This window comes from Apteryx mantelli, chromosome 1 (genome assembly GCF_036417845.1).
Source record: "Apteryx mantelli isolate bAptMan1 chromosome 1, bAptMan1.hap1, whole genome shotgun sequence".
Classification (NCBI taxonomy): domain Eukaryota; kingdom Metazoa; phylum Chordata; class Aves; order Apterygiformes; family Apterygidae; genus Apteryx; species Apteryx mantelli.
In genome coordinates, this window is record NC_089978.1 from 220892470 (window position 1) to 220997643 (window position 105174).

The window sequence follows — 105174 nt, forward strand, 5'->3', positions numbered from 1 at the left end:
TCCTCTGAGACCTCCTGAGCCTCGCACGGGTTTTCTAGGGGGAGCATGCAAGATTCGGGGGAAGGTTAGGAGATGAGGGGTGGGAAACAGCGTGGTCAAAGGGTGGGAAAGAAGCAGCTGCGGAGCAGGATCATGGACATAACCTAAGTTGCCGTCTACGAAAAAAATAATCCAGTGCAAATATCGCTTCCCTCTACAGGACCTGCATCTGCAGAAGGTCTGAACCAACAGAGTGGCACAACCTCCCCCAACCTCGCACAGGCTGACATCAACTCTGAAGGATATCAACAACTCTGGAGATAGTGACAACTATTGCAAATAGCTTGTTTAACTAATAGATGGCTGTTGACCTTAAAAAGAGAAAAAGATACTCAGTTTACGTGACCTGGACTGTCACACATTTTGCCATGAACAAGTGGTGACATTTTGGTCGCAGAAAGAGCTTGTGTCTCTTCGTTCCAGTCTCACGCCTGGTAAGGAGTAATGATGTTTAGAAAGTACCACCTCAAACACTATCTACTGAATATCTCTTGAGTGTTTTCAGAGATATTCAGGTTTAGATTGAAAGCAATGGCAAGAATCTATTTCAATACTAGTTGAAAAAAAGTGAATAAAAAAGATAAAAGGATTTGGAAAAAAAAATCCCTCGTTCACCACTGAAAATGGCAATCTGTACTTTGTCACATTCTTGGCTTCTTTGACTCATTTCCTGATTATATGTGGTAGCTGCTTATGTGATATGTGGTTTTACACAGTCATGAAAACACCAAGAAACAAGTTGGGTTTTGTCAGCGACTTTTACAGAGGGTTGTTTGGTTGTTTCAACAACTTTGGTTCTGTTTCTCCGGTGCTGCTACAACTATTTAAATGTTTCCATCACGAGCTTTTGAGGGAGAAGAATCAATCGGCTCTTCCTCAAGGAGGAATAACCTTCTGCATATAATCTCAGTCAGTCTGTCACCCGCTGACCTGCAAAACCACGTGATAAACTTCACACTCATTCTCGGAAAAACCACACACACGTATACCTGAGTGCTGGAGGATCCTTGCATACGTAGGGAGCTGAAGGTGGTATTTTAGAAGACTTTTCCTTAACGTGTCATCAAAAGACATGACAAAATTATAGGTCTGGAACAAAATTGGGTTCTCATGCTGCAAGATACCGAAGTGATTGTAGGAGTTTTGCCTGAGTCGAGTGCTGGATGAGGCAAAAAAGCTTTATGGAGGACACGGACCTGATAGCATTTTAGCATAAAGTAGACCTTTGGGACAAGGAAGTTCTTGAGTTTGCATTTCACACTCTTCCATGCTGTTTGGTTTGACGGTCCTTCACAGAAAATAAAGCAAAGCAGAAATGAGTGGGAACAAACCTCTTTCTGTCCAGCTGGATCAAACCAGACGTGCTCAACCTTTGTGGTGCCATGTAGCAGCCGTGTCAGAGTTCCTCTCCGCTTCCGCAGTCACCCCTGCAGAATTAACCTGAGCCATCAGTGACCTTCCCCCATGCAGATTCCCTCCACAGCAACTAAGGGGAAAGTTCACGCTTTGGATGGTCTCATAGCGAGGACAGGAAGGGGATCCTCCAGCAGGTCACCAATTTTCTAGAAAACTGTAGAAAGGAATCCATGAAACCACTACCCCACTGTCATTTTAGGCTGAAGCTGGCTAATGGCTTCAAAAGTTCATGGAAGAGACAGGCAAAAATAGTATGATTGCAAGCCTAATTTCCTTAGGAAGCCAAGCAAAAGCCAAGCCAGTCCTTCATGCCATGTATTATAATGAAATAGGAGAAAGATAGAGGAAAAACTCAGGATTTCCACATATTTCTGTGTCATCTGCTGTCCCATGATTCATACCTCACAGGAAAAGGGGAGGGAGCCCACAGGTCTTGGGCCGTTCTCTGTTTGCAGATTGCGTTTGTGCACCTCACCTAGCAGCGGAGGATCCTAATACTTCCACACACAAAGTCAATAATGATCTCAAACTTAATTATTTGCTTTATTTTCCCTGTTTTTAAGCGTGATGACTCCGTAGCTTTCAAGAACTATTGCTTCCACCTCCCTATTTACTCATTTCATTGCAACTGTTTTCTTAGAGCGGCTGACAGCATCTGCATGTATCATTCATTTTTTTTCTGAATAAAAGAGGAACTAGATCTTCAAATGACGACCTCTTTATTTTAGACTTGTAGCTATGCCAGAACTTCATGAGTCATTCTTTCAAAGAAGCCAAATAGACAACTGCCAGGAACTAGGCCCACACCAAAGTCAGATCTTGGGCTGTCCTCTTACGCGGACTGCACATGTCTACCTGCCCAAAAAGGCATGAAGAACCAAACAGCAATATAGAAACTCCAGTCAGAATCGGTGTCCGACCTTCAGAAACTCCAGTCGTTACTCTCTTCCTCTTCCCGCCGCCCCAAAAATAGACAGCAAAGTTGCCTTAAATCCCTTATGCTTTTGTAATAGTTGAAAATGGGAGCAAATCACCGAGAAAGAATCTGTCACCAGAAATCCTAATTTTCCTCATCAGAAGTAATTCTTTATGCTAAGATACTCGTGTTTCATTGCTGCAGTGCCTGAGGACAGCCACACTTGTGAGGGAAACACATTCAGTCTGACTGCGGCTCTGCTTTTCGTTACAGAAGCTCAGAGTCCTCCTTAAGCCTCCCAGAACGAGGCCTGCAGTTACAGAGGGCTGTTCACCTTACGCCCTCGCAGGGCAACCAAGAACACTGGCCTGGGGAAGATATTTCTGTCTCGCTTCACCCGAATATGAAGGCATTGGAACATGAAGAGCCTTTTTTTCTCGCTCCTAGGCAGGCGATGTTTAGGACTAACACCACCAGCGAGAACTCCAGCCTTTGATATGTCAGCAGGATCTAGAAGGACAAACATGGGACACACTGCTGAGCAAAAGCCAGCGAGGATCAGGAAGCAGCATCACCATAAACGTATCAGCTGTGCTATGTCGCTGCACAGCGCAGCCACAACGTGCAGACACAGCACTCTCCGAGCGTGAGATCCCAGCACAGGGATCTCTGCCCAATGCTCTCAGTGCGGCACATATGCAACTTGGGCTCGGGGCCATCTCCACAGCCTGGTCCCAGGTGGTTCATGTCTCCTTCTGTCAGCAGCAACGGGGAAAAGCAAAGTCTTTCAACGCAACAAGCTCCTACGCATGGCAATCGGCCAAATGATCGGCCACGGCTCGTTGCTTTGTGCCTACAGTACCCGAAACTCTGGGCGGTCTCCTCTCCAAGCCCCCCTACTGTCTGGCACGGCTGTAGGCACATTTCTGCAATGCAAACATGAAGCCACCGTTAGGCACACGGTGTTCGCACAGCGCCTCGTGTAACCTGGATTGCCCTGTACCGCATCCTGCCGGCTATTGCAACATCGACCGGCGGCAGCGTCATCATCTCAAGCGCCTGCCCCGCGCCTCACATGCCCACGTACGGCCACCTCCCCTCGTCAGCCACCTTCAGGCATGACGGGGACGAAGGCAGCTGCGCCGGAGAAACGAGAGTGCTCCGCTCAGCGGACAGCCACAGAGGCAGCGCAGCAAAAATCGCCATGCCATTAATTACCGCGGGGGAAAGGGGGAGCAAGGAGAAAGCCCCTCAGTTTATACGCGGCTACTCAAGTGACCCGTTGTCTCCCTGCAAGGCTGGTAAAGAGATTCCAGGTGGTGGAGGGAAACTGGATTATTTATCTACTTTTTCTGCTTAAACATTCATTTGTCCCCCTACCTCGTTCTCGCGGTGAATCCACCCCTAGGCCACGCACTTGCATGTTTTCAACGCGGCCCCCAGGAGGCAGGAACAAAACCCTGAGACATGGGTAGTTGGAGGGAGACCTTGAAAGGAGACCTGTCACCTTTTACACCCTGGGGCAAGTCCTCACCAGAGGGGTGATGGAGCTATCCCCTGCCATGGAAGTGCCCCATAGCCCCAAGGACACCACAGAGCAGGGCCTGGAGCCACCACACGAGAGCGGTCCTGGCCCCAAGGCCCCAGTGGGGCAGGTGGGTGGTGGGGACCCCCCAGGGCCTTGGGCAAGGGGGCAGTGGGGCTGAGGGAAAGCCCCAGGGAAGGGCAGAGGGGCCGAGGGAAGAGGTGAAGAAAGGCACTGAAGGGATGTGGGAGGAGGCTGAAGGAAGGGATCGAGGGGCTGAAGGATGGTGCTGAGGGAAGGAGCTGAGGAGATGAAGGGCAGAGCCAAGGGGATGAAGGATGATGCTGAGGGAATGAAGGATGGTGCTGAGGGAAGGAGCTGAGGGAAGGGGCTGAGGAGATGAAGGAAGGCACTGAGGAAAGGGGCCGAGGGGATGAAGGAAGGAGCCGAGGGGAAGAAGGATGGCGCTGAGGGAATGAAGGATGGCACTGAGGGAAGGAGCCGAAGGGACGAAGGATGGTGCTGAGGAAAGAGGCTGAGGGGATGAAGGAAGGAGCCGAGGGGAAGAAGGATGGCGCTGAGGGAATGAAGGATGGCACTGAGGGAAGGAGCCGAAGGGATGAAGGATGAAACTCAGTGAAGGGGCCGAGGGGACGAAGGAAGGAGCCGAGGGGACGAAGGAAGGAGCCGAGGGGAAGAAGGGTGGCGCTGAGGGAATGAAGGATGGTGCTGAGGGAAGGGGCCGAGGAGCTGAGGGAAGGGGCCGAGGGGCCGAACGATGGTGCTGAGGGAAGGAGCTGAGGGAAGGGGATGAGGAGATGGAGGAAGGAGCTGAAGGGACCAAGGATGGTGCTGAGGGAAGGAGCCGAGGGGACGAAGGATGGTGCTGAGGGAATGAAGGATGGTGCTGAGGGAAGGGGCCGAGGAGCTGAGGGAAGGGGCCGAGGGGCCGAAGCGTGGCGCCGAGGACGCGGCGGGCGGCCATGCGGGGGGGGGGGGGGTGCTGCGGCGGGGCCGGTACCGGGGCCGGGCGGCGGCGCCATGCCGGGCGGCGGCGGCGACCTTGAGGGAAGAGGAAAGCGGCGGGCGCGGCCGCGCTCTCTTTCCGGTTCAGTTTTCACTTTCTGTTTTTTCCTCCCCCCCCCATATCCCCCCCTCCCTGCCTCCCTCCCTCCCTCCCTTCCTCCCTCCTCCCGGGCCCTCCGCGCCTCCCTTTTACTTCCTGCGGCCGGCGGATGGCGGCGGCCCCGCGTGCAGCCCGGCGCCGCCTCAGCGCGCCCGCCCGCCCGGCCCGCGAGCCGCCGCCGCCGCCGCCGCCGCCGCCGCCGCCGCGCAGCCGCCACGGCGCCGGGCTGCCGTGAGGGGCGGCGGGCGGCAGCGCGGCCCGAGCCATGGGCGAGCGGCGGGACGGGGCGACCGCCGCCGGCGGGACGGGTGAGCGGGGGACGACGGAGGGGGGCGGCGGGGGGCTGAGGGAGCCGCGACACCCCAAAAAAGCCCCTTTTCGGCCTTTATTCCCTCCGCCCCCCCCGCCACGAAGGAGCCCGGAGGGGTCGCGGGAGCCCGTCGGGAGCGGAGGCGCCGGGGGCCCCGCGGCCTCTCGGCCTTCCCCGAGGAGCCAACGCGGCGGCCGGGCAGAGGAGGGGGGGGGGGGAAATGCACGAAAACGCAGTTTCTGCCCCGGTTTTGCTCCGTTTCGGCTTCCCCGTGGTTCGCGAAGGGGCTCGAGGGCAGCCGCAGGCCTGCGCCCCTCGGGGTGGTGTTGGGGCGGGGGTGGGGGGGGGGTTAAATTTGGGGCAGACAAGCCGGGATCCTGCAGGCGGCGGAAATGGTGACCGAGCCGCCCCGTTCCGCAATTCCTTGGTGGTCTCCAGGAGCTTGGGAAAAAGGGGGAAAAAAAAAAAAAGCGTTAAATACGGTGTGTTTGGTCTCGCGGAAAGTGCCGTTTTTCCGTCTGAAATATCGGTCTGCCCGAAAATCCGCTGCCGTTATAAGAAGAGGTGTAAGTAGCCGCCTCGGGCTAGCGATGGTGCTGCCTGGCCCCGGAACTAGCGTTTCGCCCTGGTTTGGGCCGTTTTGGGCATTTCCGTTAAACTCAGCCCAAGCGCGTTTTGTCCGTAGGGTCTCCAGTTCCCGCGCCGGCTTCGACGTCCCGCCGGGCTCTGAGCTGCGTCGGCATGACTCTTCCGATCGCTAAACTCACCTGGATTAAAAATAACCTCTTTTACGTGATTTTTTTTTTTCCTTTTTTTTCCCCCCCCCAGCTGTGGTTTGCTGATTTTGTTCGTTACGCGGCCCCGGCTGTGGCGGCAGGGGAAGGGAACGAGCGTCGGGGCAAGGGGCTCGCGTAGGTCAGCACGGCCGTCGAGAGAAATGTTTCCAGGATTATGGCTTTGGTGGAAACGCGCCAACATTATTGCATGAAACGCGGATATCGGTACTTCTCGGTTAAAACACAGCGACTGGTCATTAGCGCAAATTTGAGAGAAGAAAGTGAGACGCTTTTCTGTTTTGGCAAATGCCGTTTTGGCGCTTTTTTGGCTCTCTTTTTGATGGTCGAATAGTCACCCTCCGGTTTTGGTGGGATGTTCAGAGTTCAGGTGCATGCAGGGGGAATTTCAGTATTTCACGCCTTCACTTCCATTTTTACTTGAAACTACAAGTGCGTCTTGGTGCTATTGGTAATTTCTGTAGCCAAAGGGTCCGTTCAGCAGCTTCACTGCTGCGTCAAGCAGAACAAGAAACTGGGGGAAAGAGAGTCCACGCTAAAATGAGAGTGTCTGCAATGAGTAATGAATGCCTCAAAACGAACCTAAGGAACATTATGAAGGTTTTCGGCTTGCTCCTAAGCAAAAAGAATAAGTAATCGGTGATCTGGATGGGTACAGCTGCTGTTTTTCAGCTCTTTCCAGGTAGGATAAGCGTACGCCCAGTCTCTCCAGCCACAGACAATTTTTTCTTTTCCCAAATGGAAAATACGTGGGAGGGCTCAGTGTTGAGAAGGTCGTTTTTAACACGCGCAGTGTTGCTGTTGCCCTGACAAGGCTGCTTGCGTGTTAGGAAATCCTAGGCGTTGCAGCAGTGCGTGTGCGGTCGGCTTTACACCGCGTGCGCTTCAGATCCAGGACCTTCCCGGCGTCGATATACAGGGTCAGCCCAGCGCCGTGGGGCTGGGGTCCTGGGAAGCAGCAGGTAAAAAGCGGATTTTCTCTTTAGGTGCTGTGTGGTTGATCCCTATGTGTGGGTTTCAACAGAGAGTGTGGGCTGCATTTAAGGCACCCGTGAAATGTAACCTAAGAAAGGGAGACTTAGTGTGTTTTTAGTTTTAGGGCCGGAGCGCTCTCTCCTGCAAGGTCAAAACACAGAAAGCCGGACTGTCTCGGTCCGTCACGGCTCCTACGCCAGCATGGAGGATCGTTTGGCTGGCTCGTTCTGCAAAGAAAGAGGCATCTTTAATTGTCTAAGTGCTAAAATAGCTGGCAAGGTGCTAGATTTGGGAAGAGTCCATGCAGACCCCTGCAGTTAAGTGACTCCACACCAAGCGGCAGCCCCATTTTAAGCTGATAGAAGAGGGGAGCCACAGCAGGACAGAGCAAACACACTTGGGACAAGCGCTTTGAAGAGCATCTGCTGAGATGAAAGGCAATGACAACTGCTTGAGCAGTGAATTAACGAGGGAAAACTTGTAATAACCAAATCTGCAATTACTTGAGCAGCTGGAGATAACAGGAGGGAGGTGATAAAATCACGGAGGTGTTGGCTGGAAAGGTCTTCTGGAGTAGGACTCCTGCTCCCAGGAGATGGTTTCACCAGTAGCAGACTAGTTTTGTCCAGCCAAGGATGGAGACCTCCACCTCTCTGTGGCCTGTCCCAAGGCTGCATGACCCTCCTGGAGAAAAATTTCTCCCTGATGTCCAGTGTGAACCTCCCAAGCTGCAGCTTGTGGGGTTCCCCTTGTTTTACTGCCTGCCAGGAAGCCAGGAAAAGTGACTCCACCGGTTTTGTGACTCCCCGTCAAGGAGTTGTGGGCTTCAGTTAGATCTCTCCAGCCTCTTCTTCCCCAGACTAAACAGCCCCGCTCGCTTGATCTCTCCTTAAATATGTCTTACATGGTTGTGTTGGGGCTGCTTTCTTTGGGTGGGATTGTGGCCAAAAGGTGGTCTAAATAAATATTGTCAGGGCCTGATGCTGAGATGAAAAGCATTACAGAAGATCCTGCAGCCTAGAGCTCTGCATTCCTGGGCTTCCTGATCCCAGAGGTAATTTAAAATACAGTCCAGCATCTGTGATTTCTAACTTAGCAGCTATCACTGCGTCTCGCTGTGAAAGAGCGTTTTAAATATATCAAACCAGGAGATTGCAGAAGATACCTTCTCGCCCCAAAAGAGGACATATTCCCCAGGTTTAAGGACAAAGATGTTGATTTAGGAGAACGGAGCTGCATCTGCCTGCCCGTTCCTTTTGGCTGATTGCAGAGGTTGAAGAGCCGTGCCTCCCCTAAATTCCCCCCTGCCCCAACAGTTCGAGCGCTCAGTTCTTCTCAGGGAAAATCGCTCCACGGTTAAGAGAGCTCCTGAATCTCCAAACAGGCTGACCGCTCTCTTCCTGCGAGTATGAGGAAACATCCGTTGCAGAGAGGTGGTTTGTAATTATCTGTTACCGTGATTTATTTGCTGGGGACCTAGAGCAGTTGCAGGATAATTGACTTTATGAAGTCAATTGCTGGCCTTACCCATGAAAGCACCGCACAGAATAGGAGATGCTTCCGACCGCGGTCGCTCCGATGTGGCAGCACGTGTCCATTAGCTGGTGTAGACCTGACGCCCTGCTCATGGTACATCCAGTGCCACCTCTTCCATCCCCTGCGGGCAGCTACTTCCCCTTTCATTTGCCAGCGGACACGCTCCTGATTTCTCCAGATGGGCTCCTCCATCGGCCAGAGGTCTTGTTTTGGCTGTCCCACGAGCACAGACCTGGCTCTGGTAGCCTGTCCCATGCCCAACATCTGCCCAGGGACGTGGTACGTCCCGGCTGTGCTGGCTGTGTTGGTGCGTAGTTTAGATGAGATCTGTTACCGCGTGGCAGGTTCACCCAGCTTTGCTCAGTAGTAGCCCTAGAAATAAAAGGTTAGAAAAGTTGTCAGCGTCTCCAAGTGGAAAGGATGGGAAGGAGAACGGCGAGAAAGCAAAAGAGGGGGAGACTGGGAAGCAGCAAAGGCTAAAAGTCGTCAGTAATGGTAGGAGCAGCAGGAACGGGGCACTTGGATGCAGGAGAGTCTATTTTGAGACCGAAGGGCTTTGAAGAACCCACACTAAAGCACAAGAAAACCCTGACGGGCTTGAGTATGCCAAAGCAAACAATTTCCTGCCGTCCGAGCTGCACCCGTCTTGCTCTCAGAAATGCCTGGGTGCCACAACTGCACTGTAGCACCCGTACCAGGCCCCTCGGTGCAGGGCACCCGCCCCGTAGCAAGGATCTAGCTCACTGTGCTGCCCAGAGCCGTCCCGGGGGTCTGCCTCGGGCGACCAATTTGCAAGTACGTCTAATATCAGTTAGCCCTGGTAGTAGTCTGTGCTAAATCTCCTTGCCTGGCTGCTCCTGGCGAGCAAGCGTAGGCCTAATTTGCATTATGTCAATAATTAGAAATACTCTGTAGCAGCCTGATAATACGGAGGCGTCTTCCATGGTCAACATCTTGTAGGCATGGACAGCTTTGCAGGCGTAACTCATTCCTAATCCTAGACTTTTGTGGGAAATGGTGTGTTTGCTAAGCTGAGCGCCTATCTTGGCTTAAACAGAGAGAGTAAAGTGACTTGTAAGGAGAAGGGCTTCAGCACTAATGAGGCAAGGCTCGTTAAAAAAGTTGGGCCGTGCAGATGGTGGCTAAAAAGAGGTTCGCAGCTAAATATCTGATCAAGCATGTAATATCATGTGTTTTATAATGCAAAGCTAAACAAGACGGTTCATATAATTGTCATAATTACTGCGTGCTTGAGATGATGAAAAAGTGAAGTTGGGTTACTAACGAGCGAGAGCAGCAAAATCAAGATGGGCGATGATAAAGAGAGAGAAAGTAGACTTTGGCAGAGCCAAAAAAGTGGTACGGACATCTATTGGGAGGATGGTCTTAAGGCGTCTCAGCTTGCGGTATGTGAACTATTAATGGCACAAAGTGGCATGGTGGTCGGTGGTTGGTGTTAACCAGCATGGTGGCAAACTTTGGGGGATTTGATGTCATTCAAGTGTCTGCGCCAAGCGCTAGAAGAAATTTAAGATGAAAAAAGAAGGAAAAACAAATCTTATTCCCTCTACAAGTCTGTACTAGCAAGTGGTTCAAAAGCCATGTGTTGCGCTCCCGGGTTGGCTTTGGAAGTCCCCACGTGATGGGGCCACCCAGAGGTCGCATGAAGACGGATGAGCCAAAGGAGGACCCTCTTTTTGAGACAACTGTGTTGCATGGCCTAGGCTGGCCCTGCCGATTTACATCCAGCACCGGCAGGAACCCTGAACCGAAACGGGGAGCGTGCGGCTGCTGGGAGTGCCCGGACCGGCGTCCGCTCTCAGGGCACGTCCGCTCAGGCTGTCTTTGGCTGAACGCTCTGCAAAACGAGACATGTCGAGACATTGCTGGCGTGATCGGGGAAGAAGAGTTGAAGGAGCTGGCTTTGTTTAGTCTAGAAAAGCCCCAGAGGAGGAAGGAGCGTGAGAGCAGCTTTCCGAGAAACGCTCCCGGAGGGAGGTTGGCTTTTGCACAGCCGCGGAGATTGGCCTTCGCTGCAGTCCAGTGTTAATAGCTGCAAAGATGACTGTTTTGCTCCGTTGCTGTCAGAGAAGGAAATCGCCTGGATGCCCATCCCCTCCTGGAGGAGTTCGGAGCGCGGATAATGCCCGCTGTGGCTTCACGTGGGCCGTGCTGGTTCCTCCAGGTCTGCTCCAGCTGCCGACGCCGTCGGGGTGGTGGTGGTGGTGGTGGCCCGTCCAGGCTGCTCGGAGGGAAACGGCCGCTTTCGCTTTTGCTTCTGTTCCAGGCACTTTCACTTTCGCCTCCTCGGAGCCTGCCCGGAACCTGCGGCAGCCTCGTGCTCCCGCCCGGGGACGCGCAAAACAAGGATGCCGGGGTTTGGCACGTGTTTCTGTGAGCGCGGGCTCCTCTGTAGGGTGCGGACAGGACTGAAGGAGCCTCTTAAACCGGAAAGGGGAGATGAGGGTTGCAGCGAGCTGCCGGACCTGGTGGCACCCTGTTTCGTCTCACGCATTTATGTATTACTGTGGAAACTTGTTTTGTTTTGTTTTGTTTTTAGGCTTTCCGTCGTTTTTACGCTGCGGCCAAACTTTTCGGGAACACGAGGAACAAACGTTTGAGATATCATCTGCAGAACTGCTGTTTGGGATGCGTTTCCAAAAGCTTCCCAGGCTTTTTTTTTTTTTTTTTTAAAGGCCTTTGGTTTTTAACCCCGAAAGATGCTGAACATCCAGTGCTTTTGCTGGCTTTAGCTGCCCCACGCCCTCAATATGCGTTTTACTCCCTTTGGGACTTTTAACCCTATAATCTTTCTTTGTAAACTCAATGCCTCACATTGAGGACACGCACAGCGGACTCCCAGCTCACGCATTTAGGCATGGCCTTTCCCATCCCCTAAGCCCCCAAATTTGTCGATGGTGCAGTTGCAAGGCACTGTTCGTAGGAAGAGCAGAACATCGTACCTAGAAAAAGGAGATGATTTAGAGCTGTGAAATGAGATAGCGCCAGTTGCAATCCTGTGTTTTTGGGACGTACTGACAAGAACCTCCACTAAAAATTGGTGCCAGGTCATCTGGAGATATTTGGAAGCAACTAGCATTTAGTCATTCGTAGATGACGCTGAGCAACCAATGCGATACGGCTGGGAAAAGGGCAAATGTGAGAAAGATCAGTCGTCCTGGGTGGGTTATTTCCAGTAGACGGGGAATGCCCAGGCCCCAGGGATGCTCCTCTGGCATCGTGGTCCCAACTGGCCTCACCGCTTGCAGGAAGCAGGAGTTGACCCCGGTCCAGGAGCAGAAAGGTCCCTCTCCCGGGGAGAGAAAACACTAAGAATACTGAGATATATCGGGAGGACCTCTTTGTTTTATTTTTCATTTTTCTGCTCTCGAGGGCCGAACCGGGTTGACCTGCTTTTGCACAGCTCCTGCCTAATGATCACGGAAGCATCACCTGGAAGTGGGACGTTGGGAAAGTGGATACGAAAAGGCATAAAAGACGTACGTTCCCCAGAGCGAGGTTAAGAGAGGCAAAAGCACTTCTGAAGATTTTCTTTTTCTTTGCTTCCAGTTCCCATTCCTGTCCGTCCTCTAACTGCTTTTACGAGAACCACTTTTAAACTTGCTTTTGAACCGTTTCCCTCTGCCTTTTCTCCTTGTCCACATTTGTCCTTGCTCGACACAAAACAGACCCTGTCTCCCTTCCCGTTAAGTCCGGTAGTGCAGGCTCACTGCATTGGGTTTTAGTGACGTAGCTAAATGCATTAAATGCACCCAATTCAAACTGTTTTTTTTTCTCCCTGGTTTTGTGTTAGATCCTTTTTTGGCCTCGAGGAATTTGAGAGGAATAACAAGATTTGCGGCAGGGGGAATTTTTCTGTCTTTTTAATCGAGGGGGAAAAAAAACAGATAAAAACTTAGCCTTAAAAATAGAGTCAAAACCCCAGAGAGGTTGCAGGGCGACATCTGATGCTGCCTTACTCCTCGCCGAAGGAACCTGGGCCTTTCTGCTTAGGAGGTAATGCTGAGACCTTAACTATTTGTCTTCAAAACCTCTGTGAGGTTTTCCTTGGAGAGCCACCGGCGCGCAAAACCTGTTCTTCCGGTGGGATTTGGAGATTCCACCGTTCTTTCCTTGTAGATTATTGTTTCAAGTTCACAAGGTCATAAAAATAGCCCTTTTAAGCACCTCAGTGCTGCAGTCGCTGCTTGAGGTTTGAAATCTCATGAGTCATCACCCGTAAGAAAGGTTTTAAAACCTGCGAGAGAGACCAAGCCCAGGATTTCCTGTATTTCTAAGTGGCTGCTTTTTTTAAATACTTGGATTTTAGCACCTGTAAAACCAGAGGCTGCAGAGTTTTCTTTTGTTTCTGGTCCCGTTCGTAGCTTGCAAAGTGCTTTGGCATCTCTTCTTGTTGGGTAGCGTCTCATGGGGGTGGTTTCCTTGGGAGATGCCTGGGCAGAGCGTGGTCTTTGGGAAAGCTCTGCCCCTACTGCAGCAGTGCTGGTGCCGGGGATGCCGAGCACGGAGCAGCAGCGTGCGCTCATCCCTCCTGATGGTGCTTTGCACCTCCTTGGAGCAGCTGGTCACGACTGCACGAGAATTTGAAGGAAGGCTTGCGTTGAAGGCCATGTTCACTCAAGACCTGAGGATCTTTATAACCAAGCAGATAACTCCAAGAGACTAGTCTGACCACGCACCGGGATTTTCTTGCACCCTACAAGAGAGCGCAACAAATCTGAGTCACTTTTTAGCACAAGGGAGAACTCTGGCCTGCTGAGAAAGCACAAAGTTAATTTACGACCAGGTCTTGCTTTTAGCGATCGTTAAGAATTTCCTTTTCTCCTTTTGCATAGGAAGAGTTCCAAAGCTCTCCAGAGGAGCTGGAGAGCACCTGGCTAGGACGCAGACAGGGCTTTTCTGTCTTGTTAGGGAGAGCGAAGAGAAAGCAGTGGCTAGAGATGGCTCCTGAAGCTTGCTGGCAAATGGGGAGCTCGTGTTCCTCCTTCCTGAGGGCAATTTAACTCGCAGGCGAAGTCTCGTGGGTTGCATGGCTGGAGAGGAGCCATCTGGGGATGCCCAGAGTTAATATTTGCACCTGCTTATTGCTTTCCTCCTCCAGGTTTGCATCCGGAGTCAGAAGAGTCGAGTTCCCTTTTGCAGACAGCGGTTTCGGTGCTGCAGAGCTCCTACTTGGACTGTACATCTCGGGACGGTTTTCAATACAGCCAAGCAATTCTGGTGGAAAACGATGTTTTTCTAAACGAGGTGAGGCCTGTGGGAGAGCAGGGCATTGCTGGAAGCTCAGGAGAGGCGTAGGGTCCCCACGTGGGGCTGTTGGAGTCTCTAAATGCTGGTTTATTGGCAGATCTTTGTGTCTTTCCTTAGCAGCATGGGGCTGAGCTGCCTGTCTCGTTGGGGCTCTGTTTGCAGTTCCTGAACGGGCAGAGCCTTTGCTTTGCTTTCTTGCTTTTCTTCCTTCCCGATCGGATGAGGAACGAAAGATCAACGCAGCCAACGTTGCCAAAATTCAGCAGCAGATGCTGCTGGGGCAGAGCAGGCCTTCAGGGGCAGGTTGAAATGCTGGTTTGGTATCTAGCAGGGGAGCTTTACTGGCATTTTATGTCAAGTCTGAGCTCTGCTGATTCACAGCAAGGCGGGTTTCCGCACGGTGTTTCTCTGCTGCCCCTCGCCCCTGTGCAGGCACCAGTTTTGACCCCAAGTTTCCTGTTCTCCAGCTGGATGGGGCAGGTATGGAGCCACTTTTAAAACTCCTCCGTACCCACAGTCCTGTTGTCGTTGGTGTGGAGGACAAGCTGTCTTCTCCAAGAACCGGAGGGGTCTCAGCAAGTCTGCTTCTTGTCATGAATTAAGTAGAGCTTAGAAATCTTGGCTGCTTAGATCTGAGATAGTCACTGCAGAGCTGGGTAAAAAACTGTCCTTTCTTGATTATATCATGGAACACAAGGCTGGGAACGCACAAATCAAGTTATCTGTTGATTTGTCTGTGACTTTTAAGGTCAAAATAGGACTGAACATCTCTACAAGCCACTGAACCTGAAAAAGCAGTGATGAGACTATTGTTTTCTTATCTTTTAACCCCGTTTTAAAAATCCTGTCCTTGCACAATTTAACTTCTTTTATTAAAACACCCAAAACTAAAACCAAACCCAGCTCTCTGCTTTCTCATGTGACATCCTCCCTGGCTGCACTGTGAACAGGCTCTGCTTCAAGTTGAATCGGTGGGCAAAAGAAATTGGAGTAATGCCTGGTTTGGCTGGAGCTGAACCCTCTGAGCTGCAGCAGCGTGATAGCGCCAGGCCCTCTGCTCGAATGATCTAGGCTTCCCCATCAGTGGAGAGAGAAGGAGAGAGGTGCCACCAAGCATCGCCTCCTCTGCAGGCATTTGGAGACAACTTGTCTTCCGATGGCCAGCGCTGGCCACTGAACGCGATGCTTGACCGTCCCACGTGCTGGTTGGTGAAACGAGCTCCCCGGGAGCCCGATGACGTGTGGCGAGAGGGGGAACGTGGAGCGAGGTTTGACTTCCATGGGGCGAGTGCAGCTTCGTTCACCTCTGCGCTGCAGCGTTGGGCAGGGCTGGCTGTGCCTCACGTCTCTCAGGGGACATTAAACATGTTCTGCTGGGGCTGTCCAGGCAGAAGGAAGTAAGCAGCTGTGCTATGACCTGTAAAACACCCGCGTTGGTAAATGTGTGTGTGTGTTTTCAGGTTGGCGAGATGTTAAATACCCATAGAGTTAAGTGCAAGCCACCCCAAATATTTAATTACCTCTGGTTACTGCTTGCAGCACACTTTAGTATCTTTAGAGGAGTTGGGTGGTGCATGAACCGTTCGCAAGGGACAGACAGAGGCGGTTTGTCTCCCCACAGGCAGCCACCACCTACGAGCAGGCAGGATGGCGTAGGTGGGCTCCAGCCTGGCAGGGGACACGCAGAAAAATGCATGGATTGGGATCCCTGTGGTGGGAGGCTGGATGTGCGTGCGCACGGGGAAGAGAATGATGTGTGGGCACCTGGGCTGGGCGCATTAGTATCCAGCTGCCCTATAGTGACCACGGCTGGAGGTACGTGGGACACGCTGTCTACATGCCGTGGGTTCTCCGTACCAAGCTGGGTCGCTTGGCTCTGGCTTGAACGGACTAGAACAAAGTGTCCTTGTGTCTTCTGCAGCTCAAAGCTTTTGCCCAGGCCAAGGAAGCCGCCGGCTACAGCCAGGAGGAGCTGGAGGAGACCTTCGCGTTTCTCCTGTTTGATAACGAAGAAGAGGTAACCTGAAACGTTTTCTCAGCATAAATAGTCCAGAGCAGGCTGTGAAAGTGACTCCTGGGGGTTTTCGAGGATGGATCTTATTTTGGATCTCTCTAATCGATTACTGTTGTTTGAGGTCTGGCTGTCTCTTTTGCCCTCTGCAGGGAGATAAAAGGAGCTTTCCTTTTTCCCAGTGGGTTTGTAGGCCAGTACAGGCAGGTGAAACCTTTCAGGTACACACAGAAGGGGAAAAAACCTTTGTGGCAGAAGGCAGGAGTTTATCAGGTGCTTTTGGACAAGGTCCCTTGGTTTTGCCGTCTACATGGAGAAAGAGCCTGACACAGCTCTTGAGAAGTAGTTATTCTTGCCCGTGTTTCATGAGGATGCTTTTGATTTTGTGGGAAGAGTTTGTCTGCACAGAGATTATCGGAGAGTCGGGGAGACTCATGGGGATTCACTTTTGACATGAATTAGTGATACCGTGTTAGGTCACTGTAGCGATGCTTTTGTTCGGGATGAGAGCGGCCTGAATGCGGTTTGGTTCTGCTCGTTTTGAATTGGCTACGCCAAAGTAAACCGCTTTCGATATCCGTTCGGGAGTGGGAATCGCCCCACTTCATTTTAGCCACTTGAAAGTTAGCCCAGCCTGTGCCAGCTGGCTCAGCTCCTTGTTTAGTCCTAGCAAAGAGGGAGCTCTCCAGAGGGCAGTTTGGCCAGGCCTAACAAGAGGCATGCAAAACCCTCGGGCTAAATTCCTCTCCGGAGGCGCCTCTCTTTCTCTGCTATTCAGAAGGGGAGCCTAGTTGGCTAATCTAGACTTGACACTTGTTAAAGCGTCAAAAAATTAGGTGAGGTGAACGCCCCGTGTTGTTTGTAAAAGGACTGAGTGCAGTTTGGCTGACGCGGTTTTATTCCTCACCCGTAATAAATTCATATTAACTTCTCCTGTTGTCACTCTTTGGCCGATATCCTAAAGGTCTTCGCATGCTTAGATGAAAACATTTTGGAAGGGGATTAAATCAAACCCAGTGAGACACTCTCAAGGCAGAGTAGTTGTGCCCGTGCAGGAGTGAGCATGGAGTAGAAAGTGCACTTTGCATTCACACCGGGTCCCTTGCATTTATTTTTCCATGAATTCTCCATGCAGATAAAGAAAGTGCAAAGTCCAGCCTTGCACTTGCGATAGTCTCTGGAGATGCTGGAATTTTTCCAGATTTTCCTAACTTTTCTCCTTGTCCCACAAATGTAGAAAATGCTTCTGTTTCCCTGGAGGTTGTTGTAACAACACTTGATAAGTAGATCTCAGTATTTAGTGCATGAAACCACAAGTTTTCTTTCTGTTGACTGCAGAGACGTTGAATTCAGTTGTGTTTATAGCATGGGATTGACTTGCAACACGTAAGCGTTTGCCTGTTGAAAGGATTTTGCCAATCGCTGCGCTACGGATTTCAGTAACTGCGTCCCTCATCTTTGAAAACAGATGGTAAAAGAGTCTGTCTCTTGTTTTGAAGGCAAAAGAGGTGTGTCAGATAGGCCTCCGCATAAACACCAGTTCCATTTCCACGCTCGGCGACCCGGCGAAAGGTAAGATTCCCGTTCAGAGGACCAAGAGGCCTGTTCGCTGTTCTGGGGACATTGTCTCCTTTAAAAACAAAAGCCAAAGCCCAGACAAATTCCTGGTCCTGCCTTGTTATTAACTGGAAAAATCCACAGAGACTCCTCTGTTTCTCTCATTTGAAGTTGCGTTCGTTTGGATCAAGCAAACAACGGTGTTTTCCTCCTGCCCGCTCATCCGGAGCGGGGTGGGATCTTCCCGAGGGAACGTGTCACCTCTTCTCCTCCCCATTTCAGGTTTTTTCTCCCTTGTTAAGAACAACCTTTGTCACCAAAGTGGCTTTTTGGCACTTCTCTCCAGCAGTTGGCTGCTCAGAGTCCCTTTGCTGAGCTTTTGCCAGCGGTCCTGTTAATAACTGGAGCAAATCGTCACGTGCCAAAGCCCTTTACGCTCTGTGCTTGCTCCTTGTTCCTTGCTCCAAGAGCTGAGGCTTCAAGCGTACAAAGACGCACAGCACGGGACACGTTACTCAAAGAAATCTTTTTGCCAGCAGCAGAACGTCTCCCGGTGCTTGTCCGGGAAGTCTTCGCAGGCCTAGACACCTGCTTACTTAACAGGAGATAGCAATGAATGCAAAACCAAGCAAGAGTGCGATTGCTTATTTTTCTGTGCCTGTATCTTAGTCCCTTAATCCCACATCTCGGTCCCGCTGGGCTGAGATGAATGTTACGGCCTGTATAATCAGCTGCCTCTTTTCCGTAGCCCTCCCCCTGCCCGCTCCCCGTTTGCTCCCCCCGGTGCACTCCTCTACCCAGCTTGTCTGCAGAAATAGAGCACGAATGAAGAAACCCACTGCAATAAATCCACCTGCGACATGCTCCGGGCAAGGAGAGAGGCTGGGGATAAGTCCGAATGGGCCGTGTCACAGGGTAAAAGGTTTACGCTAGCGCCCGGGACGCAGAAGGGCGATAAAGAGCTGGGGAAGGGACCTGGAGGGTTCGTGCCGTGCCACGGGCCTGCCCCAGCGCCCCTGCAGCATGTGCTCCCCAAATGTAAACCTTCATGCTACCTTTGTGCAGCTCCAGACGGAGCAAAGGACCTGCCCCACTTCCAGTCAGACCCAGAAGTCCTTTACCAGATCTTCCCTTTAGACACAAGCCCTTGCTCGGGGCATTTTCATGCTTCATGGGGTGCAAGCAAAACTGACTTCTCCTGGGCCGTTTTCCCCAGGAGAAACCCAAGGTGTTTGCTCACTCCTTGTCTAGAGGAACAGATAACGCCGCGCCACGCCAGCGGTCAAAAAGAGGAAAAGAGCCAAAAAGAGTCTCACCCTTTTTAGGGCGGCAAGTGCCAGCGCCGCTGTGGTTTGCAGCTGGGTGCTGGCTCTGCAGAGAATCCAGTTTGCCCGAGGAATGTCCTCGCTGCAGGCTTTTCAGCAATCAGCGTTACTAGGTGGAGCATTCGTGTTATTTTGCGTTGCTTTGTTTTCACAGGCGTTTACATTTCCAAGTATGCAGACTACCTCCATCCGAGACCCTGGTATCATGGAAAATCGGGCTACATTGTCATTTTTAAGCTGATCAAGGTAAAATGCAAGTCTTTGTTTTTACATGGAATGGTTCGCAGAAATCACTGGGTAGTGCAGGCGGTTTTTAAGGACGCGTTGGCACCCTACCATAACTGTGACGGGGCAGGGTGTAAAATCAGCTCTGCTGACAGCTCGTTTTTGTCTTTGGGGAAAAGGAGCCTTTTAAAATACATCTCTGCCAACAGTTTGGCGCGCGAGTATACGCATCTGTTTTTATTTTATTTTTTGTAAATGTGCTGGCACAGGGAAAGGTCAAGGCAGTATGCGAGAATTACACTACCAGCTATACCTGCCCGTCCCCAGGCTATGACTGTCACATCGCCGTGAGCAGAAACAACATATCCTCGAAGACCAGCCACTTCCAGGCCTTTGAGCTGAGCCAGGTACAAGGTCTCGCAGGAGAACTGTGCAGACGACTTATTTGCGGGCCACGGGGGAATACAGCGCGGGGCGAGCTGCCTCGCTCGCTCCTCCGTGTGTTTTCTCATCTGTGTTTCCCTTCTCCCCCCAGTATTACGTGTATGAAGTGTCCGACGGCGGCATTGCCGAGCGCCCCAGGCAGATCTGCCCGTACATAGTCATCGCCTGTCAGTACCGGGAGCCGAACGGGATGCCTGTCTTAGCTCGCGAGAGCCTGTAAGCAGCTTGCTGTCGTTCTGAAATAGCCAGTCGCTTTTGTGGGCTGGTTTCCCTTTCCCACTGCTAAATATCCCTCTTTTTCTCCCTTTTCTTTAGACCTGAACTTAATCACAAAGGTAAGAGCGTCTGGCGGTTGCTTTTGTTTTGCAAATGCACCTCTCTCTGTTTGCCTTCCTCTTCTCTCCTGTTTCCCTGAGCTTTTTTTCCTTTTGCCCGTAGCGTCTTACTGCCCATGGAGGGGGCAGCTCTCCATCCGAGGCCAGCTCCTGTGCAACATCGCCCTGCGGACCCCGTACAGCTCCACGATCCCAGCCCAGCTGTACGTAGCCTCTTTCTCTTCTTTCTGTGCAAGTGAAGAGGGGCGGTGAAGCATTAAAGCTGCTGGTGGTGAGCGTTTTGGGGTCGCCTTTGGGCCCTTAGCAGGCAGGACCGCTGCCAGCATCTGCGTATCTGCGTACCAGCGATAGCCAGCTTTGCTTCTCCTGCCCCATCCTTTCCTCGCGGTTGTACCAGCTCAGACCCTGAGCTGCAGCAGGAAACAGGTGTATTTTGCCAGCACTTTGCTGTATTAACTGGGGATGTTTATTCCAAATCAGTTATTCCTGCTTGGGCTTTTTCTCCTTGCGAGCAGCGGGCTTGGTGGTGACGCAGCCGGTTGTGTCTACAGACCGGCACGATGGCAAATAAAGTATTGAAGTAACTAGTGTTCAAAAAAATGAGATATTTAAAATCTTCAGTAGTCAGAAACCAACCGGCAAGGAGCAATTTGAGACAGACGGTAACGGAGACACCAATACCAGGGTTTGGAGATGTTTCCAAATAGGATCCTCAAATCAGCAAAGTGTTGAGCACGCCACTCCTCTGGCCTTCTCCAGAGCTGCGTTGTTTGGTTTCACGGTGGTGGAGTAACCTGGGGCCTCTGCTACGCTTAACCCTGAGAGCCTTTTACGCTTCCTATCTCATCCTCTACTGCTCTCTCCCCACAGGCCTCCCAACCTGGACATTAACCACGTCATGGGTTTATCCGACTTGAAGAAAAAGCTACCAGAAGCTGCGTTTGGGAAAAGCAATTACGTCGAGAAGGAAGGTGAGTGTAAAATCCGCCGGCGTGATGAGTAACAGCTGTCTGGCGTTGTGCCGTAGGAATTGCTGCACTGGGTCAGAGCGCAGGCCCACGTAGCCCCAGGTCCTGTCTTGGATGGTGGCTGCTTGCAGATATGCTGGGAAAGAGCTCAAAGCGGGATAGGGAGGGAGAGCTTGGGAAGAGGCAGGGATTGCTCTGCAGTCGGAAGAAATAAAAGCACAGATTTGGGGAAGGGAGGGAACGGCTCTGCTGTCCCCTTAGCGTTGCTACAAGACCCTGTGTGCCTGCGGTCACCTGCTGCCTGTCCTGGCTGGTGCCGGGTGGGGAGGAGGGTGCCCTTTCCTGGCTCTAGTTATGCTTTGGGGTTTGTGCTGCCGATCGCTTTTTGGGAGGGAGTTTTGATGAGCCTGGCAGCTCTCGGCCCCAAGGTGATGAGCTCCCAACGGCTGTCAGTGGAATTTTGCTGTGGGATTCAGGAGGGAGTAAGGTGAGTCCAAGGTCTTGCATTTGCTAACCTTCCTTGGGGATCAGCCTGTGGAATAGGGATGCTCCATAGCGGGAGAGAGTATGGCGGGTGAGGATGAGATATTTCTATCTGAAAGGCTTCCGGTCGCTGTTGAAGCACACAGCAACATTGGTTAAATTGCTTTTGCTAGCTGCAGTGATGAGATAGGGAACATCTCCCATGAAGCATTGGCTGAAGAGGAAGCTCACTGTGGTATGAATTCATGTACCAGCTTAGGAAATCTTGATGACCACTGTTTTAAAACCCAGTTTTTCCACCCCTTGCACACCCATCTCCATGTTACGAGAGTGCTTGTTCATTGAGGGTTTGTTTAAGAGTCACTATTTCAACGTGAGATTCTCTCTGTTTTGTCTGCAGTGTGTTTTCAAGGCATTTACTTCAGTCTGTATGAAGTGGAAATATCAAATAAGGATCATCATAAAATGGATGAATTATTACAAAACCTAAAGGAAAAAGACTTGGTAAGAATTTTAAAGATTGTCATTCTGGGAGGAAAGTCATTTTTTAAATGATACTTGAAAGGTCTGTTGAAACTTTTGGGAACGTTATTCACAGATTCTGAAGTAACACCAAGTGGAACAAATGTCCCTGCTTTAAGTATTATTTTTATGCTTCGTTATTCTCAGGCATAGTTTATTTTTTCTGTATATAAACTGTTAGCTGAAGATCACCCGCGGCGAGCTGTGAACTGATCTAGGGTGAGAAAAATGGCACACGGAGCAGAAGGCTTTATACCAGGCAAACCTCTTCTGCGGCCTACGTTTAGGCCAGAGGAGATTATTATTCATGATTTTTCCCATCGCATTGCAAACAGCATAGTTTACAAGCGCTGCAATGGGATTTAATTTATCGAGAAAGCAGAAGCTGAACCCCCAATGCTAGAATGATGATTCTGAGCAAAAGATGGGAGCTGTCACGTGCTTTCTCCCTGGTGGCTGAGAAATAGCACCCACGCAGCTAGATACTCACAGCTGCGCTGCCGAAACCTCACACGCTTCGGGGAACTCTGAGATGTTGAGATTTATCCTTGCTCTGAAGGGGAATTTCCCCTCTCGTCGCCAAGGACTGACCGCCAAGGACTTATATTATCTGATGAGGCTTCTTCCAGCACGCTGGGGTCTTTCTGCTCCCCGCACGATCGTCCCAGCTCCTGATGACCCCAAGGGATGAACGTTGTCCCCGGAAGAGTGCAGCACCTGCGTCTGCACTGAGATTTGTGGTTGGGTTGGATTTGGCTTTGCTGCCGTCGGTTGCTGCGTCACGTCTGATGCTTCCCGTAAATCCAGAATTGTAAATTCATGGCTGCAAGCATGCAGCTGGCCGGGCGCCTCCTCCCCTCTGTATGAACTGGCAGCGATCCACGGACTGCCTGGAAGCGCTGTCGCCATTGTAGCCCACCGGTGTGCGGCTCCCCACGTCCACAGCCACCAAGGGTTAGATCCTGCATCCCGCCAAGCCTCGGAGAGCCGGACTCCCTAGAGGAGCCGGCGAAGATGAGGTGGTTGAGTCGTGGCCGCGAGCGGTTTGGTTCTGAAAGCCGATGGGAGCATCGTTTCCCTAGAGGTTCCCAGCCCTCGTACGCGCATCAAACCGGATTAAAACATCTCCCATGTTTCAGTGAGGAAGCGACGTGCTTCTTCCCTCCCCTTGACCTGCTCCCGAGTGGCCAGCGGGTGAATGTGCTTTCACGGCAGCTCCCAAAAGTGCGAGTGAAATGCCTTGAAAGGGAATATCCTTTCCCTTCCAGCGATGCCTCAGCCGGACACCATGGAGTGAAAGTGGAAGGGTGCCTGGGGATAGGTGGGGTTGCCCGAGGCCGGCTGCACCCATCTGCGTGTGAGGTGACTTCCGTCCGCTCCGTGTTGGCGGCTGTGGGTTTGACTTTCCTCCTTACGTTGCTGAAAGTTGACCTATTGTTGAGAAACCACAGCTGTTTTATTGAGCTGGATTTACGCAGGGGAAATTTTGGCTTTTATCCCTTCTACTTGAAGACAAGTTGGCTTGAGACAACTGAATCAGGAAGCTGCTGTCCTGAATAGTGAATGTTACACTCAAATTGTTTGGTATTTCCAAAGTTGCTCTGCTGTCACTGGAGAAGGAGGTTTGCTCTATCTGTGGCTGTGGGGATCAGTCCAGTCCTCTGTCATGTCCAAATGTGTCGGATGGGATCAGCCAAGTTTCACAGAGCGTTAGAAGCCTTAAAGTTATTCCATTCCTGCAAGTTTCCTGAAAAGAGACATCTGCACGGAGGAAGGAGACCCAGATGAGTGCTGCTGTGAAAGGAGAGGCAGCCCCCGCCGAGGTCTGAGATGAGGCACCAGAAAACACCCAAACACAAGAAAAGCCTCAATAAGCGCACGTGTCTTTTCAGACGTGCAACCGTGCAGCTTCGAGATGGAGCCACGGGAGCTTCATCGACTCGGCGAATGGTTTTTTTCACATATTTATCGATACTGCTGCTGCTATAAGGAAGCTGCGTGGATTGAACTTCAGCCGGGCTCGTGGCTGCCACCGTTGGTTGTGTTTTAGCAGAGGCTGGTGTCCAGCTTTGCTTTTCCTGCTGGAAAAAACCCTCCCCTTGTGGTGATGAGAGCTCTTCCTGGCTGAGGTGCCCAGGAGCTTCTGAACTGAAGGGGCTAAAATGATTAGCCTTGTGCATTAATTGCAACCAGTTCAGCTAAGTATGTATATATATTTTTAAGAAACAGATGAGAGGAATTTTGGAGCTGAACAACAACATAAACGGACTACCCCATCTCAGGGTTACTGGTCCCAGTTGACCCAACTGGCATAGCCCGAGTAGTGTCCAGTAAACTGCCCACTGACCTCCTCAGCAGGGAGCAAGCTGGTGGTGTTGGTGCATGTTTGCCATCAATCAGTACCTGTTAACAGTCCTGCCGAGCGATATTAAGTTTGCCTGGGAGGGAAGGGAGAGGTTGTTCTAACTTGGCGTGTGTTTGTTCTAGGCAATCATCAAATATTTACAAGATCAAGGAGTTCTTATCCTCCTCACATCCGCTGCCTTGACGCGAGACGACGGTAAGACGCGACCACGTAGAAACCAATACATGGGATGACATCTCCTGCTCTGGTTTGGAAAGGGAAGATGGACGCTCTCCATCTAAACGAAACCTTTCTTTCGCAGCGTTCGACCCCGAGGAGCCCGTCAGCCTCCTGGCCTTGTTTCTGTTCGCCTCGTCCCGGTCAGTGTGTCTGAGAGGTAGGGAGGTCCCCTCTGCTGCCTTCGGTCGCTGTGTTTTGAGTGCAAAATCCTCGCCAGGAGGTCCTCGCAGACGCGGTCCTCCTGAAGAGCCAGTTTCTCCGCTCAGCCCCCCCCCAGAGCTTTCGTGCAAGGAGGTTGTTCAGCTGCAGGTGCTGAGCACCCTCGCGAGGGCCCTGGAGGGGAGATCGGCACCAGCTCGCTGACTACGCTGCTTTTAGGCTGATCTAAACCAAGGTCCCCACGTCTCACCCCTTCGCTGCAGGCCCTCGCCCCTTTACAGGGGGTCGATGCGGGTGCAAAATAATCCTTTTCCCCCCTCTCAGCCACTTCTCATCAGCATCTGCTCCATGAACTGAGTCACGTGCATGCGCGGCCTGGCTTCCATCGCCGCGGGTGCAGGGGAGCCGTGCTCGGGAGGGCGAGACGACACAGGGCGCTCGCTGGGCCCCGCGCCGAGCCGACGCGATTTGCTATGCCGGCAGGAAAATAGCCTGCCCTAAAAAATAAAGCGAGCGGTTTTCCGCCGAGATAACGAGTGAGATGGGCTCCGTGAGAGGTCGCTGCCGGCGTGGGCAGGGGGAAGAGGAGGGATGGGGAGGAAGGGACCTTGCTCCCGTCGCAGCAGCCAGCGTTCGCAGGCTCGGCCGGCTTGCGTAACTCCGCTTGGGACACCCAGCTGCGAGCTGGAGCCGTGCGGACACAGGTCCGCTTTCGCCTCTGCTGACTCAGCTGCGGGGTCCCTAGGTGCTGGCAGAGGGACCGTGACAACCGGTCGGGATGCGCAATGGGTGAGAGGGGGGGAGCCGCGGCGCTCTGCTGCCGTGAAGGTGAGTCCCAGCGCTGGGGCCTGCGAGGCGACTCCGGGCGCTGTTTCAAGGCTCTCTGCAGCCCCCAAACGCGCCTCTTTTCTGGCAGAGCAAACACCGAGTGAAGGCTGTAGGGTTTGAACCTGCAGATCTCGAAATGAGAGCGAGTTTCGATGTCTGCACGTATATTCTCTGTACCTGTTGGCTTTATACCGCGTCGCTCATGTGGAAATGCCCATGTTACGATTTCCTCCTGTGCACCTAAAGGCGGCGACCGCCCGGTCTCCCCCGGACACCTTCGCCTGCGCTCTCCTCACCCAGAAGTCCTTACAGCCTTGCAAATCCCCGAGCGGCATGTAAACAGGGGCCTTTTGCTCTGCGTAACTTCTGGCTCGCTCTCTGTTGAGTCATCCCAGGGACAAGCCAAGAGACCGTTTATGGCAGCGTGCGCTGGTATTTTAGTCCGCCCGTGTGCGTGTTGCGATGACTGGCGCTGCCCTCCCCGGAAGAGAAAATCGGCAGGAGAGCAGAGAGGACCCGCCAGCACATCTGGGCACGGATCGCTCTGGCCTTTCCGTTGTTTGGCCTCCAGCTGGAAACTCTCTTTTCCTTCGGGATCCGCGCAAGAAGCGGGCTTGTAAGTCGGGCGACGACGTGGTGATGACTAGGCGGTGTGGGCTGCAGATGCCTTTGAGGCCTGAATTCAGCCGGCCTGACTTGAAGGACTTAACTGCTGGTAGCTCGCGTTAGTGTGACAACTTCACCAGCTTCTTTTCTAGACGTAGGAGAGAGACAAGCACCTCCGGAGGCAGCTTGAAGATCCGACCTGCATCTGCAGGGGCCTGGCGCTCTCTGTTGAGCGCAGGGGTTAGAAGGTCCTTGCTGTGACGTCTGAGTTAAGCAACTAAAGTTGAGTGAGGTGAATGCCAGGAAGAGGAGACACGCGTGGAGACCAGACTGGAGGAAGGATCTGGCCACCCGGATATTGAGCCCCTGCAATGGGGAGAAGATACGGTCCAGAGCACAGGGCTCTGGTCGTGCAAGGCTGAACGCGAGCGTGTGCGCTGGGGGAGAGGGGAGCGAGGCAAGGGAAGGTGCGTGGTGGAGACCGGAGAGAGCGCCGGCCGCGAGGAGCATCCCGGAGCGAGGGCGGCACCGTGGGAGCGGGAAGGTCTGGGGACGCACCGGCTGCGGCTGGTGTTGAGGTTAAAGAGGAGGCAAAGCTCGGGCACCTGGAAAGCAGCTGGCAGCGCCGGCAAGAGGCTGGGGGGAGAGGACAACACTGAGCAAGCACCATGCCGTGACCTTGAGTGTTAACGGCATCCAGATGTTCTCCTGCTGGGGCCAGCGGGACTCCTGCCTGCGCTGTCCCGCTCCTGCCTGCGCGAGCAGCGTTAGCCCAGCCGGCCGGGACTGTCCTGCATCCAAGACCTCTTCCCGCTGGGATTATAAACCCTGTCTGCGGTAGGGCTTCTCCTTTCCTTGAGGATCAAGCGGAGCCATGCAGCAGTTAGGGGGTGAGAAAGGATGCGCGTGAAGATGGCAGGGGCACCACAGAGGTACGAAAAGGGGGTGATGGACGGAAGCAGTCAAAGTCTCTCGGCGCAGATTCGAAGCACGAATAACGTCTCCCGTTTCGAAACAAGCGGCCTCTGAAGCCGCTGCCTCCCTGGGCAAGCGGTCCCCGCGTCTGCTGCTGGGCCTTCCCCATCCCCGCATCTTCGTCCCTGCTGCTTCCGCTCGTGCTTGTGGCAGGTAGAGCCGGAGCCGCTGGAAGCGGCGTCTGAGCAGGAACAGCAGCAGCACGAGTGATCTGAACGCGGTGATAGTCTAAACGCCCTGCCTGGACAGGACAAAAAAAAGTCAAAGCCTGGACAAGTCCAAAAAAAAAAAAGCATTTTCCGAGTTCGGACTGTCCTAAATGTTGGGCTTCTTTAGAAATGTCGGAGCGAGGGGACCGGCCCGCTGTGCGTGAGATCTCATCTTCTAATTTCCTGGTGAACGGGGCTGGCTGATAAAACAGCCGTCTTTCGTCTCGCTTTAATCCGCTTCCGACTCCCACGTGCGATTCTTCTGTGCCTCCAGCGGTTCCAAACGTCCGTCAAATGAGGACGCTGCCCCTGGGGCTGGCTTTTTGTAGGTTGGCTTGTTGGGCCTTTTCATGCCTCTCACGTTGTGTTCGCGTGCGGCGGCGAGGCCGTTTGAGGAATTGAATGCTTTTTTTAATGCGAGTAATACTCTTTTCTTTTCCTTTCTCAGTTGACAGGCGAGATCCGAAAGCCGAAAGGGAAGACAGCGACATCTCTTTAAAAATAGCCTCGGTTTTGCCTGGGCTTCAGTATGCCATACAGAAAGCCACCAGCTCTTCGGGCGAGGACGCGGTCGGTACCAGCGTACGTATCAAACAGCACTTCCAGGAATTTGCAAAGCTCGATCAAAACGCACAGCCCACCTCTGGCCAAAACAGCCGAGCTCCCCTTTCTTCCCTCCTGTCACCGGCTGAGGACGAAGGTACTAATCCCTTTAAAAAATGCTCGGAGCGGTCTTTTTCCCAGCTGCAGCGTTATCTCTCCAATCCCGGCAGCTATACCCTGGAAATGTCGGCTGCCTTAGGATGTTTGGCCGGTGCCGTTCAGTCCCTTTGCTGCAACGCGGAGGCTGTTTGTAATGCGGACTCGTCTTCGGTTGTGCCGCCGGATCCTGTTCCCCCCGGCGCAGCGGCAGAAATAAAGGTCAAAAGCGAAACCCCGAAGCCCGCTGTGGGACCGAACCAGGGCGGCAAAGGGACCGCGGCGGACGGCAACTCAGCCGGCAAGCTACGGGTGCGGCAGAGCAAGAGGAAATCCAGCCGCGCCGTCGTGAGCAGCACCAGGAAGAAATGGTCCCCCCTCAAGATGCAGATGCATCCGATCGTGGCGGACGGCAGCAGAAACAGGAAAGCCACCAAGAAGAAAAAAATCAACATCGCTTTCTCTTTTCCTAAAAAGCCGGGGCTCGCGGCCAATGCTAACGAGCCCATGCTCAAATTAGCCAATTTGCAGTTTCCGCACAGAAGGAAAAGAGGTGAGTGCTGTATAATTGGGGTTGGCTTCCTCCTGCCTCGCCGGGGTATCCAGCGAGGATGCTCGGGCTTTTTTGGGGAACCACGTCCCCTCGCGTTCCTCCCAGGGCCAGCAGACGCTGCCCGAGAGCATCTGCGTTGCCCTGTGGTGGTGTCTGCGCCGTTACTCCTTCAGCCGGGGAAGGAGACCGGGGCAATGATGGGCGATTTCGGCGAAGGTGCCCGAAACTCAGTGCAACGGTCCTTGCCGTCGCCGTCCTTTGCTGCGCAGGCAGCTCAGCCGGCTCGCGGTTATCGCATCCCTTGTCCGAGGACTGCGAACGTCTCGGGCAAGGAGTAGTTGTCCAAGCCGTGGTTGTTAGGTGTTGCCTAGATAACCAGCCACCCTCTGTGATCCCGTTCTGGCTTCCTGAGAGCCGACCTTCTCGCCGTGGCCTTGACGAAATGAAAGGTGTGAGACTGATCCCACCAAACTTACTCTGCCGAAAGCTGGTCTCGGGCCGGAGCTGCTCGCAGGCCGCGGAGCCTTGTGCCCGGCCGTTGCTCTTGGCGCCGTTGCTGATCCATCTGAGAGGTCCTTAGGTGCCTCCTGGGGAGGCAGATAAGTACCCTCAGGGCACCAGCGTGCCAGGCGGGAGCTGGAGTGGCATAATCCTTGGAGATCACGTATCGTAGGTCAGCAAAGCAGGGTTTTAATGAGCTAAAGAGGCAACGTTTAATTTTTAATAAGCGCTTACCGATGACTTGCATCAGTAACAAAACCACTTGAAAGATCAGACGCGTAAATCGGCAGTGGCTGACCGATACTCTGCTGCTGCCGTTCGCGCTTCGAGCGGTCCTTCCGCATTCCTAAACCCCTGCGTCTGGCGATTATCACTTTTAAATTTAAATACATCTCAAAACAAAAGCACCCCCCCTCCTTTTCCCTTGCCCCAGGTGCGGAGGTCCTGTCTGCAGAATTTGTGCACAAAACACAGTCGGAGCCTGTCCCGAAGGGAACCTCAGCTCCCGGCGATCCTGGCGTGGAAACAAAGAGACCGAAGACGCTGAAGAAACCAGATGTAAAGAAGGTTCCTAGCGCTCAGCCAGCCCCGAAGCCGGCGAAGAGCAAGATGATGAAAAGCGTGGCTAGCAGCCCGTCGAAGCCTCAAGCCAAAAAGCAAGCGGAAAGCGGTAAGAACACTGGTCCCTGCGGAAACCTTTCCTTTAAAAGTGGAGCTGCCTGACATCACGGTCGGGTCACGACCGGGCTGTCGTAACAAGAGCGGACAGACCGCGCCGTTTGGCCACGCGGGTCCGGATGGGGGTCTGGGCGCAGCTGCCCCGCGGTGGGAAACGCGAGGGCGACCCTGAACGTCCCCAGCATCGGATGAACCCCGAATCCCACCGTTTGCATCCTTGGCAAACTGCCGGGATAGCTTAAACCGCTCCTTTTTAGCAGCTGAGCTTGGAAACGGTATCAAGGCAGCTCACCGACCGCGGTACGACCTCACAGGCAGCGTCTGCCTGGATTTTTAGCCCCTTACGTTATAAATCCGGTGGTTTTAAGAAAGAGCGAACTGTCGCGCCCTTCGCAGACGGCCTGCAGCGGGTTTGAAAGGCGCCGTGGAAAGCCCTCGAGTGCAGCGTCTGCAGGTGCCGGCCAGGAGTCTGCTTTTAAACTGAGAACCACTATTACGGCGCCAAAATAAACGCTGGAATGGGAGAGCCGGTTTTTTTGGGGGGGTAATTTGTCATGTTTGCTCGCACTCGCGCTTTGATGTGCTTTCTCAGACCTGTCTCTAGCCTTTCTTCCTCCCCTTCCTGGGCGAGGAGGAGGCTTTGAAGACTGGCTTTGCTCGATCTCTCACCGCCGTGTGCCGTAAGGCTTCCCGCAACGCCGCAGCGTTGGTCAGCCCGCGCCGGCCGGGCGCCGCGGCCGTCGCCGGTGGGTCCCGGAGCGGCTCTGGCCGATGCTCTCGCACAGGCAGGGGGTGCAGGACGGACCCTGCTCTTGCCTGGCGGGCGCAGAGCTGCCTGTCCGCGGTACCGTAGGTAAAAATACGCTGAATGCCACCGTCTGCCAAAAATGCAAAATAAAAAGAGCGCTCAGGAATAAGAAATACGCAATTTAAACGGCGACGCTGCGTTTCCCAGGGAAGTGAAATGTAGCACTTAGGGCTCTAGCACAGGGCTCGTTCAGTCGAGTTCTGCTTGGAGAGAGGATTTGTGCTGTTTTTCAGTCCGAGGTATTAACCTTGTTTAATAATTTCATCTTGTTTTTATAAACATGGGCCCTGAGCCATGGCAAGGGGGGGGGGTTAACACCAAAAACTACCCGGATTTTGCATGTATTCTGCAGCGCAGCTCAGGGGCAGGTTACGCTCTGGAGGGGACGTGCGAAGGGAAACATGAGGGCAGGGTGGCTTCTTCTGCGTTTTAGAGGGGGTTTTTGTAACTATGTGGATTACCGAAAGCCCAGCCCAGGGTTTTTCTGTGGTTAAGATCGCAAATATTCAGGCAAAAAGCAAGTGTAAAGCAAAGAAAAAGGATTAGGGAAACGCTTAAAATATCTCGTGTTGTACTGGCATTTCTCCTTTCTGGCCAAATTACCCTGTGCTTGGAGGTCGAGGAAATATTCACTCTGGGTCCTTTGCCTTTTTTTTTGGAGAATAAACCCCATTCCTGAAGTCTCTTGGATCCCAACTCTGAATCCTTCTTGTAGCAGCCCTGGCCCACGTGACCATGGAGTTTTATTTTTAAATCCGCGAAGTCCATGTTGGAGAAACACCTTTTTACTGGCCAAAGTGAGGCCGGTCAACACGGAGGTGCCGCGGTAGCTGTCCGAAAGTCGATCGTTCATTAGCGACGAACGCCGGCAGGGCCGCGGTGCCCTCGTTTATTCTCTGACTTTGCTTTTCCCTCGCAGAGCGGAAGGAGCCGTTCTCCGTCCTCCCGAGCGAAGGCCTTTGCAAAAGCCAAGGAGCAGCAAGCGAAACGCGTGCACTTTACCCCAGCGGTGTCGCCGCCGCCGAGGACATCGGTCTGCGAGGAGACGACTACGAGTCCCACGCCTTGAACTTGCTGGCCGATCTGGCCCTGGGTTCTTGCATCCCTCCGCTCATCCCCGCGGACGGCGCCGCGGCCGCCGTGTCCTGCAGCCCGTCGAAGGAGCAGCGGAGCCATCGCAAGCCCAAGCCCTCGCGCGTTGCTTTCGACCACGAATACCACCGGGTGGACAAGCTCGCCAAGGGGGGCGGCTCTCCCAGCAAAGCGTCGCCCAACCATAAGCTTCCTTCTGCCGGAAAAACGGATTTTAAAAAAGACTCGGCCCCGACTCCCGGGGAGAAAAGTCCCGGGATTTTCAGCAAGAAGAACAGCCTCAGCCCCAGCTCTTCAAAAACCCGTGCGTTGCCTCCGAAAGAAGCTCAAGAGCCCGCCGAGGTGAACAAACACTCTTTCATCTCTTCCGAGCACTCGTACGCCTCGCAGATGCCCGAACACCCAAGGAAACACACGCATCCCAGAGGAATCCCGTACCCCGGGCCGGCACCTTCCAGAAACGGGGCCAGAAACGTCCGCCCGGGACCGCTGGTGGGCAAAGTCCTGCCTTTCCGCCACCAGCAGAACAGCACCCACCACCAGCAGCGACCCTTCGAGGCCGTGGTGGTGAGGCCCCGCGGCGGCGCGCTCTCCCACCGCCCGAAGGAGGACTTCGCCAAGTCCCACACGGTCAACAACTGCGGCGGGTCCGTGAAGGTGACGTGCCGGTGGGAGGCCGAGTATCTCTTCCACCTGGACAGCAGGTACACCAACGACGCCCTGGAGAAAACCGTCATCCGCGCCCTGCACGGGTAAGTCGGTCCGCAGGGTCGTCCGCAAGGGATTTTTGCTTTTTTGCTGGATGTCGGCAGCACTTTTGCCAGGGGGGTTTCTTTGCTCTTGCCTTTCCGCTTTGCTTCTGCGCGCTAATCGCTTTTTTCCCCCACGCTCGGACGTCCGGCTTTGTTGCGTTAAAGCCGTGGTGCCTTCCTGTGGCACGAACCCAAACGCTCGTTTGTGGTCACAGGTTTCTCTTTTCTTTTTTTCCAATGGGTCAAAAATAACAAGCGATCTGTGGACGCAGCTGAGCTTTTGCGGCCCCCCTGCTTCGAGGCTTAGTGCTGCGGGGAGCCAGGAGATGAGCTAGCGTGTGCTGGCGAGCTGGAGGGAGGATGAGGACGTTTCAGGCTGTGTCTGCTTTCCCTTCCAGGCCCTGGGACCCCGATTTGCCCGACGACGTGGAAGAAATGAAGCTGATACTTCACATGTGGGTGGCTCTCTTCTACAGCAAACCCAGCAAACTCCTGAGCAGCACAAGGAAGGTGGTGGAGCACAGCAACCCCGAGAAGTACGTCTCGATAAACAGCACCGGGGACTTTTTTGAGTTGAGTGATGACAGCGAGGACTGTTTTGGGTTGGAGACGTGCCCTGCAGACTCACAGTCAGACCCTGACCAGACCCCCAGCAGCTTTCCGGAGCCCAGCGCACGTTACCAGGGACCTTTCCGCCCAGAAGAGGGCCCTGCAGACTCTCAGGCGGACGCAGATAGGACTCACAGCGTTGTCGATAGTACGGTATCTTCTTCCTTAGGGGAGCTGCCCTCCGGGGAGGAGCCGTCCTCCACAAGCTGTCCCAAAAGCCCTTCCCTCGCTGAACGTGCTGACGAGAGCAACCTGGCTGTGGAAGATGGGTGGCCGGCGGTCGCTCCTGGGGAGCGCGTGCACGACGTCCCGGCCGTCGCTGCGGTAAGAGCTTGGGGTTTGCTTGATATGAGTCTGCAGGGAGCGTGAGGCGTTTTGTGCTTCCTGGAGCAGGTTTTTCCAAGATTAGTGGAGCCGACCTACCCGTGGGCTCGCTCGGAGCGAGGTAGGGTGGGTGCTCTGGCAGGACATGGCTGCGTCCCCCAAAAGTTAGCTGCCCCAAGGGATTGTCCTGCAGGCAAACTCGGAGTCACGGCGAAAAGGAAGCTTTCAGGCTTCGCTTCCAGTTTGGAAGTCCTCTTGGATTGACCTGGCATCCCCAGGCTCTGGCAAAAGCCACGTCCATCCTTGTCCAATCTATCCATCCTCTAATTGCTCTAATTCCTCCTGCTTCGAGAGCCTCGATGTGGATGCTCTCAAAGCGGGAGGAATTAGAGCAATGACTTTAAGGAATTTTTACAGTTTCTACGGTCTACGGATGGTCAGGATTTGGGTAAAATTGAAACACAGGTATCTACGGACATGTTTTCAGCCTGAATCCTCTGGATGAAAACAATTCCTGTAATACCTCTGCCCTGTGAACAAGTGGGCAGCAGCCGTAGGACCGCAGCTTTTTCGCACAAGGCAAAAAAAAAAACATCCCAAGGTTTTGACCTGGTCTAGTGTTGTGGAGCAGGCGGAAGCGTTTTGGGAGGAAACCTGGGATCTCTGTGCATCGGTGCCGTTCTCGCTTGCTCAGACAAGACAAACCCAGCAGAGGTAAGAGGAGGCTGTCGCATCGATTCCCTCTGGGCACCGCGTGATGCCCCCAGCACAGTCCAGCCTCTTTTTAAGACGCTTCAGCTTATAAACGGAGTCGAAGGTTTCCAAACGCTTCCCTCGCTGTCCATGCAACTCTGCTTGCCGGCCGCGATGGGGGCGGCCGTGAGAAAGCTCAGCTGGGGTCAGGATTCATCCTGGACTTATTTTAGAGACTAATTTAAACTGGTCTCCCCAGATGTTGGTACTCGTAAAGCCTGGAAATTTAAAATAGCCGTGATCTCCTGCGCTAGCATTTCAATTCCCACATTTGCCTCCCGTGAGGATTAACCTCTGAGCTGTGTCGTTTCAGGAGGAGCCGCCCAGAGAGGAACCACTGGACGCTACGATCGCCCCCGACCCTTCGGACGAGCTCGGCGACGCCAGCAGGCCCCCGTCTGCGCCGGACAGGGAAAACCCACACGATGGAGACCTTAATGTCCGTAGGGATTCGCGGAGCAGCACCCCGTGCACGCGGCACGGACGTGGAGAGCAGCTGGAGAGCGGGTGCCCTGGTCCTCCCGAGGAAAGGGGCAGCGCGGGAGGCGGCAGGCGCTGCACGCCGGTTGGGGAAAGTGGCTGGGCTGCCGGCAACGGGCCGCGACCTGCCTGCGATTCGATGCCTGTAGAAGCGAGTCCCAGAAGCGCAAAGCCGGACCGACCTGGCGGAGAAGGCAGGGAATCGCAAGACTCCTCAGGACGTGGGGAAAGAGAGGAGGAAGAGATGGAGGAGGAAAAAAAAGAGGAGGAGGACTCCGGGTGTGAAAGCGTGGTCCTGGGGCCTCTTGATTTAGTGTCTTCTGAAGGCAGCAACGCGGACACGGAGCACAGAGACAGGGAGACGACGCCAGTGAGTTCGGCACATCCGGAGGACCCTGCCGTTCCTGGAGAGGGCCCAGCGCCCGGCCCCGCTGCCTTAGCGTCCCCCTGCCAGCACGGATTAATGCCAGCGCTGTCGGCTGCAACCGGTCCCAGCGAAACAGCCCCAAGCCCGTGTGCGCTGCCAGAGCCCCGGGAAGCTCCGGACACCCCAGGTGTGGAGACAAACGGTGTCGATTTGGTGCACGAAGCCGGTCCATCGGATGGGGGGTTGTCCTGCGACGGCGGGTTGATGCCTGATCCGAGCCTTCTCCGTGGGGCGCAGGCCGTCGGCGTCCCAGCGGCTGCGGTTACAGGCAGCGTCAGCCCCTCCGGAGAGGTGCGCGGGGCCGGTTTGGAGCTGAGCGACGGGGATCGTGCGCCCTCTGCAGAAACGCGGGCGCCTGCGGAGAGCGAAGCTGCCGGCGCCGCTGGCCTCGAGCCGCCGGGTGGTCGGGGACCGTCACTCGCGTTGTCCGCCGACTCCGGCCCTGTCCACCTCGCGCCTCTCGATGGAGCGACAGGTCTGGGGGCTCCTCTGGAGAAGCAGGAGGCCACGGTGGACATCCCAGCTCCACCACCAAGCGGCCTAGGAGAGGGCGGCTGCCTTTCCCGAAGGTGCAGAGGGGACTTTTGTGCCGATCTCGCTTCGCTGAGCAGCGATGAACCGAACCGAGAAGGGAACGAGCTGCCGGTGGGCCAACAGCCTAGCGGCTCTTCTGCCGGCCGGACAGACGTGCTGGGCGAACCTCCAGCAGCAGATGAGGACCAGGTCTTCTCCTTCGACCGCGCAGCCTTGGGAGGCGACGCTGAAGCCGGGAAGAGCGGCGAGGTGCGTTTGGTTGCCGGAAAGCCGCCGGGGAGCTCTCCCACGGAGGTGCCCGGGCCTGGAGACCCCGGATCGGCGCCTCCTTCTCCCTCTCAGCTGGACTCGGCCGCCAGAGCGCGAACGGAGACGCACTGCCCAGCCCCGGCTCCGGACGGCACTCCAAGGTCTCGCTACGTGGCCCAGGTTCAACCAGGCGCCCGTGCAGGGCGCGAGAGCCCTGGGGGCCACACGGACGCGGCAGGGAGGTGCGAGGAGGGACCTGTCCCACGCGAGGAGCTGGACGGAGGAAGCGGCATCTCTCCTGCCAGCCCGGCGCCGTTCGTGCCGCTGGGGGAATGTGGTGCCGCGCGGGACCGGAGCGAGCTCGGGACGGAGGAGTCCGGCGCGTTTGCTGATCTGCACCGTGCCGTCTCGGAGCAGGGAGAGGGAGAAATCCCCGATCTCCCCTTTCCGGCATCGCTGCCGCACGCACACCAGGAGTCTGGGCAGAGCCTGGAGCTCAGCGACGCCGGGGATGTTTCGGACGTGCTGCTGAGGGCAAAGCTGTTCCCCAGCGGAGACGGACGTGGAGGCTGGACCTACGAAAAGCCGTTGTACGGATCTTCTTCCGGCGACTCGGACCAGGAGCACTTTGGAGGGACCATCTGCCCCCCGCTTAAATCCTGGGGTTCTTCCAGCACAAAATCCACGGATGCTGCAGACGCCAGCACCGGCTGCGACTCCTCCTCGGTGAGCTCGGAGCACACGGAGGGGCGCAGCGAGGCCTGGAGCTCCCCGGGAGCGCGGGAGGGCTGGTCGCGGGTCGAGCCCCACGGGCCGGGGGACGGCAGCAGCAGGCACGTGCCACCCTACGTCAGCATCACGGACAACCGGGGGGTCCCCAGGGATTACCTGAACTTCACCGTCACCAGAAAACACCGGGACGGGGCGGGAATTTTGCAGCCTGCGAAGAGACGCAGCCGTCGTGCGGGGCAGTTGCACTTGCTGAGGTCGCTGGTGGGGACGTGGAGGGGTTTCGAGGAGGCCACCCAGGACACGCTGGACTTGGAGCGCCTCCGTTTCCACTATAAGCTAAAACAGATCCTGAGGAGCAGGAAAACCCCCTTTCCTACCTCCGGGAGCATCTCGCCGAAAGACTTTCCTCCCCGGCTAAAGGCCGAGCCGTGTCCCGGCGGAGACGCGCTCGCCCCGCGCAGCAGGACCCCCTTGCAGGTGACGCTGCTGCCCGCGGCCGCGAGGTCCGGGGTCGCGGCGCCGAGCCGGGACTGTGCCGCCCCCGTCCACCTCCGCAAGCTCAGATACGAAAATAAGCTAAAGGACTCGCGGGGCGACATCGCCGTCATCCTCGACGAGTACGCGCGGTTCGACAGGGTGATGCTGAGCAGGCTCGACGCGGGCGCGGGGCCCAGCCCGGCGCCCGGCGAACCCGCTGGCGGGCCGCCGCGCTCCTCGTGTCCCCGCCGGCGGACGGCCGCCTTCGAGGACATGATCGCCGACCTGTGCGGCACCCTGCGCTTCCGCCTGCGCCGCGTGGCCGAGGAGGCCTGCGGCCGCGCCGGCCTCTTCTACCTGGTGGAGACGGGCGAGGACCTCTTCTTCGCGAGGGCGAAGGTAATGGCCGGTCCCGCCGTGGCTGGGGGACGTGAGACCAGCACGGCCGCTAGACGCTGGCCTTTGGTTGCCTCCAGCCAGGAGCCGTCTCTGCCATTTCATCTCGGCTCCCAGAACCCAAAATCCAACATCCCCTGGGCCAAAACATACCAACATCAGCCCAAACTCACCCTCCCCAAAGCGGTTTTTGCTTGACCTCTGATAAAAGGGTTGGAAATCCAGGGAGGAGGTTGAGCACGTGGTGGGACGTGCTGCTCCAAAATCACTGCGACGCCGCACCTGGGGCACTGCAGCCCCGTGCCAGCAAAGGAGCCCTGGTCTCGCACCCTGGACCAAAGCCAGCTCATCTCCAGCCTGGTTTCCCCGTGCTGCTTTCCTACCCTCTTCCTCGCCCATCCGGCTCCCAGGCAGTGGGGTCAGCACAAGCCCAGGACCATGTATCCATGGGTATAAACGTGCCGTAGGAAACCCCATGGGAGCGAGGTGGAACGTAGAGGGCTGAGCTGCTCAGAGCTGCTCTCCCCCTTTGGTCAAACTCAACATCCTTGGTGTAGCTTTTCTTGGGGGCCGTGGTTTCATGCTCATTTTACCCAGGGAACGTCTGTCTCACACTCATAATGCCCGAGTTTAGCTGAAAGCCCTTGGTGTGGCCACCGCTGGTTTGGATGGACACGGAGGTGGCTTTCAGCTGCAGGTCCGGGACGTTGGGCTCTGTTTGTCCCATTGGGTTCGTCCCACCTGGCTTTTACCCGGGGCCTTCATGCTCTGCTCACCCGGTACCCAGCAAAGGGACCATCTCGTCCCACCAGACCCGAACCCCCAAGGAGCTAAACCCCCTTGGGGAGCATCCGATCTCTATCTGCAAGTTCTGCCTGACCTGAACTGTGTTTGAAAAGCTGGGAGAAAACCTCTCCAGTGATACCTAAACACGATAAGGTGGTTGGGTTTTCTCTCATCAAGTGCAAGTCCAAGAGTAAACGCTTTGCAATAAGTCACAGCTCCCGCTGTCCGCTGGGGATCGCAACCCGCTTGCGAAATCGTGACGGTCGTCTCCGTACAGACGCGCTTATGTGCTGCAGCGATCTCTGTTTCAGACCTTGCTGAAGGAAGACGGCCACACGGAGATCGAACCGCTGAACTTCTTCTGCAAAGCGAAGCACCCGGACACCGACCGGCTGCTCGTCGTCATCAGGAACGAGGACATATCTTTGCACATCCACAAGGTAAGGTCCGAGTCTTTCTCTTCTTCTTTTTTTCCTGCCAAAAAAACCCAAATACCTTGAAAGGCTGAAGCCAGTGAGCTCCGCTTTCCTGCTGTCCCCGTTTTTGAGCACCGAGCAGCGGCACTTGGAGCCACCCGGCTCGTGGGCGCTCGGGGCTGTCGCAGCAGCCTGAGCTCCCCGCGGGCGATGAAGGCTCCTAGGGCATCCCGCGTCGTCGTTCGGGATCGGGCGCGAGCGTCACGGCGGCGCAGGTGGAGGCCGGGGCGGCTTCCCCGGTTCTCCCTGGCGCGGGGTGAGTTCGGGGCGGGAGGAGCGGCGCGAGCTCTGGCAAAACGCGGCTTATCGCACCAAAGCGCGTCTGCCTCGAGCAGGTCCCGTGCTTGCTGCGGCTGAAGCACTGCCCGAACGTGGTGTTCGCCGGGGTGGACAGCCCCGAAGACTTAACGGGACGCACGTACCAGGAGCTGTTTCATACCGGCGGCTTCGTGGTCTCGGACGACGAGGTGCTGGAAACGGTAACGCTGGGTGAGTCTCACCGCGTCCCCTCGCTCGCGTGCGAATGGACAGCGTCGGCTCCCGGAGGGGGAAATTCATGGGGAAAGTTGCCGCTGTGTTTCCGGCCTTCGGATCCTCCTTAAAACCACAGAAACGAGTTGTACGGAGTTTGTGACGTTCAGAGGGGAGCAGGGAGATACCTGGGGCTTTGCCAGGCTCCGCTTCTCTTTAAGAGAACCAGGATTGTCCTGGGAGAGCCGGAGCCGGGCTCAGCCGAGCCGCGGCACAGCGTGAGCGGGGAGCCAGCGCTGCCTGCTCCCAGCATCGCTAAACTGGTGTGCCACCATCTGCTTCCAAAACCTTGCCACGGGCGCCCTCTCCTCCTGCTTTCACGGGGGCGATTCTTCTGTTTCTTCTGTTTGGCATTTGTGAGACCCCACCTGGGTCCAGTTTGGGCCTCCCAAAGGCAGACATTAACGTACCGGAGCAAGTACAGCAGAGGCCACCAAGGTGGTCGAGCAGCACAGGGTGTACAAGGATGGTCAGCTTGGAGAGGAGAAGCCAAAGGGGAGAGAGACCTTATTGCTCTCTTCAACTCCCTAATGGGAAGGGGCAGAGAAAACAGAGCCAGGCTCTTCTTGGAGATGCAGTTATGGGACAAGAGGCAACAGGGACAAGTGGCACCAAGAGATGTTCCTAGTAAGGACAAAAATTCACAGCAAGGGTGTTCAAACATGGAGACAGAGGCCCAGAGAGGTGGTGACTCTCCATCCTTGGAGATACTCAGACCTCACCGAGACAAGGCCCTGAGCAACCTAAGTTGGCCCTGCTTTGAGCAGGTTGGAGCAGAGACCTCCAGGCGCCCCTTCCATCCTTAGTCACCTTCTGACTCCTGCTGTTTCCCCAGGGCAACTGAAAGAGGTGGTGAAAGTGCTGGAGAAGCTGAACGGCAGCGGGAGGTGGAAGTGGCTCCTTCACTACAAGGAGAGCAAAAAGCTCAGAGAAGACCTAAGGTAACGGCCCTGCGGTCGCGGGTCCCTGGTCCCTGCTGTCCTGCTCATCGCCACGGCGAGGACGTAACCACCACTGTGGATTATGGTGTCCCTGCGTGCAGCCGGTGTGGGGACGCAGGGCGAGTGAGGAGCCTCTGGTTGAGCTTTGGTCTCTTACAGGAGGAATTGGAAGGTTTCTGTTTAAATGAGAACTTTTCTTTATCAGTAAGAGACTTTGTGCCCCGAGTCTGGAATCGCTGTAGGTCAGTGTTTGTAGGCTAGAAGGTAAAATGGGATGGTTGATGGTTGGGGGTATTTTTTTTTAATACCTGTCTGAGATGGAGCAGCAGGACGTGGGACCTGGAGAGGATCCGCTGGCCTGAAACGCTGCGTTTTGCACGTGATGCTGAATGAGGCAGCGCTCTGGCGGCTGCTTCTTGCACCCCGCCGTGTCTCCATAAGGCGGTTTCTCCCTGCTTTGGCAGAGACGCCCATTGCGTTACGGCCTGCAAGGGGCTGAGGAGAGGCACAAATCCCGTTAGGCTCGAAAAGCTGCAGGCTTCGAAGGTTGCCTGGCGGGAAGGGAGATCGGTTTGGCCGGCTCGCCCCAGCTGTCCCGTCTTGCGTGTATGGGGAGCTCGGGGTGGTTTCCTGGACGTCTCTCTGCCCCTTCTCCTCTTGGCCGTTTCCTTTTCCGCCCCGTCACCTGTGCGGTTTGTGTGAGCAAGGAGGACGTTGCAGTGGGACGTCCCTTCGTGCCCGCTGGTCGCGCGGGAGAGGGAACGGGGGCGCCGCCAAGCGCCGTTGCAGCTCGCCCCCCTCTCCCGGCAGGGTGGACGCCAACGCCCACAAGAAGAACCTGATCCTGAAGTCGTGCCAAGGAGCCGATCTCATCGAAGTGCTGCACTACCACTCGTGCGACTCCAGGTCGTCCCCGAAATCCGAGTACGTGAAGTGCTTGCTGAACCTGCAGGTGCAGCACATCAGCGCCAGGTTCGCCGTGTATCTCACAGGTGAGGACGGGCTCCGGGCGCCGCTCTCGTTCCTGGTCCCCTCCGCTCCGAGCATCCCTGAAAATTGCCCTGGGATTGCTTAGGGCCTCGTGGGAGATGGACAACGTAGGGGAAGGGCGATGCACGAGAAGGGTAGCTCAGATTTAGTACCGAGCTTTGCTGTGAGGGCGAAGACACTCGCATCGGCAGCAGCACAGGTGAAACCGGTTCGCGGTACGGAGAGACGGGTGGGAGTCGGACTTGGTGAGCTCCGAAGCTTTGCAAAATGGAATCATTGCAGTGGGATTTGGGGCATTTTCTGGCGGGCTCAGCCCCGTCTTGGCAGCAACGTGGGGGGTCACGTCTGCTCGTTAAGTCAGGCCGACGGCTCCTTTTGCTCCTAGAAAAGAAGCAGAAGGAACAAGCTCGTTTGAGGAGTAAGAATTATAACGCCGCTGCTTCCTTTGCAGAAAAGCCCGGTCTCAGCAGGGAGGTCTTTGAAAGCCAAGGCATCCTCGTGGCCGACGTCAACACCTTCCTCGGGACCGTGCAGAAAGTGGCCGCCCCGTTCAGAAGAAGCTACTGGTGAGGGAAGAGCTGGGCCTCGACCCCCCCCGCCTTGTCCCCAAAAAGCCAGCAGCACCCGGGCTGTGAATCGCCGATGTCCAGAAACGAAACCGCGAGGAGGCTGCAAACAGGCCGTGGGGCGGCGATCCGGCTCTCACAGCCCCCTCCGTCGTCCGCTGCGAGCCCAGCGCCCCCCCCCCCCTCCGCGAGCCCTTCCAGGGCGCCGCTGCCCGGCCACATCCCTGCCCGCGAGGCGGCAGCTGCCTCCTGCGCTGCCCACGGCAAGGCCGAGCCCCGTGGCCCCGCCGGAGAGCTGCCCTGCAGCGGGGAGGGATCCAACCGGATCCTGTGACCAACCCCCGGTGCTCAGGGCCGGCTCCTGAGGCCGTTGTGCTTTTCCCAGCTGGGTCGAGCGTGAGGGAAGCAAAGGAAGGACTAACTCATGCGCCGATGCGTCGTTCCAGGCGAGGACGCGCTGCCTGGCTGCAGCGCCGCGGACCGAGGTCCCGGGCTCCCGCCGGACGGCCCAACCTGGCACGTTGCGTTGCTGCTGTTGCACGCTAAAGCCACACGCAGACCAATTTTTTTTGGGGGGGGTGGGAGGGGAAAAGGTTCTGTAGATATAGAAATTATTTAAAGATGGCTAACGCAACTCCTCCTGAGGACTTGCTTGCTGCCATCGGATTGTGCGTAGACCAAGTTATTTTAATGTTATACAGAGTTTTAAATTATTTGAGCGTTTTTTTTAAGCCGATCAGCGCAGCTGACAATGGAAAAAAAAGGAGGAAAACAAAACCACCACAAAACCGGATACTTGAAGGTTAGGAGCGACACTAGTCCGCTACAAGCGCTGTGTTTTCTCCCGGTCGCTGTACATACTGTACACAAGATGCATGTGCTTCGGCTTAGGGGTGGGGTGTATATTTTAAGTGCTTTGGGGGAATTTTGCTTGACGCTCGACACTACGTTTCCCGCTGCCCGCGTTGCCTGTACCCCGTCCCTGCGGGGACTCCGCTCGCCGCCTTCCGCCTGTACAGAAAAGTCCTGTAAATAACCGGCCACCAGGCCCAGGGAGCAAAAGCTTTTATTTATGGTAGCCTCGAACAACCGTGCCCCCCGAAAGGAGAGCTCGGCACTAAGGAGCTTTGTAAAATACCCGTGCAGCTCTTCGGAGGACATGTTTTGTAACTGTTCTTTGGTTGTTTTTTTTTTTAATAAAATGATCTAAGACGTTATGTACAGGATGACTTTGTACAGAGCTTGACTAATAAAACCAGAAAATGACGTTTCAGGCACTGGTGCTCGCTCGCTGGGCATTTCCCCACTCAGCACCCAAGAGGGGGGTGACAGTAACTTTCCCTCTTAATGGGTAAATTAGAAATTATTATTTTTTAAATAGTAGTGAAGGCAGCGCTTGTGGAAGCAGGGCGAAGCAAAGCCAATCCGTGCTCCCGCCGCGGGGGCCCTCCGCTGGGGCGGACGCCACAGACCAGGGCGTTTGCTTCTAAAGCTGCTCAAGGACCGAGCAGGTTACAGCACGGAGCGGGGCAGCAGCTCATTCCTGCGCCGGGATTTTCTCCCGCAGCAATCCCTGCCGGCTAAACGCCTCTCGGACAGCTCAGCTGGTGCCTGGGATGCTGCTTATCCGGAGAGCCTAGGCCGCCGCAAGTGCCCAAGCAGCTGCTGGGAGAGGAAACGGGCGCAAGGGAGGGCGGCCGCGCGCCGCCGCCACCACCACACCTCGCTCCGAGGGCCGGAAAGCCGCTCACCGGAATCGGTGCCAACACCGGGCGAGAGGAAGTGCTGAAAGCCCCTAACCCCAGGCAAGGGAGGAAGGAAACGAGTAGCTACGGCCCAAGTTTCGGCAGGCCGCAGGCCTGCAAAGGGGATGCGGCACAAAAAGCGCAGTTCCCTCTTCGGCAGAAGCCTGCACAAGAGCTGCGCGGAGACAGCAACGGAGAAGAACACAAACCAGCGACCCCCCGTGCTTCCCGGCACAGCGGCCAGGACGGGCTCTTGGCGCAAGAGAAGCCTCATTCCAACTCGCTCCCTCACCTTTCCTCACAGTGGCACCACGGTGAAGAAACGCAAGCCACACTCCTTGCAGCACGACTGTCCCCCAGCGCAAGACCACTTAAGGTTGTAACACGATCCGAGCCCAGGGATGCGCAAGGATCCATGGAGAAGATCGGCATCTCACTGAAAAGCGTGGTGCTCACATGAAAGAACAGCAAGAGCCGTTTGCTACCGCGCCAGGCAGGAGCCGTTGCTGGCTGCAGGCACTAGCAGGGTAGACGTGAGGAGAGCGCGCGCTTGCTCCTACTGCCGGCTTTAGCCACGCTCTGGTCCTCAGAGATGGACCTGGGGCTGCTGCATCTTCTCCCCTGCTCAGCTGGAGCCTGGCAATCAGCCCCGGCCAAAAGCAGCCTGCCCCAGAGCAACCAGAGACAGTGGCAGGTGGGAAGCCAAACCAAGGACTTTAGAGCCTGTGTTTCCTACCGTGAAACGCTCCGCACTGTCCGAGTTCCACCCTGGCAGGCGGAGAAGCAAGAGCTCTCAAAGGAGATGCTGCTTGTACCACTGAAGTGAATCAGACCAGAGCCCAGGACTGGTTTCCAGAATTTGGCTTTACTTTGCAGTACAGAAATCATTTGGAGCCTTCAGGAGACACAAGAAGCACAGGCTCTGTCATATCGATACCGCAGTGCAGTTTGGTCCATCCGAGAAGCCTCTAGGGTACAGAAAATACTTTCACATCTTGCCTGCTCTGTAATTTGTTCTCTCAATTTTATTAGATTAAAACACAAAGGAGCCTTAGGCACAGCTGTGTCCCAACCGATGTAAACAGGTTTCGAAGCTTAAGTGTAGCTTAAGTTCTGTGCCCAGAACTACGCCAACATTCGCTGCTACAATAGATGTGGGCTTTGTCCATAATACAACTTGCCACAGAGTTAGATTGATGGGAGAGACTTTAGGGATGCTGTCCACAATAATGGAGTGCTCAGTTTCTATTTTCCTTGATAACAGGTTTGAGTGACAACTGTCACATTTACTAGTTCACCAGAAGCACATAATTGTGAAGGATGTTTACAAATGATTAAAAATACAAGGTAAGACACAGCTGTCAATGAGTTATTTCAATCTGCACCAACGTCTAAGTCTGCCAAAAAGGTTCAGTCTGCTTTGCGCTTACAAGGTTAGTCGTTAAATCAGTCAGTAATTTGCCAGATTCTGGACAGCAGCCCTACTAGAATGAAATAATTAACACATGATATCCAAAAGGGGAACATTACCAGTGCAGTACTCTTCAATCTCTCAGAGATGGGATTACAAAAGCAGGCCTTACAATATTGAATTTCATACAGTGTTCATTAAGTTCCTTATATATTCATATTAGCCGATTTAATTTCTCCTAATTAGAGATGCTCATTACTGCTGCTCCTCCTCCCCATAGATGTCGTTCTTCTTGCGCTTCATCTCCTCGAAGTCAAACTCTGATCCCATCATCCTCTTATAAATATCTTTGATGTCATCGCACGTCGTCTCAAAGTGAGTGGTAGCGTCGTAGGTGCGAGAAATGAAGATCTGGAAAGAGAAGGAGCAGTTTAGCACCGAGGCTCGAGGCTCTCTCCCCGCGCGCAGTCAGCTACGAGCTCGGCGCTTACAAACCTGGCTTTCGGTTCCCAAGTCAGTTGGTGCGAACAGGTCGCTGATGCTAACGAACCTGCAAGAAAAGGAAGCTTCTTCAGAGCGGTTTAAAGCTTTCCCGGGCATCAATATCGATGTAAAAACTACTGAAACGAAGGGCATTGCTCGGCCCAGTGCTAGTGCGTAGGGCAAGCAGACCGGGGTGAATAATGCCCGTCTAGGTACAGAGGAATTTCAGTTTTTCAACACCTCTCACGGCCAACTGGCCGTTAGTCCCTTTGCGCCTTTGCTCCTCACGCTGGAGGCACCGGTATTCCCCGGCGCCAGCGAGCCTCGCTCGCAGCCCAGAGCGGCAGGGCGAGCACAGAGGGGGAAGGGGACTCGTCGAGGGCTTACTTCTGCTCAATGGGCTCCAAGAGGTCCAAAGCCGGCTTGATTTCCTTCTCCGGGTCTGCGGTTTCCACGGTAGTGCTGGCAATGGCGATGTACTTCCCCTGCGCCGCCACGTTGTGCGCGGAGGAGATCATGCAGACGTAGATATCTGGAGAAGCACACCACAGCGGCCAGGTCAGCGCACACCAGGCAACAACCACAAGCCAACAGCCCAAGTCCGGGCCACCTCCTCTGAGAAGCCTCCTCCAGCTGGCTCACACACTCACATCCCCTTCCTCATTATCCTGACACCCATACCCATGCCAACAGGCTAGAAATACTCGAATGAGTTCAGTGCAAGTCCTTGTCCTGGAGTCCTAGAGGTCCTTCACAGTCTCTTGGCTTAGGAGCCTGGACACAAGTACCCCTGTGAGAGCTCCGAAATTCAGTAGCTTGTGGCTACGATGGCTCCTGAAAGCAAGCGGGGCTCCCAAGAGCGAGTTCACCTCTGCTCAAGGACAAGGGGGCAGCTCTGCAGGACTAGACCGACGCAGCTACCTCCACTAGGAGGCCTTTCCCCACCAGCCTCCTCCACACACTGCCCTTGTTCCACCTCCCAGAGCACCCGCAACGCTCTGCAGCTGCTTCACCCAATTTGGGCTTCTTGCTTCTCCCCTTCTCCAGGCCACAGGAGCCTCTATTTCTCCTGCCTCTCCCACCGCTGCTCTAATGCACAACTGAAGCACGGCCTTGTTGGGGCCTAGAGGGTTTCAGGACAGCAGTTTGAACACTGAGATGCACCACAGTTCAGCTAATATTCGGAAATGAGAAGCTACCACCACAATCACCATCGCTCCCTGGCGCGGCAGAGAGCCGCTGCTGTCAGGAGTTACCGTACCGAAGGGTAGCAGGAGCGACGCCAAGCAGCAGTGACACAGAACAAGCCCAGAAGACAGGTACTCTCAGGAAAAGGATGAGCAAAGGCATTCAGGGGTCAAAAAGCTTCACTCCAACATTGCAGGGCCCAGAAGGGAGCTGAGGAGCTTGCCCTGAAGCCCCAAGGACATTGAAAGGAGTCCCTCCAGAAGGAGCACCCCTTCCCTTCGTGAAGTTTGCCACAGGGGTTGCACTAAAAGCAATTTTCCTGATTGATACTCTTTTCACCGGACCATCGAAACGCATATTTGGACCAAGGCCATTCAGTGAGCACGCTGCCTTAATCCAAGTGCTCGCAGATCTACGTATGACCTGACGGTCACTGCTCTTCACACACCTGATTTCCGGTTGACCTGGTTCTGTGGAATGATGATCTGGCATGAGTTGGCATCATTCGTATTCTTGATGGGGTGGCTTAAGATACAGATTACTCGAATCACTTGGCCAACCTTTGTCACACGGTCTGAAACGTAGCTGGGGTCGCAGATGAGCTGTTTGCAGCGAGCGACCTGCAAAGACAGACGAGCATTAAGTGCTTCGTTGACCGGAGCGTGGAAATTCATACACAGATAGTTCAAGCAAACAGAATCCTGCTGATTCCAGGGAAAAGTCAACAAGATCAGTCTGAGGACCCCGATCTCATCAGATTTTTATTTCACTGCCAGCAGCATGCCACGCTTGGACAATCCAAGTCTCAGGGCATCACTCTTACAAAGAGTGCATATGGCCGCTTGATAGATCACATCTTCCGCTTGCCTCTTATTCAATACATAATTAAGCTTTAACTACACCAGAGTCCAGTCTAGGACCATAACTTGCTGCGGTCGAGATTGAACCAAACAGTTAAAAACTGATAGTTCGGCATCAGGATTTGTTTTATGGTACTAGGTTAAAGTTGACCCATCTGAAGCCTCCAGGTGCCTCGCACTTGGGCACATCACTCCAGAGCACGGATTATCACCTCTCTGCTGCTGCTAGCTGGGAGGCACCATGCCTGATCCAGAAGGGACAACTGTTAAACTGTCCCGCAAAGCTCCCACTCCGGTTGACAGCGCATTTATAGCTTCCAAGCAGCTCTCAACGCTCTTGCTAGTTTTGTATTGCCAGGTTAAGCAGCCGCTGTGGAAAGGTTGTGCGCCAGAAGTCTGAGCAGCTACTACTTAATGTCAAGGGCAGAGTTGGTTTCACATCTAGGTTAGACGCAACCAAGTGGCTCTTCTCCAGTTTTGCTCGGCTAACTGATTCAGAAGACAATCTTGTCACCTCAAGGAGACATTACTCCAACTCCTGGAGTCGGATTTCTGTACTACTCACCACAGAAGTGATAACGTGTCTTGAACTCACTAAATGAGTGAATTGGCATGGGGGAAAACTGCACTTGCCATGCGATTTTAGTCCTAGGACTTCAGTGAGGATTTTATATTAAATTTATTCAGACCGACAATGAGAACTTTATTTTGAGAGACAAGATGGGGGGTTCTTGAGCAAGGAGCATTTGAAAGAACCGCAAGGTACCGTACCTCTCCTTCGGATTTCACGCCAACCACTTTGCCATTTTCTATCACAATCTCTTCAATCGGCTTGTTCAGCATGTAGGTGCCCCCATAAATGGCACTTAGCCTGCAAGAGTAACGCCGCTTTAGCACGCTTTTTTTTTTGGTTTTGAAACCTCCCCCTTCCAGCCCCTTGTTTCTGCTCCACTTCAAAGAACCACACATTTTCAGGACATTTTCCAATTTTTTGTAGCTTCCTGACCGTGTCAGGTGTCAGCCAGAGGATCCAGGTGCAGTGGGAAACAGCACATGCGCTACCTCAAGGTTTGGTTTCCTACTGCTGTTCTGTGGGCTATTTTAAACCACCTCCGACCTAGACCACGACCAGAACTAGACCATCTCTAAATTCCTGAATTGCTGTCCCAGATGCTGTTCATTCGGCAAGATGGGGAGACAATTACGCCCGCCCTGGGGGAGCGCAGAGCGCTCCGCATTGAGAACAGCGGCAGCTTTCTACCGAAGCGAGCCTCTTCAAGAGGAAGAGCGATCTTGTTGCTTCGTTGAACACCGTCTCAACCAGCTGATCGGTCAAATCAGCATCTTGTACCTCTTCAAAATACACTGCTTAAACTTCTGCCATTCTTTCTGCAAGGCATCAGCCAGTATTTGGGGCAAGTCATAGGTGCAGTTACACGCAGCTAAAGAGAACCTGCTTGGCATCACAACCCAGATGGTCCCGTGTAAATCCTGCGGGCTACACTGGATAGGCAAATCCAGCCTCTTGGAATTCATGCTGCAAGCAGGATCCGTGTGAACAATCCCCAAAATATTGCCATTAACAGAAACTGCAATAAGCAAGCCCACAAACCGGAATCTCTCATGGAGGCAGTTGCTTCTCGATTAAGATAATTGGAGAGCCATTAATACCTGCAAATATTTTTACTGCAGCATCATGTTCTAGAAGTCTGACCGTGACTCTGTACAGCTGACTCTCCACCAGATGCCAAAGCAGGCTCATCAAGTGAGCAGATTTAAGCTCCAGCAATAAACAGACTTCAGGACACGACACCGATGGCTTCGTTCCAACTAAGACCAGAGAGGAACTTGCTTATAGCACTTAATTCAGTTAGAGCAGGGACCAGATGGCCCCAAGTCTAACGGAGGACAGAGACCATGGCCAAGCTTTTCCTTTCAGAGTTCGCTCAGCCCAGCCCGTCTTCGTTTCCCACGTGCAGGGAGGAGATGGGCCAGGGTTACCACTCCGGTGCTGATGGGTGCCACACTGGTACTCAAGGAGGTTTTTTTTAAAAAAAATTTTCAATTTTCATAACAGGCAACTCCTACAGCTCTAGGGGAGGAGACCTACAGTGCCCATGTAGCCCTGGACACAGAAAATGAAGTCCATAAACAAGTTCTCACCTTGCAAATCCCTGGGGCAGCTCTCCAAGGCCGTAGAGCGGATAAAGGTAAGGGCTTTTACCATATCTAGCCAGCGACTCACTGTAGAGCTTAATCCTGTTGATTGTTTCCTGGCAGGGTTGATCTAGATAGCTAGAGAGGGCAGTTACAAGATTTGCAATGTTTCACAAACAAAGATTCACAGCAGAATAGGTTTAGACAAGCAAAAGCATTTACTTCCCGTGAAGTTTCCTTCCCCCCCTTCCAGCTGTACCTTGCGAGCTTTTCCCCTCAAGAGCTCTTTCAAAAACACTTAACATCACAGGGGGGTTTATTTAGGAAGTAGATACTTCCTTAACCCAAGCAACCCACATAGCAGAGGAGGCTATTTTAAGAGCTCCATTCCGGAATACGGCACCGAATGATGGACACACCATGTGCGCGCCTGACGCTGTACCGACAGCCTACCCTCAACTCGCAAGGCCGCTGCTGGAAGCCTCGAGCAACGCCAGCGCATTCGGGGAAGCGAGCGAGCCCATACTTACTCATCGGTCCTGTAGAGAGCCAGGGCATGGCCCGTGAAATCTATAACATCTTGGCCCAAGTCAAATTTCTTATAGACGTCGCGCATGGTGGTCTTCTTGGGGTCAACGCCTTCAAAAGTTCGGGGGTCGTTTTCATCAAAGTTGGCAACGTACACTAGGAATTTCCTGAACCGACGTTTCTCAAACAAGCCCATTAAGCCTAAAAACAAGTTATTTCGTCAGAACTCACACAGGTACCAGAAGCCAGCTTCTTCCATTTCCACAGAATATCAGAGGTAGGATAAGAACCGAGCGTTTCAAACTTCGCTCAATAACGTGGAGTTCGGCCTTAGGTAAAGGCTCAGCAAGACTCTCCAAGCAAAGAGGCTCAGAATTTTAGACCCACAAACATCTGCCAAGCCAGTTTGTACCACATCGTCCCCACATACCACATCTCAAGGTGCAGTAAGGCCAATTTAGAGGCATATTTGAGGCATCGCTGGAGGTTGGGCTTCTACGCTACTTCCAGTTGCCGGATGTGCGAAAGCTCAGAGAACAACTTCTGCTCAGCCCAGTGCAAGGTACAACCTGGGCTTCCGCAGGCAGAGAGCTGTGTTCTGCCACCTACCGCACTTAACATTAAAGCAAGCGGCCTCGGGCTCTCCCACAGCCTCCCCAAGGAACTAGCGAGCGCTGCTACGGTCAAAACTTCAAACACAAGATCGGACAAGGCCCCGTTTATCTGTCTTACTTTCGACAGTTTGCAAAAGCAAGACTGGGCTGCCCCAGCTGAGTGAAGGCAGACACAGCACCAAAGGCACCTTCTATCTCTGCCGCTTTGCCAGGCTCTTCAGAGACCTCCTACAAGAGGGCAGCGCTGCCCAATTGAGGGGACAACAGACATCTGCCACCAAGAAGGCTCCAACGTACAGACAAGCTACATCTGGGAGCCCTATTTGCAGCAGTCACTTTATCGTGCGACTTTTCAGACATGAGACTATATACATCAAGCAGCTGAAGTTAATGGACTGCCCTCTGCTAGCTCCTAATGCGACCCACTAAGCTCTTATGAATGATCAGTAGCTCTATCTGAAGAGTGAAATTTAAGCAGACTGCAACAATTAAGATTGAGCAAGGTACCGCATTACTGAATTAGTCATTCCAATTTGCCTGCTGACAACCGCTACAGCATTTTTCACATACAATTCTGTCAGACAAGGACCCAGCATTAAATATTGATGGCAAATCTAGAAGCATAATCCCTGAACATAACCTTTCAAGGAAGTAAAACACTGCCAATTTCTCATCAGATGAGCCACAGATCAGGCGGCTTGACCAGTTCCGCTTGTACGCTACAGGAAAACAAAAAACCCCAGGTTCAGGGAGCCCAAGACTCGCACTGCAAGTGGTATTTGAAGTCAGGTGGGATGCAGAAGAACCCTAGGCTAAGCACAGCTTGTTACAGAAATGGAGTCTGCACAGACAGCGCCACGTGAGCAGAGTAAGATTTCTTTTCCACGCAAGCGCAGACTGAACATCCCGAGATTTCGGGCTCGCCTTTGTTTAGAGACGGCAGCCTCAGAAGGAAACAAAGCCAGGTGTAACTACTCACTGGATGCCAAGGCTTCTGCCTCAGTGGAAGGAACTTTGTAGATCTTTCCTCCCTTGTAGACAAAGCTTCCTTCGATCACCTTGAAGTCTAAGTAGCGAGTGACTTCTGTGTAGAGCAGCATCTTTACCAACTGACCTGTAAAGGAGGTTTGGCACACGTCAACCAGCTGTTCCGTAGTCAGAAGTCAAAAAGAGGACAGTTCCTCCTGCAGGGCAGAAGGTTCTTCCAACAGGCAGCAAACCCTTCACAGGCAGTACCACATTCAACCCACACGATTCCTACACCTTTACGTAACAGTCGGGGTGCGGCAGATACTCACTGGTACATTGTTAGGCAGTTTTAAGGCTTGTTTACAGCCAGGTTACAGCTTCCTTGTCACTACTCCCATTTCCATTAGAGCTTTGAGTAAAAAACAACCTTGCAGCATGTCGATCCACTGCAGCACGCTGCTACTCTTTGCTTCCTGCAGATTATTCGCGCTCAACGTGACCAACAAGGTCACGTCAGTGGACCACAACAGATCCCTGTCCTCGTTATTCAGATGTAGCACAATTTGCATATTAGTTGTCCAGCCACTTTACCACAAATTAGTCCCCGGCTGGCAAGCAGCGAGAGTCAATATTTGCCCTCTTAGCTGTCCCCACCCGCTGTTACACACCCAGAAGGATGCTGTTGCCTGGAAGCGTATCAAAGTGAGATTTCTACGCAAGTTAAAGTTTTGCACAAGGAGTACGCCGACACCGCGGCAACCAAACCTTGACTGGAACCCACCACGTCTTCCCCTGTAACCTTGAGCAAGACTGGCGTTACAAAACTAGAACTACCTCCTTGCATTTCAGAGGGAAGCGGTTCCAGGAGCAAGCGCTCGGCTTTTGGCAGAGCGAGGGCCCAGGAAGCCAGGTCTCGTGCTCGTTTGCATTGCAAACCACCTCGCCGATAGCGGCGTTTGGTCCAGAAGACCTGTCTCGGTAGGAGGACACTGGGATTAAGGAATGAGGGTTGGTAGCATCCATAAAGGATGACAAGAGTCTGCAAGCCATAAGATGAGAACAAAGGGGATCAAGAAATTAACAGTCACCATGGAATCATCCGTTTCCTCCTAAACCACGGAAGAATCATAACGCACAAGTTCACAGCATTGACTCCGGCTAGGAATTCAAACACTTGCTTTAAAAGCGTATGTTGAAAAACGGCCGTTCAAACCTTCAGGCATGCCACTGCTAGGCGCTTCAAGCTGGAACCACGTACCGAGTTTGAGAGGTTCACAGCCAAAACAACCCTCAGAACGAGAGCCGTGGTACTTCTGGCGTGAACGCCTGTCTGCATGCAGATCATCTCAAGTGAGCTTTCAGCAGCTCTTTAATTAACGCTTCAACAAGTTCAGGAAGAGATAGCTTGAAGGGCTGTTTATTTGATCACAACGCGGAGGATTAACCCAGGCTGAAGGTCCCAAGCTAAGCTTACAAGGCAGATTTGGAAGCTCAGTATCACTTACCATTAGCCATAAGGAATTTTGGAATTAGGTCCACGTTCCAGTCTCTTCCCCGTCCCATAGATTCTGGTGGAGTTCCTGGTAGATTAAACCTTTTGTAGAGCTTTGGGAGAGAATGAGACTCATTGTAGCAGAGGAAATAGCTACGGGTATAATTTCTCCCCGCAACATGCTTCTCGCCCTCATAAGTCCCTAGCCGGTCATAAGCTCTTCACATCAAGCTTCCTGCCAGTGTTTTAACTTAAATTGGACTTCTGATGCAATACACAAAGCATATCCTGTAAATCCTTACAGTAAGAATCAAGCGGGGTTATTTTGCTCATCCAGTCTTTCTTCCCCCAAGGCTTAAAGGTTGGGAATTTATGACCTGCTGAAATACTATTTAACATAGCTAATCTGATCAAAATGCCTGCTTCAGGAGAGGGCAGGCTCCTCCACATACCTAAATCAGATTTCCAACTACGAGTATTTAACCCAGCGAAGCAGTGAGGAGAGCAGTGATTTCCTGACATTTGATTAATCAGCCATGCCATCGGCTTTAGGGGACTACACGACCACGCAGCACGCGCGGTCACAGAAGAGGGAGCTGTCTATTCAGCCGGAAGCGTTCGCAGACCACGGATCAAGACAGCCGGCGTAACGTCAAGGCGCACACGCCATTTGGAAGGCCAGCATTCATTGGCAAGCGCAGCAGTAACAATTCAGCTGAAAAGTCTGTCTAGCCGTTGGGCGTTACACCCCTAAGCGATCGCTCAAATGCTGTGGGTTGGAGCCTAGGCTAGAATCTACAGAGAACAAATGCTATACAACGAGTATAAACGTACACACTGGTTTCTCCCCCACTATTATCTAACACAGAAAGACCACGAGGCATTTTTAGTAAAAGAAAACCCTTAAAATAATTACTTTGAATCCACCCCCAGGGCAGCAAGAAGTAAAGTCCCCTTTATAGGCCTGAGGAGAACACACCAGCCAGATGTCAGCCCCGGTACTTACATCCTCCAGGGGTGTAATGGATGCACTTTCCCCTCCATAGTAAGAGTTACGGTCCATGTGAAGGACTTTCTTTCCATTCACTGACATGATACCAGAGAGGATGCATTCCTACGGAGAGAGGAAATTAGAAGATGCAAAGGAGAAGTTATTTGCATTTGAGTCTCCGTTCCAGTTTACTGACGATACTTTCTCAAAGAACGCGTTCAGACAGCCTGCCGCATGACTAGATTTGAAGGTACACGCACGCTCCTTTGCTTTGAAGGAATACACGGGGACACGCAAGTCAGCAGACAGCTACTCTTAGAGGGCACAGGTAGCACAAGCACCAAAATCTTAAAGTTATTGAGGAGCTTTACCATGTCACTACACACTTTGCTATCCTTGCTATGTACCTGCTTAGATTAAAAATAATAATAATAAAAAAAAGAGATTACTTTGAGCAACAGATCAGCTGCTAGGTCTGAATCTGATACCAAGAGGCTGAGAATAATCTCGGAGGAACCCAAATTCTCACTTGCAGAGCCAACTAGGGACTTGCACGGCTAAATCCCCATTAAAACATGACTTTCCAACTAACCCAGTCACCAGCTCTGGCATTCTCAAGCCAAACAGCGTAACAAGAGCTTGAATACTTGCCCACTTAGAACCGCTTGATCACAGGAGTACATGAATTACTGTTCTTCTGTGCTCTGCCTCAACTCTCTCCAATGACATTACATCTAAAATTCAGTTCTCACTCAGCCTCAACCTCCGCACACATTTATCGAGTTCACAGGTCTCTACCACATCTCACAGCATCTGTCTTGCTATCTGTTAAAACCCAACACCTCTCAAGCCATTCAGCCGCCAAGAGATGCCATCAGGGAACATCTGCCCGCTCAGGAGTGGAAGAGCAGCTCGGCCTTCCCGGGAGACCCACGTCTCCGCGAGACCCGTTAGCGTTTACTCCACACACGTCTTGCCCTGCGGAGCGAGGCTCTCCTCGCGTGCCGCTTCCTCCCTGCTGTGGTGTGGAAGAGACTTGCTTCAAACTCTGTTATGAAAACGTTAGCCAATACGGGTATCAGTTAGCACACGCTGCCAAACCACAGTTATAAAGCAGAAAGGCTCCCACAATATATTGTTTACATGACTTGCATATCCTACTCCAGGCAGTCCTCGGCGTAAAAGGAACTTAAAAACACTGTATAATCATCTTCGACTTCGCCAGCCAAAGAGCAACCCCCCGCGCAGGCAGCTTTCAGGAAAGACTGTTTTGTTCAGAAGTGTCTCAACATCTGTAGGAGTACGGATGACGCCTGGCTTTGCAACACAGCTGGCAGCGATCGCTGCCATTTGCACATGTGCTCACGGAGGACGGCACCGAGGACTTGCCGTTCCTTGTGCTCCCAGGTTGCAACGGGCAAGTCTTCCCGGCCGCAAAAGCAGAGGTACGAACCGGTTCTGGAAGAGGAACGCACCCCTAGTAAATGTTACCGCCTAGATGCCGCAGTAATTCAATACAGGCCCCAGAGAACCACGCTAGAGCCGCTTGCCTAACGCGCAACAAAACGGAGTGATCCGACTTTAACCCATGAGGCTGCGGGTGATTCGAAACACTGCGCTCGCAAGGCCTTCTGGTTGCCACGCTGCTTGCCATCAGCATCAGCCGCAGCGTTTGACACAGAATGGCTCCGTGATCCATCAGCCGCTCCTTCCAAAGCCACGTGATCCTCCACAGGCTCCAAATCCCTCATCAAAGCTCCTCCGCTTTTTCCAGGGAAGCGAGCAGGGTGAAGCAAGCAGAGACCCCTGCGGCAGACACGACCGCATCGAACCCTCCGTTAAGGGGCTGAGGAAGGCACGAGCCCTATAATATTCAGGAAATGCCCAAGTGACTACAGCACCAGCTGCTTTTACGACATCCATTAAAAATGTTAATGATTTACCAGGGGCATTTAGCTCAACTTGGGAATCCTGCACAAAGCTTATCAGCACTAGCCAGGGCAACCTCCTAAGTGAAACCAAATTCACCGAGCTCCGCGTGAAGGCTGCTCGTTTGACTGGTTCTCTTCAGTACAGCCTAGGGTGGTTTTTTTTTTCCCCCCCTGGAACATCCTCCAAAACACTGGCTCAGTAGCTCTGCCAGATGGTGGTAGTGGACTGCCAATTTCCATGTTGGAGCCGAGCCACGAGGAAGCTAACCAGGATTTCAAAACAAAAGAAATTATCAACTAGAAGCATGAAGTTACAGTAAAGGCTGCAGAAGCTACATCCTTTAAAGCAGATGTCAGCTGATTTCCTTCCTCCATTTAAGGAAGCTTCAAAGCATTTCTTGCCCTGTCTTCTCAGAATAGTACGCTCACCGCTTGACAGCGAGCACATCCCTTCCAACCTGCCCAAACTGCAACAGAGTGAATTCAGGTATCGGCAGAAGCCCTAAGAGGTCCTAGGTGCCTTTTCAATCTCCTTTCATACCCGTTAAGGCCGATATAAGCACCCAGGTGGAGGTATTACGATACTATTTTACCCAGGGCCCATTTAACAGGCTAGTTGCATCACCCAGGTTCCAGCATCCAGCTGAAATCCCACGTCGGCCTTCTGTAGTCGCTTCCCTTTGCGGCTCAGTGCGGCAGATGAGGCAACAGCACAGTCGTAAAACACACGAGATGTACAGATACGTTTATCTTCCTAGGTCAGCAATTCCTTTCTACGGCTACGCTGGTTGACTGCTCCGACATGGCTGCACCCATCCACTGGTCTGCATCTAAGAACCGCCTGACAGGCCGTCGTGTCATTTGGGTCAGGGAGTTTGGAAAACAAACGGCCTGCAGAGATGAGGCTGGAGGCGATTTAAACTGCAAAAATTGGGAAGCTTCGGCGTTCAAATCTGTGACTTTCTGACTATTTTGTGTTATAAATATAAACCTCACAGAAACTGGTAAAGCTCAGCTACTGTTAGGCCCCGAAACAGCAAAGAAAGGGCACCAAGAAGAGCAAGAGAAAGCTCTGGATATCTAGCCTGGTTTCACCAAAATCTTGGTGTAAACGCCAATCACGGTGTACTACTATAATCCATCACTTTGGCCAGTTCAGGTTACGACGCTCTCATGGCTCCCAAGAGCTTTCGTTTTATTGCCTAATGAGCGACATAGCAAGTCCTACAGCGATCGATGTCGTCTGCACCGCTGCTCGGTCGGCTCAAATGGCCAAAGAGCGCAAAAGCACAGGACAACGTGCATCAGAAATTTAAAGACATCACATTCAATAAAAATCCATTAGAAAATATATATATATATATATATACACACACACATATATATGAGCAAGGGATAACTCCCATGCTTGCTTAAGACCATCAGTGCTTCCCTTGCATGCATCAACTGATCACGAATAGACCTTTTGGTCACAGAAGTCCTCAGGAATTGAAGGAAGAAGTAAGTTTCTATGGATGTTCTCCAAGTAGGGCAGCAGTTCAGAAAGTCTCAAATAGACTGACAGAAATTTGAGCCAGCGTCATTACGTCTAACAGCTCTGAGGGGAGAATTCTGTACAAAATGTTTATCAAAATCACTATCTTCAGGTTTTGGCACACTAAGAGCTCTTTCTTAGAAAGATAGGGACGTGCGGTAGTAAGCAAGAACAGTTAGACGCAGCCAATTAGCATCTTCCTGGCCCTACCGCCACGAGCTTACGCTATCTGCACCTACCACGCTGGAGTAGACTGAGCAAGACTCAAAGCTCTGCTTAGGCACACAAACTGCAGAAGCAATTACTCACTCTACTTGGGCAATCCCCTTAGCGACCAGAGGATGATGCAAGGGACAGCGATACTCCACCTTGGTAGTCACTGTCACATTGAGGTTCTTTATTTAGGCTCCTTAAGCAATCAGGCCTGCACCTATACGATTAAATATATTTTGAACCGAAGGGTTCAGCTACTCTGCTCCTAGAGAAAGTGAACTGCACGCAGAGCGCGGCTCTGTGATGGATTCACATAACTTCAACATGTTGAGGCAGTTACAAGCTGGCGGGTGAGAAGTCTAGTTCAGCGAACTAGTGCCTGCAAAGAGTGAAAACCCAGCAGGAACACGGTGATCATCTACTCGGGCTAAAGAGGATACATTAATCGTGCTTAACATCCACGTTAAATAACCCAAGCTGCCTGGAGCAGCAGAGGCAGACAGATAGGGCCTGTCAGAGCACACAACATCCTACTCCAAAGCGTTCCAGCGAGCGAGCACCGAGCCATTTGCAGACCACAGAGGAGTAAATGAAGGTGAACTGAAGAGACAAGTCTGAAAATAAAAATAATGGATGTTCTCTAGCATGTCAATCGGCACACTAGATTAAAAACAAGTTTGTGCAGTAGGTCTGGAGGAAGATGCTGGCTAATCTACAATGCAAGAAGCACACGGCAAGCTCAAGCCAAGAATTTGAAAGCTATTAAGGCTTGAGCAACGCTGAGGAGCCATTCCCACCAGCATCTCCAGGAAGCGGTAGCTGGAAGACTTGTGTTTCGGCAACCAGGCTCACTGCCCCCAGAGCTCTGCAGGTGTCCGTACCGTTGTGACGGCACGCAACGGCCTGACACCTTACTGCCACTCACCTGAGCGGAGCCATCTGGAGAATCTCAGTGCTTTAGTCAAAGCGCTATGAAACGAGTTATACTCCTTGGGCAAATTTGAAACAGTCATATCGGCAGTAATCCAGGATTAACGACGTGCCGGGATTTTCTTCCCCCATGTCCTAAGACATATCCTTACCAGCTCAGCACTGCAGCTGGCTCTCACGCTAGCATACGTAAGGGAGAAGCGACAATGTTTTCAGAGACTAAGCCCAGTCCGAAGGCTGCATTACCTCTTCTTTAGCGCTTGAAGAAGAGATTAACACTTGAAATATTCCTTATTATACTTCCAGGTCGATCAAAAATGGTAAATTTATACGGCCGCGGATACAAGGTTTGTTGTGACAACTCAAAGTGTCAAATCAATAGTTTTAGCACAGGCAGGAGGATACCAGCACCCTTGTGCATTTGTGTAGCCGCAGCCCTACGGACCAACCAGCACGACCGCTGACAATGCGGGTGTTTGTGGCTCTGGTACAAAGGCTTGGGTGATTTCTTTTTTTTTTTTTAAGCCAACAACTGACTTTCACTTTGGAAAGAGGAAGGAAAAAACCCTCGAACAGCAGTCACTCGCTGCATCTCCCAGATGCCCTGGATCGCAGGTATTTAGGGGTTGTTTTGGTACAAGTCCTGGCGACCAACGCCGTCGCTGCCCTAGCTCTCACGGGACACCACGGGAGCGCCAAAGGTGGGCCCGGCCCAACAGGTAGCCTGGCGGAGGGGCACGGCGCTCGAGCGTCCGGCAAACGGGAACCCCGATTAATCCCATGTGCTCAGGCAACATCAAGATAGGTATCTGAGGTGCAAACCAGGCGACTCGTCTCCGGGCTTTTTAGCCGAGAAGACAAACTCACTCGATTACAACAGTCGCCTGATGGGACTCCTACGCTGAAGTCTTCTTTATGCCCATTTCCTATAAGGGCCAGCAGTAAGAGAAGGGTGGTAAGAAAATATTGGAAGTTTCATGAAGGTTTGAGGGTCTCTGGAAGAGGAAAGCAGCTACTCAGCATATTTATGCAATGTTTCGCAGCTCCTTTCCCAGTAAATTTGACTCCACAGGTAACGGTACCAGATTCAAATCACAGGAGCACAGGTCAAGCTTCCAAATCGTTACCTCGTCGGATTACAAAAGCGATCCTACAGCCTGGCCTGAATCAGGTTCAGCTTTGACATTATCGGCCAGCCAAAACGGTTTAGCCAGCGCCCTGCAGTTTGGGCTTGGGAACGTCCCAACCCACCAGCTGTACCAGGAACTCTGGTTTCATTCGGCTTTTCTGCCCGAGCTGCTGAAGTCAAGATGAGGTCCATCTTGCCGTAACTGGTATTTTAGAGGCAAAGCCTGCAGTCAGGAACAAGGAAAGTGCTCCTGCACGTTTTCAGTCTCTGGAGTTTGGTCAGCACACCTTAAAATACGGCCATAACTTACTCTTTTTAACTCGACTGTTGATCATTAGCATTAGTTTGTCTTAAAAGCGATTTCACAAGAGACCTTTTGTCAAATTTACATTGGCGCTTGTCAGTTTGAGATTAAGCACGGTGCTTACCAACTTGATACCATGTCTCACCAGTCTCGCTCTATAGCATAAATTAACATTTTAATGCGGCTCTGCTCTATCGGAGGCCCCGTAGCCAAGACATTATGTAGAAGCTCATTATATTTAATCGTCCAAAAAGTCTTGTCTCCCTACTTTGTTAAGCCAGATGCAGGTATTAAGACAAACTGCATTCCCTATCCAAGAGGAGAGGAGCTTTTGTGTTGTAAGTCACTCCTGCTACCTCAAAGGAACGGCCTTCAGAGAAAGGAATGAAAGCAACCAGGAAAGTTGGGTTCACCCTACAGCGGCAGCTGCAAAGACTCTCCCATAATCTGCACATTTTATTTGCGCCGCATCCTGGTTACGTTAAAACGATTCCCATGCCGGGTAAAGAGGAGACCGATAAACCAGGTCCACCCGAAACGGCCGTGCCCTGGTTATGTGTCAGCAGACGCGATGCACTAGCCCCTGTGGCGGCCCTGTCAATCACAGCACCGAAGCCACAGGAGGAAGCGTGTGCATCTCTCTCTCTCTACTTACAATTATCAAGAAGAGGGGAAGTGGGGGAAATCCCTCCCAGCCAGCCCCAAAGATATTTCTTTGTCTAGCCACCTACCCCAATTACCCTTAGAAGACAAAAGCAGGAAAGGCCGTTTCGCGGCGAAGAAAGCCTTGCCTCCACCATATTGGATTTTTCTTCCCCCCTTCCTTCCGAACAAAGCCTCTCGCCGGCAACCCGCAACCCATCCTTCAGCCGCCGCTAAACCCACCCCGGAGAAGCCGGCGGTGGCTCTCGGCGTCTCCCCGGGTTGCGAGCAAGCGGCAGCCGCCGCAAATCCCTACGGCAAAGCTGCGAGGCAGCAGCGCTGCCATTTTTCCTCGGCTGCCGGCAGCGGCGCGAGGGCTGCATCCTCCACGAGAGGACAAAGCGCTGCCGCCGCCACGGCTCCCCTCTCCCCTGCACCCTCCAAGCGGCATCAGCTGTCAGCTGTCCTCAGGGATGGCCCAGGCGGAGATTTCGGGGGGATCAGGCAAATGTGACAGGCGTGTGAGGCTCGCTCGCTTCCCCATCCCCCTCCTGCTGCAGTCAGGGCTGGCTGGAGAGCAGGGAGGCTGCAAAGGAGGGGGGGGGAAGCTGGGGCTGCCCCCACCCTGAGCTGGGCTCGGCCCCCGGCAGGGCGCGACTCGAGGGACCCCTCGGTTTGGGGAGGGCAAGGGAAGCGAGGAGAGAGGAGAAGATCAAGGCAGTAAATCCCCGTTAGCGCTTTATTGTCCCGCCGCCCCCCCCTCCTCCTCCTCTGCCAAACCACTGCATTTCCTGGGGCCTGATGGAGGCAGCGCCGGGAGCCTCCCGGGAGGGGGGCCCAGGAGTCCGGGGGGTGGGGGGGGAGACACCCCACCACGACCCAGGCGTCCAAACCCAGGGGTCGAGGGGGAGGAAGACGACAAAACCCGAGCCGGTGGAAAGGTGGGAGGGGAGACGCTATGATAAGGCGAGAGATGAGGGAAAGGACCCAGGCGTCCCGGGGGGGGGGGGGGGCTGCCAAACCCAGGCGTCCCAAGGGTCAATGATTTTGGGGGGGGGGGGGCGCCACTGAACCCAGGCGTCCGAGCCGGGGTGGGGGGCGATAATCAGGCGATAGATGGGGAAAAGGACCCAGGCGTCCGAGCCCGGGGGTCAACTGGGGGGGGGGGCGCTATGATAACCAAGTGATGGATGAGGAAAAGGACCCAGGCGTCCGAGCCCGGGGGTCAATGGGGGGGGGGGAGGTCGATAATCAAGTGATAAATGGGGAAAAGGACCCAGGCGTCCGAGCCCAGAGGTCAGTGATGCTGGGGGGGGGGGGGAGGGGCTACGATAATAAGGTGAAAGATGGGGAAAAAAGGACCACGGCGTCCTAGCAAAAGGGGCCGGGGGGGGGGATCAGGGCCCAGGCGTCCGAGCCCGGGGATCAGTGATGCTGGGAGGGGGGGGGATGGGCCAGGTTCAAACCGAGCCCAGGCGTCCCGGGGGAGGGGGGGGCGGGGGCCTCCCTCAGGTGGGAGCTGGGAGAAAGGACCCAGGCGTCCGAGCGAGGGGTCACGATAAAGGAGGGGGGGGGGGGAGAAAGGAGAAAGGGGCCCAGGCGTCCGAGCCCCGCGGGGGGCGGGGTGGGGGGGGGCGGCAGGGCGGCGGCCGCCGCGGCAGGCCCGAGGCCCAGGCGGGCGGCGGCTCCTCCTCACCGTGAGGCCGGTGCCCAGCACGATCACGTCGTACTCCTCATTCATGGCGGCGGGGAGGGGGGGAAGCGGGGCCCGGGGGGCGTCTCTCGGGGTGTCTCCGCCGGCCGGGGGCTGAGGCGAGCCGGGGCGCTGCGGGGCCGCGGGAGCGGGAAGAAAATGGAGCCGCCGCTGCCGCCGCCGTGAAGAGATCGCGCCGGGGGGGAGGCGGGGCCGCGCCGCCCGCGCGCCTGCCAATCACCGCGCCGCGCCGCCCCCCATTGGCCCCGCCGCGCCGTCGCTAGGGGGCGGGCGCTGCGCCGTGCCGACGGCGGTGCCACCGTGGTGGGGGCGCGGCGCGCATGCGCGGCGCTGCACCGCGCTCTCCTCCTCCTCCCCCCCCCCCCCCCCGGGGCCGGAGTGTGTGCAGCGCCGAGCACCGCGGCGGGAGGGGAGGCCCTGGACGGGGGGGGGGGGGGGGGGGCGCGTGCAATGGGCACACGCGTGTGCAGTGGGCACGTGCGTGTGCAACAGGCGTGTCCCCCTGTCCTCCCACCCCCCATCCTTTCACCCCTGCGTCCTCGTGTCCTTCCACCCCTCCCGTCCTTCCCCCTCCACTCTAGTGTCCCCCCGTCTTCCAATCCCCCCCCCCGTCCACCCCCCCTTCCCATCCGCTCATCCTTCCATCCTTCTGTCCTTCCATCCTTCTGTCCTTCCAGCCACGATATTTCCATGCCCCCCTCTTCCCATCCTTCTGTCCTCCCATCACTCCATCCCTCCGTCCTTTCGCACTTCCATCCTTCCATCCCGTCCTTCCGTCCTTCCATTCTTTCATCCATTTCCCATTCTTCCATCCTTCCATCCCTATTTCCATCCCCCATACTCCCACCCTTCTGTCCTTCCATCCTCCCATCCTTTCATCTCCCATCTTCTCTCCTCCCATCCTTCCATCTCCTTCTCTTCTTCCTGATATTTCCATCCCCCATCTTCCCATCCTTCTTCCTCCCATCACCCCATCTTTCCATCCTCCATCCTTCTGTCTTTTCATACTTCCATCCTTCTGTCCTTCCAACCCCATGCTCTCATCGTTTCATCCATCTCTCCTCCTTCCATCTTTCTATTCTTCCATCCTTTCATCTCTATTTCCATTGCCATCTTCCCATCCTTCTGTCCTTCCATCCTTCCATCCTTGCATACTTCCATCTCTCATCTTCCCATCCTTCTAGCCTTCCACCCTTCCATCTCTGATATTTCCATCCTCCATCCCCCCACCGTTCTGTCCTTCCAACCCCATGCTCTCATTTCATCCATCTCTCCTCCTTCCATCTTTGTATTCTTCCATCCTTTCATCTCTGATATTTCCATTGCCATCTTCCCATCCTTCTGTCCTCCCATCCTTCCATCCCTCCATCCTTTCATACTTCCATCTCTCATCTTCCCATCCTTCTAGTCTTCCATCCTTCCATCTCTGATATTTCCATCCTCCAGTCCTCCCATCCTTTCTTCCTTCTCTTCTTCCCACCTTACATCTCTGGTATTTCCATCCTTCCATCCCATCCATCCATCCTTCTGCTCCTCCACCCCTCCGCCCCCACCTCCTCCATCCCCTGGGGTGCGGCAGAGCCTTCCGATGCCACCGCCGTCCCTGAAAACCGGCTCCCCCGGCCGCCGCTTCGCTTCCGCCACGGCGCCCGCTCCGGCTTGCTCCTACTTCCCCTTTTGACGCTGCTTTCGCTTCTCCCTCCCGTCTGCTCTCCCGTTCCCCCTTTTTGCCCCAAAACACCCCGAGGGGGGATTTTTTTTTTTACAAACCAGCCACGTGGGGTTGTGCTCCGGGTCGGCGCAGCCGCGCTCCCCCCGTCCGCGGCAAAAGCCCAGCGCGGCGGCAGCGCAAAGACGCCGGTGCAGTTTCGAGAAGGCTTCAGGCTGGTTTTTTTTTTGGTGTTTCACAGATTTGTTTTCTCACCGCCTCTGTCCGGTTTCCGCCGCTTCCTCGCGGCAGGGCTGGAGTTTCCCAGCCCCACACGGCCGCCCCGCGCCAGACGCTGCGACCGGGAGCAGCGCCGGAGGAAGGGGAAACCCTCTCCGGCTCCCTCTGCCACCAGCCGCCTCAACCCTGAACCCGGGGGGTGAAAAAAGTCGTTTTCCAACGGATCAGTGAGCTGAACTGGCTCGGGAGAGGCTCCCGCCAGCACCGGGGCGGACGCGGAGAAAGGGGGAGAGTTTCCTCTTGCTGCTGCCGCCCGGGAGCTGAGCGGCCCCTCGCACTCGCACGGACCAGGCTGCGGTATTCCTGATTTGCTTTATGGAGGCCAGGGCCAAATTCATGGAAGCACTCACGGCAGCGGCAGCCTCTTCCAAAAATCCTCCGACGAGGAGGACTGAACGGAGCTCGGCATCGTCTTAAACCCGCCCGGGAACACGCGGGCCCCGGGCGTCAAACCGTGACGTGACCACGACAGCTCGGGGCCAAGCGTAAAGCAGAGCAAAACGCAAGCCCAGCCCACGTAGTTATCGGCCTCTCTGGTTTTTATCATTTGCTACCGATAAACCTGCGGAATCCCGTTCTTTTTTATGCCTCGACATTACATACAGACAGAGGCATGTTATGTTTCAGTGTGAAACCGAGCTTTTCATTCCAGATATATATAAAACCAAAAAGCTACAGCAGCTCTTAGCTTCACGCGTATTCCAGACTGTTAGAGACTTACCAGCCGCATTAAATATTAAGCCGTCTCCCCAGGCACTTCGAAGAGCGGGATTTCTTTTAAGTTCCTCGGCGGTGAGAAGTGCCGAGCAAGGTTGCCTGCAAGAACAAACAGCTCTTCTTCAGCCTGATCTGAAGACCCTCGATGTCACCACAAGGTTTAGGTCTTTCTTATTGATTTCACCAGGCTTTGGGATCAGGCTTGGTTCGCGGAAAGGATGTAGGAGGCAGCGGTAGCTTGAAGCTTGCCTGCACTGCCCACTGCAGCGCTCAGTCCTGGTGAAGGGAGAGTCACCGAGAGCTCATTTATGCTGCACCACGCTCAGCCTACTGAAAGAGGAGGTCACTTAAAGCCACTTATCAGGTTCGTGAAGAGGAGGTCCACAGAGGGCTTTAGAAACCAGTGGTCCAGGTTTATCTTTCCTTTCAGGATGTATTGAAACATCCCATGAAGAGCTAGGCAGGCTCCGAGGGCTTCAAGCCATACGGGTCCCCAGAGGTCATCTATGTGGGGCGCTTCCCTTGAGCGGTTTTATCCGGGGAGCCGCGGTCTCGGCCATTTGGATGTGCTGGCTGCTGTGCGAGCAGAGCTGAAGAGTTGTAGTTCAGCCCTGAAATTTGGAAGTGAAAGAAGAGCGGCCATGAATTTACCAGGACGGGGTCATGCAGGAGCGTGGAAGCCCAGATGCATTACGTCCATCATCTAATTGAGATAATCTTATTTAAAGCGTGCTTTCTCCTAAACACGCTTCCCACGTGTCAAGCTTGAGCTCTCCGCTCAATCCTTGGGTAAAAATCCCACCATCTTAAGCAGGTGGCTGCCTAAATCTGAATACGCGATAACAAACGTACCGTGCTGAAATACAACAGTTCTTCTTCGGCTGGTTTCATGCACTAACCTCCATATCTTGGAAAAGCTGGATGACATCCGGCTTCCTTGCAAGCTGCCGTGCCAGGGTGCCCGTGCTGTCCGGGGAGTCCCGCAGCCCGGCGCGGAGCAGGATCCGTGCGGAGGCCGCGTGCTGCCCCGCGCAGGCCATGTGCAGGGCTGTGGGGGAGACAGGATGTCAAGAAAGGAACTGAGATTCCCCGGCGGCTTCAGTCTCTATCTGCTTCAGCCGCAACCGTCGGCTTCCCGGTGAAGGAAATGGAATCCGCAGAGGGAACACGCCGAGGGCGAAAGATGACTTTTCCCAATCACATTACCCAGCCGAGCACCCGTGTGATGACCCAGCAGGGCTCAGCTGCCACGGCTGTGCCCATCTGCAACGGGGACGGGGTGACTAAACCTACGCAGGCAGGGGACACATCCTCTTCCGTGCCCAGCTGCGCCGGCGGAAAAGCCATCGGCCCACCTTACCCCGGCTATTCCCTGACCTCCTCCTCACCGGTTACTCGACCCTCCAATCCATCCTGTTTTCCCGGCCTAATCCTGCGCAGCACCAAGTATCCTTTGTGCTGAGGGTCACTAGCTCCCGCTGCAATCGGCAGGCCGACGCTGGCCCGGCAGGCGGGAGCAGGACACCCCACGCAGGACGGGAGCGGAGGCAGGGTGAGAAGCACCCCAGGACCCACTGACACTACCGCGGCGAAGGCGCCGGCGAACGAGGCAGGCGACGGGCGCAGGAAACCGTGACAAACGTCCCTGGGTTGGGCGAGTTCAGCAGAGCTTGAACTTGCTCACTAAGGGGGCGGAGGGAGAGAGAGATTCATGCTCACCGCCGAAGCGTGTTATGAAGCAAACCTGAAGACCGGGGAAGTTGCCAATTTTGGCAACAGCTGAAACCATTTATATATACTTCTTTTTTTTAGAGATGCTGATGCAAAAGATGCTTCACGCTCTCCTGCTGGGAATGCCAACTTACCGGCATTACTATAGCAACTCTATTTACGTTCGAGTTCTGTGTTATTATTTGCTCGCGGGCCATTCTTAAGCAGCTTGCTAAGGAATCGAGCCTCAGGAGGTTGCGCAGTCCCTGCGCTTGTCTGCCCACCCTAATAGTTTTGCATTGGCTAATTTTAGCTAAATTTGGTGGAGAAGTAGGGGAACCAAAGAGAGCAAGCTCCTGAAAGTTTCATGCAAAACAGACAGCTGGGCAGAGAGAAACTCGACCGAGTGCTTCTCTTCCTCCCCCAAGGGAAAGGCCATGACACGGGCTCAAGCCCGTCATTAGAGGTCGGAGAATCCAGAAGGAAGAGAGCCAGCGAACGAAAGCCGCGAGAAACCCGGCTTCGCGTTCACACAGGGCGAACGAAGAAGCCAGCAGCCTTACCAGAACGGCTCTTCCCATCCTTCGCGTGGACGTCGGCGCCGAGGGACAGCAGCGTCTCGATGGTGGGCGCGTGTCCTTCCTGCATGGGTGAGCACAGGGAATTATTCAGCAGGACCGACCTTGCAAAGTTTCTCACCTTTGCATCCAGCAGAAACACCACCGGCCAGAAAAGAGCACCGGGAAGGGCCCAGGTCTACTCTGTCATGGTCAAATTTGGGGCTATCAGGAGCTGGTCCAGGCACAGAGGAGCTTACAGCAGCTGGAAGTCAAGGCCAGCTGCCTGTGGCCGTGCAGATCCGGTCCGTTAGCCAGGGACTGCCCCGGCAGAGCGGACACGTGGCCTCACTGCCTTTATCACTGCAGGAATAGGTCAGGGAGATGCCACCAGGCACCTTCTCCAGCTCTCCCGTTGGCAGCCCGTGAGAGGAACCGGAGCGTGGCCCCCGCTCAGCGCGTCTGCATGCCTTGGGTGCCCACGCCAGCTCTTTCGACCCGGAGGCTGAGCAGCCCTGGGGCATAATTCTCTCTGCCAACAATTAACACAATGTTTAAAATTAAGAGTTCGTTTAAGACCAATAGTACTTAAAACCAGGCCACGGTTACAGCCGTGCCTAGGCAAGGCAGGTGCAAAAGATGCAGCCCAGTCCAGATCCAGGCCCCAATCTACTTTTAGATGACTGTGGATCCTGTAGGATCTTCCTGACCGTGGCTCACCAGCCCCCTTGGTCAGCAGACTCACCTCGCACAGCCGGGGGGACTTTGGCGAGGAATTTGGAGAACTGGCTCCCACCACGGCTTTGCCTCGGCCGATGGCTGCAGAGGATTTAACGCGCAAACGAGCAGTGACTTACGACGGGGCGGCGAGGCCTCAAGACGTTTCTTAATAGCAAATTAAGCACGCTGAAACTGTCAACCGATCTTGCCTTTTCCTCTCCAATCCTCGTCTCCGGTCAAATAACTCAATTAAATTGCTTTTATCTGCAGCTGGCCACAGAGCCGTAGGATCTCTGACTTACCTCTAGCAATTGGCAGCCGGCTGTTTGTTAAAAGGCCTAAATGTCAGCATAAAGCGGCGCGTCCCCTCGCACCGTAAATCCAGTTCAGCTCCTACAGAGGTCTAGAGCCGCTTTTTTTAGGGCGTCTTGCAGCCCAGAGAGCCGAACCTGATGCCAATCCAGACCGTTAGGCATCTGTCTGCGTTACCCCCGGGCGCTGGCGTTTCCTAAAGGATTTGTAACGCCTTACGGGAAGACGCCAAAGGCCACGCTTGCGCACCTTCGCGACCCACCGTGTCCTCCGTCTTTCCTCCACCGGTAGGTGATTCTTAACGCTGCAGGGGAAAATGCAGTCCAGCCCCCGCACCCCTCCTCTCTGCAGAAGCCTCTCCTTAAATAAAATTCTCTCTCCCTAAATAACATGCCTGATTTTGTAATTCCTTCTTTGCTGCAACGAATTAGCCTTCGTCACGTGGCCCGAGGACGGAAGGCCCCGATTTTCAGCCCCGCCGCCCACTCTTTCCCCCTGTTATCGTACGACTCGGTAGCATCTTATTCCTCCCTGCTCGAGGCTCCCATTTCGCTGCTGCGCACGCACCCTCTCTCAGCGGCAAAGCCGGCAAGCCAGGAACCGCTTTAGCTGCCACAGCCTTGGCAGCAAATTGAGTTGAAAGCGTAATTTGATTTTCATGTATTTATAAATGCAAAGTAATAAGGAGAAAAAAAAAAATACCACCAGCCAAACAAATGATGCTGTAAATATAAAGTGACACCGAGCCTCGGGAAGGAAGAGAAACCTATCAAATCGCTCCCCAATCAGCCGCTCGCCAAGACGGAGCTGGGATCTTCTCCAAGGCACATTATATTCCCCCAATAGCCTTGCTGTTAAACGTACCCTTGGCAACCAAGAGGGCTTTCAGCCTGGTTTCGCAGCGCATGAGGAAGGGAAGCCGGGAGAAAGGCCTCCTTTGTGGGAGCCGGCGAATGCCACGGCTGGGTCCCGCTGGAGGAGAATACTGTTGCCAGCACTCTCAGTGAGTGTCATTGATGCTTTTGTAGGAGCGGGGCACGGGGACGCCGCTCCGTTCCCACTGCTCGTCTAGACGGGGCTCTGAGCGCTGCATGTTAAAGCTCCCGAGGTCGGGAGCTCTCCTGAGGCGCGACCTTCCCTCTCCGCGGGCAGGGAGCGCCTCGCACCCGCGGGTGCGACAGCGTGGAGCGGACGTGAAGCAGCAGGGCTCCAGAAGGGATCGGGGTTGGTGGCGAGGGTCTGGGGACCTTCTCTGCGCACCCAGGGAGCGTTGCTGCACTCACGGCCCCCCAGGCCTTGCGGCCTCGATGGGAGGAGGAGAACGCTCAAACGACCCTCGTTGACTGGAATTCAAAACAGTTCCCGCGCAAAGGACACGGAGAAGCCCCGGGGAGCTCCCTCCGCCTCCCCACCTCGCCTCCTTCCTGCCTGAGCACGGGCAGGCCAGAATCTGGCCAAAATGGACAAAAGTTGCTGAAGAAAGAGCAAGAGGAAATCTAAGCAGCGATTCAGCCCCATCTCCTGTGTCAGGCGAGCGAGTGGACGCTGGTGAGGACCTGTCGTATCTCATGAGCTGCTGGGCACCTATGGCTCCTGGTAACTAGTGGGGCAGATTCCCTTCAGGTACTGCAATTTGGTCCAAAGGCAACAGATTGGGAGCCTAACTTTCACCAGAGATATGGCTCCGGTCTCCTCCATGGCACAGACAACCAGATGGGTGGTAAAGGAGCTGTGACCTATTGCCACTCCCCTGTGCTCCTGCTCAGTCACACTCAGCCACAGGCCATGCAGGAGGGTTTAGAAACCCTCAGCGCAGTCACAGAATCACAGAACGGTTGAGGTGGGAAGGGACCTCTAGAGATCATCTAGTCCAACCCCCCTGCTCAAGCAGGGTCACCTAGAGCATGTTGCCCATGACCATGTCCAGGTGGGTTTTGAATATCTCCAGAGAAGGAGACTGCACAACCTCTCTGGGCAACCTGTTCCAGTGCTCTGTCACCCTCACAGACATCTCAGGCACATGAGCAACTCAGATACCCACCGCCACTGTGCAGACAGCTGGCCACACCTGACGAGGGTCTAAAAACCATTAATCAGGGCATGGGACTGGCCAGGAGTAGATAGACAGTGACATGGGATGAGCCAGGAACGTAAATCCTCCACCAGTCATGAAGAAGGCAAAGCCTTCACACCTTCACACCAGCTGGCGGAGACTTTGCAGGGGAAGCACGGGAACGGGGACCCACCTTGGCTGCATAGTGGAGCGCTGTGAGTCGGAGGGCCGTCGCTCTCTCATTGACATCGACCCCCAGCTCGGAGACGAGGAAGCGGATGGCTCCATCCTGACCCGTGATGGCCGCAAGGTGCAGAGACTGAGCGCCCAGCGCGTCCACAGCTGAAGGGCAGGCCTGAAACGGCAGGAAGGAGGGAAAGGGAAAGCAACGCTCGGCCCAACCAAACCTTCAATGACAAGCGCCAGCCCACGCGCAGAGCCGAGTCGTCCTGCCGCGGCCACGATGACGGCAACGAACGTGCGAGGTGCCACCAGCAGGACTGGTGCGGTTGGTTCACGTGCCGTCGTTTGCAGACCAATGTCAGCAACCTGCTGAGCTTGTTAAGCGATAAGCAAAATTAGTGCAAAAAAAGGAGAATCAGGCCCACTCTCTTTTCGGTTGTAGCACATAGTAGCTGTTATGACGGCCTGGTCCCTCCAGAACACAACCCATCTCCAGTTTTTGGGGTGGCGAAGAAGGTAGAGAGAAGCAGGATCCTGCCTTAGCGGAGGGAGACGGGCAGGACGATCTCAGGAGATCTCTTCCGGCCCTTGCCTCTACGAGTTCGCTGACCTTGAAGAGCACGGTCACGTGTTCCTTTCCCATGCTCCTGGCCCGCTCCGTGCCATGCCGGCAGCTCAGCAGGCCAACTCAACCTGCCGATGCGGCAGAAAAACCCGTGCGCTGCTTTCGCCGTGCTGGCTTTCCGCCAGACCCGCGAGCCACGCCAGTTTGGCACGGCGCGTCCGAGAGGCACCGGAGCCGGCGCAGCGGAGAGGCCAGGGGAGGGCGAAGGAGGGGGGCGCAGCACCGTCTCCGTGCGAATCGGCCATTAGGTGGGCTCCAAGCATCTCGCATAAGCTCAGCCGCCAATAAATAATGCAGCGGTCTGGTTCTCGCGGCGCGCAATCGGCTCTAATGACGCCTCTGTTATGCCTCCTAAGTCAGAGGAAATCAGAGATTACTGGGAGGCAGCACGGGAGCGGCAGCTGTCACGAGAGAGGGAGGCCGGAGATGAGCTGCTGCTGGCGCAACCGGACGCCTCCGCGTTACCCACCCTCAGCGCCGCCACGCTGAGTCCTGCCGCCAAACAGCTCCTGAGCGCCGGTCCGGGCTTTGACACAGCCGCCCCCGAAGCGCCGGGCAAACCCCGTCCCCTTCTGCCCCTGTCTGGCATCTCCCTTCCCCTTCCATGAGCCCTCGGAGGTGAAATCTACCCCATGAGCTCAGTTCCGACAGTCTTACTCGATCCTCACTTGGCCAAATCTCGCTTGATTCCAGGGGGGAATTTGCCCGAATCGATTCTTTACAATCTGGTGACGGTGAGCACACGGACTGCCTTCTGCGGCAGTTCTGGGACAGGTCCCGGAGCAGGGAGAAGAGGTTTCTGGCACCTACCTGGTGTTTTTCCAGGAGCAGCCGGGCAACGTTCACGTGCCCGTTCTGGATAGCATCCATAAAGGGAGTGACTCCGCAGTTGTCCCTGCTGTCAGGTTTGTACTGGCACCTGGGAGCGAAGACAAAAGCCATCCCTGAGCCCAGAGCTGCTGGCATCTCCAAAATCCTTACTGCGCCACTCGCTTTACACCGGCGGGACGGGAGACTATCAGCGTATTTGGTCAGAAAAGACCTGTACAAAGCCCGTCCGGAGACCGTAAACCTTGCTCAGCGCTTGACTGCCTGGGGCGCAGCCCTGCTGGGGGGCGGCTGCATGCTTTTGGGGTCAGAGAACCGGTATTCGGCCGGCTCAGCTGGCTCGAGCCGCAGGGAAATCATTTCATTTCGATTTCCCTCGCCCCCCTGATCGGAGGATCTCCGAGCGAACAGCGGTTTGCGAGGCTGGAACAAGCCGGCTAAAGGGAACCGTGGCTGCCGGTGGCTCCGGCTTCCTCTCTGCTGCAATGCCAGGGAAAGCCGCTGCGGGCTGTGGCAGCAGGCAGCGCTGCTGAGGAAGGCAACGGGCTCGGGATGGCTGAGCACGGGCTGATTTAAAGCCGCTTCACAGCAGTCACCCGGGAGCCGCAGCCTGAAAATAAAGCCCAGAGGTTCAGTCCGGCTTGGAGGAGTTGCGCCCAGCCCGAGCTGCCACAAAAGCGTTTTCTTGCTATCGTACAGCCTCGGACACGTCGCAGGCAACGGGAATGAATCAGCACGGAGAAAGAGCCGCGTTATATAACGGGGGCTTATGTCACAGCAAAGCCCGAGCCCGTCGGCAGAGCGCGTTTGTCTGAAAGGCCCGTAAGCGGCTGCGAAAAGCCGGAGGAAACGGAGCCGGTGTCTTTGCGCGTGGGCGGCCGGAGCGAGGGGAAGCCCGCTTACCGCTCCAGGAGCAGCTCCACCACATCGAAACGGCCGTGCATCGCTGCGAGAGAGAGAGAGGAAGAGGAGGGTCATTCACGCTTTTGTGCCCCCTTCTGCCTACGGCGGAACCTAACCGGGTTTCTGGTGCAGAAGGAGTTCCAAGAGGTTTTAAATTCAAAGTTTTTGTTTGGGTTTTTTTTTTTAATTAAAACATTGTCTCCAGATCTCAAGCCTTCCCCTCCCCTGATCCTATAGGAAAACACCGGATAAAACAGAGAAAAGGCACGGCATAGAGGCCCCGTTTGCCCCCACTGGCCGAGCACGCGTGTGAGAGGGTACATGTGGCGACGAAGCCGACACCAAGACCTTTTCTCGCTGGCATTTGTTAATCCCTTAAGCGAACCGTGCGAGAAGCGAAAGGAACGCAAAGCCGGGAGCCGGAGCATAGCCGGACGGTGTTGCCGGCCCTCCCCGGCCACGCAGACCACCCAGCGCTCCCAGCTCCCCATCCCGGCGAAGCATCCTCGCCCAGACAGCGCCTCGGAGGGAAAAACAACAACAGCATGGGGAGGATTTGAATGTCAGGCACTGAAATAGTCTGTCTTTTTTCTTTTTTTAAACGCGTTGCGTTATAGCAGCGTAGGGAGAGACTTAATTTGGCTTTTTTTTTTCTTTTTTTTTTGGCATAGGTCATTTTGCAAAACGAATGAAATAAATTAAAGGAAAAAAACAAATCTAATCAATCCGAGAGCTGCTACACGAGGCCGCGAGGGAAGAAGGGCCCCGGCGTACGCGTGTTACCAGCGATAACCGTCAGACGCGGCTGCACGATAGATGCGCTTTGGCAGCAAAGCCCGACGAGGGCTTCCCATCCTCCCGCATCTCCGCTCCCGCTCCCTGCCCGTTTATCACCCCTTCGCCCGAGCTGACGCAAACGCAGGGAGAGCCGCGCTCAAACGAAGGCTTTAGAAAAACCCAAGCTATCCGGAAAGAAAAAAAAAAACAACCAAGCAAGGCGATTACGTCCTTTAACGGCAACAGAGACACAACAAAGCTGCAGCGTTCCGATCCCGCTGTCGCGCTCCACGTCGCCCCCGCTCTCTCGCCTCAGGCTACGGATATACGAAGCAGCAAAGCTTGAGGAATCAACCCAAAAGAAATCGCCCTGGGAGAAAACGATCCATCATCTATAGCAGGATAATTGCGCCCGGAAGCCAGCTTGACTGGTCACGGGTTAATGGGCTCAGATCCACAGCCCGGAATATAAGCTTGCGGAGACGGCTGTTCGCCTGACGTGATTTCCCCCGGCAGCTCCAGCCCCGTCTCCGGCCCCTCGCCCATGCCGCCGCCTCCGGGGCCGCGTCTGTCTAACGTCCCCGGTGATGGGGATGGTGGCACCAGCACCAAGAAGGTGAGAACTGGGCGCTAGATGCCACCATCACGGTACCCCTGGCCCCGAAATACCATCAAGCAGGAAGGAGATCTTAAGCTCAAGCTCAAAACCACCCCTTTTCCCCCACATACACTCCGTTCCCGACCCCCCGTCCCCGATCCTCAGCCCCCAGGTGCCAACCCAACGTCCACCTCTCTGCGGGGAGAGGGCTGAGGGGGGGCCGTGGGCACAGCCGGCTGGCCAAGACATGGAGAAAGAAGACACGGTGCAGGGCCAAACGAGGGTCTGAGAGGGGGCAGGAGAACTGCGGGTGTGTGCAAAGTAAGTTTTACCCAATTTTTTATTCCGGCAACCTGCTCCTCACTGCCAAGCCTGAAACATCCAACAACTAAACCGGCTATTTTTCACTTCCAGGTCAAGCACAAGGACTAAGACACAGATGTCACCTGTGGGCTCAGGCTGTCACCGTTGATGAGCGCGGCACGGCGGACGGGCAACCACCGAGGTCCTGCCAAGTAACGGGAATGACAACCACGGAACGACATAACCCAGCAGATTAATTACAGCACAGCGGAGGTCTCCTCACGGCACCTCGGATCTTTTCAGAGAGTCGATCCCAATGACGCTCTTTGGGAAATGGGTTTAGGTGGCTGCTGAGCCCCAAGGTTGCTGGGATCCCCTGCGGAGACACTGCCGAGCCCCAGGAAACTCAGGCTAATCCCCGCTCAGCGATCGGGAATGTTTCAGCCTCAGGTCCTCAGGAAGGGTATACGGCAGGACAAACTTAATTCTACATTAACGGAGTTTTGGGCCACTCAACTTATTAAGTTTTAAAGAATTTAATGGAGGCATCTATTATCCTCATTCATGCACTATTCATAAATTAGGCACCCAGGCCTTAAGGATGACGGAGCGAAAGAGTCAGAAGGTCAGAAACCAAATCCAAACCGTCTCTGGGTCATCGTTCAGGTAACCGTGTCCTTCTGCTCCCCACCACGCACAGTTATTGTCCGTGGTTCTTCAAACCAGTTCGCTCCCTTTATGTGTTCTTTGAAACCAATGAAAAGAGCAAGGCAGGGGAATCGGACAAGGTGGGCTCCAACTCTAACAACGGGGCCTGCACATTCCCGGCACGGACTATCCTGCGTATTTCTCACCACTCTGTGCTACCTTCTTAAGAGCAACGTGAGAATAATGACATTCCTGATGCTTTATCTGATGTTGCACCTTCGATTTGCCATAACGACCCAACCCACCAGGCATTCGCACAGAGACGGATCGTGTTGAGAGACGCATCCGTTACGAAAACCAGCGACAAGACCATAAACCGCGCTGGTAAAAGCGGCCGGCAGCAGGCAGGTCCCCAAAGGTGCCTCTCAGCAGCTCTGCTAGTTTTAGGAGTCCGGAGATGGACCCGAACGCCCTGGTCCAAGGAGGTCGGAGTCAGCGGGTGACCGTGAGCGTGATCCTGGCACGGATCTGCCCTTTCCCATTATTCACCACATTATTCACCACAAAAACAGGCTTCGAGTAGGGCAATAATCCAGTGCAACGGGAACTGAGGACCCTCCGACCTCACAAGCTCAGTCTTTGGCACATCATTTAGAGGCATTAATCCTAATTTTTGCTGTTTATTTATCTGAAGGCAGCTAAAAGGAGGCATCTGTCGCGAGGTGAAACCCTGCAAAGATGCAGCCCAGCAGCGTTCACAGACGGGAGCGGAGGGGAGGTGAGCTGCCACCAGCGCTCGCCGCTGACCTCCCTTCCTTTAATTCTCATCGAGTTAACATTTAACTGCTTCCCTGTGTTTTTGCATCAAAATAGGTCAGGCTTTGCTTCTCCAAACTAAACAAAAACCGTAACACCAGCCCCTCTCTGTTCTCCGCTGCCGCCACAGCCCGCTCTCGCTCTTCTCTTCCCACGTGCCCAGCGGTGACGGGACCCTCCTTACCCGCCGTGTGCAGGGGCGTCCTCTTTATCGTGCTCTCCGTGTCCCAGCTGCTTGGGGACACGGCCAGCAGGTACCGGAGGACATGGAGGTGGCCCTCCCGACTCGCGATGTGGAAGCAGTTCCAGCCGTCCTTGTTCTTCAGCAGCGGGTTTGCTCCGTGCTCCACGAGATGTTTGATCACCTCCAGGTTTTGCCTGGTGCAAGCCATCATCAGGGGAGTCCTGAAAGAAACCCGGGGTGATTATATCAACGAGAGGGACAGCGCTGTACAGGCCTGACAGCTTTTGTTCTATAACCTGAACTTGAAGCATGCTTTAAAGTTGGCTGTGGCACTGTTTTTCCACGAAGGTAATACGGGGTCCAGGCATATCACAGAATCACAGAATGGTTGAGGTTGGAAGGGACCTCTGGAGATCATCTAGTCCAACCCCCCTGCTCAAGCAGGGTCATCTAGAACAGGTCGCGCAGGACCGTGTCCAGTTGGGTTTTGAATATCTCCAGGGCTGGAAACTCCACAACCTGTGTGGGCAACCTGATCCAGTGTTCAGCCACTCTCACGTATGCATTAACTGGATTTTTGGGGCCCGTTGGACCCATCTAACGGCCCTTTCCTCCAGCCCGAATATCCTCCGCTTACTAGCGAGAAGGCTGCGAGATCGGCATGGCCTTTCAGGAAGGGCCGCGCACCATCAGGGCCGGACAGAAGTGGCAGATGGAGCTGGCCAGGACAGGACAGGACAACGAGCCCAGCCTGGGCGGTGAGAAAGCACGTGCATCCTCTCTGGGAAGGGGCAGGGGGAACTCAAGCCTGGCTCAGAAGGACTCTGGGCCTTCTTTACTTAAAACTCCTTGGATTCACCTGGCACCCTAGAGAAAACCTCTGCTCCTTAAGCTGGACAGACCCCTCCGGGTCTCACTTTACGGGAAAGGCTGATTCAAGGCTGGAGTGGAGCCCGAGCTCAGTCCCCTCGGCACAAAAATCCTTCGCTCCAGCTTTGCTGACCCTTCGCTGTCCCTCTGTCTGTTTTCGAGGGTCCAGAGCAGGGCAGCAGCCAGGCAGGTCAGTGCTTTTTCTAAACGGGAAGTTCACAGCGTGTTACGAGAGGTATGGAAGGAAGCAAACCCGTTAACGTGACCTCAGGACAATCTGCTGCTTTCTGTTCCTTCGCTAAACACAAGAGCCGGGGAAGCTAGAAAGAGAAAACATCCCAACCCGTAACTCGTCATCTGCCCCGTCTCCCCACCGGCTCCCGTGGCTTGGCGGCAGGGCAGGTTCGCCGCGGTTTCTCTTCCCCGGTAACCCGTTATCTCCACGTCCGCCCTTCCCCACCGTGCACCCGGGGAGGCTGCTGGATCCACAGCTTCCTTGGGAGGAGTGAGCCAAGAGCTGTCTGCGGATGGGCGTCAGCTGAGGATTCACTCGCGGCGGTGAACCCACAGCCGTCTCCCACGTTAAGCTTTAGTTTGGTGACTAATTTCACTGACCTCGCTAGCACCGACCCCTATTTTCCTTAATTACCGCGTTATATAAGCAGCAGGACGTTAGCAACGACAACAGCTGAACTGCTCTAAGTGAGAGGCCTGTTTTCCATTTGATCCGTTCACAACCTTTCCCCAAACATTCAACTCCGGGTGCACGCAAACACTGGACGGAAACCTCTGAGCTTTCCCAGGAAAGAGGAGCAAGTCTCCAGCGCTGAGAGGGGTCATCTCCTCCTAACCGACGCGCACGATGGCTAAGAGGAGCGACAAGAAACATTCCTTATTCAGAAAAAGCTGCAGCACAAAAAAAACGGTCCTACCGGACAAAAAATAGGCCTAAACCGCAGCACGAGAGATTGGGATTAGACGCTGGGAAAAACGTTCCAGTCGGAAAGACAGACAAGGACTGGAAGAAAGCGCTGAGAAAGGAGATAAAATCTCCAGCGATGGGGATTTTTAAGACCAGATTAGACACGCATCTGCTGCGGACGATAGGGGCAGAGCCGACGGAGCCGGGAGCTCAAGGTTTCTGGCAGCTCTGTTTCTATACAGCGCCTCGGGTCAGCGTATATTTTCAATGCAAATAAGACTTTGTCCTAGGGCCAGGCCATGCCCTAGAAAGCACACGGTGCTGGTTTTTATCCTTGGACAGAAGGGTACTGGGGGAATAGAACGGGAAACCAGGCCTGCAAGCGTGTTTGCATGCGGCTTGTGAAATCTCTGCCTTCCTCTGCTCCCCCTGATGTTGATACGAAGCTGGCACAGCCTGTAATTAGGAGGATCGGGACGCTGCCTTAGTAGTGCTGTTATTTCAGCTTTAATAAGGCGTCCCTGGCCTTTCGTTTGACAGGGAGAAGCTTTATTTTTTTTCAGCAAAAGAGAGCAGCTTCCTTCCCCAAGAGCAGGATTTTACATGCATGTAATAATTTCATTAACCAGGCCTGCTGCACGTCCGCGGAATAGGACTTATTTACTCCCAATTCTCATTTGCTCGTCATTTGGTTATGCACTACTCAGATAAGGAGGGAAATGCAAACCCTGAAGAAACTAGTTCTTTGACCGCGTCACTCAGGGTGCGCTAACACGTTGCTGCTTCCACCGGAGGCAAACCTGCCCCGAGAGGCTCTGTTTAGCTTGGGGATGGGGGGGGATAAAATTAATTTTTAAGTTCCTCACGCCATAGAGCAGCTTCAAGCCGGCGACCTACCAGTCGGCCCTTTTCAGGCAGTCGACGCTGGCGCCCTTCTGCAGCAGGTACAGGACGCAGGCGGCGCGGCCCGCCGAGGCGGCTTCGTGCAGGGGCCGCTTGTAGTCGCCGTCGACGCCCTCGACGCCCAGGCCCAGGGCCTCCACGAGGTAGGCGAGGACGTCGAGGCGGCCGTGGCGGGCGGCGTGGTGGGGCAGCGCAGCGCCCGCCGCCTCGCCGGGCCGCAGCGTCGCCCTCAGGAGGTCCAGCCTGCCCGCCCGCACCAGCCGCAGCAGCCGCTTGGGCCCGGCGCCTTCGGCCATGGCGCCTAAGGCCTCGCGGCGAGGCCGTGCCTCAGTTTCCCCGCTGGGCGTGAGGGGCCGCGTCTCTTCCTGCTCTGACCTCGCCCCCCCCCTCCTCGAGCTGAATCCAGGTGGGCTCTGCTGTGGCGGTTTGACGTCACCGGGGGCGGCGTGACGTCATCGCCGGGGCAGCCTGACCCATCCTCCCCCCCCGGCCGCCCTTCGCAGAGCGGACGCTCTCGCTCGGCCCCCTCCTCCGCCCCGGCGAACCCGGAAACAGCTCGCCACCTCCCTCCCTCCCATTGGGCAGCGCCCCGCGGCTGCGCGCGTTCCCATTGGCTGCCCCGGGGCGGACGGGGCGGGGCATGGGGCCGATCAGCGGACGCCGGCAGCAGTCGCCCCGGGAGTGCGGAGGGGGGTCGGCGCGCGGCCGGAGCGGAGTGAGCGCGCGGGGTTGGGGAGCGCGGGAGGGGGGGGTGACCATGGCAACCGCGGGTGGGTGGGGGGGACAGGGCGGGAGGGACCATGGCAACGGGGTTGGGGGCGCCGTGGCAACGGGGGGGGGGAGCAGGGCGGGAGGGGCCATGGCAACGGGGGTGCGGGGCGGGAGGGGCCATGGCAACGGGGTCGGGGGGACCATGGCAACGGGGCTTAGGGCGGGAGGGACCATGGCAACGGGCGTTAGGGCGGGGGGGAGCCATGGCAACGGGGGGTGGGGGAGCAGGGCGGCCCCTGGCAATGGCGGGGGGGGGCTCTTGGCAATGGGGAGGGCAGGGGTCTATGGTAATGGGGGAGCCATTAGCGACGGGAGGGGCAGGACGGGGGGGGGGTCCCTTGGCAATGGGGCCGGTTGCTGCTGCACCGTTAGCGTTCGTTGCTCAAAGTGGCTCAGGCTCGTCAGGTTTTCCTGTAAAAATCCCTCGGGAAACCAAGTTTTATTCAAAGTGTGTGTGGGGGGGGAGCTCACAAGCTGCCTCGGAGACCGGGCTTGGCTTTAGCCCAGGTCACGGCTCCGGGGGACATGGCCGCCTTAGTAATGACGCCTTCGCTTCAAAAAAGCATGTTGTGAAACACCTGGGTTTGATGGTCCAGGTTTCACGGTCCGGCCTGAGCTAGGAGAAGTGCACGTGAGGACGTGCCTGGGGTTATCAGAGCCATAACCAGCGCCCGGGCCCTCGTATAACCTTCGCTCAGCGCCGCCGTCGTGGCTGTCGCCGGTGGCAAACCTCGGGAGGAGGGGGAGGAAAGACGAACGCGGGTGAACCCCGGAGGAACCACCTTCAGCGTGAAGTTGGTGGACTTCAACCCTGCGCCGGGGCCTTGGGTTTCGCTCCTCATCCCGCCTCCCCGGGGAGCCCCGCGGGCGCCCTTAATGCCCCCCGGTCGCTCTGACGTGGAGGAAATAGCGTAAGGAAGCAAACTGGCCTCTAGATCCCGCGGTTGCTAGATGCTTTATCACCTTCTGCTGGCACTAGATGCTTTATCGCCTTCGTGGCTGTCATAAATATGTTAGAGGAGCTTATCCTCTGCAGTGCGGTGTGGTAATAAAGTCAAAGTGAAGCCGAGCGAGTAGCGTTTTGCAGATAATTCCCATGTAAAAGGGAAGCCCTTCCTGCGTGGGCATTTCAGATTTCTTGCGTGTATTTTTCGTGGAAGGAAACTGCGTTATTTGCTACTTATCCCAGGGAAGAGCCGTGCTGCGAACAGGTTGTCTTCTCTCCTTAATGGCGCGCGATAAAATTTCTGGAGCTTTCCAAAACATATCCGTCTGCGGAATATGGTTAACGCTGTCTGCACAAGCTTTTCTGTGCTCAAAGCCCTTTTCCCGACTCAGATGTGTTTGTAATACTGACCAGGCTCAAACTGGAACGTCTGAATGTTGGCGCTGACCTTCCTTGGGCAATTCACTGTCTTCTCCCGGCCTCCCGTGGGGAATTGCACAGTTGGGTCCTTGCAGGGCTCTTGACCTCCTTCTAAGGATGCTCTGCATTTACGCAAACGCCTTCACCTGCTTCCTTAAGGTTAATGGTACCGTAGAGGAATTCGTAAAACTTACGTAGAGCAGAACCTGGTTTTAAGTCCCGCTCTTTTATTCGGAAGTCTTGTACAAGGCAGGACTGGATTGAGCGAAGTCACCATTACAGTAATTTTACAAACGGCGAATGCGTCATTTTGGTAACGTACAACCTCTCCAGAGTGTTGTAAAAACTTCTAGTGTAAGCTACTCGGAGAAATTCCTGGTGAAAACCCCATAAAACTTCTGGAAAGAAATTGCTAAATGGGTGCATCTGCTAAAAATGCAGACTGTTTATTGCCGCTCGCTTGACGGGATGCTAACAGGTATTCTTTGGTTGGCTTTCTCTTTTTGCATGTTGGCGAAGCAGTGAAGCGCTTCAAAAAAACGCACCTTACGGCCGACGACTGCGAAGCCATCGCGCAGAGCAGAGAAGGGTCGTCGTCCCTGACGCAGCCGTTGAGTCAAAGACAAACGAGCAGAGATGTCAACAGGGGCCTCTATCCCACCCACCGGACAAAGAAGCAACAAGGAGGTACGGGGTTTGCAAATATTTTGCAGCCCGAGGGGTCCGTGAGAGCAAAATGGTGATTTTCGCGGCGTGGAACGGAAGAGCTTTGTGTAATCTGCTGTTGAACGCCTGCAGATAGCAAAGCGAGGCCAGGCAAGGTGAAGCTTGTTGCGAGGGGTCTGTGGCCTAACCGGGCTTAAACCTCTGCCTCCGGGAAGTCAAGTGGCAAGAGGAGGAGACACCTTAATGCTTCCCTCTCCTACAAGGGAGCGAGATCCCCGGCAGGCCTGGTTCAGGCTCTCCGCACACAGAAACGCCTCCGCGTCTCTCGCTTTCAGAAGCTGAGCTGTACTGTCGGAGTGCTGTCGGAGGAGGCCGCCTGTGGGGAACAGCAGCTCTCCCCGAGAAACGCTACAGCCCCTGCAATTAGGCTGTATTAACAATGTGACAGCTACTTCTAGCTGCGCTCTAGGCCACTTATTAAATAATAATTAGCTATTTAGTTGTATAGGGCTGCAAAGCGGTTGTAGAGCGCTTAGCGGATATTAATGGTCTTCGTCTTCGCTGGGAGTGGGAAGCACTGTGATACTCGCTTTATAGGCACGGGGCGTTGTTCTCAACGGTGCCAAAGTCTCAGGCTCCGTCAGTGCTTTTGGGAACTGATAAGACTTTGAGCTAATCTGTACAGGACAGTTAACAGCGCTCAGGGCACGAGTTTAAGGTGAAACAGCTCTTGCCAAATAGCTCCCTGTGCAGAGTTAAAGGCCGGTCCTCAAAAGCTGTTTAACTGCAAGAGACGCCACACGTGCGCACGCACGAGCACATAAGCGGGGGGGACTTTTGAGAAGCAGAGAAAAAAACATGAATATTATCCCTGAGTTCCTGAGTGCTCTGGTCACTCTGGAAAGTGAGACTTAGCGTTACAGTGTCTGCCTGGCTAACGCGGAAACCTCTCTGTACCCTGGTGTAAGCTGGACAGAGAGATCTGCTGGTGAGCCGAGACACTGGAGTCCTAGGCTCCGTGCTTGCAGACCTACTGTTCTTTTCCTTTTTTTATATAAGCTCTGAACAGGTATCTTTGACAGGCTCCCTTTTAAAAATCTACTAACCTTCAACACTCCGGGTTTTGGGGGTATTGGACTTGGACATTAGTCAGGGAGCTGGGGGGTTTTAAGCAGTGAGTGTCTTGCATATCAGGCCTCCTCAAGCCATGCCTCCGTGAGCATCCAGAAATAAAACACATTAAAATCGGCAGCAGTTGCTTGTGAAAATTCTTGGGTTTGTTTCCCTGAGTTTCCTCTTAGCTAAGCATTAGGATACGTTGCAGACGAGGAGCAGGATGGAGTGAACGCTGTCAGTGCCAGTAAGTTTAGGCACCTACAAGGATTGCAGGAACATGCAAGTGCAGTGCACGTCTGCGGGCCTAGACAGGCTGGCTGGCTCTCAGAGAACAGCGAGGCTGCTGAGACAAGACTGCTGCCAAGTTTCGGTTTCCTTTACGGATTCCAGTGTTTTTTGTCTTGCAGCCAGAAGGTATCTGGCAAGAAATGGCTGATTATCCTTTTAAAAGCATTGGTGTCTCTGATTCTGTGGTACGAGCAGCGGGCAAACGCTTGGTGCAGTGACCTCACGGTGCAGAGAAGTAGCCAAACCCTGAAGCTTTCCTAAAATCTTTGTGTGCTTCTCATTCACCAGGCACAACAGTAAATAACCACTAAAAGCCCTACCTTCGTCTCGGAGGCATACCACAACAATTCAAGTCTTGTATTTTTATGTTTCCTTCCTGTCTGTGTTTATTTGACCGGTGGAAATATCTCCCATCAAGTTCAATGTGCAGCTGTGTTTTCATTTAACACGCATGTGGTTTGTTATGTTAGCTGAGGATTGCTAATCTGAGAGGTACAGATTAAGGCAGGGCCTGTCTTTTCCTAGAAGCTCTGCAAGCTGTCAGACACGCTCCGAGAATGCCCTGATTATGTGGATAGTGCAAGGAGATGAATTTTCTTCTGTTGACTTCCATAGGTTGCTAGAGAGGCAACAGGAAGCAGAACAGTTTACCCGTAATCAAGCTCATAAATCCATGAGCGGAGGAGTCCTGCGGAAATAAATGCCATGTTTTGCAGCCTCTAGCTCAGCTAGGAGCACTGCACTTAAACCTGTTTTTGTGGACTTCACTAATATTCTTCCTTTTTCTCTAGGCCGAGGTCAGCAGAAGAACATCACCGATTACTTCAAGATCTCTCAGACACAGCAAATAGGTGCAGGCAGGACAAAAAGCCGTGAAATCAAAGAAGAGCCACCAGATCCCATCTTCACTGAGGTTGATGAATCCTTCAGCAGCGTGGAGGATCTCTGCTCCTTTCTAGAGGATGAAGACGTTGCACCAGCTCCCAGGGAAAGCACCCCCTCCAGAAAACGGACGCTGTCCGCAGCAGTCGCAGGCAGCCACGACACAAAGTACAGTCTGTGGGGTGAGCCTGAGAAGAAGCCACTGGGGCTTCATCCAGAGCACAGCCGAATCAAGCAAGAGCACGGCCAAATCAAGCAAGAACACAGCCGAATCAAGCAAGAACTTGATGATATGGAAATCGAACCAATTCCTGATGCACGCTACGGGCTCCTGGGCACTCGGAACTGGGATGTGCCTCAAGGAAGCATTGATAAGCTGCCCACTGAAGTCCTGAGGAGGATCTTTGCTTTCCTCCCTGTGACTGATCTGTATCAGAGCCTGAGCCTGGTGTGTCACTCCTGGAGGCAGATTGTCAGTGATCCGCTGGTAAGGACTGCCGTGATACTGATTTGAGCCTGGTCCTTGTCTTACTGCTCTGTTCTGTCTTAGTCTTGTGGCTGGACATGTTGCTCTGGGAACATCCATGCTGTGCCTGTCCGTCTTTTTTCCTTTAAACCCATTTATTGTTTCCCTAACACCCTCACCCTTTCTTGCTAGGTCTCTTGCCATTTTGGTCTTCAGGACTACAGGGAACACTCTTGGCCTCGTTCCTACCTGTTCAAATGCCAGCCTGTATCAGGAGATCAGTTTTGGAATAGTTTCCTTTGCCGCAGTCTTTCCATGCATGGAAAGAGCATCCTGTAAAACTCCGCAAAATCCCCCTTCATTGTTTTTCTTGTAGTCTTTTTTTTCTGCCAAGGATCAGGCAGGAAATTCTGGCTACGAGACTGGGCAGTGTCCTCTCAGGGCTGCTCGACGTCACCATGCCCCTCGCCTATGTGCGTGCGTCTGTGCGTGGTGTCTCTTGGAGTTAAACAAGTTTTGTGGATGGGCCTTTAACTCTGTTTTTACGCAGCTTGGTTCTTCCGCAGCCAAGGCCCTGGCAGTACAAACAGTCGTGAACCCACCGGCAGTTGTTTTGGCTGCAGCTGAGATCTCTGCAGTTCAGTTAAAGGTGACTCCGAGGCAGTTGTCACCACTAGGCTAGACCACCACCAGACCACCCTTCACACTGGAAACCCTCACCTTGTATGAAGAGGCTGTCCCGGCTTGACGTGGAGCAGTGGGGGACTGATCTCAGCCAGCATTTCTGTAGGGATCCAAATTCTTGTTCATGCCCATCTGATAAATTCGGACGGGCAAGGCTGGACACGACACGACAGGCATCCTGCGCTGAGCGCTTTCTCAGCGCAGCGTGGATGCTCTGAGCCTGAACAGCTAGCAAGATGTGTAGAAAACGCCTGGGTGGAGTGCTCGGGTCCTCTCTCAAGTCTGCTCTTCGCTCTGTAACAAAGATACAGCCTAAAAGATAATGCCCCGTCACTTCTTACTAAAGAAGTCCAAACAGCAGGCTGTGGGTGGGTAGGCAAGCTGCAGGGGCACATGGATTTTAAGCGCTCTGTCGTCAAGCGCCACTCAAAGCAGATCTGTGCAATAGTGCTGAAAATATCTTCGTTCCATCAATGCTTTGACATTTGAAACTGAACCGACGTCAGCCTGTTCCCATCATTCTAGAAAAACAGGCCTCTTGTTGACAAGTTCGCAGGCTATGAGGCACAAGTCTTTCTCTCTTTCCTCTGTTTTCCTTCTCCGTCCCCGTCTCATGCTAGGTACCTGCTTCCATCAAGCAAAAGGGACTTTTTGAACTCCAGGTCTTCTTTGGAAGTTATCTTGTTGGTTAGCTTGTTGTCAGAAGAAACCTATTTTCCAGAGCTCTGAGATGAAAGGTGGTGGTATGTGCTTCACATTCCAGTTCATCCCTTGGAAAAAGCTGTACCATCGGTATGTAATGAAGGAGGACACAGCCCTGCACAGCGTTGGACAGCTCTTGGAGCATTATGCCATAAGGAAGGAGCAGGAAGGCTGTATGGTGGGGCTGATCAGGTGAGTCTGCTTCACCACGTGGCTTTGTAGTTGTAGATCCTCCGACCTTCCTTGCATTGAGTCTTCTCCTATTTTATCCTGTGAATTGCCAGGAGAGAAGTGGGTTTGCCTTCTTCTTGAATGTCTTCTACATGTTTAGATGAGGAAGGAGGAATTATTTGAGCAGTAGAGATCACCAGCAGGGTTCTAGAAGAGGAAGAAAAAGCCGCCTTCTTCCTCTTCTTTGTTCTCTCGGGAGCACGTGATGTGTGAGTAGAGGATGAAGTCTGGAGCAGAGGAGGCAGAAAGGGGATCTAATTGCCGTCTTCCCCTGTCTAATGAGGGGCTATGGAGCAGATGATGCCAGACTCTTCTTGGAGGTGCATAGCGAGAGGATAAGAGGCAAAGGGCACAAGTTGCAGTGTGGGAAATTCCAGTTAAATATCAGGAGAGTGGTCAAACGCTGGTGCAGAGAGGTGGGGATCTCTACGCATGGAGATATTCAGACCTCAACTGGACAAATGACCAAACCTTGAAGTTGGCCCTGCTTTGAGCATGGGATTGGATCAGATGACTTCTGAGGTCCCTTCCGACTTCAGTTATTCTGTGGCTTCCCCATCTATGGCACTCAATCATCTAAACACATTTTTGCCAGGCAAGTTTAATGTCACTGTCCTAAGTTTTCAAATCATTCAGATTCTCATATGAGTTACACACCTGGCCATGAGTTTCCCAGGCACGACAGTGTATCTTCACTGACCAGTTACTCAGCTCCCCCCAAATTGTGTTCTGCTCTTTCGAGCTTTTGCATCGTATAAACATTGATCTGGTCTCTTTTGGAGTTGGCCCGGTGATTCCCTCGAGTATAAAACCAGGGTGTTGTTCTGGAGGTCGCTTTCTCCAGGGCTGAGGCTCTGCAAGGTTTGGTGTCTTTTGGCCTGCACAGTCCTGTGACGCTCTCCTCCGAGAGCCTGTCCCTAGGGACACCCTCCTTCCGTGTCCTGATCCACACAACACGTGCTCTTTGCATTGCTGAATTAAAACAGCCTTCTGACAGTTCAACCTCTGCTTTGTTTCAAACTTTACGTGGAAACGTCACAAAAATAACAATTACTGCCACCGAGTCGCTGGGGCGCCCAGGGAAGGCTAGGCGGAGCGCGGGGCGATATGGATGCACCAGCCTCCCTTGGGTGAGCGGGGACATGGTCCTGAGTGCTGTGGGCATGAGCCCTTCCCCATCACTTGGCCTTGGGGCCAATATCTTTAAGCGGAGAATAATTAACCTTATAGTCAAGGGCTGGGATTGCTTTATGCTGGACTCCGCATCCACGCACGCGCGTGGCTCTCTAGCCGGGGGGCTTATGGGTGATGAGCAGAGGACACAAACGGGGAAAGAATGTGTTTCTATGCAACTCCTAAATGGCGTTTGCACAGCTTAGCAGCCCTGACCTCTCTGCTTCTGGAGGTGCTGCAGGAAAAGGAGGATCACAAGGTAACCTTCCATATCTCGAGTTGTGAGGTGCCACACTGCGAGGGTGCCAGAGTTTAACCAGAGGGAGACGAGCGCTGCTTGTGACAGCAAGCACGAAGTGATGGATAAGTGACAGAGAGGCTGCAAAGCCTGGGGCAGGTATAACCTCGTCCCGATGTCTGAGGAGATGGAGAAGCCAGCCACGGAGTGGAGGCAGATGAACAGGCTTTGCAGCGACCTTTTGAGTTGGGTGGTGTTGCCTCCTTGAGGGCAGGGAGGGAAGAACCAACGGAGGGAAGAACTGGGGGCAAGTGGATGTCAGCAGGCAGCTGCGAGCTTTCCACAGCCTGGATTTGGAGGCTCAGAGGAACATTTCAGAGATGGACCTGTGTGTCAGGGCACAGCAATGGAGAGGAGGCTGCCAGGAGCACCAAGACAAGCGAGAGGACAAAATAACAAAACGCTGGGCTGTCCTGTCACTTGCTGCCTTTTGGGTGCCCTAGAACGGACTTGGGAGAAGCCGTGCAACGGTGGCTTCCTCCAGGGTGACTAGGCCAGAGAGAGTGAGGCTCAGTTTAAGCGTCCCTTCCATTCACATTTTGGGTCTGCCAGGTCTCCACTGCTCTTCTGTCTCCTGATCAGCCAGGGTCTCGGAGAGGTTCTGCTTCTCCTGGATTTAGCTAAAATACAAACGTCTCATGGATGATGTGAAATTTGAATTCCTCTTCCTAGTTGCTGCCTTCTCCAGTGTATCTTCTCCTTTTCTGTCTTTGCAAGCTGTCTTCCTGGACTGACTCCATCAGCCAGAGCTCAGCAGCAAGCCCAAGACCAGAGATGGGTCTCCAATAAGCGCAAGTGCTCTGTCGAGATCTGTCTGGTCTGGAGAGCAATTTTGGATGCCAGTTAAACGGTGCAAGGAGAAGAGTCAACCTGGGTTAAGAGCAAGGCAGATCCCTCTTCTGGAAAGAGACTTTGAGACAGCTAGGAGGAACTTGCAGACTAAGGCAAAGTGCTCAAGCGCACGCACGGTGTAACAGGACTGGAACCATTTGTGTGCATGGCTTAGGCACGGTCCTAGACCAGAAATCAAAGTTCAGCACTTTGCAGCTTCACCACTCAACGCGCCCCATCAAATATATGTGGGGCACAGCAAGGTGTAGCTACACAGCTGAGGCGAAGAGCTTGGATGTGAAGAGCTGCAAGATGAGGCCCCAGCCTTAAAAACTAGTAGCGTTCTGCTTTTTGAAGAGGGCATTATTTACACGAGACAGCAAACTTGCTTAATAAGGCTTATTTGTTGTTGTCCTTCTGCACAGGTGCGTGTCTGCCATACACACCAGCCCGAATGTAGATCCCAGCGCGGTTCTCCAGAGTCTAAAGAGTCACCACCTCTTCCCGAAGGCCGTAATCTGCATCGCCAGCAAAGTACCGCATTTACAGAGCAGCGCAAGGGTAGGTTGAAGCAGTTATTCCTTTCCTTCCCTCCCAACAACGTACGTCTGTGTGCAAAGTGTTGTTGGGGGGGTGGGTGTTCCCCTGCTTCTAAAGGCTCCAAGCTGTGAGGCCTGGCTCAGTCCTCCTCCTTGTCGCCCACGCCAGCCTCAGAGCATGTGGGCAATAGTCGCGGCCATGGCGCTTTTCTCGGACGGCGTCCGCGACATCCAAAAGCTGATGGCGTGTCTGCGGCGACGGGGCTCTACCCTCTCCTTTGTGGACGTGACCGAAACGCTTTACTGCCTAGCCACCCTGCTGTACGCCATGAGAGAGAGGGATATCGCCATCACGAACAGGTAAGGAGCGGGGAGGTGCGTCGTGCCCGACGGTCTCCTTCTGGGCCTGGCCACGTGTAATATATACAGCGTATACGTACTCGTGAGTGATTACGTTCCTGTTGGTTGGGCCTCTGCAGTTCCTTGGTGCCTGCAGTTTGTCAGGAGCAACGCGCGCCTCCCTAGTTTTTTGTGGTGGTCAAAAATAACAGATCAGTTTATCTGGGTAACTTGCTTTCTCTTGCGCACATATCTTGGAGGAGTGTGTGGCACTGAACAAACTACAGGAGCAGCAGTCCCGTGCCCAGAAGAACTTAATCTGACACAGCTGTGCGTTGAGTCCAGTCCTAGTTATGGAGGGCCTTTGAGGTGATGTCATATTCTAGAAAGAAACGGTATAAAACAAATTTTTCCAGCTCTGTAGACCTGCTCCAATGGGAGTTTTGAATACTGTATTACTAGGAGTTGGGAAGATAAACTACAGGAACGTTCCCTTTAGATTTGCATTGATTCCTGTACTGTTTCGTAGTCTGCTTGGTTTGGGGGAGGTAGTGTTTAAGAAAAAGAGGGTTTTTTCTCTGAAACAAAAGCAGGAATCTTTGAAATAGAGGTTTGAAAGCTACTAATAGAAACATTTTGATTAGAAATACAGACATACCAGTAGAAACATTTTAATGCAGTAATTACCTTCCTGACACTGGTTTGGCACTTCACCTCTCTTCTTAAATGACGCTACAAGTCCCCTGCTGTGTACAGCGACCCAAACTGCACCTTTTGTTCACCAAAATGCCTGGTAATGCTGATAAGAGCCCACGTGTTGCTTCAGAATTGTAGTAAGGATGAGATAAGGATTAGGGACACACAGAAAATTCTTCCTGTAGGAAGACTGAAAAGGAACTGCATTGGAAAATGGATCCGTAGACACAAAGATGACAGTTCTGTTAGCTGCCTCCTCTGAGATGTAGTCCAGCCTGTGTTAGACACCGGAGAAGAGATTTAACACCGGAGAAGATCATTAACTTGAGTAAATGACTGCTGAAGACCTGGTGGACAAGGGGTGCGGCTCACTAGCAATGAGAGGCCTGTAAAAGTCACCCGCGTCCCATCTCCATCGCCTTGACCAATCTAGACTAGAAGAAGTATGAGTGACCGTGGCTTTTCTGCATGTGAGATAAAGCACAGGGAGGAAAGATGCCCTTGAGGAACTGTCTGGTGCCTCTTTGCAGCTGCTAGCGCAACTGGTGAGTGCGAGCGGGCAAGTCACCTCGTGCGAGACGTTGCCTGGGCACTACAGACCTTGAGGCTGGCCCAGGGTGGCAGCTGTCAGGTCGCAGGAACAAAGCTCTCTTAAAAGCGGTGAAACCGCAGCGATGTCGTCCCTGGAGTACGATGGTGAACCTGGAGGGAAGTTAATTTTAAACCAGCTAAGTAAAGCCGCAGAGTCACTGTGCTTCTCTACGTGCAGTAGCAAAACACCTTGAAGTGGTGTTGTCAGGGCTAACACGCTGGTTTAAAAGAACCGTAAGTCCGTGGCTGAAACGGATTCACCTTCGAGGCCTAAATGAGCCCCAGATTGTCTCTCAGGCTCCCCCTGGACTCTGTGTTGCTGATCGTGGTCCGGGAGAGCAAAAGGATCCTGTGGACTCTGTTCCCCGGTCGTGTTTGCGCAGCACGTTCTTAGGTCACATCTCGTGCACAAACTCAGCGAGCCTGAGCAGGGACGAGGGAAAGGCCACAAACACGGAGCTCTCCCCGCGCAGCCTTTGCAGTCGCTTCTCAAAGTATAACTAATTGCGCTTCGGACTATTAATATTGTCATTCGCAGCGCAGCGCTCGCTGCAGCCTGCCTCCTGCGATCTGTCCCAGCGTTGTCTCCGATGGCTTCAACTTTGTGCCTGCTGCACTGTGATAGCCTCAGTGTTTCACGGTGCGAAGAGAAAACTTGCTCCCAAGTTTAAACAGAAAAGCTCTTGCCTGATTGCAGCCTTCGGTGTTTTGGAGCTTTCGCCTTGCTGGGTTCACTGTCCTTGTTGCACAGGCAGGTTTGTGCCCTTCCCAAAAGAATTGGGGTGCCCTAGTCCAGATACAGGCTGGAAAAGCTGGCTCTGCGCACAGCTCCTTTGGAAGTATTAAAGATGTCAGAAGTCTTTTAGGTGCCCGCAGAATTTTAGTTTGTTATTGTTGATTTCTCAATGATAGATTCTCTTTTGTCCTTTCCGCCAGGATCCATTACAACATTTTCTACTGTTTGTATCTGATGGAAAATGATTCCGTAACTACGGAGGCAGCAGAAGAGGAAACACCTGCTTCACGCTACAGACAGGACTTCTGGGCCGGGTAATGTCTTTAGAGCGGAGCTGAGCGATCCTCCTAGACACACAGGTCCCTGGTGGAGCGCTGAATCTTGGAGCAAATAGTTCATGTCAAGGCCGAGTTGACAAGATTCAAAGTTTCCTAAGGACTAGCCCAAAACCTTATTCAGCTCTTTGTCATCTTCTGCCGGAATTCTCGGAGGAAAACAGAATCAGACCTTAAATGTTTTAACATTAAATTACTTCCACTGACTGAATGTAGAGGTCTTCATTCACTGATGTGACTATTACTATTTATCGGTGGAAGACAGTTCTGTGCGCTCCAGTGTGATAGGGTAAATCCAAGAAAATCATCAGAGGTACAACAGGGATAGGGGCAATTAAAAAAAAAAAAAACAAAGGTAAACAGATGATGGGTTTCGCTTCTTAGTGATTTCCCCGTCCTTTTGTTCTGCCCCTTCCCTGTGAAGTCTCTTTTTAAGCGGCGTTCGCAGTTCAGGAAAAGATCCGTTCTGGCGGCGGCCATCTAGCTGCCAGCTCTGCGATGTCAAGGATGCTTAGACAAGGCTCTCTGCCCTCGTGCAGCGCATCAGGGAGGACTCTGTGAAAAGAGGTGGTTTGCACTGCTGGCTGATTACGGGCTTCAGACGTTTATTAATAAAACAACCGCACTCCAGCCTGAAGCGCCGAATGCCTTTCTAAACGTTAATCAAAGCTCTCAGCTCCCCTGCGATGCCGGGGATAATTGGTCTGTCCTACACGACGGGAAATCAGAGAGCAGTTCAAGGTTCGTGCTTTCAAAAGCGACAGAATACCCCAAACCTTCGGTCCTGTTTGTTTTCGATGAGCCTAAGGCTTCTGGGGGCCGAATTCATTTTGAAAACAGGGCTTAGGACCCTTGAGAAGATCTTTTCCTATGTGACCTTCCTCCAGGCTGCACCTTTTATTTTGCCATCTCCAATCTTTTCTTACTCCCTAGAAGTTGCTGCTTTGCTCATTTGCCCAATAACCAAGTTGCTCTGGTGCTACCTTCCTGGTTGTGGAGTAGCACCCATCATTCCTTGGTTTCCTTCTGCTGTTAGTTTGTTTGATCGTTTTATGCGTGTTTTTTTTTCTTACTTCCCTTTTCTCTGTTTTTTGGTTTTAGCAATTGCCCTGAAATAAAGCTGACGCATGAGCAGCAAAGGATTTTGAATCACAAAATTGAGCGTGGTCAAATAGTGAAAATTATGGCATTTGCAGGTAAGAAAGCCAAAAATGATCCTGTGAGAGTAACTGTGTAACCTCTAACTCTGCTCCTTCCCTCCCTGCTGCTTCTGTCTGAGTTCTGTGGATGCCACCAGCTGGAGTTGCTCTTACTTGTTTAGATTTAGCATCCTTGTAGGAGCAAAACAAGCCAAGGAATCTTCTGCACTTGTGCTGTGTTTTGAAAAGGGGAATTGCATAAAATTGAGGAAGCCTACTTAAAAAAGAAAAGGAAATCCTCTCCCTACACCTGCATGGTTTCCTTTAAAGACACCACACTGGAGGCTCAGAGCTAACGCGTGCCCCAGAGGCTTGCAGAAGACCAAAGGGCATGTGCGGCCAAGCGGCGCGGTGCAGAGGCCACTGGTAGTGGCTTCTTACGTCTGTAAAAAGTCGCCGTGTCCAAACGATGAAAACGAAAATATTCATGAACTGTGATAAGGTTACGCGTAACCACGATAAGGCAGGGCAGAAAAAGAGTTTGAGGAGCCGCTGGCAAGAAGCGTAAAAGCCTTGTAATCCTTCAGACACGGGGAGGAGGTTGCTTGCCAAAACCTCTGTTGGATCAGTTACCTCATTGCAATATAAACGATGTCTTCGAGTGAATGAGGCCGTAGCAGAAAAACTAAATATGTTTCTACGTCGGTGTTCCTCGTGGAAGATATTGCAAAGATCCCGTCTCGGGATCCTTCTCTATGGGGGGGGGTCCACCAGAGGATCCGTCTCAAATTTATGTGGAAAAGGTTACGGATGAAATATGCTTCGGTACTGTTCATTTCATGACCTGGACTGCATCACTCGAGATGTAAGGGACCTCAAGTGGGAAGTAGCTGAACCAGTAACTCACCTCTTGCCTAAAATTGCCGTGGCTTTAGAAGATGGGAAGGTGGTAATGGAATGTCATTTTTTAGGAGTTACAGGGAGACGTGGGGAGAAAACTTCCAGTGAGTTCAGTATCTGTACCGGGCAAATTGGTAAAAACTCTAATAAAGGATAGAACTAGTGAATAAACGGACACGAATAAATATGATCTATTGGGCAAGAGTTAACATCAGCTTTGAAAAGGGGGCCCTGTTCCCCTTAGACCTGTTAGGATTTTGTCAAGTAAGCATCTGCCCTTCCGGAATACTGGGTGATAAAGTGATTTTTTAATAAAGCTTTTGGGCTACAGATTATAATTTTTTCAGAGCTGCTTCACTGCTACTGATTTCAATAGTGGCTGCGAATAAATGCCCGCTAGCTGCAAATAATCCTGCTGCGCGATTAGGACTGCAGTGAAGGGTGAAGCTGGTAAGAGGCGTGCAGGTTCATTCCTTCCCGACTACGAATGCTTTTAATTTCTTCCCTTTTGTTTCCAGGTACAGGGAAGACCTCAACTTTGATCAAGTATGCAGAGAAATTTGCTGACCTCAGCTTCCTCTATGTGACATTTAACAAAGCTGTTGCAGAGAGAGGAAAAAGTGTCTTTCCCAAAAACGTGACGTGCAAGACTTTCCATTCGCTGGCATTCAGAAGCGTCGGCAAACTGTGAGTGGGGATCTTTAAATTCCTTCGCTGAAGGCCAGGGGAGCATGGAAAAGGCACGGAAAGAAAGGAGGGTCTGATTTTCGAAATAAGCTTCCGGGATTTGAGGGAGCAAAAATGATAAGGAAAACACTGAAATTTCTTTCACCTGCTTTAAGCCAAACCGTAATTTGCAGTTGCCGCGTTCTTGCAGCTAGAGTGGGCCAATGATTTTAGTATCCGTGCGGCATTTGGAAAATAGACTCTGTTCCTGCTCTGGCATGGACTGCGCTGACATAAGTCCCATAGCTGTTTTGGGGGCTTTTCCTCCAGCCTGCATTTGTAGCTAAGAGCCCTGTGAAAGGAACAAGAGTGGGAGACGGAAAGCCACCGAGTTCCCGTTTCTGGCCGAACTCGCTGGCCTTGCGCTTCGGCAGAACAGCCGTTCACAGAGCCGCACTCTAAACTACATCATTTCTGCGTTTTTTTTAGCAGAGGGAGGGCTCTTCTTAACCTGGGTTGTTCTAGGGATTCAGTTTCCGGCGTCACCAACAACTATGTTGGCACATGTAATCGGCAGACAGAAGGGAAAATGAGCCACGGCATGGAAGAGGAGAGAATCCTCTTACCTGGCACCGAAAACAACGTGTAATCGCAGGGTTGAACAATGCGTATGTCACTCTGGCTCGACTTTTCCTCTATGAAATGGGGATAAAAGCTTTTGCTTCCCCCAGAAACGTAACGAAGATAAGTATGCTCAGGGTTTTAACGTATTCCTTTACGAAGTCAAAGGCGGGAGAGTGTATAAAATCGAGCTTCTGTGAGCGTTAGTGAGTAAGTAATAAAAGCAAAAAGGAAATTGCTTTTCTGGCAAGCTTTTCATGGGTATTTCAACTTCTCTCTTTATTATTTTTTTTGTCATCCGCGACACAGCTATAAAGAAAAAGGCAGGCTGAACTTCTCCAAGCTGTCAGCTTACTCAGTGAGTTTCCTTCTCCAGAACCGCCAGGGCCAATCTCTGTTCATACGAGGGAAGACAGTCAAACAGACCCTTGAAAACTTTTTTGCCTCTTCAGATGAAGAGATCTCTGAAGAGCACGCTCCTATTTGGTTCAAAAACACCCACAGCATGAGACAAGCTGTCACCCTGGAAGAAAAGAGAGTGAGTATCCATGATGAAGCAAGACTTGAGCTGGAAGGTTCAGAACAGGGGCTGTATTCATCCCGTTTCTCATGGGTCATGGGTATTTGTGCTTCAGCCATCAGAACCAACTCTCAAAAAGCAGTTTTCCTCCAGTGACGAATCCAGAGCAACTGGGGCCTGATTACTCCTGCTGCTTGTACAATTGATTTATAGAGAGCAGATTAGATCAGGCTCCACCCTGCGCACGTATTTCTTGCCTGCAATGAGAAGAGAAGAGATTGCGTGTCTTTTTATCAGTGCCTGAAAGGCAATATGCTATCTTGTGTAAAGACATTAGCCTGTTTTTTTTGGTAGTCATTCCGATATGCAAAGCTGAACCCAAAGATTCTTCACAGGAGTACAAACATCTCAGCAGCTCTTAAAGGACAGCACTGACATTGCAGGCAACGCGGGCTGGAGCTGTGGAGAAAATTAGCCTTTCTGCTCTGCGTTGCTTGCATCTGATCAGATCCAGTCCAGCTGAGACAAATCTACTTTGCAGCTGTTATTTCTGGCAAGGAATGAATTTACATCCTCCAAGTGTTAAGTACCTTTGCAGCTGGCAAGCTCACCGGAGAAGCCAAAATAAACACAAAGTCAGTTAACTAGTAATGACGCAGAAGAGAAATATGAGGAGAAAACGTTCAGAGCAGTAGATTCGGACAGGTTATCTTTAAGCCAGCGTTCAAATCCAAAGCGAAAGGTTCAAATCCAGTCAAGGAGTTGTTTGGAAGGAGGGAGGGAATTTGGGAAGGTAAAGGAAGGGTATTACATTTGAACACTGCAGGCTCATTGCCTGCCCTGTACCAGCTACGCTAGGACTTCAAGATCTGCTGTGCCTGGACTGTTTTTCAAGGCAATCTATCCAGGCTCTTCTGGTTTTGCTTTCTAGATCAATGTTCAAGAGGCAAAAGATATATGGTACAACATGAAGAAGCTGGATGGAGACGCAGAGAAGAAATACAAGATAACGTGTGATGGTAAGAGCATCCAGATGTCAAATAGCCTTCAGGTAAAGAGAAATAATAGAAGATCAAACAGATACAGCTTTTGGCATCTCGTGCTTCTTCCTTCTGGCTGCGTACTAGGAACGAGCTTCAAAAAAGTAGAAAATACCTGTGCACCTGCACTGGCTCATCAGGGAGTTCAAAACAGGCCCAAAGGCTGGAGGGGTTGGTTTGTTTGCAACATGTGGGAGCAACGTGCAGCCTTTCCAAATGTCCTGGAACTTCCAAGCAAGGAGTAGGGCCAGAAACTGCTTTTTTTCTTAAGAAGAGATCGGTTTTTAAGGTCAGGGTGTTCTGCGGCAAGAAAACTCTGACCCTCTGGCTCATGGGCCTTGTTTCCTCTCTCAGGCTATTTGAAACTTTGGCAACTCAGCAAGCCTCAGCTCACGGGATACGATGCCATTTTTGTCGATGAAGCGCAGGACTGCACTCCAGGTGAGCGGCGGTGGGAGACGGAGCCACGTCCTTCCTAAGCGCTTTAAAAAGAGGACGCTCGCACGCTCAGGGGCCTGCGAGCACAGTTTAAGAACTTCCTGCCCCTCAGCTGTAACATCGTAACGGACTCTGGGCTTTGCCCTGGATCCTTGCGAATCCGATAAGGCGGTTTGCTGAGCTGCTCCGTCCCCCCCGGCGCAGCACACAGGTCTTGCCTGGTCCCTTCACCGCCCTGGGTGACCTGAGCCACCAGGCAGAAAACTATTAGCTTCCTTTTTTGGGGATACGGGGAATATCTCTGTTGCAAAGCAAGCTGAATTGCTTCTCCCCTACTTGCTTTCTCCTGCAGCCGTGTCAGCCCCATCTTAAATGTCGTAAGTCGTCGTGCAAGAGTTCCGTTATAAGACTGGGATTTGAACCCCTCTGTCGCAAAGTTCACTCTTGCTTTACTGATGTTTTCCCGCAGCCATCGTGGATATCGTGCTGTCACAGCCGTGCGGCATAATCCTTGTAGGAGACCCTCACCAGCAGATCTACACCTTCCGGGGGGCTGTCAATACCCTCTACACGGTGCCTCACACCCACGTTTACTATCTCACCCAGGTAAGACAAGGGTGCGGCGTGGAGCTTTCGGTGCTAGGGCCTCCCGCGGCTCCAGAGGTGACGGAGGCGAGCCCAGGGGCCGCGCGGGCTCTTTCCACGCTCCATCCAGGAAACCTGCCGCTGTCCTCCTTGGGCACCGTTTGCCGAGGGTAGGGTTTCGTGAGCGGCTTTGGCTGAGCTGAGGTTGCCCTCGAGGACAGCTGCCCATCTTGTCTCAGCGCGAGTGATGGTTGCGTTTCCAGGTTGATTATCTCACTTGCCTTTGAGCAAGCCTCCACCTGCAGAACATCGGGGATTTTTTTAAATCCACTTGCTCAGGGAGTCTGTTCTTCAAAGCTGGCTATTAAGTTTCACAGGAAAGCTGACACTGCTGCTCCCAAAAGTGACAATTCTGTCCCCTGACTCATTTTCCTGCCCACTTGTCGTACCAGCGTTAGCGATCAAGCTGTGCTTTTCAGCCGGATCAGCAGGTCCAGCCCCGTGACCTCCAATTCTGTGGCCCTTTCAACTGCAATAGGGCCTTAGATTAACTGATCAGTCAAGAAACCGTATCTTTGCTCCTCACCCATGGTCTCATCTCAGTGCAGAAGATTAAGGGCACGTCTGTGTCGGTGGCTGTTTTCCCTCCGTCCATCTCACAACACGGTTTCTATGGCCTTGGGTACAAACGTGACCAGGGTTTCTGAGAATAGTTTTCTGGGAATTTGGATGTTTTTTCTAAGAGAAAGGTTGTCTAGAAGGTTGGTGTGAATTGTACAGCTTCAATATAGTAATACTTGAGCAGATTATAACAAGTTCCTCCTCTTTTCTTGTTTTCTGTTTCCTTCTCTTTTCCACGCAGAGTTTCAGATTTGGTCCCGAAATAGCTTATGTCGGAGCAACCATTCTGGATGTCTGCAAAAGGATCAGGAATAAGACATTGGTGGGTGGAAACCAAGAAGGTAAGTTGTGTCTGTGCACCACGAGTCAAAGACCTACTGCATAATACACGGTGTCTCAGGATTAATCCTGATTTATGAAGATCTTTGGGGTTTTAGATAGCTGTCTTCTTACTGCGCTGGCTAACCGGAAACTTCTGCGTGCAGGTGACGTGAGGGGCAGCACGGAAGGGAAGATAACGATCTTATCGCGAAGCAACTTCAATGTATTTGAGGACGCTGTGAGACTCACTGGTAGAGCAAGACCAATAAGAATACATGTGATCGGGGTAAGATGAGATCGCTGATGCGTCGTTCGTGTCCCCGTCTCAAGTCCCCAGGCCTGACAGCGCTTGTAGCAACACCTGCGTGGGTTTCGAAATAGGTGTTCCTCCAACCCGTGCGAGAGCAGCTCCCTTTTTAGACTCGTCTGGGCGGCGTTGCCCCTTTTCTTCCTCAGGCTTGGATGAGACGGCAGCAGCTCCATCCTGCTGGATGGGGCAGGGGAGGAGCGAGACGCGGCTGTAACAAGTTGCTGCAAGTGATTTGCATTAGGTGGAGCGCTGCTCGCTGCCTTTGGCTGCCGGCAGCTGCTTAGGGCTCCCGCGTTAGGGGAATAAAAACCAGCGGGAATTGCAGGCTGCGTGTAAGCACTCTCCTCTGTTGGGGTGTAGATTTTTTCCGGAAAAGCTGAATGTTAACTTATCCACTGCCACGGATGTTAGAAGATTTAGAGGGAGCGAAGCGAAGGCTGCATCCAGCCGGAGGTTTGCCCGGAATTCACAAAAAGCACCCGTGTCCCTGGAGAAGGAGCGAGAGCGGCTCTGTGTGCGTGTCTGCGTGCACACGTGCGCGGGCATTCGGGGGCTTCAGTCGCAGGGATGCTTCAGTGATGCTTCGCATTTCAAAAGCCTCAGAAGAACCTGGAGTCTTCAGACCCTGCAAAGTGGATAACCAGGATTTGAGGTGGTCTCGTGGCAAAACAAGATGCAGAAGCACAAATGGAGCGAGCGACTGTCCTAGGACTGAATGGGTTTGGGGAAGAGCCCGGTCTTTTGAATTTTAGGCTGATATTTTAAGTTCTTAATCTTTTTTGCCTCGTGAAGCCGCCTGTCAGACCGGAGTGAATGTTTGAACTGCTTAATCGGGAGGAAATTCTCTGCAGTTTGGAATGAGAAGTGTAAACACAGACTGTCACTTTTTTTCGATGGAAGAAAACGAACTGAATTTGGAAACACGGAGAAAAAAACTATTTTGCTTCGCTCCCTCTTTTTTTTTTCCCCCTTTCTGAGAGTAAATATTGCCAAAGCAAAGCATTTTGTTTCAGTTTATATTGAAACTGAAGCATTTGCAGCTGGTTTAGCATGATGGTTCTTTCCATTGCGGTGGTGGCCCGCTGTTTCATGGGAAAAGAAAGTAGTACGTTATGGGCGACAGTCGGATGTGGAGCTGTCTGTCCTGCAAGACAGCAGGAGGCCAGTAGCATTTCCTGACCAGCTGAGTTCTTCACTTCACTTCAGCGAACCAGCATGCATCTATTTGAAACTAAAATGACCCAAAAAAAAAGAAAAGTAGCTTTTCTTGTTAGCAAAAGACAAAACTTTATAGATTTTTTTTTTCCTTTGAAGATCCTTTGAATGTGCAGTTCTGCTGCAGCTCTGTTACGGTGCCGATGAGACGGCAGCCTGTTCTCTTCTCGCTGCCCGTCTGTCTCGTGTGACAGCCCAGACGGAGCTAGATCATCGCCCTTCCAGCTGCCTTTGACTGTTCTCGGGTATTTTAGGAAAGCGGCTTCCCTTTGCATCTTCAGCCCGTTTCCTTTATTTGCTCCCTAACGACACCAATAACCATGGGGCTTAGCTAGCTCATCTATCAACTCTAAGCGAAACGTTAAGATAATTGTTCTTCGTTTTAGGGGCTTGGCCGTTTTGGACTGAGCAAAATTCATGATATTTGGAAGCTCTACCAACCTGCAGACGAACGGGAAAGATGTGAGTATGTTCTCGCCCTTCTCTCTGGGAGCCTCCCTGCAGCGGCACTGGCGCTTTAGCTTCTGCTGGGGTGACGGAAAGCGAAATGATTTGTGATCTTTCACTTTACATTTGCGCTGCTCTAGAAGTTCTCGTGCAGTTTTCTCTTGCAAACTGGCTTTTTGCAAACTGATGCGTTCAGGCTGCGCGGGAGGCTACGCGCTCCAAGGAGAATACGTAGCCGTTACAGTGCTTTGCATCGGTGAAGAGAAGATGCTGACTGCAAAAGCTACCCGTCACTGCCGCGGCAGAGCTGGGAGTACATCCCAGGCACCCCGCATCCCGCAGCAGCGGTCCGTCCACCGAGGCCCGCTTGCCTTCCCTAATATTTACTCTAAACTCCCTAATATTTACTCTAAAGCTTGACCAGAATTCAAGAATGCGATCGTAGGCACCTTTTAAATAAACTCACGTTATCTGCTGCTTTTTCTGCAGCAAACCTTGTTATCGATGACCCCTTCATCAAAAGATGGGAGGAAACTCGGGGCTTCATCGGCTTAAAGGAATACGTGGAGCACATTGATGACAAAGAACTGGAGGTGAAGATTGCAATAGTGGAGAAATACAAAGAGCGGATCCCTGAGCTGGTGCAGAAGATTGAGAGCAGTCATGTGTCAAGAGAAGCCTTGGCAGGTAAAGCCAACCTGTGTCTTTTAGTGTTAGAGGAATTCACTTAATTTCTTTTTTAAACCCAACTTCACTGCTGAGTCCACCTCCTTCTGCAGAAACTCTGCATTCGGATCGAGTTGGACTTTCAGGAAGAAAAGAAGTTGAAGAGCAGCTTTTGAGGTCCACCTGGTACTCTAGATGTTGTTCAGGGCTGGCAAAGGATTGCTTAGTGTGGCTTTGCCGTAGGGAAATACGGATTTGGGCGCAGCATTTCCTGCTGTTGGAAAGCCTTCGTTTTTCCCACCGTTTCCTTTATCGTGCTTTGGGGGATTCCCGTGCTAGCTGCCTTGCAACTTGCTAAAGGAAATTTGGGGGGGCGCAAAACAGTCAAGTTGAAATCTCACCAAACAAAAAGCGCCGCTGTTTGGAACTACAGGCCGTGGCTTGGGCTCTTGTCAACCGGGAGTTTTCCTTGGTGGAGAAGTTGTCTTTGGTGGTCTAGATTCCTGACAGAGGTGCTTCGTTTATGATTGATGTCTGGAAAGAAGTGAAGTGAATGTAGGATGAAATCCCTTAATTCTGCTTGTGAAATTAAAAGCGGCGGCGGCACTGTGGCGCGTGGATGTTATCGCCGTCGATGGGTGACATTTCTTCCGTCTTGTTTCTAACGGGTGCTGCTTATAGATTACCTCATAGGTACCGTCCACCAAGCCAAAGGCCTGGAGTTCGACACGGTGCTGCTTGCAGATGACTTTGTGAAAGTACCGTGCGCCAGTGGTGATCAGCAGAGGACGACTCGCTTCAGCGTTGGTAAGGGAGAGCCCGCGTGTGCTACCCGGCCTGGCTCCGAAGCGGGAAAGCAAAGCGCGCGGCAAGTCCCCGCTTCTCGGAGCGTCAAGTGCCGCCGGCTGTCCTAGCGATCGCTCGTCTTGTAGTTTCCTCCGCAGCACGACGGGGCGGGGGGACGTTCTTTATTTAGCGCGTGGCCACCTGGCAGCGGAGAGAGAGCAGCTCCGCTCTCGGCGAAGAAACAGCGTTCCTCGGCTACCGTGATCGGCGCTTTGGAAGAGCCGGTCTCTTCCCAGTGAGCAGAGAGGAGCCTGCAGCCTGAATCTGGCTCGGCTCCGAGAAACTCCCCTAGTGCCGAGGCCAGGTCTGGGAGACAGGGAAACACAGGACGGCGAGTGGCGTCTCTGGGCGTGCAGAGTCCTGCCTTTGCCTTGAGGGAGAAGGTGAAACCGCGCTGAAGCTGCTGGGATCGGGAGCTGCGCAGCAAAACGCAGGACAGGCGCTGCACAGCTGCGCAGCGCTGTGAGCCAACGCTCTGGCGGAGAAGCACCAGGAGTCCTTCCAAAAGCCCAAGGAGAAGCCCTGGAAGAACTGCAGAGCTCTTCAGTGTTGGGTTTTTTAAAGCTATTGATGATCTTTCCTCCTCCTTAGATATGTATCCCGAGGACGAATGGAACTTGCTGTACGTCGCAGTGACGCGTGCGAAGAAGTGTTTGCTGATGTCAAAGTCCCTGGAACACGTTTTAGCGTTGGCTAGGGTGAGTAAAAGCTCTCCAACATAAGCAAATCCTTGACCAGGCCCTTTCAGGGCCCCGATACCTTCTGTTCACCGAAGGAAGCCATCGCCGCCTGCGGTTTGCCCGAGCGACGCTGCCTGCAAGCTGCAGCAGTCGCTCAGCTGACACCGGAGCGCTCCGGAGGCAGAGCGGACGGCAGGGGATCCCAAGATTCACACCGAGCTCTTCCGTTGGGCCGGCTTAGCCCGAATAGTCGAGGAAACGCTTTGTCTTTGTTTGTGTGTTGCCTTCCATGGGGTCTGACTTCTTATCTCGGCGCAAACGCCATTTCTCCGCGTGCAGCGTTTGCCAGCTCTTACTTCACTTCCTTCCTTACGGGCCGCTGTTGGTTTCCGGTTGCTTTTATTGTCGCTCGGGTTTGGTTTGGTTTGGTTTGGTGAAAAAAATGTCGCGTTGCAAGTCATTTCCTATGGTTTTCAGAAAGAAAACAAAACTGTTTTGCAGCGTCTCAGCTCCCTGTGAGCGGTGGTGTTCCTCTTTCCTTAGGAGTACTTCCTTCGGGTGGAGCTGATGAGCGAGGCGGCGAAGGAGGGGACCGCGGTCACTTGTTCCGTGTCCCACTGTCGGCAAACGCTGCAGTCCAGCTCCGGTCTAGCCGTGAAGAAACTACCGTTGATTCACGTACGTCCCTTCTGCTCCCCTCTCCGCTCTCCCGTCGTGGCGTCCCGATATCCACCCCGACACGGCGCGCCGAGGGCCTGCGCGATCCCCTTTCGAAATCGGGATGTCTTCCCAAGCTGCCCCTGCCAGTTGAGGGGTGGCTTTGCTCTGTGGCCCTTCTTAGCCAGTGCGCTGGGGAGGGAAAACTTAACGGAAAGGAGCCGGGAATGTGTCCTAGCTGGATCACCTGGCCACCGCTCCTCAGCCCTCTGCCTCTGCTCCCAAGGCTTGTAACTGCGGATGGCGTCTTGACCGCAAGATCCGCTCGGGTCTTGACCTCTCTTTTGAGACTCGCAGTGGCCTCAGGAAGTGGCAGTTTGGGTTTTTGTCATGTCAGGTGCCATGTTTTGCTCTCGGAGCCTCTGGCTCACCCTGCGGAGACCATCAAACATCCATCTAGGGATCAGCAGGACACGCTTCACCCTGCCCCCCGGTTGGGCGAGAGCTAGCGAGAGGGTGACGGTCTGCGTTTGGGGTCCACTTTTGGCTTCTGGCCTTCTGGCTCTGGTGTTTACCCTGGCCCAGAAGGTGCGGTGAAGGCCGAGCTCTCCTCGCGCTGGCGGAGCTCAAGCCGTTGGCCGGGAACACGAGCAGCAACGTGGGCGACGCGTGAGCCTCCACGAGGCGAGCTGAGCGGAACGGGTCCTCCCTTGGGATCAGCTGGATCCCTGCCTGCCATCGCTGGGAGCGTTGCACGCGGGTTTGTGGCAGGAGGCGGCAGCTGCCAGCTTTTTCCTCCCGTTTTCCCTCTCTTCCCCCCGCAGAGCGACGGCAGCAGGGATGACGGCGGCTACCTTTGCTACGCTTGCGCGCGGCAGCGTCTCGGCTCCATGGCCCCGCTGATCTTTTCCCCGGCGCCTCGGGAAGAGCCGCTCGTTCTCTAACGAAGCCCTACCACCACCCCGCGCGCGGGACGAGGCCTGGCGCCGCATCTGGACTCGGCCTCCGCCATCAGGTGACGCCTCAACCGGGGGGTTTTGGAGCAGGATTACGGAGCAGCTCCGAGAGGAACCTTCCGGACTCTCTTCAAGGAGGCGCGGGAGCTTTTCCGTAGGCCTGCCTCGCCCTCCAGGACCTCGCCGGCACGGCCTGCGTCCTTGCACTAAAGAAATTGCACAGTATTCGCTGTTTAGCGCCGGCCTGCTGCTTTTTTTGAGCGTTGACCCTCCGTTCCCTCCCTCGCCTGGAGGCCACCTCCGGTGACCGAACCGCCAGTGTTTCCCTTCCTTTTCCATCACATCGTGCCTCGGCGAAATCCCTCTCGTCCGACGAAAGAAGGGGAAACGCGACACCGGAAAGTATTCAACCCCCCCCCCCCCCGTTTTATTCCTACAAAAGAACTTTTTTTCCCGAAAGCTGTTTTTATAGGGAAAAGAGGGAAGGAAAGATGTCCCAAGCTCTCAGGGGTTGAAATAAGGTCACTCTCCTTGCTTGGAGCCGGGGGGGTTCTCCAGGGTCTCCCCTCGCTCTGCAGCACGTTGGGGACGAGGAGCACTGCCAGAAGCATCCGGTCCGGGTGAGCCGGAGAGCGTTTTTTTAATACCGAGATTAAATTTGTAACAAAGAAAAGTCTTAACTCCTTTTTTTCTTTCCTCCTCTTAAGTCCTAGTCCTGGGTCGCATCCATCCACCAGCGCTCCAGCAACCATTTCCCGGGGTTTTTCCCCCAAAATAGCGAAGGGATGGAGCGCCAGGGCTGGGCTTCACCGCCGCGACGGAGGCGCAGCCATGTGGCGCCCGTTAGTGTCGATTTACGGATAAATCGGAATATAAAACAGGGCAAAGCTTCCGTGGAACCGGCCGGCTAACGGCGACGGACGGCGAAGGG

General features: G+C 53.6%; 4 protein-coding genes and 1 long non-coding RNA gene across 8 annotated transcripts; 2 read left to right on the forward strand and 3 right to left on the reverse strand.

Moving 5' to 3' along the window:
- Positions 1-251: 251 nt before the first annotated feature.
- LOC136991172 (uncharacterized) lies at positions 252-4954 on the reverse strand. Its single transcript, XR_010883222.1, has 3 exons — positions 4918-4954; positions 3752-3831; positions 252-2881 (listed from the first exon to the last, which is right to left on the reverse strand). It is a non-coding gene; the product is annotated as an uncharacterized lncRNA (long non-coding RNA).
- A 331-nt stretch (positions 4955-5285) lies between these two features.
- Positions 5286-42056, forward strand: TASOR2 (transcription activation suppressor family member 2). Its single transcript, XM_067299693.1, has 26 exons — positions 5286-5330; positions 13760-13905; positions 15830-15925; positions 17419-17491; positions 18956-19047; positions 19296-19433; positions 19562-19686; positions 19786-19805; positions 19909-20008; positions 20676-20776; positions 21657-21760; positions 24266-24338; positions 24445-24519; positions 24846-25000; positions 25438-25522; positions 25921-26064; positions 27588-28391; positions 29326-29562; positions 31298-32222; positions 32621-33155; positions 34222-37206; positions 38301-38429; positions 38801-38954; positions 39832-39937; positions 40748-40929; positions 41379-42056. Exons 1-26 carry the CDS (start codon positions 5288-5290, stop codon positions 41495-41497), a joined length of 7746 nt encoding a protein of 2581 aa, XP_067155794.1. The 5' UTR covers positions 5286-5287; the 3' UTR covers positions 41498-42056.
- Positions 42057-44084: 2028 nt separating this feature from the next.
- GDI2 (GDP dissociation inhibitor 2) lies at positions 44085-62420 on the reverse strand. The gene is made up of 11 exons (XM_067317569.1): positions 62311-62420; positions 53947-54054; positions 52954-53053; positions 51459-51593; positions 49868-50066; positions 49344-49475; positions 47952-48051; positions 46769-46940; positions 45520-45664; positions 45145-45199; positions 44085-45060 (listed from the first exon to the last, which is right to left on the reverse strand). Exons 1-11 carry the CDS (start codon positions 62353-62355, stop codon positions 44905-44907), a joined length of 1347 nt encoding a protein of 448 aa, XP_067173670.1. The 5' UTR covers positions 62356-62420; the 3' UTR covers positions 44085-44904.
- Positions 62421-64437: 2017 nt separating this feature from the next.
- On the reverse strand, positions 64438-79429 carry ANKRD16 (ankyrin repeat domain 16). Of its 2 annotated transcripts, XM_067317572.1 has the most exons (8): positions 78900-79429; positions 76211-76431; positions 72885-72927; positions 71964-72072; positions 70539-70700; positions 67267-67345; positions 65893-66041; positions 64438-65604 (listed from the first exon to the last, which is right to left on the reverse strand). In XM_067317572.1, exons 1-8 carry the CDS (start codon positions 79199-79201, stop codon positions 65599-65601), a joined length of 1071 nt encoding a protein of 356 aa, XP_067173673.1. In that variant the 5' UTR covers positions 79202-79429; the 3' UTR covers positions 64438-65598. The 2 variants fall into 2 exon arrangements, with proteins under 2 accessions (XP_067173673.1, XP_067173671.1); XM_067317570.1 differs by lacking the exon at positions 64438-65604 and having other exon boundaries at positions 65881-66041.
- A 136-nt stretch (positions 79430-79565) lies between these two features.
- On the forward strand, positions 79566-104916 carry FBH1 (F-box DNA helicase 1). Of its 3 annotated transcripts, XM_067317579.1 has the most exons (21): positions 79566-79620; positions 81565-81729; positions 83904-84481; positions 85908-86038; positions 88805-88940; positions 89088-89278; positions 91481-91594; positions 92717-92811; positions 94173-94341; positions 95251-95479; positions 96393-96480; positions 96856-96942; positions 97409-97545; positions 98387-98486; positions 98631-98752; positions 100378-100453; positions 100928-101125; positions 101786-101911; positions 102542-102648; positions 103174-103308; positions 104112-104916. In XM_067317579.1, coding segments are annotated over exons 1-21 (3105 nt in total). In that variant the 5' UTR covers positions 79566-79619; the 3' UTR covers positions 104232-104916. The 3 variants fall into 3 exon arrangements, with proteins under 3 accessions (XP_067173680.1, XP_067173674.1, XP_067173675.1); XM_067317573.1 differs by having other exon boundaries at positions 103174-104192; XM_067317574.1 differs by lacking the exon at positions 101786-101911 and having other exon boundaries at positions 103174-104192.
- The last annotated feature ends 258 nt before the right edge of the window (positions 104917-105174 follow it).

What these genes read in the sequence shown, in the direction of transcription:
- TASOR2 (XM_067299693.1), top strand. Translation starts at nt 5,288, where the DNA reads ATGGGCGAGCGGCGGGACGGGGCGACCGCCGCCGGCGGGACGG. An exon ending in TGCCTTGACGCGAGACGACG is followed by an intron (nt 24,339 to 24,444) that starts GTAAGACGCGAC and finishes TTTCTTTCGCAG; the next exon opens with CGTTCGACCCCGAGGAGCCC. An exon ending in AAGCTCAGAGAAGACCTAAG is followed by an intron (nt 39,938 to 40,747) that starts GTAACGGCCCTG and finishes CTCTCCCGGCAG; the next exon opens with GGTGGACGCCAACGCCCACA.
- GDI2 (XM_067317569.1), bottom strand. Translation starts at nt 62,355, where the DNA reads ATGAATGAGGAGTACGACGTGATCGTGCTGGGCACCGGCCTCACG. An exon ending in CTGCCCCAGGGATTTGCAAG is followed by an intron (nt 48,052 to 49,343) that starts GTGAGAACTTGT and finishes TTACTCTTGCAG; the next exon opens with GCTAAGTGCCATTTATGGGG. An exon ending in TTGGAGCCCATTGAGCAGAA is followed by an intron (nt 45,200 to 45,519) that starts GTAAGCCCTCGA and finishes CTTTTCTTGCAG; the next exon opens with GTTCGTTAGCATCAGCGACC.
- ANKRD16 (XM_067317570.1), bottom strand. Translation starts at nt 79,201, where the DNA reads ATGGCCGAAGGCGCCGGGCCCAAGCGGCTGCTGCGGCTGGTGCGGGCG. An exon ending in GTGGAGCTGCTCCTGGAGCG is followed by an intron (nt 72,073 to 72,884) that starts GTAAGCGGGCTT and finishes CTTCGCTCCCAG; the next exon opens with GTGCCAGTACAAACCTGACA. An exon ending in TGCTCCTGGAAAAACACCAG is followed by an intron (nt 70,701 to 71,963) that starts GTAGGTGCCAGA and finishes CTGCCGTTTCAG; the next exon opens with GCCTGCCCTTCAGCTGTGGA.
- FBH1 (XM_067317573.1), top strand. An exon ending in AGCGCAGGACTGCACTCCAG is followed by an intron (nt 96,943 to 97,408) that starts GTGAGCGGCGGT and finishes GTTTTCCCGCAG; the next exon opens with CCATCGTGGATATCGTGCTG. An exon ending in ACGTTTTAGCGTTGGCTAGG is followed by an intron (nt 102,649 to 103,173) that starts GTGAGTAAAAGC and finishes CTCTTTCCTTAG; the next exon opens with GAGTACTTCCTTCGGGTGGA.